The sequence below is a fragment of the Macaca fascicularis genome, chromosome 13, assembly GCF_037993035.2.
Source record: "Macaca fascicularis isolate 582-1 chromosome 13, T2T-MFA8v1.1".
Lineage (NCBI taxonomy): Eukaryota > Metazoa > Chordata > Mammalia > Primates > Cercopithecidae > Macaca > Macaca fascicularis.
The window spans coordinates 56,762,340-56,891,155 of record NC_088387.1 but is presented as its reverse complement, the minus strand read 5'-3'; the positions used below and the strand labels follow the sequence as shown (position 1 = coordinate 56,891,155).

The 128,816-nt window shown below is 44.6% G+C and overlaps 2 protein-coding genes and 1 long non-coding RNA gene across 12 annotated transcripts; 1 reads left to right on the top strand and 2 right to left on the bottom strand.

Annotated features, from left to right (window-relative positions):
- Positions 1-10,080: 10,080 nt before the first annotated feature.
- Positions 10,081-32,664, bottom strand: LOC135966818 (uncharacterized). Of its 3 annotated transcripts, XR_012422318.1 has the most exons (4): positions 32,429-32,664; positions 24,774-25,041; positions 16,948-17,159; positions 10,081-10,547 (listed from the first exon to the last, which is right to left on the bottom strand). It is a non-coding gene; the product is annotated as an uncharacterized lncRNA (long non-coding RNA). The 3 variants fall into 3 exon arrangements; XR_012422317.1 differs by lacking the exon at positions 16,948-17,159; XR_010580434.2 differs by lacking the exons at positions 10,081-10,547; positions 16,948-17,159; positions 24,774-25,041 and adding an exon at positions 28,917-32,133.
- A 231-nt stretch (positions 32,665-32,895) lies between these two features.
- Positions 32,896-63,719, top strand: CEP68 (centrosomal protein 68). Of its 5 annotated transcripts, none has more exons than XM_074011651.1 (7): positions 32,896-33,018; positions 45,726-45,879; positions 47,783-49,309; positions 50,607-50,729; positions 54,551-54,647; positions 59,582-59,755; positions 60,687-63,719. In XM_074011651.1, exons 2-6 carry the CDS (start codon positions 45,772-45,774, stop codon positions 59,749-59,751), a joined length of 2,025 nt encoding a protein of 674 aa, XP_073867752.1. In that variant the 5' UTR covers positions 32,896-33,018; positions 45,726-45,771; the 3' UTR covers positions 59,752-59,755; positions 60,687-63,719. The 5 variants fall into 5 exon arrangements, with proteins under 5 accessions (XP_073867752.1, XP_065383097.1, XP_015289074.3 ...); XM_065527025.1 differs by having other exon boundaries at positions 45,726-46,132; positions 47,787-49,309; XM_015433588.3 differs by having other exon boundaries at positions 32,896-33,022.
- Positions 63,562-111,608, bottom strand: RAB1A (RAB1A, member RAS oncogene family). Of its 4 annotated transcripts, XM_005575734.5 has the most exons (6): positions 111,395-111,608; positions 83,763-83,835; positions 77,005-77,100; positions 68,017-68,112; positions 65,656-65,787; positions 63,562-65,396 (listed from the first exon to the last, which is right to left on the bottom strand). In XM_005575734.5, the coding sequence occupies exons 1-6, from the start codon at positions 111,415-111,417 to the stop codon at positions 65,199-65,201; spliced, it is 618 nt and encodes a 205-aa protein (XP_005575791.1). In that variant the 5' UTR covers positions 111,418-111,608; the 3' UTR covers positions 63,562-65,198. The 4 variants fall into 4 exon arrangements, with proteins under 4 accessions (XP_005575791.1, XP_045225128.1, XP_065383098.1 ...); XM_045369193.3 differs by lacking the exon at positions 68,017-68,112; XM_065527026.2 differs by lacking the exon at positions 77,005-77,100.
- Between the last annotated feature and the right edge of the window lie 17,208 nt (positions 111,609-128,816).

Below are 128,816 nucleotides of genomic sequence, written 5' to 3'. Positions count from 1 at the left end.
TAAGTCTTTTCTGCTCCACTGCCTATAGAACGTTAAGGAAAATTGAAAAGGAAGACTTTCCAAGAGGGACAGCAGAACAGGAATAACAGTCCACCATGGCATTTTTCTTGCCTGTGGTTCCCAACCTGGATGCATATTAGACTACTCTGGGAACCCTAAAAAATCCCATGCCCAGGCCATACCCCAAAGCAAATAATCAAAATTTCTGGGGGTGAGACCCAAGCACCAGTGTTTTCAAAGCTGCCCAGGGGTTTCAGCCAAGGCTGAGAACTGCCAGGTCAGCAGCAGTGTGGGCAGCCTAGGAATTCTGCATTTAACAAGCTCCTGGCAAATACTTGGGCATGTGGTGTTTGAGAATCACAGACCTAGTACCCTCAGCATCTATGGGCACCCAGGTTCATGGTCTTTTCTGGAAAACTCCATTCTAGGTAATTCCCCAAAAGCCTCTAACTACAGTGGCCATGGATGACCTCATTTGAGGCGAAATCTGCTCTTGTTTATACCCTGTTGGCCAAGGAGGTGATATTTCCACAAACAAAACTGAAATGCAGGGCCAGGCATGGTGGCTGATGCCTGTAATCCCAGCACTTTGGGAGGCCGAGGCAGGTGGATCACCTGAGGTCAGAAGTTCAAGACCAGCCTGACCAACATAGTGAAACCCCGTCTCTACAAAAAACACAAAAATTAGCCAGGTATGGTGTTGTGCACACCTATAGTCCCAGCTACTCAGGAGGCTGAGACAGGAGAATTGCTTGAACCCAGGAGGCGGAGGTTGCAGTGAGCCAAGATCATACCACTGTACTCCAGCCTGGGCAATAGAACGAGACTCTGTCTCAGGAAATAAATAAATAAATACATAAATAAATAAATACATAAATACATAAATAAAAGTGCCTCTACTGGTGTCTTGCAATACAATGTCTCAAAAGCAAAAAACAAAAAAAAACTGCAGTGCAATTCACACTCTGATTGTTGTAACATGGACAATTACAGAATCATCATTTCCATGTTTCACCTTGCTGCTACCTGTGGTTCCATTAAGAATCAAGAATTCTTTTTTTTTTTTTTTTTTTTTTGAGATGGAGTCTCGCTCTGTTGCCCAGGCTGGAGTGCAGTGGTTCAATCTCGGTTCACTGTAACCTCCACTTCCCAGGTTCAAGCGATTCTCTTGCCTCAGCCTCCTGAGTAGCTGGGACAACAGGCGTGCACCACCATGCCCAGCTAATTTTTCTATTTTTAGTAGAGACAAGATTTCACCATATTGGCCAGGCTGGTCTCAAACCCCTGACCTCATGATACTCCTGCCTTGGCCTCCCAAAGTACAGGGATTACAGGCATGAGCCACCAAGCCTGGCCAAGAATCAAGAATTCTTTAAGGAGAGACAGTATTTGAATGGGAAGCTGGCCTCCAGCCACAAATGTTAGTTACTACAAAAACCTATGAGGTTATCTGAAAGCCTCAGACAATGCCTGTGGAGAGAGGAAGAAAAGCCACATTCACAAGGATAAATAGGGCAGAGTAGAAACCCTATCCACTGGTTCTCAATGTTGAAGGCTCATTAGATTCACTCGCGCTAAAAACAAACAAACAAACAAAAAAAAAAAACACCAGCACTCCACCCACAAAGATTCCGATTAGACTGGTTTGGGTTTGTGCCTGAATACTGGGATTTTCTTTTCTTTTCAAATTTTTATAAAGGGGAAAGTGGCCTGGTATGGTGGCTCACTCCTGTAATCCCAGCACTTTGGGAGGCCAAGGCAGTAGAATCACTTGAGCCCAGGCATTCAAAACTAGCCTGGGTAACATAGTGAGACTCTGTCGCTACAAAAAATTTTTAAAATTAGCCAGGTGTAGTAGCACATGCCTGTGGTCTCAGCTACTCGGAAGGCTGAGGTGGGATGATCATTTGAATCCAGGAGGTTAAGGCTGCAGTGACCGATATTCATGCTGCTGCACTTCAGCCTAGGAAACAGAGTGAGACCTTGCCTTAAAAAAAAAAAAAAAAAAAAAAGCCAATACACCACTAGAGTCAGTAAAGTGGGTGGAACCCTGGGGTCCTCCAAACTTCCCTGGCCTTCTCCCCACTTTCCTCTTTATTTTTGTTTTTCTGCCATATATTGGCATTTTAAAAGAAAAAGAGCCCAGGTCGGGTGCAGTGGCTCACGCCTGTAATCCCAGCACTTTGAGGCTGAGGCGGGCGGATCATCTGAGGTCAGGAGTTCAAGACCAGCCTGGCCAACATGGTGAAGCCTCATCTCTACCAAAGATACAAAAAAAAAAATTAGCCAGGCATGGTGGCACGTGCCTGTAATCCCAGCTACTCGGGAGGCTGAGGTAGGAGAATCGCTTGAACCCTGGAGGCGGAGGTTGCAGTGAGCCGAGATTGCGCCATTGCACTCCAGCCTGGGCAACAGAGAGACTCCATCTCCAAATAAATAAATAAATAAATATTTTTTAAGAGAGCCCAGGCAATTCTATAATAACACACAACCAAGGCTGCAAACCCTGGACTGGCCGCTTCACGTCCTTTTCTTAGCACAGGTGCTTTCTCTTCCTAGTTAGTGCTATTTACATGAAGTATCTCCAGGTGACTTTCAACTTCCCTAAATTCAAACTTCCTGCCATCTGCTCTTTTGCACAACAAAAGTACATATACCACATTGAGTATTGTTCTGTGTAAAGCTGATGGTGCTGTTCACATCAGAAATTGCATCACTGAAGAACAAAGTTCACGCAGATGTTTACAACATGCATCACCTACAGTGAGTATTCTTGCATGCTTTTGGCCAGTGCAAGCTCTCATGGCACTCCGTACTATAAGCTCCGGGTCGGTGTGCACTTCTGTTTTGTTCCTGCATTTGAAGCCATGCAAATTGACACATTTTCTTCCCCATGGCATTTGTTTGCTCTTGCTACCAGCTGTCAAAACCCAAGCAAGTGGCAATGCTAGAGGTGCCGCAAAAGTGCGAAGGAAGTGTCAGGCTGGATGTCAAAAGGAACACCTTGGAAAAGTGGATGATGGAACAGACAGTAAAAATCAGCTAAACATCAGAGTGAATGGAGGAAGAGGTCAAAACTGTGAACAGGAACTAGAAGAAAGTGTAGCAGAAGAAGACCTGTCACAAACCTCAAGAGATTTGGAGAAAATGATGTCAAAACACATCTTCCTCAAGCCCATGCTGAGTATCTCCGATCTGGTTACAGTACTTTCTTGGTTAGTGTTCCAAGTACAGACAACAAAGCAGAAAAGCATTGACTACAGGGAAGAATTAAGGAATGTTCAGAATTTCTGGGAGGGATAGGGAAACAGGTGGGTGGCTAGTAGCCGGGAACAATGCAGTTAAAGAGTTGTGAGTTTCTGCGGCAGCTGCTTGCCCACACCTGTGACATTAGGAACCAGGCAGTGAAGCCTCCCTCAGAGCTACCCCAATCAGATCTCCCAGCAAGCTCTACCCCACACGGCCCATGCCCACCTTCCCAGCTGCAACTTCTGAGTTTCACACAGGTGCTCTGCTCGGCAGACCTGCGAGGAAGTCTGAAAAAGCAGTTTGTGGTTTTCAGTCTGTGTAGCTCAGGAAGGTACACCTGATGGGAATTAGCTGGGCTTTGGGTAGCCAACCTGCAGGGTCTGGAACTGCTTCTGTTTGCAGGACGCATCCCCCTATTCCAGACAAGGTCTGGATTCCCCTAAGTGCCTATTACATGACAAAGGCAGGCTTTGTGAATGAATGAATACGTCAAACTCTCTCATGGTGCTGCTGCCTACCAGCCAGTGGGTCTGTTTCTGTGCTGCCACCAACTTTGTTGAGCAATATTTGTCTTACAGCTATTTTTAGTGTTTTATTGCACTGCCTTTGTTATTTTATTCCACCCCTCCTTCTCCTCTCTCTCTCTCTCAAATGAGTGGAAAACAGAGAAGTGAAATTAACGGTTAACGATATTTGTGATAAGAAGTGTAGGTCTAATACATTTTATGAAACTGAAATAATTAAAATTACCAGTAGTATCTGAAGCAGCCTATCTATATCCTCAATGAGACCTCAGTGGGGAAAAAGATCTACTGCCTCTTCACCTGTAAATAACATGAGAAACTGCTAAGACTGTGTTATCGACGAATGTGGCTAGTGGGCAAAGTGCCATTTGGAATTTTATAGTCGTCATTATTTTCTGGGAGTGGAACCTCCCTTATAATGTGGAAGGCTATTTTCAACTTGTGCATTTTTTTACTTGGATGCCTTTTCCAGACTCTGTTAACGCTTGGAATTGGGTTTCAGTCTACAGAGAAAGAGAAGCAGGTGGACAGGTGTAGAGGGGAGGAGAGGGAGGACTGTGGGTAGCAGATCAGGCCTATTCCCCTGCACTCACCACTTGGTCTGTCACTGCCAGCCCACTTCCCCCTTTACAGATACCAACACCAGGCCAGGGGTAACAGCCCAGGAAGGTGGCATCCACAGCCCTCAGCCCTCTGTCCTTGTCACTCACTCCTACCAGTCCTCAGCCCTCTTATCTGTCTGGGAGTGAGATGAAGGGCAGCTGGAAGCTGGAGGAAAGGTTCTCTCCTCTCCACCACAGTGACAAAAGGTTTGGAGGAGCTTCCGGGTGAGGTTTAGGGGGAGCCCTTCCTGTGCAGAGCACCATGGGCCGCAAAAGAGTGGATGTTTGTCCTGTGTGTGGGTCCTTCCTGGGGGCTAAAATGAAATCTTTCATTTTCTGATATCATGTCATCTCCGACTTACAAACCTACTTTCCTGTGCCATTTCTATCTCAGACAACAGTCACTTCTAACAGAGGCAGTCCTACATCACTGAGGAAACCACCACCATATCCCACGCATGAAAGGGCTGGCCTGTTGTGAATAACAAACTGGTGGCCTTAGAGCTACATTTAAAGACAGACAGAGAGAGAGAGAGAGAGAGAGCACGAGCGAGAGCGCCTGGGCACAGTGGCTCACGCCTGTAATCCCAGCACTTTGGGAGGCTGAGGGGGGCAGATCACTTGAGGTCAAGAGTTCAAAACCAGCCTGGCCAACATGGCAAACCCCGTCTCTACTAAAAATACCAAAAAAAAAAAAAAAATTAGCCAGTCATGGTGATGCACGCCTGTAATCCCAGCAATTTGGGAGGCCAAGACACGAGAATCGCTTAAACCCGGGAGGAGGAGGTTGCAGCGAGGCTGAGATTGCACCACTGCACTCCAGCCTGAGCAACAGCGTGAGACTCTGCCTCAAACAAAAAAAAAAAGAAAAAGAAAAAAAAAGAGAGAGAGAAATGGCTTGGAAATTCTCCAAATAACAAAAGGTGTTTTAATGGGGTGGGAGTGGGGGCTATGGAGTAATTATTGGAGCTAGGGGGCCACCCTGTGGCTAAGTATCAAAAAATGAAGTCCAGAATTTTTCCCCCCAAACGCATCTGCAATTAATCTTTTCACCCAGAGAGGCAGAAAGGAACACCAGGCCAAAATCTGCCAGATTTCTCCTCAGAATGGCCAGTTGGCCTTCCAGGCTAGAATCATTAAGCCAAAGTGTATGCCTGGACCAGCATCACCTAGAAACCTGTTAGAAATGTAAATTTTTCTGGAGGTAAGGCCCAGCCATCTGAGTTTCAACAAGCCCTGCAGATGATTCTGATACTAGGTAAAGTCTGAGAACCACGGGTTTACACTAGTTGGTAAAAAAGCATCTCTCTGGGTGGGGCTAGCATATAGCTGGTACTAACTGTAATTGATTATAATTATTATAAAATTCATGGCCGGGCGCGGTGGCTCACGCCTGTAATCCCAGCACTTTGGGAGGCCGAGGCGGGCGGATCACAAGGTCAGGAGATTGAGACCACGGTGAAACCCCGTCTCTACTAAAAATACAAAAAATTAGCCGGGCGCGGTTGTGGGCACCTGTAGTCCCAGCTACTCGGGAGGCTGAGGCAGGAGAATGGCGTGAACCCGGGAGGCGGAGCTTGCAGTGAGCCGGGATCGCGCCACTGCACTCCAGCCTGGGCGACAGAGCGAGACTCCGTCTCAAAAAAAATAAAAAATAAAAAAAATAAAAAAAATAAAATTCATTCATTTAGCAACCATTGTATTCCATTCATACAAGAAATATTTATTTATTTATTTAATTTTTTTTTTTGAGACAGAGTTTTGCTCTTGTCACCTAGGCTAGAGTGCAATGGTGCGATCTTGGCTCACTGCAACCTCTGCCTCCCGAGTTCAAGCGATTCTCCTGCCTCAGCCTCCCGAGTAGCTGGGATTACAGGCACCAGCCACCATGCCCAGCCAATTTTTGTATTTTTAATAGAGACGGGGTTTCACCACGTTGACCAGGCTGGTCTCGAACTCCTAACCTCAGGTGATCCACCTGCTTCAACCTCCCAAAATGCTGGGATTACAGGCATGAGCCACCACACCCAGCCAAGAAATATTTCTTGTGTGTTTAAAGAGCAGAAAGAAGGCTTATGTGACGGGCAGAGTGGCTGAGGGGAGCATGCAGGAATAAGTCCTGAGAGGTAGCAAGGGCCAGAGGGCATGATGAGGACTTGGGTATCACAAGAGCCACTGGAAGATACTGAGCAGGAAGAGACGTGATGAGACTGTCTTCCTATAAACAGTTGCTCCAGCTACTGGATACAGAACAGTGACGGAAGCAGGAGATCAGATAAGAGGCTAATAAAAAGAGAGTGATGACTTGGATTGGGGCGTAGCAGTGGAAGTACGGAGATGGCTGGATTCTGGATGGATTTTGAAGGTAGAGCTAACAGGATTTACAGATGGACAAGATGTGAGATGAGGCCCAGAGGAACCCAGGATGACTCCAAGGTTTTGTGCCTGAGCAAAACTCTATTTAGTGAGAAATAATTAACTGCCTACTAAGGATGCACTTAAGATATATCTAATAGTTCAACTTCAGTAGTTTTTGTAACATAGTTAAAATGTGTAAGAAAGACCAATAAAATTAAGATTATGGGTCAATTTTGCTTCCACCCAATTTATCTGTTTCTGTGTTTTAGTTTAAATATGTTGCCTTCTTTTATAAAAATGTGCTTGTATTTCAGCAAGTAGCTTTGAATTTCATAGACAATCCCCTTTTTTTTTTTTTTTTTTTTGGAATAGAGTCTTGCTGTCACCCAGGCTGGAGTACAGTGGCGCAGTCTCGGCTCACTGCAACCTCTGCCTCCCAGATTCAAGCAATTTCTCCTACCTCAGCCTCCCAAGTAGCTGAGATTACAGGTGTGCACCACCATGCCTGGCTAGATTTTGTACTTTTAGTAGAGACGGGGTTTGCCATTGTTGGCCAGGCTGCTCTAAAACTCCTGACCTCAGGTGATGCACTCACGCCCCTCACCTCGGCCTCCCAAAGTGCTAGGATTACAGGTGTGGGCCACTGTACCTGGCCTCGACAATACTTTTATGTCCTGGTATACTACAGTGAAGGTAGGGGTTATACTTAAGATAATCAAGGGCTACTGTCTTTTAAATTGATATATAATAGTTGTACATGTATGGGGGGTACATAGTCTTCATTATAGAAGTAGAAATAGGTCTTCCTTATCAATTTGCTACTTTTATTCTTCCTGTGGTACAAATAAGCAGCAATTATGTGTGCCTTCAAAGACACATTTTCATGTATAATAGAGCCATACACCCCGCTTAATTCAGCAGCCAAGATCCCTGACAACCTCAACCATTTGGAACTCAGGTATGAATTCTCAAACTACACTCAGGAGCTTAAGGAATGTGTCTAAAATTAAGGTTAATGAGTTAACAAGCTTAATTATTTTGTTTCCTCTGGCAAACTTCCAGTCTTCCTGGGTTTAACTCAATTGAAGAAATGGTTATTGAGTGCCTACTTGTACAGGCACCCTGTTAGGCTGTGAGACGGGTACAGGGAGAGCTGAGAACAGATTACAATTCCATGGGAAGGGAGGAAGCAGACATGCTGACCGCAGCAAAATGGGAGGAAACAGAATGATTGCCAGCTAGAAAAGAATAAAAGCCTCTAAGCTCTCGAATTAGCACTAATAACACCAGAAAATTAAATAGCCCCCAAGGCTGGAGTCCAGCCACGACAGTGCCTGGGGTTTCATAATAATGACTGAGTCGTAAAATTAAAAGAACAGAAAAAGTTAAGATGTAACTAACTCAATTTCCTACGGCACAGAATGATATAAGATATTTTAGAAAAAAAGTCTAATCAAAACAATTAGAATTTAGTTTCAAGGGGTCATTTTAAATTGTCTGAATAATTAATTAAATCCAGACTATCCTTTTTTTTTTTTCTTTTTGAGACAAAGCCTCACTCTTGTCCCCCAGTCTGGAGTATAATGGCGCAATCTTGGCTCACTGAAACCTCTGCCTCCTGGGTTCAAGCAATTCTCCTGCCTCAGCCTCCTGAGTAGCTGGGACTACAGGTGCACACCACTACGCCCAGCTAATTTTTTGTATTTTAAGTAGAGACAGGGTTTTACCATGTTGGCCAGGCTGGTCTCGAACTCCTGACCTCAGGTGATGCGCCTGCCTCAGCCTCCCAAAGTGCTGGGATTACAGGCATGAGCCACAGTGCCTGGCCCAGACGATCTCATTTTTGTAGGAATTAATAGGATAGGCCGGGCGTGGTGGCTCATGACTGTAATCCCAGCACTTTGGGAGATCGAGGCGGGCGGATCAGGAGGTCAGGAGATCAAGACCATCTCGGCCAACATGGTGAAACCCTGCCTTTTCTAAAAAAAATACAAAAAATTAGCCGGTGTGGTGGCGCATTCCTGTAATCCCAGCTACTTGGGAGGCTGAGGCAGGGGAATCGCTTGAACCCAGGAGGAGAAGGTTGCAGTGAGCTGAGATCGCACCACTACACTTTAGCCTGGCGACACAGCAAGACTCCATCTCAAAAAAAAGAAAAAAGAAAAAAGGAATTAATAGGATGTTACTATAAAGGAAGAATTTGAAAATGGAATCTTGACTGACCAAATAGTCTAGCCTTTGGATGTTTTTACATTAATGGGCTGCCTTGGAGATGAGGGTTTGGGAATAGAGGGAATAATTGCTAGCTTTAACTTTATTTTATTTGCTCCCTAGAATTTTTTCTTCCTTTTTAAAAATCTTTATTAGAGAAATTTAAAAATGTAAAAGTAAGCAAATAGCATAAAGAACATTTTGTACAGTATTCATCACCCACTACTGAATCCCACTTCATCTAAACCCATCCAAATCCTCCTCCTGCATTATTTTGAAGCAAATCCTAGATATCATATAATTTTATGCATAAATATTTCACTGTGTATCTCTTAACAGTCAAGGGGTCTTTCTTTTAAAATCCTCAAAATTCCATTATCCTAACCAAAAACATCAATGGTGATTATTTAATATAATCAAATATCTACTCCAAGTTCAAATTCCCAATTGCTTTATAAAGTTATACTTTTTTTTTTAAGAGACAAGGTCTCACTATGTTGCCCAGGTTGGTCTCCAACTCTTGGGTTCAAGTGATCCTCCTGTCTCAGCCTCCCAAGTAGCTGGGATTACAGATGCACGCCACCGCACTCAGCTAAAGTGATAACTTTTAAAGAGTTTATTTGAATTAGGATCTGCAACTGATTGATGTTATCTCTTAGTCTGTACGTTCTCCCAACCCCATTCAAAATTTTTTCATTGAAATTAATTTTTTGAGTCCAGCAGGACATTTGGCCTGGAGAGTTTCCCACGATCTGGTTTTGGCTGATTACAACTCTGTGGTGGCATCATTGAATGTGTTCCTCTGTCCTCCCCTTTGAGTTCCTATAAATTGGTTGTTGGAAAGAGAGGCTCATTTAGATTCGGGTTCCATGTTTTTGCAAGACTACTTCATGGGCAGTGATGTGCACTAGCAGAAGGCTCCTCATGTCTGTTTGTCTCTCTTTTTTTTTTTTTTTTTATGACGACAACAATTCATGCATGATAGCTAGAGCCTTTACTACATTAAGGGTTGTCAAATGATGAGAGACTAATTCCACAGGTCCTTATATAGCAAGCTCCTTATACTTAAAAGAGAAAACACCCTTCATCTTCTATTTTGTTCCCCAGTGGTACAGTTCACACAGAAGAATAAGATAAACGCTTGAATTTTTTATTTACCAGTATTCAGAATGAGTTACTTTCCTAGCATCCTCCAACAGAAAAAAACACATTTCTTTTTAGCAATATTATTAACTCATAGCTTTAAATATATTTGATGTGTTTTAATCCCTTGCAGTTTTTATCCATGTTGATGTTGAAATCACCCCATCTTTGGTCAGTCAAGTCAGCTCCCGAATCCTTTTAGCATGACTTCAGTTTTCATTGAAAGCTTCGGAGTGCTTTGGTATGACAAGTTCTTCCAGGTTCACCTCAGATGTTTCCTGCCCAAGACCTGGACCCAGTGATTTCTCCAAATAGTCCTGGTTCCTTTTAGTGGGAAATGGTCATGTGAGACCACAGTCTAGAGGCTAGGGGTGCTCATTATTACAGGGTTGGTCACTGTTTCTAGGTCTTTTCCATGGACAATGTCAAGAAATACATTCTGAATTCATACTGATGGTTCCTATTCAAAATCGGGACAATTTCAGCTTTGTTACAGGTGTAAAGAAAAAAGTTAATAATAATAATATTAAAATCAGGATAACAGCATTTTTACTTAACCCCTTCTGTCTTACATCTACATGCCCTTTCTCCCACACTGAGAATTCTGGTATTCATTGACTCTGAGAATGACAGAATTATAAGGTCACACATTGTACTGCTTTATCATACCACAAGAAATACTCAACAATCACTGAGTAACAATTCTGAGTAACAATTCTGCTGGCAAAAATATGATTGCTATAAACAGCTTGATACATCATTATTGTTTTAAAATATGTATGTGTGTTTTTATATCTTTTAAAAATATAGTTGCACATTCTATATACTTTTTTCTACCTTGTTTTTTGTGGGGTTTTTTTGAGACAAGGTCTCACTCTGTTGTCCAGGCTGGAGTACAATGGCGTGATCATGGCTCACTGCAGCCTCAACCTCCTAAGCTCAAGGGATCCTCCCACCTTAGCCTCCCTAGTAGCTGGGACCACAAGTGCTTGCCACCATGCCTGGCTAATTTTTTGATTTTTTAGAGATGCGGGGTCTCACTTTGTTTCCCAGGCTGGTCTCAAACTCCTGGGCTCAAGCAATCTTTGCCTCAGCCTCCAAGAGTGCTGGGATTACAGGGGTGAACAACTGCAACTTGCCCTACTTTGCTTTTTTCACTTCACACTGTATCTTGAAGATCACTCCTTGGTAGTATTCAGAGATCGTTTTCATGCTTGGTTTACCATGTGCCATGTACTGTGCTAAGTGGTTGTATTAGGCCATTCTTGCATTCCTATAAAAACCTGAAAGACTGGGTAATTTATAAAGAAAAGAGGTTTCGGATGGGCACGGTGGCTCACACCTGTAATCCCAGCACTTTGGGAGTTCGAGGCGGGTGGATCACGAGGTCAGGAGATCGAGACTATCCTGGCCAACATGGTGAAACCCTGTCTCTACAAAAATTAGCTGGACGTGGTGGTATGTGCCTGTAATCCCAGTTACTTGGGAGGCTGAGGCAGGAGAATCGCTTGAACCAGGGCAGTGAGCCAAGATCATGCCACAGCACTCCAGCCTGGCAACAGAGTAAGACTCAGTCTCAAAAAAAAAAAAAAAAAAAAAAGAGGTTGAATTGGCTTACAGTGCTGCAGCCTGTACGGGAAGCATGGCCCCAGTATCTGCTCTGGAGAGGCCTCAGGAAGGTTTTACTCATGGTGGACGGTGAAGCAGAGCAGGCACTTCACATGACGAAAGCAGGAGCAAGGTGGGTGGGGTGGGGAGAGGTGCCACGCACTTTTAAATGACCAGATCTTGCAAGGACTCACTATCATGAAGACAGCACCAAGCCATGAGGGATCCGCCCCCATGATCCACACACCTCCCACCAGGCCCCGCCTACACCATTGGGGATTACATTTCAACATGAGATTTCAGTGGAGACAAATATCTAAGCTATATCAGTGGTTTATACAGATTATCCCATTTAATCCTCAGAATGATCCAGTGAGGTTGGCACTGTTATAATTGCCATTTCATAAATGAAATTTGAGTTTCACTGGAAACTCAATATGTAACTCAATTTCATTTGAAACACGAGAAATTGAAAGTTAAGTAATTTGTCCAAGGTCATCAAGCTGAGAAGCAGTGAATAATCTTTAGCGAATAATCTTTTTCTTTTTGTTTTTTTTTTTTTTTGAGATGGAGTCTTACTCTGTCACCCAGGCTGCAGTGCAGTGTTGCAATCTTGGCTCACTGCATCCTCTGCCTCCCGGGTTCAAGTGATTCTCCTGCCTCAGCCTCCCGAGTAGCTGGGATTATAGGTACTCACCATCACACCTGGCTAATTTTTTTGTATTTTTAGTAGAGACGGGGTTTCACCATGTTGGCCAGGCTGGTCTCAAACTCCTGACCTCAAGTGATCCGCCCGCCTCAGCCTCCCAAAGTGCTGGGATTACAGGTATAAGCCACCATGCCCAGCCCAATGAATAATCTTTTAAGATAGACGGAGAAAACTGATAAATTTTATATATTCATTATTCATATATATATCTATATCTATAGTTAGCATAGAAGCAGATAAATAATTTACACCAGTAAACTAGTAGACATCAGTATCCCAGAATATTCACAGCCCTGTCTGGTTCATAAAAAAGGATTTGTGGAGAAATTTCCAAGGATGCAGAGGGCTTATCAAGTAGGCAAAAAACTTAAATACACATAAAGTAACTTTAATACCAAATTTTTTTTTTTTTTTTGAGATGGAGTCTCTGTCACCCAGGCTGGAGTGCAGTGGTACGATCTCTGCTCACTCTAACCTCCTGGGTTCAAGTGATTCTCCTGCTTCAGCCTCCCAAGTAGCTGGGATTACAGGCACGTGCCACCATGCCCAGCTAATTTTTGTATTTGTAGTAGAGGTGGGGTTTTACCATGTTGGCCAGGCTGGTTTCGATCTCCTAACCTCAAATGATCCACCCACCTCAGCCTCCCAAAATGCTGGGATTACAAGCAAGAGCCACAGTACCCAGCCTTGAAAACCATTTTTAAAAGCTATCTAATACGTGGGAGGAGAAAACTGTATAGATTAACAATATAAATGATGAGATAACTTGGAATAAATGAGAAATCAAAGCAGGCATATCACAAAACTCATTTGGGGGCTATAAATTCTTTGGGTACAGAACCATACTCCATCTTTGCCCATTTGTTGCTGTTCTTTCTTTTATGTGTATGGTGTTTTATAGCAGAATCTCTTTCTGCCTGCCATCTACTGCGGCTGGTCCCTAACCTGGGGTGGGTGGAACAGGTTCTAGAGAAAGGGAAATGACTGGGGGGCTGGGATGGCACCCCAGAAGGCATCTGCCCCAGGCCTTATAATTCTTTGGATTCTAGTTATTCACATGCTTATTTTCTCCTTTCTTGTAGGTTGCTAACAAGTTTAGGCAGGTCCTAGCACACTCATCCCTCTGTGCTCCCCCAACCTCAGCCTAGCTAATGAACCAGGTAAGCGTCTGACTCAAAGGAAGCCAATTAAACTCCTGTTGGAATTTGCCTTTTGGACTCAGAGATGCTGTGTGGCTTCTGGCCACTGACCTCCTGATTGCCATCCCTCCCCCATCACCACAACTCAATAATCAAACCAGCAACTGAGGAGTTACTCTACACTCTTCTCCTTTACCTCCCAACCACCCCGTTTCAGCCGCTAGTCATCACGCTGATTCCACCTGTAAAATACAGCTCGATTTGTTTGGTTTTCTCCGTCTCCACAGCTGGCACTCTTTCCACATCTCTGCTATCTGTCACCTAGACAACACAGCACCTTCCAAATGAGTGCCCCTATTTCCAGAGTGACCTTAAAACAGAAATCAGATGTTCATCCCTGCTGAATATCCTTCAGGGACTGCTCTCAGAACCCAGCTGGAATCCAAACACTGGTCCAGGAAGCCCCGCCTGCCTCTCCTGCCTCATCCAGGTGGCTCTACCCTTTGCCCCCCTCGCTTAGCCACCGTGGCCTCATCTAAGTGCCTCCACATTTAGTATCTATTCATTCTCTAGCCAGTGTACCTCAGAATGCCTGGAATTCGGCCGGGCACGGTGGCCCACTCCTGTAATTCCAGCACTTTGTGAGGCCAAGGCGGGTGGATCACTTGAGGTCAGGAGTTCGAGACCAGCCTGGCCAACATGGTGAACCCCCGACTCTACCAAAAATACAAAAATTAACTGGCCATAGTGGTGTGTGCCTGTAATCCCAGCCACTCTGGAGGCCAAGGTAGGAGAATTGCTTGAACCCGGAGGTGGAGGTTGCAGTGAACCAAGACTGTGCCACTGCACTCCAGCCTGGGCAACACAGCAAGACAAATAAAAAGAATGCCTGGAATTCCTGTCCTTTCCCATCACTTGTCTCTTTCTCATCTTTCCAGCCTCAGCTTAAATGTCACCTCCTCAGGGAGCCTTCCCTGGTCACATGATCTGAAATAGGTCATCCATGTTTTTCTTCCCTCAGCACCTCACATTTGTTTCCTTCCTAGTACTTAATGTAATAGATCATTATTCTTTATTTTTGTATTTAATTGTCACCCTACAGTGGGTGCAGTGGCTCATGCCTGTAATCCCAGTACTTTGGGAGGCTGAGGCGGAAGGATCACTTGTGTCCAGGAGTTCAAGACCAGCCTGGGCAACATAGTGAGACCCCGTCTCTATAAAAAAATTAAAAATTAGCCAAGTGTCGTCGTGCAGACCTGTAGTCCCAGCTACTCGGGAGGCTAAGGTGGGAGGATCACTTGGGCCTGGGAGGTCGAGGCTAAAGTGAGCTGAGATGGTGCCACTGAACTTCAGCTTGGGTGACAGAGTAAGACCCTGTCTAAAAAAAAAAAAAAAAAGTTAAATTAAATAACTGTTTCCCCAACTACACTATAATCTCCATCTTGGGAACTACACCATCTTGTTGGCCATCATGTTGTATCGTCTTGGGGGAACAAAGACAAGCTTCAAAGAAGGAGATGGCACTTAGAAAGAATGTGCTGAATTTTCTCCTCCTTCCATTTAGCACTGCTGCATCTTTGATTCTGTTCTGGGAGAACAACGCTTTGTCTATTTCAGTCATGGGGTTTGGCTTGAAATGACCCAACCTTCGCACCAGGAAAGTCTCTTATTAGTTTAGGCAGATTACAACTGAGGCCAAAAATAATCAAGATGTTTGCTGGCGCCAGGGACAGTGGCTCACGTCTGTAATCCCAGCACTTTGGGAGGCAGAGGCGGGCAGATTACTTGAGGTCAGGAGTTCAAAACCAGCATGGCCAACATGGTGAAACCCCGTCTCTACGAATAATAGAAAAAAATTAGCCAGGCATGGTGGCATGCACCCGTAATCCCAGCTACTGGGAGACTGAGGCAGGAGAATGGCTTGAACCTGGAGGGGGAGGTTGCAGAGAGCTGAGATCGCGCCACTACACTCCAGCCTGGATGACAGAGCAAGGCTCCGTCTCAAAAAATAAAAATAAAAAAGAATTAAAAATATGTTTGCCAGGCAAGAAGTTCACTCTCTCTCTTTCCTGTTAAAATGGCCAAAAGAGAACCTCTTTCTCCCACCTTTCTCCCACTGAGCAGTGTAGTGTGAAGATGTGTGATTGGGGATTGCTATATCAGTCAAGATCCCAGCAGGAAGCAGATGGCACACTCAAACTGGACAATTTGAGGAGCAATTAGTAAGTGGACTGTTGGTGGTGCACACCCGTAATCCCAGCTACTTAGGAGGCTGAGGCGGGAGAATCTCTTGAACCCAGGAGTTCAAGGCCACAGTGAGATATGATCTCCAGCCTGGGTGACAGAGTGAGACCCTATCTCTATTTTTTTAAAAAAACCAGGGACTGTTTGCAAAAGTGTGAGCATGCGTAGTGAAAACTTAAGGAATAATGAAGTATCTTAGGGCCATTACCACCCTACGCCTACAGAGGGTGGTTGCCGGAACACAGAGATATAGAGAGAGATGGAGACTGTCACCTCATAGATGAGGGATGAAGGCAGCCTGTGCTGTGCACCACGGAGGACAGAGACTTAATTAATACCCCAGCCATCCATGGAGCCCATGCTGGTGGTCCTCACTGGCCAAAACCAAGTGGAAGACAGAAGGCAAGGAAGCCCATGAATCTAAGCCAGATCATCCTCCAAGGGCACTGAGCAGGGGAGGAGAAGAATAAAGATGTGAAGAGGCAGAAGGAAGATACGGAGAACACATACCTGCTAGGGGAGGACTGAAAGAGTCACTGGGGGTTCTGAACGCAAGCCAACACGGCAAAAGGTAGAAGAGGAAAATGGAGTAAAACCAAGTCACCTGCGGTGCTGTCCAAGCTGCGGAACAGACGTCACCTGAAGCTAACTAAATACCTCGGTATTTCTCAGTATAGGAGCCAAGAGTTTCCCTCTATTGTCTGGATGTTACTTGAAACATAAAGAGCCCTCACAGATGTAACGAGTTCTTCGAGTATGACTGAGGTTTCAGTAAGCAGAAATGGAGAAATAACTTTCCAGAAACAGGGAAAAGAATAAGCAAAGGCCAAGGTGAAAATGAGGGGCATGTTTGGGGATCCGTGAGTAGGCAGTTGACTGGAGCCTATGGGCCAAGTAGAAAAGTATTAGGAGAAGATTCCAGAAAGGTAAGTGGGGTCTCATAGACTGGAAGTCCTAGAACTGCCAGGTCAAGGAGTTGGGAACTCATGCAACTGGTAATGGAGAACCACCAAAAGGTGAACTGTTGTGATTGTAATTATTTTGTTCACGGTTTCTTTGGGGTCCTGGGAGTGTGTGGTGGCTGGTATGTGTAATTGTGATTAACTTTATATCATGAAAAGTCAGTCACCAAAAGGCAGAAGAGGCTAGATGGGACTCACCTGTAGAACTGGACGGAGGGTTCTGCGACTGCCACCGAATCTGCTCCAGGATCCTGCCGCGTCCCCTTCCACCCAGAGTAAACCATTTCCACTTACTACGGACTCCACCTTGTGGTCATGCTTGAGAACTGCACCACTGCCTCCGCGGTTCTACCCACAAGGGCAACAGGATCACCACCCTCTTTCCTTGTCCCTCTCATACCTTTAGGTCTCTTAAAAAAATGAAAGCAACAGTGTACAGAAAGAAGTATAAAGCAAAAATTATTTCAAAATTAAAATTTAAAGCAAAATTAAAATAAAAAAAAGTATACGAAGATAAAGTCTATTTTGTGAGATTTCATGCATCTTAAACAAATGGGTCTCAAACCAAATATATTCTTTAACCCTCTGTACATCCTCTTCTATTAGTGTTATCTGTTTTCATTAATTTCTTCAAAGCCCCAATGGGCCAGGCGGTTAAAGACATTTTCACACTTATGGCCGGGCACTGTGGGAGGCCAAGGGGGGAGGATCGCTTGAGGCCAGGAGTTGGAGACCAGCATGGTCAATATGGTGAAACCCCGTCTCTACTAAAAATTCAGAAAACATCTGGGCGTGGCGGTGCGTTCCTGTAGTGCCAGCTACTTGAGAGGCTGAGCTAAGTTGAGATTCAAGTGAGTAGGGGAATCACTTGAATCCGGGAGGTGGAGGCTGCAGTGAGCCGAAATCATGCAACTGCACTCCAGCCTAGGCGACAGAGTGAGACTGTCTCAAAAAAAAAAAAAAAAAAGTCACATTTAATCCTTACAGTAGTTTGGTAGGCATAAATGCTACTATCCTCATTTCACAAATAAGGAAATCTAGGCATATGGGCTCAGAGAGTTTTAACAACCTGCCCAAGGCCACACAGCTGATTAGTTGGGACAGTTGGAATTTGAATTTGGTCAGTTACCTCCAAAACACAGGCATTTCCCACCAAACCACATTGCCTCTTAGTTGATAGGATTTTCATCTACTCGATTTTCAACTGGAAATTAGTAAGGAGATCTTGATTGTTGCCTCTCCCTCACTTCTTCACCCATATGCAGATATGGGTTATTGATAGCACCTCCTGAATGATACGGGATGTTGTCCCTTTCTCTCTCCCCATGCCATAATCTCAGATAATCTCAGTCTGGCCCTTCCTCGCATTTCATACGAAATATTGCAATTGCTTCCTACGAGGTTTCCAGTGTTTCCCCCATCCCACCCTACTGAAGAGAGGGTTCTAGTTTTAAAATCCAAATCTGAAAAGCCTCAATCCATTTAGGCCACACATGTGGCATTTAAGCCACATGTATCAAGATGCGTAAAAATGTCTATATCCTTTCAATCAGTAATTCTACTTCTGTGAATCTATCTTTTAAAAAAATTCCTGTGTATAAAAAAGTTATATGTACAAAGATGGTCAGGCAGTATTATTGATGTAGTATACCTCTTCCTTACAAAAATTTTAAATTTCCTTTATGAGGCTGGGAATGGTGGCTCCCATCTGTAATCCCAGGGCTGTGGGAGGCCAAGGAGGGAGGATTGCTTGAGGCCAGGAGTCTAAGATCAGCCTGGGCAACATAATAAGAACCCATATTTACAAAAAAAAATTTTAATTAAACTATAACAGCCAGGCATGGTGGCATGCACCTGTAGTCCTAAGCTAAGGCAGGAGGATCATTTGAGCCCAGGAATTTGAAGCTGCAGTGAGCTATCATCATGCCACTGTACTCCAGCCTGGGATAGAGCAAGACCCCCTCTCTAAACAAAACAAATAATAAGGCTGGGCATGGTGGTTCACGCCTGTAATCCCAGCACTTTGGGAGGCCGAGGCGGGTGGATCACGAGGTCAGGAGATTAAGACCATCCTGACTAACATGGTGAAACCCCGTCTCTACTAAAAACACAAAAAATTAACCAGGCATGGTGGCAGGTACCTGTAGTCCCAGCTACTCAGGAGGCTGAGGCAGGAGAAAGTCATGAACCCAGGAGGCGGAGCTTGCAGTGAGTGGAGATCACGCCACTGCACTCCAGCCTGGGCAACAGAGTGAGACTCCATCTCAAAAAAAAAAAGAATTAGCCGGGCATGGTAGCGCGCACCTGTAATCCCAGCTACTCAGGAGGCTGATGCAGGAGAATTGCTTGAACCCAGGAGTGGGAGGCTGAAGTGAGCAGAGATCGTGCCACTGCACTCCAGCCTAGGCAACAGAGTAAGACTCTGTCTCAAAAAAAAAAAAAAAAAAAAAAAGGAGGGGAAAGAAAAACAAATAATAATAATAATAATAATAATAATAAATTTAAACCAACTTAATTTCTACTCCAAACCCAATAGGATTTTCTACTTCAGGCCATCCTTCAAGGTCCTAGGAAGACCCTCTAGTTATAGATCATTACTGGTCACTGCCAAGGCCACCAGGGCCCAACTTATCTGGTTCCCTCAGTTCTAACAGCCCACTAGCTTTCACGCCACCCTTGGGACACATGGATATTTGGTGAGGCTGGGAGCCCTGTAACTGTTCCTCTCTGAGGTCTGGCCACTTCCCTGGGTGTTGTCAGAGGGCAGGGCACAAGTCCCAGCTGTTGTAGGACCCTGGACCCCTCCCCTGGCTTGGAGCAATCTTTTACCCTGGGGGAAATCCACCACTGTCTGCTCAGGTTTCCCTCAGAGCCACTTCCTGTCTCCTCTCCCTCCAGTACGCTGTACACTCAGACACTTCAGGGGGCTTAGGCTTTTGAAAACAAAGCCAGGAAAGGAAGTGTTTTGCAGGCAATTTCTGCCTTCATCCTGCCAGCCCCTGAGGAAAGTAAAACAAAGCCTGCCTGAGGAGGAAAAGTGGGGAAATACAAGGGGAAATTCCACATTTGTAGCTCAAAAAGTTATCCTACCTCAAGATGCTTAACGATGAGACAATGTCATAAGATGTAAATGTTGGACATGAAGTCTGTGGGTTGTACATAGATGTTGATGCAGCCTGAACCATACAGTTGGCAAAACTAATTCACTTCACCTACTCATTCCAGATGCAAATTTCCAAAGTTCTGGTGAAAATGGTTGAAGGAATAGTGTTACAGCAACTGCCCTTGGCTTTTCCAGCTTTACACTCTCTTCCATGCCTATGGAAATCTCTTCCCTGTCTGTAGCTTTAAGCATTACATCTATATGATCGACCATCCCATCTTCATCTCCATCCATGACTTCCTAACTTGAGCTCCGTGTCTCCAACAAAACAAAAGGCAGGGCGGGGTGTGGTGGCTCATGCCTGTAATCCCAGCACTTTGGGAGGCCACGGTGGGCAGATCACAAGGTCCGGAGATCGAGACCATCCTGGCTAACACAGTGAAATACAGTCTCTACTAAAAATACAAAAAATTAGCTGGGTGTGGTGGTGCTAGCCTGTAGTCTCAGCTACTCAGGAGGCTGAGGCAGGAGAATCGCTTGAAACCTGTAGGCAGAGGTTGCAGTGAGCCGAGATTGTGCCACTGCTCTCCAGCCTCGGCGACAGAGCAAGACTCCATCTCAAAACATTAAAAATTAAAAAAAAAAAAAAAAGACAAAAGGCGGCACCACCTGGGAATCTCACTTTCACTTTCATGCCCCAAATCAACTCATTGTCTTTACCCCAAGTCAGCTTCCTCTACACATGTCTCATTCCATTAATGAAACAGGAGGGTAAGGTCTCAGCAAAGTTCTTTCCTCTACAGTGCTGTTAGAAACGCTTGTTCCCTGGTGCCACGAAGAAATAGCACTAGAACATAAATTTAATTTTCTCAGCAAGGCAATTTTTACTTCTATAGAAGGGTGCAACTAGCAAATGGAGTAATGGCAAGAGCACACCTGGACAGGGAAGGGGAAGGAGTTCTTATTCCTGAGGCAGGTAGCCCCTACTGCTGTGTTGTTCCCCTATTGGCTAGGGTTGGACCACACAGTCTAAGCTAATTCCAACTGGCTATTTTAAAGAGAGCAGGGGTATGAGCCAGAGTAGCAGGGTGAGTAGTGTGGCAGGACAGACGGTTAGGAACAGGTAATTGAAGGTGACTTAGGTCACAGCAGGTGACCAGGGGTGACTCAGGTCAAAGCAGGTGACTGGGAGGAGTCAGGGTGGAGCAGGTGACCAGGGGAACAGATGTGAACTACTGATTAGGACTGGTGGGAAAGTTGTTTACTGAAACCAGAAGCAAAGGGGTGAAGAGCACCAGGAAGTTAAACTTTAAAATGGAGAATCAAAGAATAAGAGAGCTGAACATACTGACATACTGATTCTTTGAAGAGAAACTTGGGGTTCACTATATTTAACAATCCCCCATCTTGAAATTTTACAGTTCTTTCTCTTCAAACTTCCTTAACATGTCTTGGCTTAGTTGTTCTGCTTGATTCTCTAAAAGAAAAAGCTTCTCTGAATAAGGTAGAGGAGAATTAAGGGAGGTTTTAGTAAGTGCTGCCTCTGTGAGTCTGTACACCAGCCCATGGATGCATAGTATGACACAACACCCAACAAGAAAGCATACACTGGCCAAGCGTGGTGGCTCACGCCTGTAATCCCAGCACTTTGGGAGGCCGAGGTGGGCAGATCACGAGGTCAGGAGATCAAGAGCATCCTGGCTAACACGGTGAAACCCCGTCTCTACTAAAAATACAAAAAATTAGCTGGGCGTGGTGGTGGGCACCTGTAGTCCCAGCCACTCGGGAGGCTGAGGCAGGAGAATGGTGTGAACCTGGGAAGTGGAGTTTGCAGTAAGCCGAGATCGCGCCACTACACTCCAGCCTGGGAGACAGTAAAAACTCCAATTCAGAAAAAAAAAAAAGAAAAGAAAGAAAGAAAGAAAGAAAGAAAGCGTATAGCTACTATGGCTGCAAGAGAAGTAAGAATTGAGGCTATGATTCCTTTCCATTTACCAAACCATTTTTCTAGCCACCTTGTAAAGGGGTCATTTACCCCTGGGTTTTTGGCTAACTCACTGGACAGAGAAGTTAGACCTTGCAATGCCTTTGTTATACTTCCATCAGGGGTGATGTTGTTTGGGATGAAGGTACAACCTTGAGTTTTAATCACGATGCAAACTCCTCCTCTCTCTGCTAATATCATGTCTAAGCCTATTCTATTTTCCCAAGCCATCTGGCTAGTAGCCCCTAATTGCTCAGCTATTCCTTTAACAGCATCTCTAATGTAGTTAATAAACCACTGTTGATTGTAATAAATGTAATTTATCTAATCTATGTTCTAATTAATTGTCACCCATCAAAATATTGACTTAAATCCTGCAGCTATTTGATCTTGGGCTTTAAATTCATCTGGTACTCCTCATGGAGCTCTAATAGCGTTTATATAAACATGGGGGTCAAAGGACCCATGTGAGGCACTTCTTCTTTTTAACGCTTTTCTTTTTTTTTTTCTCTGTGTTGACAGAATGCTAGGGTAAAAGGGATGACCAATTGGACTAGGGCACAAGTGCTGCTCTAATTACTTGGCAGAGCAGAGTACCCAGCAATAGTCCCATGCAATACCACCACACATCTGCTTGGAGATGAACCAGGGCAGACTGATTGGTAAGCTCTTCAAAAGGCTTGGTTTCACTGCACCCTGTTAAGTCTTCAAGGAATGCTAACTCTCCCCCGCTCCCACCCCGCCACCCGCCCCTTGGCAGTGAAAGGCACAAGGTGAAGGTGAAGTTAACATCAGGGGCCGCATGGCCCTTGGGGGCTGACTCACAGGGCTCTTAACCTCAGGGAACAGCAGTGAAAGAGTCTTGCATGACTCATCGCCCCAGGCTGTGGGGTTCTGGAAGAAGAGAGCTACCGTACAGTTCATGCTCGGTCCACGAGAGGACCACCCAACTGGAAAGGGGACAATCTGGGTCTCTGGTCTGCCTGTCGCACAAGCCTAACATCGCTTTGTTTAATGTGTGAACAGAATATTTAATCCATTCCAGCCAAGCATTTGTGTCCTGATACCATTTCAATTGCTATAGTTTGTTTTAAATATTTAACCTCTACAACAACTACTTTGGTTTTATCATTGGGTAGATAACATGAAAAGGTTTGGTTAGCAGAGAAGTTAGGAGAGGGAGAAGGGGGTGCAGGAGGTGGCGAGGCAATGAACAGCATTTCAAAGCATCCTGAGACTTCTGCTCCTATGCCATGGAACTCTGGGGAGCAGAGATGGTAATCTGTCTCAATTACATTGGTCTACCTGACAATGGGCAGGGGTAACTCCTTTAGTCAAATGAATATATGGTTTTAAGAAACTGCAAGTACTAGTTGGGGCAGCCCATCCTTGTTCTTTAATATTTTATACAGTATTGGACCGACTTTGGCAGAGAAGATCTGCTCTAGGAGGACAAGATTTCCAGTTTACACTGGAATCTTCGTCAAACTCTTCTCAAATTAATTTATCCCAGTTAACAGATTTTTAGTCTGAAAAGAGCTAGGAAGGATAAAGCTACTTTTCTGAAGTGGAGAGTTGCCTCTGACTTGGCAAGTCTCCACAGGGTATAACAAGGCAAGCATCAAATGTAATAGTTTGAGGCAAAATCGACTTGGTTACATTAATAACTAGGTGGTCAGCAATATAGTGAGAAAAGAGGAAGGAGTAATCAAATAGATAAAAGAGAGTTAAATTTTTCTCAGCTTTAGTTTGGTAGGGTTTTCCCCCGGGACCATGGCCCATGACTCTGGAGGGAGTGGCACTTTCCTGACTCTGGTGTGATGGCTCCATTCTTTTTCTGCTGCCCAGACTGCAGTTTCAGTAGTTAGGAGCACTAGGTAAGGTCCTTCCCAGGCCGGTTCGAGTTTTTACTTCTCTCCAACTCTAGTGCTATTTCTTTGCAGCATTGGGGAACAAGCATTTCTAACACTGCCCCCTTATAAAAGCCTCAAAATGCCTGTACAAGTCCATGACTTAGGGGACTTAGGGGCTCCTTTGTGGAAGTTGCTCTGTTTGTTACCACCCTGCAGGCAAATAAATGGATTGGATGGAGACTGGTCCCAAGGGCATCTAAGCTATTGGTCAATCCAGACCTTCTGAAGTAGCCTGGAGTGAAAATCCAGATCAACAAGAACACCCTCTGTTAAACAGTGACCAGCCAAGCCATCAGATCATCTCTCTTGGGGCTTTAAAGAGACACAGACAGAGGGGGTTGTTACTGGCAGGAGAGTAAAAACGGAAACAGAAAGAGTCAGTAGCTGAGCTACCCTAATGAGCCTCCAAGCATGTAAACTAGATCATCAGGAACTCTGCTGATATGATTCTCTCCTACAGCAGGGGTGCACTCTGGGCAGTTGGGAGTAGAGGAGTAGAAGAAAGTATAGCAGATGTTTCTCTTCTTTTCACTTTCTCCTCCCTCTTTTCCTTCTTTTTCTTTTCTTATCCATCCCCGCCCCTTTTTGTTTTTGTTTTTTCCATCTACTCAGTGTCTGAATACTTCCCTATTTGAGAGACAGGGCCACAATTCTCACTATGGAAGCTGTGAGGGTCAGGTACTTTCTGACCTCACACCTTGGAAGCTGGAGCTTGGGTACATGATCCTGCTAGTGAACCAGAGACTCAGGGTCAGTTGAGAAATAACTTACTGCTGCAGCATCAAATGTTAGCCTGACAGCATGTAGTATGCAGTGGCTATGGTGCCAACAGCAGTGTGTTCACCTGTCAGCACATAAAACTGCAGATCTACAGAAAAGTTGAAAGATTACAATGGATATACCCTTTACCTAGTGAATTAGTTATCTGTTGCTGCAAAACAAATTACTCTAAAACATAGCTTCCTGGGAAGAAACATTTATCACACCACAGCTGCCATGGGTCAGGAGTGCAGGCACTGCTTACCTGGCTCCTCTGGCTTGGGGTCTGTCACAAGGCTACAAATCAAAGTGTCAAATGGGCTGCAGTCTCACATGAAGGCTTCACTGGGGAAGGACCTGCTTCCAAGCTCATTCATATGGTTGTCAGCAGGTTTCAGTTCCTCACAGGCTGTTGGACTGAGGGTCTCAGTTCTTCACTGGCTGTTTTCTGGAGGCCTCCCTCAGTTGCTCACATGTGAGTCTCTTCCCCATGAGGCAGCTCACAACATGGCAGCCCATTTCCATCTGAGCAACTGAAGGAGAGAGAATTCAATTATGGAAGGAACCTCCCACATGCTATTTGCTAGAAGCCAGTCTCTAAATCCAGCCCCTACTCAAGGGAAAGGGATTACACAAGGTGTGAATTCCAGGAGGGAAGGTCAGAATTCACCGAGTGCCACCTTAGAGTCTGTCAACCACAGATTCATCAATTACTAACATTTTATCACATTTGCATGTGCTCCCCTTTAGACAGATAGCTACAAATACAGATACACAGTTTTGTTTGTTAAACAACCAAAATTAAGTTAAAGATTGATATGGTTTGGCTGCGTCCCCACTCAAATCTCATCTTGAATTCCCACATGTTGTGGGAAGAACCTGGTGGGAGGTAATTGAATCATGGGGGCAGGTTTTTCCCATGCTGTTCTCGTGGTAGTGAATACATCTCACAAGATCTGATGTTTTTAAAGAGGGGAGTTTCCCTGCACAAGTTCTCTCCTCTTGTCTGCCGCCATGTGAGACATGCCTTTCACCTTTCACCATGATCGTGAGGCCTCCCCAGCCATGTGGAACTCTAAGTCCATTAAACTTCTTTCTTTTGTAAATTGCCCAATCTTAGGTATGTCTTTATCAGCAGTGTGAAAACAGACTAATATAAAGACATTATAACAGTTCCCCTCTAATTACTTCAGCATGTATCTCCTAAGAATAAAAACATTTTTCTACGTAACCACAATGCCATCACCTCCCCCCAAATTTAACAATTGTGCTATATCATCATCTAATATCAGCCCAAATTCAACTCTCTCCAATTATTCCGCAAATACCTTTTATAGCTCTTTTTTTCCTGCTCCAGTATCCACTCAAGTTTCCTGTATTGTTTTTGGTTATTGTCTATTTAGTCTCTTTTAATCTAGAACCATTCTTTCCAATACATTTATTTCTGGGTATTGTTTTTCATACTGTTGACATTTTTGAAGAGTTCAGGCCAACTGTTTTGTATAACTGTTGCCCACACAACAGGTGGGCTAGGTCACTTGGTAAGTGACAACCCAATGGCCACAACCAAGCAGGATTTAACAAGGGGATTTTATTACTTACAACTAGTAAAGAGAACAATGGGTATAGATAGCTCCCAAAGCAATGCCTTCCTGAGCTCCGGGCTGTGTCAGATTTTATAAGCATAGGGTAATGAGGCATGATCTGACTGGATCTTGCAATGAGGTAATGCCAAGAGGCATGATCTCACTGGATCCTGCTAAGGAGTGATGCCAGAGCTCAATCTGATTGCATCATAGATCCAGCCATGCAGTGTCAGCTTCCTAATTCAGTCCCTGCTCCTCTGAGCACTTAGGTTCCGCCCTGTGGCTACACACTTGGTTAATCTGGGCCTGCTCAGGTTACATGACCTGAGGCTCCATTAGCAACTGAAAAACAACTCATAACTTTGTTACATAAAAGTTGAACCAAATTGGTCTGGTGCAGCTACATAATATCCCATATTCTGGAGATGATTACTTCCTAATGGTGTTCATCTTATACCAGTATCTACTGTATTTCCTGTAAGCAGGAAGTTAGGTTAAATATTTTTGGAAAGAATTCTACTTATGAGGCACATATCTAGTAGTCCCATTATTGGTGATGTTTGATCACTTGGTTATGGTGGTAACTGCTCAGTCTTTCCATTATAAATGCATAATTTCTCTTTTGTAATTAGTAAATAATCAGTGGGGCAATACTTGGGAGTCTGTGTGAATACCTTGTTCCCAGAAACTTTTTTCCCAATAGTTTTAGCATCCATTAGTAATCCTTATCTTGGTTAATTATTACATGTGAGTTTCCAAAAGGGTAATTGTCTAATCTAACATTCCTCTTACATCTATCACTCTGTAAAGACGAGCTTTTCTTTTTCTCTCCCTGTTTTCTTATGTTTTGTTTGAGATTGACTATGGACCATGATTTTCAAAAAATTATTATATTATAATCAATTATAATTATAGATTACAAATATTTATTTTACATTAACATTTAATACATTATATATTTATATATGTTAAACATTACATAGTACTATATATTAATACTTATTAATAGATTATATAAACATTTTAAATATAATCATATATTAAGCATATATACTTAACTATATATCTACTAATTATATTGAAGTTAATTATACATTTCAGTATATCATTATCTTAAATATAAATACAATTATACTTAAAATATAATTAAATAATAATTAACATTAATTTTTATTTGCAGATTGTCCCAAATTCGGCCAATGAAAAAGTCCTTCAAGGCCGGATGTGGTAGCTCATGCCTGTAATCCCAGCATTTTGGGAGGCTGAGGCAGGTGGATCACTTGAGGTCAGGAGTTTGAGACCAGCCTGGTCAACATGGTAAAACCCTGTCTCTACTGAAAGAAAAAAAAAAAAAATTAGCCGGGTGTGGGGGCAAGCACCTATAATTCAGCAGGCTGAGGCAGGAGAACCACTTGAACCAGGGAGGCAGAGGTTGCAGTCAGGTGAGATCGTACCACTGCACTCCAGCCTGGGAGAAAGAGCAAGACTCTGTCTCAAAAAAAAGAAAAGAAAAAAAAAAGAAAAAGTCCTTCAAGTTGACTCCTATATCTTTTTTTAAAAAAACAGCTTTATTGAGATATAACTTCCCTACTATACAGTTCACCCATTTACAGTACACAGTTCCATGGTTTTAGTTTATTCACAGAGTTGTGCAAGCATCATCACAGTCAAGTTTAGAACCATCAAATTTAGTTCATTACCCCTAAAAGAAACTGTTACCCATTAGTGGTCACTTCCCATTCCCCTGAATTCCTGGAGCCCTAGGTAACTGCTAATCTACCATCTTCATAGATTTGCCTATTCTGGATGTGTCACACGAATGGAATCATCTATGTGGTCTTCTGTGACTGGCTTCTTTCACTTGGCATGTTTTCATGGTTCACCCACATTGTATAGCAAGTTTGTCTACATTCTGTAGCATTGATTTTACTGCTGGATAACATTCCATATTATGGATATCCTGTATTTTACTTACCCATTCATCAGTTAATGGGTATTTGGGTTGTTTCCACTTTTTGGCTCTTGTGAATAATGCTGCAATAACCAATCATGTACAAGTTTTTGTATGAACATATGTTTTAATTTATCTTGGATATGTACATAGGAGTGGAACTGCTGGGTCATATGGTAACTTTATGTTTAATTTTTGAGAAACTTCCAGACTGCTTTCCAAAGTGGCTGTATTATTTGACATACTTTTTTTTTTTCCTTTCTTTTGAGACAAGGTCTCGCCCTGTTGCTCAGGCTGGAGTGCAGTGGTACGATCACAGCTCACTACAACCTTGACCTACTGGGCCCTAGCGATCCTACCACGTTAGCCTGGCAGAGTTGGAATTACAGGTATGAGCCACTGTGCCCAGCCTCCATTTGACAGTCTTACCAGCCAAGTATGAGTTCCAATTTCTCCACATCCTCATCAACACGTTGTTACATTTTTTATAGCCATCCTAGTGGCTATAATTGTGGTTTTGATTTGCATTTCACTGAGGCTAATGATACTGAGTCAGTTTTTCTCCAGGTACCTTTGGTCCCAAAAATTCATGTTTTATTTTATATCCAGAAAACTATCTCCAGTTATAGCTTTGTTTCACTGTCATGTTTCTCTTCTTTGGAGACTTCAGTGATGCATATGTTAACTTCTATCTTCTCTTTTTTTCTGATATTTTTCCTTCTTTTTCAAATTTGTTTTGAGTTCTCTTGGCTGTTTTAAATTTATGAATGTTCTTTCTTGAATTTTTAGGCTAACCTATTTTCCCGTGGACACAATGTAATTTAGTTTCCATATCTCAAGATTATTTTGGCTTTTTCTTCTACTTCTTTCCTGAATTTAGTCAGTTCTCATTTTATAGCTTTCTGCTTTGTGTCCACTTCTATTTTGAGTTTTTTAATGTCTGATTTTTGGTATTCTTTATAGCTGCAGCTGCTTACTAAATGATATTTACTTCATATGAAAAGTATTATGTTAGTTTTCCTCTGCTTTTTGGCTGTTGGATGGAATTGTGGTTGGTGGGAAGAATTTTCATTAGTTGAAACTTTTTTAATTTTGTTCTTATAGTTACTTTATACGGATGTTGGTAGCTCTTCTGTTTAGCTCAAAATAACTTGCATCTGACCAGGTGTGGTGGCTCACACCTGTAATCCCAGCAATTTGGGAGACCAAGGCAGGTGGATCACCTGAGGTCAGGAGTTCAAGACCAGCCTTACCAACATGATGAAACCGTCTCTTCTAAAAACACAAAAATTAGCCAGGCATGGTGGTGGGTGCCTGTAATCCCCGCTACTCGGGAGGATGAGGCAGGAGAATCCCCTGAACCTGGGAGGTGGAGGTTGCAGTAGGCCAAGATCGTGCTACTGCACTCCAGCTCCAGCTGGGTGACAGAGTGAGACACCATCTCAAAAAAACAAAACAAAAACAAAACAACCTTTCAGTATCACTGGGGAAAGGGTTTGTCAAACTCCAAGGCAACTTTCAGTGAGAATGACGCTGAGTTTCAGATTTCATGGCAATAGGAATGATGTCAGACTTCACATTCCCCGTGAAGAACCAGACAGCTAGAGCGTCACTACATATTTTTAAAAGATGACTGAGGATGGAGACAAAACTCTGAACCAATGACCAATAGTTTCTTCCACAGCAGAATATCACTGCTGGAAACAACGGGTGTGGCACTTCTCAAATCATACCTGATGATTTATCTTTGCTTTTCCTCAAACCAGCTGGTTTAGATATTTTAGTACAATGCTTTCACCAGAACTACAATAATGGTTCCTATTAACTGGAAACTGAAATTGATGTGGTCTCCTCATGCCACAGGTCACATGCTGTTTGGTGACTGATCTCGACGCTTAGGAGGAAGTGGGGTTGCTGTCACGCCACGGAGGCAAGAGGAGCAATACTAGAACCCAGGAGGTCTCCTGAGGCACCTCATCACTCTCATGCCAGGGCACAAGTTGATGGCAACATACTGCACCACCTACAGACAAACTACAACCTACCTACAGACAACCTCCTCAAGAACAAAAAACTTGCTTAACCCAACCAGGCAAAGAATCCTGGCCAGCTGAGGGGTTGCGTGAAGGAAAGAGGGACCTGGAATAGGTAGCAGAGAAGGAAAATTGTAAATGACAATAAAGCTTCATTACCAGTTACAAAAATGAGGATTATAACCTCTAACAGTATTTCCCTTCTTGCTGTATTATATATAAATGAAGAGTTTTTAGCTATTGTCCTTTCCTTTCATTTCCTTTCTCTTCACAATTGTATCTAAAGTCTATCAGTGATGCTTAACTTTACAATTTAGTTTACACATTGCAACGATGGGATGGGATGATGATGAAACTGAAAGGAAGAATGGAACATCACTTAACAGAAGTTGGACTTGGGCCAAATACAATAAACGAGGAGATTTTGAGATGCCCTGCTTTGGGGAAGGGATAAGTAAATTCTGTTGTAGGAGAGATCCTCGCATTTTGTTGGATGGCAGCATTTTCATTTACCTTTGAAAGCACTTCTGTGAACGCTGGGCAGCCTAAGAGACGGCCTATAGTGGAGCAACTTTTGGCAACCCAGCGTCTCATTCTTCTCATTTGAGGGGAGGCCCCCACACACTGAGTCTTGCTATGAGGCTAGGCCTCCCTGACTAGAAGCCACAGGAGAAACCAGAACTCTATTTGCCTATTAGCAATTGGAACGCAGGCACATAACCTAGACTAGGCCTAGTAAATGGTCCTTCCCAAAACTTGAATCTTGAGCGAGAAGAGTTGAAAAATAATTCATGTCACCACCAAAGGAGCTGGCATGCACCCTAATCAGAGTACCAAAGCAGGATGGCTTAGCTGGTTCCTAACATTTCCAGACCTGGTTCTCCAGCATTGCTGGTGCAAGGAGTATAACTACAGACAGCTCCAGGCCTATTTTTCCCATGCTCAGAAACACCAGAGGAAAGAGCCTCTTTCTCCCACCCTCATTCTCTAAAATCCCTGACAAGGGCTCAGATCATCTTAGGTTTGGTCATGTGCACATCCCTGGGGAAATCTGAGAACAAGAGGAGGGAGACTATAGTTGGCCAAGCCTGGGCTCCACACCTCCCCTTCTCCACACCCATCCTGCCTCGAGAGGCCAGAGAAGTGTGGTGCTAAAGAACCATCTGATCCAGGGGACTGCAGACAATTCCCCAAAGGAAAGTTTTCCCATCAGGCAAAAACAAAAGCTGCTCACAACACAAAATTACAGAACGTCAGAACCAAAAGGAACCTTGGGAATCCTTCATCCTATCCCCTCTCTTATAGATTGGGAAACCATAAGGATATGTATGCCTGTTTGGACTTTGTACAGTTCTCTGTTCAGCAGGGGTGACTTGGCTGTGGGATTAGGTGACTCCACTGGAGGTCTTCTGTGTATAGAAAAGATCTAGGGTCACAAACACCAATCCCTTCGGGTAGACAGCAAATGTGTGAAGGCTGGCGGTTACTTAATGGACCAGTGGTGTTGGTGGGATTCAAATTCTTATTAAAAAAACAAAAGCAAACAAACAAAGAAAACCTATGTGATGCCCAAATAAAACCATCTGTGGGCTAGATGCTGCTGTTGTCAAAAGTTTGTGACCCGTGGGTTAGACAAAACCTCTGAGCTGTCCTGACAGGTCTGGGAAAACCAAACAAGTCCTTGTCTCCTAAACTACCTGGGACTCAAGAGCTCTGCAGGAAAAAATTTGTACCCTGCACCCAGCTGGGGTTGACATTTACAGACACCTGTTTTATGAATTGAGGAGATATTCAGCAGAAGCCAGATTGTTTAAAGTGCTGCTGAGAGAAAACCATCAGAAGGGAGGACCCCTTCCCCACGCCAGCTAGGTGGTAGTTCCTCTATGCCTCCGGATTCTGCTGAGCAGTAAAAGCTAAAGGGCAGTGTCATTAAGCTCCTAGGGGACGGGATGGAGTGGCTCACGCCTGTAATTCCAGCACTCTGGGAGGCCGAGGCGGGAGGACAGTCTGAGTCCAGTTCAAGCCCAGCCTTGGCAACACAGCAAGATCCCATCTCTGCAAAATAGACAGATAGATAGTTAGAGATATATGAAAGCTCCTAGGTCTCATGCTGGCGGGGGACAGAGTGTGCACCCTGGCCTCCCACAAGCTGCCTCCCACTTCCCTCTGACTCCATCACCAATTTCCCATCAGAGCAGGCAGCTCGGAGTCGCTAAGCAGCTCCCAGTTCATTTTCCACACCCTTCCCATTCTCTGCGAGCCAGAGCTCCACCTCCCCCCGAAGCTGGCCTCAATCACCCGGCCTGGGGAGCTCCCCTCGGCACTGGCTCCCCGCCTCGCCCCACAGCACCTGTTCGGGCCTCGGTCGCGCCGCCGGGTCTCGCAGATGCGAATGTAAACAGAAACACAGCGAAAGGAGGTGGGACCACCTCGTGGCGCGGCGCGTAGAAACATCAGTACGTCCAGAGCAAAATGAACGAATGACTCCTGGCGCGACTTTCATGCGGGAAAGCGCGTCCCCCGGCACCCACCCTTAAGCGCCCCAGAATGACCCGCCCTTGCACAACCCGGCTCTCAGGCGAAGCTGAGGTCGGAGCTCCAAAAACGAGGGACGACAGCAGCTGAAGAAGTCCCGGCTTCCCATAGGCCAAGACGAAGTAGGGGGCGGGCTCATCTTGCAGAAGCGTCCACGTATTGGTCGAGCCCCGGCTGAGGGTTGAGATTGGCTGCGCAACACTGCCGAACGCTCTCCCGCGGAGGGAGAAGGGGCGGGAAGAAGGGTGTGCTCACCGCGTCCGAAGGGCGTGGTTGGCGCTCGGTCCCGCCCTTCGCGTTTCGGGCTGCGGTTGGAGGGCCGCGGTTGCAGTCAGGGCCCCCAGCTTGGGGCCACCGCATGGGGCTGCTGAGGCCGTTCCGGATGTGCGAAGCGTTCGCGGTGCGGTAGGTAGGCAGCGTCCCGCGCTCTGGTGCTGGTGTCCGGGTTGCCCGCGGCACTGGGGGCGGTGGCCGGGGCTAGATCCGCGCGCGCAGCCCGGCCCCCTCCGCCCCTTCCCTTCGGTGCCTGCGGGGCCCTTGCGGTGCGGGCCGTCTGGCCTCGCGTCCCCGCCGGCAAGGGCACAAAGGCTCCCTGGGGGCGGGGGCGCCTCGTGCCTTCGCCTCCATTTTGCGGGCGGAACAGCGTGTGTTGTGGCGGCCGAGGGGTCGGGGCCGAGGCGGGCGGCTGGGCTTGGGAGTGCCCGGGCGCGGCGAGGGAGCGCGCGAGTCCGCGCATCTGGTGGCGGAGCAGCTGCGCTGCTGGTGGTCCTGGGCCCCTGGGGAGGTCACTTTCCCTCAGGCCTCTGCCGAGCGTGGGCTGTTTACCCAGCTACCCAGTCGGGACTAGTGCAGCGCGGGCCTTTCCCTCTCGAAAGATGGAGACCAGTGATGTCTTCTTATCACCGTGGATGCTGCAGCGCCCAGATGCGGAGCGAAAAAATCTAGATGTCTCTTTTTTTTTTTGCCTCGGAGAGCTACCCTTTCTAACTGTCATCACTAGAACAGTTCTCAGCAGCCTGGGGACGAATGTCCAAAACCTGTTCCAGCCCTTGATGATTAGTAGTTTGGGTTTAGTGTATTGTTTGTAACAAAAATGAGCGGAAACCTGCCAGGACAGATTGGACCTCCCTGGGAATTCATCAGGACCACGAAGGGAGGTAGCATTTGTAAATAATCTAACAGTCCTCAGATCTAGGGTATGGAGAATGTTGTGTTAAAGTGTGTGACAAAGGGTGTTGAGTCAGTTTGCTTTGGGTTTAGTTGAAAGATCTAGAAGTCACCACTTTTTACTTTGTTCACTCCATTCCCCTTTCCCACCCTCTGTTGAGTCAATTCTGGCCCACTTAGAAAACAAAACAACAACGACAAAAAAAACAAGGAATTCAGTTTAAGCTCTTTTGCAAAGCTTTCGAAGGCACTTACTCACCCTGCGACTGATAACTCCTCCCTGTTCAGGGCTACCTTCTCCGACCTCTATTTTTACACATCACACTGTATTGCGGTTTCCCCAGCCCCTAGCACAATGCTTGGAACATAAAAGGCACTCAATGATGGAAGGAAGCCAAAAGGAAACAAAGTCAGCATGGTAGCCCAAAGGTGACACAACAGAAATATTTATTTAACTTCTTGAGCTAGTTATTCTTACAGGTTAGGAAGGCAGCTAAGCTCAGGCTTTCTAAGTCAAACAGACTTTAGCTCTGCCATGTTACTAACTCTGATTAAGTTTGTTTGTTTGTTTGTTTGTTTTAATGGTGATGGGGTTCTTGCCATGTTGTCCAGGCTGGTCTTAAACTCCTAGGCTCAAGCAATCCTCCTGCCTCTGCCTCCCAGAGTGCTGGGATTACAGGCATGTCATTAAGTTATTTAACTTCTCTGTGTCTTGGTTTCCTCATCCTGAAAATGGGAATAGTAATAGTACCTATGTGATGGGTTATGAGGATTAAATAAGATATTAATGTAAAGTGCCTACCATAGTTCCTGGCACAAAGAAAATGATCTGTAGCTGTTAGCTGTTAGCAGTTGTTAGGAGAAAAATAAATGGATACTTGAATACACTCACTAATATGAAATATCTGTATAGTACTTGACCTTTCAGGATCTCTCTGCTTTTTGGTCCTTATCCGATCCCTTTTTTTGAGACAGGGTCTGACTCCATCACCCAGGCTGGAGTGCAGTGTCATGATCTCAACTCACTGTGACCTCAGCCTCCTGGAGTCAAGAGTCCCTCTCACCTCAGCCTCCCAAGTAGCTGGGATCACAGGTGCACATCACCACGCCCAGCTAATTTTCTATTTTGTTGTAGAGATGATGTCTCTCTATATTGCCCAGGCTGGTTTGAACTCCTGGGCTCAAGCGATTACAGGCATGAGCCACGGTGCCTGGCCCGTTATCTGATGGCGGATTTTTTTCTTTTTTTGAGAGGGAGTTTCACTCTTCTTGGCCAGGCTAGAGTGCGGTGGCACAATCTCAGCTCACTGCAACCTCCTCCTCCCGAGTTCGAGCAGTTCTCCTGCCTCAGCCTGCCAAGTAGCTGGGGTTACAGGCGCCCACCACCATGTCCCGCTAATTTTTGTATTTTTTGTAGAGACAGGGTTTCGCCATGTTGACCAGCCTGGTCTTGAACCCCTGACCTCAGGTGATCCGCCCACCTCAGCCGCCCAAAGTGCTGGAATTACAGGCATGAGCCACCGTGCCCAGCCTGATGGCTGATTTTTAAACATCTCTTTAGCCTTTGCTGATTCTCTTTCCACAGTGAAAGTATTCCATAGAATATTATCTGTTTATGTGTCTGGAGTCTCACCACCAGCTAAAGATTGATTCGGTGCCAAATAGCAGTTTGGCCAAGAGTTACAGTTGTACCTGATACACTCTTAATGGGGTCTGGTACCTGAAATGGTCATGTAAAATCAGAGGAGCCAAATAGATTGGGTCCTCGTATGGCTGACAGAAAATCTTTACATGGTTGATCCATCCAGATAGAAGCAGAGCTTATGGAGGTGGACTCTCCTTATAACTTAAATTTGTTCTCATGAAGAAACTACTGTCTTTAATGTTGTTCACAAACATTGTGAAAAGCCCAAGAAGTGTTCCTGTTGGCTTTAGACCTGTCTGCCAGCTAGAGGTGTCAGATACAACCCTTGGGGGACACTGCGTCACTTCCAGGTTTTCCTGTACCACTTTCTGGTTACAGGAAACAGGTTAAGTTGCACATTTCCTTGTAGCTGTAAGCTCCCTTGGCATACCAGTTTATCTTAAATTATTTCCAGTTTCCAGAACAAATACCTTTCCCCTTCTCACCTGTAACTGGCACAGGAGAATTTCAGGTCTGTGATTCTGTTTTTAACATAGCCACCGTGAATCTCAAATTCTTTCTAGGGAATATTATTATTTCTGAGGACTCCCTTCCAGCTGTGGTACTCTATAATTAGCCATTAAAAACCTGCCACAAGGTGTAAGCCTTTTCTAATGTCCTTTTGCAGAGGCCTTGAAGACAAGGACCGTAAATTTTCTTGTGTGTAACTGGCATATAGGCACCCAAGGAATGGTTTTAAAGCTATTTTAGTTGTTCCTTCTCAGGGTGCTGAAACAGCCTTACTTACCAACCCAGTGCTTCTGAAACATTGTGCTTACCAAGTTATCTGGAGATACTGCTAAACTGCAGGTTCTCATTCCAAGGTTCTGGGGTAGGACCTGAGAATCTGCATTCCCTACAAGCTCTGAGGTAATGCAGATGCTGTTGGTGCTGGATCACACTTTGATAGTGAAGTACTAACCCGAGTATCTACATTTGCTTTGTAGAAGTATTGGGTAAATGGGTTTTATTTTCTTATGGTATTGGAATAAAATCTTGGCTTTAGGAGCTTTTTTCTATTTTTTGTTTTAACAATTTATCTTGTTCAAAAAAAAACTATTCGAGGAATTGTTCCAAGATACTTTGATATAACAGGATTTTTAATAAAAGCAATTGAGGCACATGGAGTGAAAAAAAAAAAATAGGAGAAAGTCAAGGGAGAGATTAGCACAAAAAGGCAAGTACCTCTCTGTCCTATGCATTTTACTCAAGTGAGATTGTGTATTTGGCCCTGAGCTTTGTAGCAGCCAAAGCAGAGGGAAATTTTTTTTTTATCAGTTTTGCCAGTACTTACAAAGTGAAAATGTCTGCTGAGTGGAGACAGCTGTTTCTGTTATTGAGGCCAGAGAATTCTCCCATGGGTTCTCCAAAGAGAATGCTATGGTACAGTGAGTGGCATTCTAAATAGTATCTCTTGAGAGAATCGGTAAGATTCTTCTCAGTCTTCATACATGTAGCCTGATGACCTCACAAAAAAAGTGTCAGGACCGGGCACCGTGGCCCATGCCTGTTATCCCAGCACTTTGGGAGGCCAAGGAGGGAGAATGGCTTGAGTTCAGGAGTTTGAGACCAGCCTGGGCAGCATAGCGAGGCCTTGTCTCTTACAAAAATAATAAATGGAAAAATAAAAACTGTCAGTATAGTAAAAGCAGTGGTCTGTGGAAATGCACCCATGTGGTTCAGGTACAGCCTCTTCTGACAGTGATTTTTCTTATAAGGAAGGTGTTTTTCTGCTTTGCTCTTTGGTGGGAAAAAAGGTGCAGTTGATTGACATATTCAAACCTCGGCATCCTTGTACATTGAGCTTTGTTACACACAGACACTCTGCTGACTGCTGAGGAGGCCAGAGAACTTGGAGTTGAGGGGAGGAGTAACTGGGACTCAGTCAAGCTCCTTGTAGATGTGACTTACATTTCTTTAAAGGCTATCTAGGCTGGGCGCAGTGGCTCACGCCTGTAATCCCAACATTTTGGGAGGCCGAGGCAGGAGGATCACATGAGGTCAGGAGTTCGAGACCAGCCTGGCCAACATGGTGAAACCCTGTCTCTACTAAAAATACAAAAATTAGCCAGGCGTGGTGGTGGGTGCCTGTAATCCCAACTACTCAGGAGACTGAGGCAGGAGAATTGCTTGAACCTAGGAGGTAGAGGGTCCAGTGAGATAGCGCCACTGCACTCTAGCCTGGGCAACAAAGCAAGACTCCATCGCAAATTTAAAAAAAAAAAAAAAGCCATCTGAAGACTTTGCCCTGTAAGTGAGAAGACTGGCCTTGCTGGGAGGCTGTCTGGTGGCCCTGGTCAGTCAGCCAACAGATAAGTGAGTGAGAAGGTGAGAGAACAGACAGCCAAGCAGCCTGGCCCACAGCCCTCCCTACCACATTGATCTAGAGGGACCCACTGGCTCCTCCTAGGCCCTTGGGAGACTCCTTCTGTTCTTTTGACTCTAAGCAAAACTTCCAGAAGCAGCCCTGGGAAGAAAAGAACGGGCTCGTGGTGCCTGAGGATCCTGGGGATGGCCTCAGCCCATGGCCAAGCCACAGCACACACAGTTTACCCTCTGTAGCTTTGAGTCTTTTCTTCATTTTCACTTTACTTTGGTTTTATCTGCAGAGAAGGGGTACAAAGTGCTCAGAGTGACCTACCTCACAGTGGAAGACAAGGCTGGTATGGGGGACTGTGGGGCTCCAGGGGGACTTCTCGGCAGGGCAGGAGCAGGTGGAAATGGCAGTTGCTCTTTGCTGCTGGCCTCCCAGTCTCAGACCTCCAGCCACAGTTTTTCTGGCACCCACACCACCCTGAAGCAGGCCTCAGTCACCTCTTGTGACTGGCCCCTTTGTTGGCTTCTGCTACGTGTCTTTACCTCCTTTTCTGCTGCCTCCCACGCCACTTGGCCTCTGCCTTTAAGCTCCTTTATTCCATAAATCTAGTTCCCCTGGAGTTCTTCCAGCAACCTCTGCTGGGTCCTGCCTTCTGTTTCCTTGTGGACAGTTTCATGTTATTGGAGAAAGAGCAGCATGGATAGCCTCTTTGTCTAGTTCTGTGGGCAGGTTCTGCCACTGTGTGTTCATAGCAATTATCAATTATACCTGTGGCCTCCTGTGAAAACAAGTGTCGAGGTTTTGACCCTGAACTCATAGGGCTTGCTCAGTCTGACAACACCTGGCCTCTGTAGCTGGCACAGGTGACTGTGTGCTCAGGTACAGAGACAAGCCCTTGCCAGGACAGAGCTCCCAGGGCAAAGTTGGTATAATTAGATTGTTCTAAAAGGAGCTCACGACTTAAAAGAGTTCTGGCCATGCGTGGTAGCTCCCGCCTGTAATCCCAACACTGTGGGAGGCCAAGGCCGGCGGGTCATTTGAGGTGAGGAGTTCAAGACTAGCCTGGCCAACATGGTGAAACCCCGTATCTACTAAAAATAGAAAAATTAGCAGGGCATGGTGGCATGTGCCTGTAGTCCCAGCTGCTTGGGAGGCTAAGCCAGGAGAATTGCTTGAACCCACGAGGCAGAGGTTGCAGTGAGCCAAGGTCTCACTGCTGCACTCCAGCCTAGGCGACAGAGTGAGAGTCCATCTACAAAAAAAAAAAAAAAGAGGCCAGGCATGGTGGCTCATATCTGTAAACCCAGCACCTTGGGAGGCCTAGGCGGGTGGATTGCCTGAGCTCAGGAGTTCGAGACGAGCCCTGGCAACATGTCGAAACCCTGTCCGTACTAAAGATACAAAAAATGAGCCAGGCATGGTGGTGCATGCCTGTAATCCCAGCGATTCAGGAGGCTGAGGCACGAGAATCCCTTGAACCTGGGAGGCAGAGGTTGCAGTAAGCTGCAATTGTGCCACTGCACTACAGCCTGGGCGACAGAGCGAGACTCTATCTCAAAAAAAAAAAAAAAAAAAAAAAAAGGTCCTGCCGGAGGTCTTTTTTTGTTCAAAGGCTTGCTCTCTAGTTGATCATTCATCTGTTTGAGGGGTTTAGTCAAGAGCAAGAGCAGAGCCTCGCCCCTCCCACAGTTCCCAGTCCTCCTCTCTCCATCCTGGACAGAAGTGAGTGGGAGGAAGCCCGGCAGCTGTGACAGGAGTGTCCTAGGGTGATGCAGCATATACCAAGAAGGGTCAGATGTCCAGGCTTAGAGTTTGTGTTACCACATGCATGATTTGTGGGCGTATTTTTACTGTAGGGTGAGAGTAAGCCAAGCCTACATCACTCCTAATTATATCTGGTGGATCATACAGCCTCTTCAGGTTCTGGAAACTAGAGTTTTAATAGCGAAGTCCAGATGGTCCCTAGAATATCCTGAAGCTTATGTGCCTTGTCTCTTGGTTTGGACAAAGGACAAGGCAGTTCTGGTGTGTACAGACCTTTCTCAGAGGAGAGGGTTGAGTTCATTGTGCTCTGATGCCTCCTGTCATTCAGTCCAACCTCCTGGCACTTTCTTCATTTGGGAGGAGACTGGGGCCTGTGCCCCATCATGGAGCTACTAGCCTCCAGAACACTGTAAAATGTGTGATCCGAGAACAGGAGGCCCCACATTAGGAGATTGTTTAAAGCTGATGACCTGGGAGACACTGTGGGTCCAACACAACAAGTGCTGTTCACCAGTCTGAGAAGGATAAGCTGTCTCTTATTAAAAGTTCCAAACCGGGCCGGGCGCGGTGGCTCAAGCCTGTAATCCCAGCACTTTGGGAGGCCGAGACGGGCGGATCACGAGGTCAGGAGATCGAGACCATCCTGGCTAACATGGTGAAACCCCGTCTCTACTAAAAAATACAAAAAAAAAACTAGCCAGGCGAGGTGGCGGGCGCCTGTAGTCCCGGCTACTCGGGAGGCTGAGGCAGGAGAATGGCGTAAACCCGGGAGGCGGAGCTTGCAGTGAGCTGAGATCCGGCCACTGCACTCCAGCCTGGGCGACAGAGCGAGACTCCGTCTCAAAAAAAAAAAAAAAAAAAGAGTTCCAAACCGAATCTGTCCCCTCCATCCCTACCCCAGAGGGTTAGAAGTAATGATATGTAAAATCTTGAATCTATGGAAATGAAGACCAGACCTTGCAGTGTTAACGGATGGCCACCTGGCAGATGCAGACAGAGTTGAGTCCTAGGAATCCAAAACTTGTGCGTTTATCATAGCCTGGGCCAGTGTTTTCTTCAGCATGATTGCTGTTTTAAAAGTGGTTTGTCTTCAGTCATTAATTCAGGAAGTTTTCCCCGATTATATTTATCCCAACTGATTTCTCCCTTTCGTTGCATTTTGGTAACATTTCATAGACAGTTTTGAATGCATTATAGATTAGTTTTCATTTTTTTTCACACGTGTCTGTCTTGGTTCTCATAATAAACTTGTATAGTACAGGGGGAAAAGCATGATTTGTCAGGCAGATTAATAAAATTAGGAAGGGACTGTTTATCCAGTCTGAGAGAGTAACTACCTTCATTCCGTCGTTATAGACGCACCATTTCCATGAGCATCATTGAATTTCAGACCTTCTTACCTGGTTGCTGAAGGGGCTTTGGCCACACCACTAACCTAGTTTAGATTTGTGTGTATCCTTGTAAGTTACTTAGGGATGTCAAATGAATAGTTTGTAATAGCTCACCACTCCCCATCTCTCCAAGATAAATAGATACCTCCTTTTTTTTGAATAATGAGGTCCAGACAAGATAAATAAAAACTACATCATCAAAACAAAGGGATAATTTGTTTGCACCCCTCCTTTGCCCCACCATCATCTTCTTCCAGCACCCTGTCTCAAGACCGCACCCTTTAGTGAGGGGTGTGGGGATCTCTGGCCATTGAGAGTTTTTAGAAATGGAGCAAGAAGTAGCATTTGGGAATTATGGGCTATACCCGGCCTTCACCCTGTTTTTTCCAGCTCAAGGGCTCAGCGTGTTCCCCTAGTTGTGAAAACACACCTTGCCTGTAAACATCTTCATGTGCAGTTTCTTAAAGAGCCACCAGGTGAGGATGTGGCTCCATAAGATCTCTGTCGCAGCAAGACTTGTCACTCTTCTCATTGTCCCTCCACCAGTCTTCTCCCTCTTCTGCTTTGTGGCTTAACTGTTTGATCACTTATTCCCCACTTGGTTCATAAACAGCTTAGGCTCTGGAGTTGGGCAGTCCTGGACTTGTCTTGCTCAGATCCTTCATTTCCCCATCTGTGACATGAGGATTAAAGACCCTGGGTCCCGTGGGAACTGGCCCTCACATGTGCTGGTGGAGTGTAGAGTGATACCACTCAGCAGAGGGCCACTCGGCAGTGTGTGCCAAAAGCATGCCCCTGGGCACCCTTCGCCTCAGCAGCTCTACTTCTGCAATTTGTGCTGAGGATGTGCCAGCACATATGTGTGTGCATAGTGACTCATCATAGCATTGTTTGGACTAGCAAAAAGGACTAGAAATAACCCAGATGTCCACTAATAAGGGACTGGTGAAATAAACTAGTGCGTCCTTGCTCCAGAATACAGCGCTGGGCAGTAATGAAAAGGAAAGAGGAAGCTCTCTGTGTACAATAAGTCCTCACTTGATGTCATCAGTAGGTTTTTGGAAACCGTGACTCTGCCACTTGAAAGGACATATGAAGAAACCAATTTTACCATAGTCTAATTGATATAAATAAGAGTTAAGCTCCTATGGCATATTTCTGGTTATGAAAGCATCATCAAACTTCTAAATAAACTGTAAAGCACTTCTAAATTAAATATTGAAATAAATGTGAGCTGTACATACATTTATGAAAGATGAATAAAAACAAGTAAGATGAGCCAGGCGTGGTGGCTCGTGCCTGTAATCCCTGCACTTTGGGAGGCCAACTAGGGCGGATCATTTGAGGTCAGGAGTTCCAGATCAGCCTGGCCATCATGGTGAAACCCCATCTCTACTAAAAATACAAAAATTAGTCAGGCATGGTGGTGAGTGTCTGTAGTCCCAGCTACTCAGAAGGCTGAGGCAGGAGAATGGCTTGAAGCCAGGGGACAGAGGTTGCAGTGAGCCAAGATCGCGCCACTGCACTTCAGCCTGGGTGACAAACCGAGACTTCATCTTAAAAAAAAAAAAAAAACAAGGTTATGATTTACCTGCTTACTCAAATGGGTTCAAGGTCGCAGGTGGCTGGAGCCTGTCCCAGCAGCTGAGGGTGTAAGGAGGGAACCAGTCATGGGCAGGACGTCATCCCATGGCAGGGTGCACTCACTCATATACCACCAACTCAGACCAGGACCATGTAGTCAGCCCCATTCACCTAAGTATATATTTTTGGGATGTGGAAGGAAACCTGAGTATCCAGATAAACTGGATATCATCCAAGCAGACATGGGGAGAATGTGTACACTCCATACAGACAATGACCTCAGCCAGGAATCAGGGTTTCTTCTCATCAGTGATATAATGAGAAGACATTGGACCGACTGGGCAGTGTGGCTTATGCCTGTAATCCCAGCACTTTGGGAGGCTGAGGCGGGTGGATCACAAGGTCAGAAGTTCAAGACCAGCCTGGCCAAGATGGTGAAACCCCATCTCTATTAAAAATACAAATATTGGCCAGGTGCAGTGGCTCACCCCTGTAATCCCAGCACTTTGGGAGACTGAGGCAGGTGGATCACAAGGTCAGAAGTTCAAGACCAGCCTGGCCAAGATGGTGAAACCCCATCTCTACTAAAAATAGAAAAATTAGCCAGGTGTGGTGGCGGGCACCTGTAATCCCAGCTACTCGGGAGGCTGAGGCAAGAGAATTGCTTGAACCCAGGAGGCAGAGGTTGCAGTGAGCTGAGATTGCACCACTGCACACCAGCCTGGGAGACAGAGTGAGACTCGAGGTCTCAAAAAAAAGATATTGGACCAAGTGATGTTACTGAAGGACCTGCTGTATTGCTTAGGAATGATCCCCTAGACGTTTTTTGTAGAGAAAAGAAAAGCAACGTTCTGAATAGTATGACCCATACAGTTTGCTACTTTTATATTTTAAAAAAGTGAGGGAAGGATAAGTCTGGTGCAGTGGTTCATGCCTGTAATCCCAGCACTTTGGGAGGTGGGTGGATATCCCGAGGTCAGAAGTTCAAGACCAGCCTGGCTAACATGGTGAAACCCTGTCTCTGCTAAAAATACAAAAAAATTAGCCAGGCATGGTGGCACACGCCTGTAGTCCCAGCTACCGGGAGGCTGAGGTAGGAGAATCGCTTGAATCCGGGAGGTGGAGGTTGCAGTGAGCCAAGATCACGCCACTGAACTCTAGCCTGGGTGACAGAGCAAGACTCAGTCTCCAGGGAAAAAAAAAAAAAAGGGAGGGAAGGATGAAATAGTATTTGCATCAGGAAACAAGAGTCATACACAAAACTAGTGAGGCTGGTTCCCTGTTTTTGTGGGAGTATCTAGTAGTAAATATTTTGTTTGATTTATATTTAAAAATGTGCTGCTTTTTCTCCTGTTTGGCTCCTTTGTCCTTCCTTATAAGGTGGCCTGTTACACTGATTCTGTTGATGCCTCCCCATGACACTAATGACAATAGCCAACACTTAGTGTCCATACCATGCCAGGCACTGTCATAGATGCTCTGCCTGCCCCGGCTCATTTTAGCAAAGGAGTGGGGGACGAGGGCGGAGAGAGACTTATATCTATTGTGCATTTTACATTTGAGCTGTATATTACCACTCAAAAATAATTGTTTTTCTGATTAGTTCCTGCCCCACCTGGTGGTTGTGGGAATTAGACGAGAGTCCATGCGAAGGGCATGCTCTCCTCCATGGTCACCTCTGAATCAGGCTGGAGCCTGGCATTCTCCATCAGGCAGGGTAGGGAAGGGGCCTCTTGGATCCCAGTGCGATGAGGCCTCAGTGTGTGCAGTGACCATCTAGGTGGTATTTCCCAGTGTGCGAGCTAAGTAGGATGAGCCCGCAGCCACAGCCACTCCCGCCTTTGCAGGCTGTCCACCAGCATCTCCTCTTACCATCTTTTTGCTTCCTGTCTGAGGAAACAAGGCCATTTCTGCCCACACTTAAGCTTTGAGATTGACCCAGTGCACTCCAGGTAGCTGCCGACATCCTGGGCATTCACGGTTCCGTCACCTCCCCTTCCATGTCCTCCCAGCGTTAGTCTTCCTCCTGTTGGCCTTTTGGCCCCCTGCCCCATCCCGCCAGGGCTCCCAGCACCAGCTCTTGCTGGCATGCTTAGGCTGAGGGTGGTGTCCCTCTGTTGTTCCTGAACCTCTTTGTATTGGAATGGTCCTGTTTGCAGATTCAGCTCCCAAATCATCATCCTTCCCTGAGTGCTCTGCCTATGCTCCCTCGCCTACTTGCCTGCCGCCTGGCTCTCACTCTCATGTACATACATGCCGTGTTACACTTACCCTACCACTGTTAGCCACCAGCTTTCCACAGCTTCCCTCCGTCATCAGGTACAGCATAGCCCAGGCCAGCCTGAGGAGAGTTGCTGGTCTTTCTCTTTGGTCACTGGCCATCCTTGGAACAAGAAGCCCTTACCTGTTCCACAGCCTGGATGTGGTTTCTGTGCTTTGAGAGGGTTGTAGCCTGGGCAACATGGTGAAACCCCGTCTCTACAAAAAATGCAAAAATTAGCCAGGCGTGGTGACCTGTGCCTTTAGTCCCAGCTACTCAGGAGGCTGAGGTGGGAGGATCATCTGAGCCCGGGGAGGTTGAGGCTGCAGTGAGCTGAGATCACACCACTGCACTCTAGCCTGGGTAACAGAGTAAGACCCTGTCTCGAAAAAAAGAAAAAAGAGGGTCCTGCCTCCTCTGCCAGGCAGAGCCAAGCATCTTGGGGGGCATTCTTCCAGTGCCCAGCTGAGGCCTGGGCATGGCCTGACTTGCTGTTCTCTAGGATAGAACAGTCAGAGCCAGGCTTGAGTTGCTTGCTGAGGGGACCGTTAGGACAACAGAACCACTGTGGGCCTGTGCACAGGAAGGGTCCCACCAGGACTCTTTTCCAGTGGGGTTGGGCTAAAAGGGCAAAAAGGTGACTTAGGCAGGACCCCAGCCTTGATTGGACTTTGGACCTGTGTTGACCCTCCTGGGTGTCTGCTGGTGGGGATGGCACCATCCACTATGAAAGCAGAGGGGAAAATGGTGTGCTTCTGTGTCCCCTTTGGAAAGGTCTGGGGCCAGGGAAAAGCCGGAACTCAGTGCTCCTCTGAGGAAGTAGTCATCATTTGTATCCTTTTTCCTTTGGCCAAAAATATGTTTGCCTTAATTGTTAAAAAACAAGGCTTCCTGAACACAGATGCAGAAGATTTATATTTTTCTCTCCCCTCCCCTGTTTTGTAGGAAGCTGAAGTCTTCAGCAGAACCCTGACCTAGGTAGGGAGTCTCAATGGCCCTGGGTGAAGAAAAGGCAGAAGCGGAAGCATCTGAAGACACAAAGGCCCAGTCTTATGGGAGAGGGAACTGCGGGGAGCGGGAACTGGACCCCCCAGGGCCTGTGAGTGGGGAGCAGCCCCCACACCTGGACGCTGAGGGAGGGCTCATCTCCCCTGTATGGGGGGCAGAAGGGATACCTGCCCCTGCTTGCTGGATTGGGACTGACCCTGGCGGCCTCTCTAGAGCCCACCAGCCACAGGCCAGTGACGCCAGCAGAGAGCCCGTAGCTGAGAGGTCTGAGCCTGCACTCGGTGGCCTGCCTCCTACCACCATGGGGTCTGGAGACCTTCTGCTCTCTGGGGAAAGCCAGGTAGGTACTAAGGCAAGACTGTAGGTGGACCCGTTGCTGTCCTTTGGGAGTTTGTTCTAGGATTTCCTCACCATCTCGCATCCTTTCCTGGCCACTGTGCGGGGTGAGGAATTAGAGGGGCCTGAGTATGATGATTTCTGTTTTGTGGGTTCAGCTGGAGAGCTGGGCCTCAGGACCAGCCGGGGGGACTGTCCACGGTATCTCCTGTTCCTCAAGAGTGACTGGTGACTTTTTGAGGACCAGGGATTGTATGGCCAAGAGGCTGTGGCCCAGAGGTGTAGGCCAGGGGAATTCTGGCAAGGGGAGCCCTGTACTGTTTCTGACTTGGTGATCTAAAGGCTTTAGGGGTACCCTGAAGAGACTTGGGAAAGGTGTGTCCAGGGCTTTGGGTTCCTGGGGCCTCTGAACTAAATCCTCTTCAGACCCAAGGGACATGTCAGAACCTTGGAGCCCTGTAGTAGGCAGCACTGTCCCTGGTGAAGGAGAATTCTTTGGGCTTCTCTGACTGCCAGGCAGCTTCTCCTAGTGGGAGTCACATGGGGCAGGGAATCCTACAGGTTCTGTGACTGCAGGCAAATCACCAGATCTTTTAGGCCCTCAGCATCATTGGGAGGTGACCTGAATGATCTGTTCTGCCCAGCTCTTACATTCTTTTCTGTTCTGCTTGCCAAGGCCTTTCCTGGGAATGGCTTTGATCTTCTCGGTGTCATTGTAGCCTTGGCTGCTGCACGGTCCCCTTGTGGAGCTGCATCCTGTGAGGAGGTTCTGAGAGGGACTGGGAGAGAACAGAGGCTGGGCCCCACCTGCCTGGGAGCAAGGGGCGGTGGGAGGCTCTGGCACCTGTGAGTCAGAGATTCAGTGAGGCAGGAAGCGAATAATAAACAGACACAGAAATGGCCTTTCACGAGGATGAGTCTGGTGCATATTATTAGAATTCCTGTTGTTTGTTAAGCTCTTATCATGTGCTTTGCGCACATGGGTGTATTTAATCCTTACCTTCTGAGGAGCTGGTGCCATGAGGGGAGGAGAGTGAGGCTCGAAGTCACACATTTGGAAGGTGGCAAAGTCAGGGGCTGGCCTCAGGTTTGTCTAGCTCCAAAACCCATGTTTGGAGCAACGCTGTGCTGTCCTGCTTCCCTCGGGGTTGAGTTCTTCATCAAGCAGATAAAAATCCAGTGAAGAAGCGGAGATGAACCAGTCATTCTGCTAGTGTTCAGTTACCACTGGCTTGTGAACTGAGCAGGGTGGGGCCTGGGGCGACCTCCTGGGTTTGGACGTGTCCTGTTAGCGACAGAATGACTGAGGGTTTCGTCTGCCAGGAGATGCTTCTCAGAGGTACGGGACTGTATTCCAGCTTCAGCATGACAGAGCTGTCCGAGTTCTGCTCGCTCACACCCTGGATACCGGCGGAGGAAGAACCTTGGAGGGGACTGGAGATGGGAGTCAGGTCACCTTGCTTCCCAGGCAGGCAGGGTCTCAGTGCTCCTGCTGGCAGTGCACACTGCCTGGTTCTTGCCTCAGGCAGCAGACTTTTCATTTTAAGATCTTTCCTAAATACTGTCTAGACCCGCAAGGAAACTCCTGGGTTGTCATCTAAGAAAGAAATTGGGTTTGATTTTCACCCAAGTGCTTTTTGTCCCTTTGATCATTGCAGGTAGAGAAGACCAAGCTTTCTGCCTCCGAGGAGCTCCCTCAGACTTTGAGCCTTCCCAGAACAACTGTTTGCTCAGGACATGATGCTGATACCGAAGATGATCCATCCCTAGTGGATTTGCCCCAGGCACTGGACCTCAGCCAGCAGCCTCACAGCTCAGGTCTCTCTTGCCTGTCGCAGTGGAAGTCCGTGCTGAGTCCAGGTTCCGCAGCTCCTCAGCCTTCCGTCTGCAGCATCTCTGCTTCCTCCACAGGCAGCAGTCTCCAGGGTCACCAAGAGAAGGCGGAGCCTCGTGGTGGTCCTCTGGCCAAGGTCTCCTCCTCCCTGGAGCTGGTCGTCCCCCAGGAACCCTCCTCTGTGGTGGGGCTAGGACCTCGGCCCCAGTGGTCACCACAGCCTGTGTTCTCTGGGGGTGATGCTTCTGGGCTAGGCAGGAGACGCCTGTCCTTCCAGGCTGAATATTGGGCCTGTGTGCTGCCAGATTCCCTGCCTCCATCACCCGACCGCCACTCCCCTCTCTGGAACCCAAATAAAGAGTATGAAGATCTGCTTGACTATACTTACCCACTGAGGCCCAGGCCTCAGCTTCCAAAGCACCTTGATAGCCGTGTGCCGGCCGACCCTGTCCCGCAGGACTCGGGGGTAGACCTGGATAGCTTCTCTGTCTCTCCGGCAAGCACCCTCAAATCACCTACTAATGTCTCCCCCAACTGCCCAACAGCGGAGGCCACTGCCCTTCCATTTTCTGGGCCCAGAGAGCCAAGCCTTAAGCAGTGGCCCTCTGGAGTACCCCAGAAACAGGGTGGCATGGGCTTGGCATCTTGGAGCCAACTTGCATCTACCCCCAGAGCCCCAGGCAGTAGGGATACTCCTTGGGAGCGCAGAGAGCCAGCCCTGAGGGGCGCGAAGGACCGGCTGGCTGCAGGCAAGCACCTTGATATGGGCTCTCCTCAGCTAAGGACACAGGACAGAGGGTGGCCCTTGCCCAGTCCAGAGAGGGAGAAGAGGACCAGCCAGAGTGCCCGGCGCCCTACCTGCACAGAGTCTAGGTGGAAATCAGAAGAGGAAGTGGAAAGTGACGACGAGTATCTTGCCCTGCCCGCTCGGCTAACACAGGTTTCTAGCCTGGTTTCGTATCTAGGATCCATTTCTACCTTGGTTACCCTGCCCACTGGGGATATTAAAGGGCAGAGCCCCCTGGAAGTGTCAGACAGTGATGGGCCAGCTTCCCTCCCTTCAAGCTCCAGCCAAAGCCAGCTGCCTCCTGGAGCTGCCCTCCGAGGATCTGGGGATCCTGAGGGCCAGAACCCCTGTTTCCTGCGCTCCTTCGTCCGTGCCCAGGACTCTGCAGGGGAAGGCAGTCTGGGGAGCAGCCAGGCCCTCGGGGTCTCCTCTGGACTGCTGAAAACACGCCCCTCCTTGCCAGCTAGATTGGAGCGGTGGCCATTCTCAGACCTAGATGCTGAAGGGCAGCTTCCCAGGAAAGGAGGAGAACAGGGAAAAGAATCACTGGTGCAATGTGTGAAGGTAATGACACTCAACATTAGGAGGCTTTGTGTACAGGTGTCTTGTCTCTTCCCCCAATCCACTAACATCATAATAAAACATGTTCATGTTGACCAGGCACTTTTTATGTGCCAGGCATTGTGCTGTACCTTATCTTATTCAGTCCTCACAACTTTTACCAGGTAAGCACTGTTCTCATTTTACCTTTTGGAGAAAAGAGCAGAGAGAGGTTAGGTAACCTGCCCACTTAACAATTAGCAAGGGCTTGAGCCAGGAATCAGACCCAGGTAGACTGTTTGTAGAGTCTGAGCTCTTACTACCCTTGGCTACTTCGTAACTCAGAGGTATTCTGAACAAAAAGGGTTCCGTGCATAGGGGCCTTTAGGAAACACCGGGCTAAACAAAGGTAAGTGGCTTTCTTGACTGCAGGACTTCTCAGAGCTTCATTTGCCAAAGTGGTGTAAGTGCAAAGTTAGGGGCATTGGATGTACTGTTTTCTAGACTTTGTGGCCACTGGACCGTCTTTTGTGGACCAACTATCTTAATATCTGGAGGTATAAGGAACACTGCGTGGAACAGGGTTATCGGTGTCAGGCATCTGAATTTGAAACATGGCACGGCTGTCTTTGGAATGTCGGCTCAGTCTCTGTGAGTTTGCTTGTTTGTAAAATGTGGAGCCCTGCCTTCTTGGGATGTTGTGTGCATTAAATAATTCATGTTGAGGGCTTTGGTGCATTCCCAGACCCGTGTTGAAGGTTCGGGAATGTGCCTGTCCAGGAACATGTCCTAGCGCTTGAGAAGGACTCTCACCTTCCAGGGAGGTGACGTGATTATTTTGTGAGGTAGGTAGGACATGTTATCATGGACCGTTCTTTACCAATAAAAGATTGAGATGCCATGAGGTGAAGTTGTTCTTGGGTATAGCTTCAGGTTAGTCATGATTTTAGTCATTTATTTTGCATTCACTTTTCCAGAGAAACATGGACGTATCTGGCTCCAAGATGCTGATTCTAGTTAGTAATGGTGCTGATCCAATAATTGGTTTCCATGGCAGGCACACCTTTTCTGGGCTGCTCCATTCCCACCTGCAAGGCTGGGTTTTCTCATCCTGTCATTTTTGGTGTCACACCAGGCTGTGGTTTTCATTGCTCTGGCAGAGGGAGGTCTAGAGTCGTGGAGTGGGGACAGGTGAGCAAGGAGAAGAGAGGAGACTAAAGGTGCAGTCTGTCTCCAAGTCCTCCTGATATTTTTAGCCTTTTGATAACATGAATGGCTGTTCGATCAGTAACACCATATGTCCTTTTATTTGTCTCTGCAGACATTTTGCTGTCAACTGGAAGAGCTGATCCGCTGGCTGTATAATGTTGCAGATGTTACTGACCACGGGATTGCAGCCAGGTCCAATCTTACAAGTCTCAAGTCTTCTCTGCAACTTTACCGGGTAATATACGGTCCTGGCTCTGGCTTATTCCCTCACAAGAGTGGTGACTAAATTACTCGATTACAAAGTAAAATCTCAAATAACCAATGTCTGGTATGTTATAGCTCAGTTGACTATTATACCTGAAATCTAATTAGAGCTTCACATTCTTAAAGCGGAACGCTTTGTAAAATACATGAATTATTTCCCAGGCCAAATAGAGCTTGAAGATACAATATATTTATCTCAAATCAAAAATGCTTTAGGTATTGGGCTGGCAGGTGCAGTGGGACAAGTCTCTTATCCCAGCTACTCTGGAAGCTGAGGCAGGAAGATTGCTTGGGCCCAGGAGTTCAAGTAAAGCCTGAGCAACATAGCAAGACCCGCCCCCCCCAATCTCAAAAAAAGTTTTTTCTTAATTAAAAGTAAAAACAAGGCCGGGCGCGGTGGCTCAAGCCTGTAATCCCAGCACTTTGGGAGGCCGAGATGGGCGGATCACAAGGTCAGGAGATCGAGACCATCCTGGCTAACATGGTGAAACCCCGTCTCTACTAAAAATACAAAAAACTAGCCGGGCGAGGTGGCGGGCGCCTGTAGTCCCAGCTACTCGGGAGGCTGAGGCAGGAGAATGGCGTAAACCCGGGAAGCGGAGCTTGCAGTGAGCTGAGATCCAGCCACTGCACTCCAGCCTGGGCGACAGAGCGAGACTCCGTCTCAAAAAAAATAAATAAATAAATAAATAAATAAAATAAAAGTAAAAACAAAAATACTTTAGGGTGATTTGCAATATAATTTTCCAAATGTCTCAGGGATTATAAGGACAGACTTGCACTATTATGACGCCTCTAGTTATGTGTGGCTATTGAAGTTAAAGACTCCAATTTTTTTATTTGCACTAGCCGCATTCTGTGTGCTCAACCGTCACATTTGTCCAGTGGCTACCACGTTAAACAGTGCAGATATAGAATACTTCCATCATCACATAAAGTCCTATTGGACTGCACCGCTATTTAAAGATCTGAGCTGAAATTGTACTGACTCCAGAATCTACAATAGGGCATTTTGATGGTATTTAAACAGAAATCTAGGCCAGGCACCTTGGCTTACACTGTTAATCCCAGCACTTTGGGATGCTGAGGCTGGAGGATCGCTTGAGCCCAGGAGTTCCAGACCAGCCTGGGCAATATAGCGAGACCTCATCTCTACCAAAAAAAAAAAAAAAAAAAACATATAAAAATTAGCTGAGTGTGGTGGCATGCACTAGCAGGAGGATGACTGGAACCCGGCAGGCAGAGGCTGCAGTGAGCCAAGACCACACCACTGCACTGCAGCTTGGGCCACAGACTGAGACCGTCTCAAAAAACAAACAAAAACTCTGACTTCAGTTTGTGTGTGTGTGTATGTATTTGGGTTTGGTTTTAGTTTTGTTTCTTTATCATTAAGATTTTGTTATTTTGAAAATACTAATGTGGATTTCTGTTAACTTGGTCCTAGATTTAGGATGACTGCATCCCAGTTTGTGCCTGTTGTTCTGGCATAATAATAGGTGCCCTTTCAGTCTCAGAAGTGTCCTGAACTGGAGGATAAATTATATAGTTGTCATCCCTAAATCTAACGTTAACCTTGGCTGAACATCCTGCCTTCTAGCATATGTGGTTGGCTGCACCTTTCTAATCTCTTCATGAAGCAGCAGAGGGATATCCATGGTCTGAGCCTGAGGCTAGTCTGGAAGGAGTTTTCTAAAACAATTCTTTGAATTCCTACAACCTTATAACCTGACCATATCTTCAGCAGCAGAGGGCGTGATTTACATGTGCATGGGCCAGGGCTGAGCTGACTCTGGGCCTTCCTGGGACGTACTCCAGCTAGAGGGCGGGAGCGGCTTTGTTTTCCAGCTTCGGGCCAACTAAAGTTTAGGGAGGAGCCTGGCTTGACCTGGGCAGGGTGGGCCAGCTGCTCCACCCTGGTGGGAATACTGTTTCCTGCAGTGTGGAGAGGTTGCTTTGAGTTCCTCACTTTGAGGAACTCCACAATGAGTTCCTCTCCACACTGCAGGAAATAGCATTCCCACTAGGGTGGAGTGAGCTTGAGGAAGGAGAGAAAGGCTGGCTCCAGGGGAGTCAGACTCCACGTGCAGACTCCACATGCATGCACACAGCTGTGCAGGGCCCAGGACCAGTACCACTACAGGGAGAGGAAGCTGCCTTGGTAGACCTAGGTTAGTGGCCTTTCCTGGCTTGTCAGAGCAGGGGCAAACAGAATAATTCCATCCCTCCATCTTATCCCTCTTCCCAGCCTTCTGTCCCTCAGCTTCCAAGCTAGACAGAAACAACCAGCTTGCTTTGTAGGTAGAGCTGAGATTTGAGCTGGGAGTCACTCCTGCAGGTCAGTGAGGCATAGGCCTCTTGTGTCACCCATACAGCTGTCACAAAGGGGGACTGTATTGCCAGCCCCTTCCCCGCACAGAATTGTGCATGGCTCATGCGTATGTTTGTGCTACCTTGACTCCTGCTTGGATTAAGACCTAGTATAAGTGAGCGTGTGTGTGTGTGTGTGTGTGTGTGTGTGTGTGTGTGTTCACATATTTTAACTGTGACTCATTTTCTCATATACTTGTATTTCGTCTTAACACGGGGGTTGCAGCAGCACATAAACCACACTAGCAGAGAATAAAATAATAAGTATAGGTATCAGGGTAAAGGAAAACTAAAGACAGTAAAATAGTAAATCCAAGGGTAAAACTATCACTTCAAAATGGTAAAACGCCAAGTTCTGGCTGGGCCCAGTGGCTCATACCTGTAATCCCAGTACTTTGGGAGACTGAGGCAGGTGGATTGCTTGAGTTCAGGGGTTTGAGACCAGCCTGGGCAAAATAGTGAGACCCTGTCTCTATTTCTGTTAAAAATTTAAAAATTTATAAAAATCAGTCAGCAGGTTCTACACCCTGTACTAAAGGTGGTCATGGATTTGACTTTACTTTTTTTTTTCTCTTTTTTTTTTTTGAGACAGAGTCTCTCCCTTATTGCCCAGGCTGGAGTGCAATGGCATGATCTCGGCTCACCGCAACCTCCAGGTTCAAGCGATTCTCCTGCCTCAGCCTCCCGAGTAGCTGGGATTATAGGCATGCACCACCACACCCGGCTAATTTTTGTATTTTTAGTAGAGACGAGGTTTCTCTATGTTGGTCAGGGTGGTCTTGAACTCCCGACCTCAGGTGATCCACCCGCCTTGGCCTCCCAGAGTGCTGGGATTACAGGTGTGAGTCACTGCACCTGGCCAACTTTACACTTCTTAACTGCTAAAGGAACATCAAGAACACCAGCTTGGTAGCCAAGAGGGGAAATCAAATGAGTTGCTTGGGAAACTCACAGCTTCCCAGATGTTGAGGTAGTTACCCTTGTGGTGTGCATAGAGCGAGAACATGGAGGGAGGACCAGAGGTAGAGGCAGTGGCTCTCTGCGGTCAGTTTAATGGCAGATCTCTTGTGGTCCATTAGAATGAAATAAATTCTGAGACTCCCATAGCCCTGAATTAAAAGAGAACCCCATGAGGTGAGGGCGTTGGAAGAAGACCCTAACTCCAAGCTGTGAGCCAGCCTCTGTCAGGGAAGACGCTTCTGAAGTCAAACTAAACAGGAAAAACTACTGACTCTATTTACCTGGGTTCAAAGAAGCTGAAGTTAAACTGTTGCACTGTTACTTGGGGAATTCTGCAGACCTAGTGGGGTGACTCTTCCACATTAGAGGGGAATAAGGCTACCCTGCATGCTGTGCTTTTCAAATAACTTTTACAAAACAATAGTAACGATGCTTCTTCCTTTTCTTCTTCTGGTACGCCTTAAGCAATTTAAGAAAGATATCGATGAACATCAGTCTCTGACGGAGAGTGTCTTACAGAAGGGGGAGATTCTTCTTCAGTGCCTGCTGGAGAACACCCCAGGTGAGATGCTTAAGGTTTGGGATTTAGCCAGAGCTTAATCCTTGTCAGCAGGAGGCCGAGGGACCGCACTATCCCTGGTAAGGAGCCGGTACCGCAAGAGCCCCTGCCCACACCCAACTGCCTGAGATGCCCCATGCCCCACCGTCTGCCAGCTCCACGCGTCGCTGCCCATCACTGCCCCTGCACACCTGCTTAGAGGCAGTCATGGTCATAAAACCAAACTAATTAGAAATTAGGTATTGAGCCTGCAAGAATGACGCTGTCGCCGGGCGCGGTGGCTCAAGCCTGTAATCCCAGCACTTTGGGAGGCCGAGACGGGCGGATCACGAGGTCAGGAGATCTAGACCATCCTGGCTAACACAGTGAAACCCCGTCTCTACTAAAAAATATAAAAAACTAGCCGGGCGAGGTGGCGGGCGCCTGTAGTCCCAGCTACTCGGGAGGCTGAGGCAGGAGAATGGCGTAGACCCGGGAGGCGGAGCTTGCAGTGAGCTGAGATCCGGCCACTGCACTCCAGCCTGGGCGACAGAGCAAGACTCCGTCTCCAAAAAAAAAAAAAAAAAGAATGACGCTGTCTTTTGCTTCTCTTTTTGTATTTTTCTGGTGGTAGTCTGGGTAGGAATCCTAGTTTTAATCCACCAGCCCTTAGTTTGCGGCCAGGGTATTCAGTGGGTATCCCTCCGGTTCCCCACCTTACCTAGCCCAGGTTGAATTCCTCTCTGACTATCTGCTTTGTGTCCTACTTTGGGGAAATGTTTGTTTCAGAAAAGGATTGTATTGCTCAAAAGTATCTGAGGACAGTCAGTCTGTCCTCAGGGAACAGACTGAATAAAGAACTGATAAGAGGGGACAGGGTGGCAGTAGTGTGCAAACCAAGCTTTTTTTGTTTTGTTTTGTTTTGCTTTTGAGATGGAGTTTCGCTCTTGTTTCACAGGCTGGAGTGCACTGGTGCCATCTTGGCTCATGGCAACCTCCGCCTCCCGGATTCAAGTGATTCTCCTGCCTCAGCCTCCTGAGTAGCTGGAATTATAGGCATGCACCACCACGCCCGGCTAATTTTGTATTTTTAGTAGAGACGGGGTTTCTCCATGTTGGTCAGGCTGGGCTCGAACTCCCGATCTCAGGTGATTCGCCTCCCTCAGCTTCTTAAAGTGCTGGGATTACAGGTGTGAGCCACTGCACCCGGCCCATTTTGTAGGATGGGTTCCCCATTTAGGAAAGTGAAAATCACAGACCTCAGGCATATATCTAAGCATGCTGGTGCCAAGGATATACAGTTCTTATTGTCTTTACAGGACGAGGGCATGGGGGATGGGGATGTGATAGGGAGGATGAGCTAAGAGAATGGTAGGGTAAAGCCTTGAACTGATGGCAGCCCCTAATTTCCTGCAAGAGTGTAAATCAAATGCTGACAGAGCCTGCCTATATTATGCCTCATTTTATGTTTTTTGAGTGAGATGGGATTTATACTGGAATCCAACCGCAGAAGCAAAGCTGGGCAGGTCCCACGGACTTGAGAGGCAGTGAGGAGGCGCTTTCCTGACCAGCATGGTGGGCAGATACATACCATGGAGAAGCATATACAGCAGGATTTCTCAGTCTTGGTGCTTTTGCCATATTGGCCGTGTGATTTTGTGGGGGGTTGTCTTATGCATTGCAGGATGTTTAGCAGCACCCCGGCCCCACTAGATACCAGTAAATCCATTTCCCCCACAGTTGTGAAGACCCAAAATGTTTCTACACATTGCTAAGTGTACCCTGGGAAGAAAAATCTCTAGGGTTAACAGGCATCAGTGGACAGGGACCACTGAACGGTTTTCAGCAGGTAATTGATTCTCTAATGTGAATTATGTGAGCTCTTTGCAATCCCCTGCCCTTTTAAGGCCTTTATTTTGGGTCTTCTGGCATTTTCACTAGGGTTCTTAGATTTTTTGGGGGGCAGAAATTCCATGTGCAAGGCTCCTTTGCTGCATGTAAATTTACACCAGCATTTTACTGAAGCAGTTGGCACATCAGTGTTCTCCATTTAATTGCAGCCCTGTGAGGTGGACAGAGTTGTAGATTTGCCTCAGGCCACAGAAGAAGTGGCAGCCTGGCAGAGCCCCTGGGCACTGGCTTTCTGCAGCTTCCCAGCGTCTGGAGGTGCAGAGGCCTGAGCATCTCCTCTCTTCACGAAGGCCGCGTGTAAAAGTAGGCCTCTAGACTGGGCGTGGTGGCTCACACCTCTAATCCCAGCACTTTGGGAGGCTGAGGTGGGCGGATCACCTGAGATCGGGAGTTCAAGACCAGCCTGACCAACATGGAGAAACCCCGTCTCTACTAAAAATACAAAATTAGCTGGGCGTGGTGGCACATGTCTGTAATCCCAGTTACTTGGGAGGCCGAGGAAGGTGAATCGCTTGAACCCGGGAGGTGGAGGTTACAGTAAGCCGAGATTGCGCCGCTGCACTCCAGCCTGGGCAACAAGCTAAACTCCTTTTCAAAAAAAAAAAAAAAAAGTAGGCCTCTTAAAAGCTTCAGGTTTTTTGACCTTCACTTTAAAATCCATTTAATAATACTTTTCTGTGCTTAGTCCCACTTTGCTCTTCTCTCAAAGAGATCTAGAGGTTTTTTTACTGGCTTTGGGGTTTTCTTTGGTTTTCAGATATGTATCCAGACTCTTTCAGATTGACACATAGCCCTTCCCCATCCATCTGCTTGAAATAATCAGGAATGTGGCTCTTTCCCCCTTGAGACTTCAGTGTCTCTCTCCAGCGGGTGCAAAACTTTTCTTCCACCAGGAGCACGCTGTCAAAGTCCACAGAGCCAGCAGACAAACATGTTTATTCCAGTCCTTCCCAACTTCTTTTATTTGGCCCCAACCAAACATTCTAACAGTCTAAATAAAAGTTCAAAAGCATCCGTGCGCGGTGGCTCACCCCTGTAATCTCAACACTTTGGGAGGCCAAAGTGGGCAGATCACCTGAGGTCAGGAGTTTGAGACCAGCCTGGCCAACATGGCGAAACCCCATCTCTACTAAAAGTACAAAAATTAGCCAGGCATGGTGACGGGCACCTGTAATCCCAGCTACTCAGGAGGCTGAGGCAGGAGAATCGCTTAAACCCGGGAAGCAGAGGTTGCAGTGAGCTGAGATCATGTCACTGTATTCCAGCCTGGGTGACAAGAGTAAGACTCCATCTCAAAATAAATAAATAAATAAAAGTTAAAAAACAAAGGTCCCTGAACCAATAGAGGTTTCTGTGACATCGCACAAGAAGACTGGGCAAAGGTCTCATGAGACTGGAGGGGTTAGCCAGCTGCGGTGGCTCATGCCTGTAATCCCAGCACTTTGGGAGGCCAAGGTGGGTTGATCACCTGAGGTCAGGAGTTCGAGACCAGGCTGGCCAACATGACAAAACCCCGTCTCTACTAAAAATACAAAAATTAGCCAGACGTGGTGGTGGATGCCAGTAATTCCAACTACTCAGGAAATGAGGCAAGAGAATCGCTTGAACCTGGGAGGCGGAGGTTGTAGTGAGCCAAGATCGCGCCACTGCACTCCAGCCTGGGTGACAGAGTGAGACTCCGTCTCAAAAAAAAAAAAAAAAAAAAAAAAAAAGAGGGGTAGAACCCAGCCCAGCCACCCTTACAGCCAAGCTTTACCGTGCGCTCTGACTGCAGTCCTCTGCCACACTTCGCCAACTCTTTTTGTGGACAGCACTTTGCCCTGATGACACCGCATCGATGTGGCTTCACTAGGCAAAGATCTTGATACAGCCAGCCTGTGTTCCTTCTCCTTCCACCCGTCCAGTCAGCATTGTCTGCAGATAGGCAGCTTCCCCTTTCCTTTCCTCTACTGACAGATGTTACAGCTGTGGCAGGAAACTAGGGAGAGTATTAGCACAGCTGATAAAGGCGCAGGAAACTACGACAGCCTTTGTGCTTAACAAAAATAAATTTTTGAAAAGAGAAAAAAGCCTGCTGTGTGTGATACACTCTGACCCTAGCCCATCCCTTCCTCACATGAACACTGTGGGAATGAATCTTCCTTAGCCTGCTCTCAGGTCATTTTTTTGTTTTGTTTTGTTTTGTTTTGTTTTTGAGACAGAGTTTCACCCTTGTTGCCCAGGCTGGAGTACAATGGCACAATCTTGGCTCACTGCAACCTCTGCCTCCTGGGTTCAAGCGATTCTCCTGACTCAGCCTCCCGAGTAGCTGGGATTACAGGCATGCGCCACCACGCCTGGCTAATTTTGTATTTTTAGGAGAGACGGGGTTTTTTCTATGTTGGTCAGGCTGGTCTCAAACTCCCGACCTCAGGCGATCCACCCACCTTGGCCTCCCAAAGTGTTGGGATTACAGGCATGAGCCACCACGCCTGGCCAGGTCATTTTCTTTTTCAGTCTGTTCACTGGGGCCCTACAAAAAAGGGGTCTCAAGCACTCCCAAATCTATTACCAGACCACCCACGTGAAGTAACATTCCTCCCAGCCAGTAGAAACTGATAGACCTGGTAGCAGGGGTAAGCATCTGAACCTTGGCATGTCGCTTTATTTCATTTAAGCCTTATGCCCAACAGGATCTGGATGTGCCCTTATAGAGATACCTGTCTTACCTCTAAAGTCAGGTAATACCAGCCATCAGAGAACCATGTCTCTGTGCCCCTCTGTAAATTATGCAATTTCAAAGTGAAGTCAGTGAATTCTTTTCTCAGCTTTAATCAGAAGTTAACAACATAGGTTCTCCAGTGCAACAGAAGTCCCTGGAGAATCCTTGTTGTAGGAATTATGTTGTAGGAATCCTTGTTGTAGGCCTTTAAAAAGGCCATTCAGAAACTACTGCCAGGTCCTACTTTGTGCAAAATACTATACCCTGTATGTTCTTTTGAAAATGCTAAGGACAACACTTGCGTGGGTTTTGTATCTAGTTTAATTTCTTTGAACCTCATTGTTAGTTTTAGAGGATGTCCTTGGGAGGATCGCAAAGCAGTCTGGTGAGCTGGAGAGCCACGCAGATCGCCTGTATGACTCTATCTTGGCCTCTGTGGACACGCTTGCTGGCTGCACCCTTATCCCTGACAAAAAGCGCATGGCGGCAATGGAGCACCCATGTGAAGGCGTTTAACCTGGTGAGTAGAGGAACTCAAGAAAATTTGCCCACCAACCCTGCTATAACAGTTGGCCACTACTTAGAAGCTTGTTAAGCCAAGAACTATTATTGAAACAAATGAGATACTGGAAGAAGAAAGCCAATGTTACTAAAAAAGGAGTTGCTGGTTTTCCTATGTAATGGTAGGCTCACTGTGGTACGTTCCATTACTGTTCACCCCTGCTGCCTGCTGAGGATGAGGGTGCCTCTGTGCTGCCATTTCTGTGGCACTTTCTTCACCGTCAACCCTGCCATCCCAAGACAAGAGCAGCAAAACTTAGCTATATACCTACTTTATTTCTGCACAGGTATACTTTTCCAGTATGGGGCCATGACCTGGCCGCCCCTGTTCTGCAGGATCTTCTCCCCAGCTCATTTGGTACTCCAAGCATCTCTGACAGCACCAAGTGCCCAGAGAAACCCAGGGTTACTCATAACTTTGCATCACCACTCCCCTGCCCTGCACAAAGGGTCTCCATATATCTCCCATACCACTCCCTTCCAAGAAGGCTAGGGGGATGAAGGGGTTAAGACACCTTGGAGACTTAACAGGTAGTACAACTTTCTTTTGCTCCCTTGAGAAAGTCAAACAGAATGACAGAAAAGGAGCTAGGAGAGCACGGGTGGGTGTGTCCACCAGAGTTGCTACTGCCAATGCTTTTCATAATTCCGCAATTGGACTGTACTTTCTCTGAAACATCCTCTCCTACAACAAAATGTGTGTGGTGTTTAATTCGTAGATTTTCTAGGTGAGCACTATAGGTATGTTAAGAGCAGGGAGTCCCTGTATTTTTTAGCAGAGCAACTGTGAGAAGTCATCTTGATTCTAAAATGAATGCAGGGGACTGCTGTTGTTGTTTCTTCCTCTACAACATTATGCCTGTTAACAAATGCTGCCTTTTCTCTTTCAGGCATTTTCTCAGGCAGAGATGCAACCTGCCGGCCAAACACTGGTTGGTGAGGAAAAAAACCTTCAAGAAGTCCTTGCCAGAGCCATTCAACACCGAAGTCAAGGGGGAAACCTTCAATACGCTAGCTTTAAAATGCCTTTCTCCTCCCTGAATGGAGGGCTGAGTTACTATTTTCATTTACAATGAATCCTTCCAAACTAAGGTTTTCCTTTTGGTGCTTCTCCACAAAGAGTGTGTAGCTTTGCAATTTTTGATAAAATAAGACGTGTTGCCTTCCCCTCTATCCCATTAAAAAAGAGCAGATAAAGCTCAAACTATTCCACCTGGTAAGGTCATTTACCAAGGGCTGGTAGGAGTTTCCGAATACTCGATACTCTCAGGCATGCAAGAGGACCTAAGAGACTGAAAACAGTGAATGGTTGGCCAGAAACCTTGGGTCTTCTCATAAAAGGAAATTTGAGCTTGTCAATCCCTCTTTGAAGATTTAGGTAGAAGAGATTTTTAACCCTTTGTCTGCAAAAGAAAAAGGGTTAAATGAAGCACCTCTACAGATTACTTTGGGAGATTACGACACCTTTTGCCATCTTCAGGGCTTACGTCTTTACTTTCTTGGCTAACCAGTTTCTTAGAAGAAAATGTGTCAGGGACTTGGGGATCTGCAGTCGTGCTTTAGCATGGCTGTGGAGCTAATTATCAAGCTTAAAGGGTACCTTTGGGGGGACTCCTCCCTTCACTCCTAGTCTCCCTTGGAAGAGCAGTCCAGGCTCAGGGAAGGGAGTGGATGGGATGACACAGTAAGTACAGAAACTGAAGCTGTCAATAGTGAAGGAAAAAGGGGAATTCCTTGTTGCTTTGGCATTGACACATAAGTACTTTGATAGAAGAAAAAAAAACACTATGGATCAACCATTCGAAGCATCAATTCTATAGTTTTTTGAAGCAAGATGATCGGTTATTGCTGGTAACTGCAGATTCTACAGAAAAGCACTTTTAAAGTTCTGTTGGGCAATGAATGAACCTGGAAGGAGGAAAGCACAGTAACAATGGAAACTAAAGTCCTATGTGACTTTATGTGACTTTTCTGCTTCAGAATCTCTGAGACTTTATAGTCACTGGAAAATAGCCATTAAATTCTTTAAAGATTAGCTCTTCAACAGTAGCTACATATAAAATGCAGTATTTCAAGTGCCTGATGCTGCTGTGGTATGCTTTATCATAATGCTTAAGGGCATGATCAAAATTAAAATGTCTTCTGAGTTTGCCATATTAATCTTAGTTCCATACACAGTGAGACTTTAAAAGAGAAAAATCACTCTAGCAAATAATTGTCAATTATAAACCTGTATGTAAAAATTCTTGAAAACCTAGAATTGGCTAAAAAGGTAGAGATGTCTGACGGCCTCTTAAATTGATATATTTTACCTTCTCTTAGATGTATATTTATAAGTAGGAACATGCCCTTCCATTGAGTATGTTACTGAATAGCCCTTAGGAAATTAAACCCATTTATTTACTAGTATTTGACAGGCACGGAAGTGTATTAGCATAAAAATTGGAGATGAAAACCCTACAGAAACAAACTGGCCAATATTATACTAATTGAATGCAGAATGTGGCATTCTGTCCCCATTCAACCAATAATCAGCTTCAACTGACCAGACGTTTCACAGAATGTTACACAATACCCTGTTTCCCAAGAAAGTGCTACCTTACCTAGAGATGATCTAAGATATTTTTGTTCATCCTCTGAATAAGGTGTGACTAAGCGGTGCTAACTCCCTGGACCTGGCTGTGAATGCTGCTGAAGAGTATCAACACAACTGTTAATTATACCGCCCTGCTTTAAGTTTAAGACTTCCCTTAAAACTCAAGCTGAAATTGTTTCAGCCTAGTAAGATGCTGCCAGCAGCATTTCTATGAGCAAACATGGCCAAGTTAGAGTCAAGTAGCTGAGCTTGCTAATTGCACTGTGGTGCCACACTGGAATGTAGTCCCTTAAAATTAATGGAAGTTGAATCCACAGGGAAGTGATGATACTCAAAGCTGGATCAGCAGTTTCAAGATCTGGGTTCTTGGAGATCGATGGGTAAGCTCAGCAAATGGAAGACGATGTCAATACAGGGCTATTGTGAAGCTCAGGTGGGAATGGAACACAAAGGTTTGATGTAAGATACGCTGGAAAGGCAAGATATAGGCTAAGGGAAATTCAATCCAGGGTGAAAGAATAGGAAATTACTGCTCGGACCACAATGACTGTCATTCTGAAAGGATTTCACAGTGTGCAGCTGCTTAGATTTAAGAACACTCTTCACTATGTAATTTACAGCAGCACCTTATATTTAGAACAAGTGATAATTCCCTTTACTAAGTGAACAGATTATTAAAGCCCATAGCAGCCTTGAACCGTTTGTACTTGAAAATGTGGGTATAAAGGGGAATATATTTTTTCCAGAACGGCATTTATTGGCATACACATAGAAGCATATCTTGCGGCATGCTGAAATTTGTTGTAAATCCCAATCTTTACTGCCATGGGAAAAGCTGGAATTTTCTAAACTTAAGTCTGTAAATATGCTCATCTTAAGTTCATGTAATGTTTCCGCTAACTCACCAAGAATAAGCTGACGATTTAAACAACTTTTACTGTATAAAACTGAAGTGCACGGCATGGCATCACAATATCTTGACATTCGTTTTGTGTCATTTTGCTACTTTAGAAAATAGTTTCTGAACTCTTTCCCCCTTTATACTGTATTAAGGCAGAAACAAAACTTTTGAAGCATTAAAGATCTTCACCAAAATAACTATTGGTAACTTCAGGAATTTGTCGGTTGCCTTACGTGAGGATGAATAGATCCACCAAGCACGCCTATAATACAAAGTAAACTATGATTTTTATTGTGAAATTTTCATAGATGGAAAATTGAATATTTATTCTGTCCATTTCATTTTACAGTTATCTTACCACTTATTTTTGTACCATGTATTTCAATTGCCTGTTTAGTGAAAAATAAAAATTAAAAAACCTATTAATTTTTGGCTTGTGTTTAGCTTAAATTTTATCATTAAATTAAGAAGCCCACAACAAAATATGTTGCCAGCAGCCATATCCCAAGCCCCTGTGTGAAGAATGTTTTGGCTGCTATTTCAACCTAAGGAAACAACCTTTGACTTCAGTCACCTTAAAATGCCAGTGTGGGCAGATTTTTTATTCCTCACAATTAAAAAACAAACAAAAAAAGACCCCTAGGATCTTGAAGGTCCTATTTCAGAAAATCTTCACACATGCAAAATGTCACCAAATAAATACATTTCCCTCAATTATCATTACCACCCAGTATTCATGTTTTAATTTTTAGGGATATAATTTCTAAAATTAGATAAATCAAATTTCCTGCTTCCTATTTTAATGCTTAAACCCTCCTCCAACACCAAGTTAAGCAACTGTGGAGGATAAAATAGTTGAATCTGACTGAAAGCATGGAAGAAAAACATTAGCACACATTAGTCTGATCATTTGCCAATTAGGAAAGGTGCTGCTTTCTACCTCTACCACAGATGCATTTGTGAAATGTTGATCAATGAAGCCATTTCAAATGGTTTTAGAGAAGGATCAGAGATAATGGGCTAGATAGCATATATTCTAAACTTGTTTTCCATATAGTTTGAGCTCCCTGAACCACTGAAGTTGGTTAAATCCCTACACAGCACAGAAGCCTCTCTAGGTCATGTTATTGGGCATATTATCTAGAAAGCAAATACTGGATGCTGCTCTAAGATAGGTCTAGAATACCTTAGTTTGCATTGTGCACACACAAATGGCTGTGTTGAATATAATGCAAGGCTCTATTTCCCTTTAACCATAAGAATTAAAACAATACTTATCACCATACAGTTTGATATTACTTCCAATAAGTACAATATTTATTAAACATATCTTCAGTTGTTTTGTTACATAGTGTGCAACAAATTACAATATTCTGCAGCCACAAATTATATGCAGAGTATGAAGAAACTATTAATCAGATAGTGTAATCTTTCCATTTATAACTCTACAAGGAAGAACTAGCAAATCAGATCTTACATATAACATCTCACTAAACTTTATGCATGGAAAGTGACAGACACTGCTTGTGCTGTTTGATACAAAATGGCTGAACTTCATCTTCAGAAGACTAAACCTGACATCTAAACATGCCAATATAAACATCAAAACAAAATATATTCTAACCAACCACGGGAAACAGTCTGGTATCAGGAAAGCAACAAGGATTACACACATTATTTTATAAACCAGCACACAAAGGTTTAAAACAGTTCTGAAAATGAAGTTAGCTGTCTTGAGTCAAGGGAATAAAAAAAAAGTCAGTATTGACCATTTACAATCTCTGACCTTTGTGGAGACGGTAAGAATCTGTTGTAGTGCAGCTACATACAGTACAATTCAGGCAATTTTTTCACTTGGGTTCAGATTGCAAATTCATTGCTGTGAGAAAAGGACGGAGGCAAATTTTAGCAGCAACCTCCACCTGACTGCTTGACCGGAGTGCTCTGAATTTTAACATTGGACTTCTCAGCACCACCAGCTGTTGCTCCGGGACCCATTCGCTTTTTAATCTCAGCTGCCATCGTCATGAAAGACTGTTCTACATTCGTTGCATTCTTAGCACTGGTTTCCAAAAACGGAATTCCAAGGGAATCAGCAAATTCCTAAGAGAATAATGAGGCACAATTAACACTGAAAAATCTTTTTCACTACTACTTAGTGCATTTCTACCATCCATAATGGAGCGTGAGGAACTAATAAGTTCATTGGATCCAAACAGATGTTACACGAATTGTCACTGTCACAGTATTCTAGTGCACATATTTTTAAAAGTTAAGGTGGCTGTGGCCTTAGTATTACTGCAGAGCCCATACATAATTCAACACCTTCAAATTCAGTATGAAAATTAAACTTTAAACATACCTTTGCTGTTGTGTAGTCTACTACTTTCTTTGTGGTCAGATCACATTTGTTCCCTACCAACAATTTGTTGACATTTTCACTGGCATAACGATCTATTTCCTGCAGCCACTGTTTAACATTATTGAAGGACTCCTAAAAAGACATTTGAAAGTTTGATAATATGGTTCTGGAATAAATGGAAACAACCTTCCTGACCTAACAGACAAATAACAAAGAGCTAGTGAGACAACTCTAGGTACAAAATAACCACTGCTAAGGAGTGAAGGGGATTTTTTTTTTTTTTTTTTTTTTTTTGAGACAGGGTCTTGCTGTGTTACCTAGGCCAGGGCGCAGTGGCACAATCACAGCTCACTGCACCCTCGACCTCCCAAGCTCAAGCCATCCTCCCGCTTCAGCCTCCGGGATAGCTGGGACTACAGGCACATGCCACCACACCTGGCTATTTTTTTTTTTGGACTTTTTGTATAGATGGGGTTTCACTATGTTGCCCAGGCTGGTCTCAAACTCCTGAGCTCAAACAATCGGCCCACTTTGGCCTCAAAAATGCTGAGTTTACAGGTGTTAGCCACTGTGGCTGGCCGTAAACAGATATATTAAAATGACTATAAATATCTAAATGATGACAAACTAGAATTTACAGGCTTAATGATGAAAATACCTTATTTGAAAGGGAAATACAGCTTAATATTAAACTGCAACTCAGGCAAACCCAACTGCTTTGGAATATGCAATTGAAATGTACTACAAAACCTGGTTTTGAAATTTGATAATTTTTTTTTTTTTGGGGGGGGGGAGACAAAGTCTTGTTCTGTCATCCAGGCTGGAGTGCAATGGCACAATGTCGGCTCACTGCAACCTCTGCCTCCTGGGCTCAAGTGATTCTCCTGTCTCAGCCTCCCAAGTGACTGCTTTACAGGCACGCGCCCCCACACCTGGCTAATTTTTGTCACGCCTGGCTAATTTTTGGTTTGTTTTTTTGTTTTTTTTTTGGAGACAGAGTCTGGCTCTGTCACCCAGGCTGGAGTGCAGTGGCCGGATCTCAGCTCACTGCAAGCTCCGCCTCCCGGGTTTACGCCATTCTCCTGCCTCAGCCTCCTCCTGGGTTTACGCCATTCTCCTGCCACCTTGCCCGGCTAGTTCTTTGTATTTTTTAGTAGAGACGGGGTTTCACCGTGTTAGCCAGGATGGTCTCGATCTCCTGACCTCGTGATCCGCCCGTCTCGGCCTCCCAAAGTGCTGGGATTACAGGCTTGAGCCACCGCGCCCGGCCTAATTTTTGTACTTTTAGTAGAGATGGGGTTTTGTCATGTTAGCCAGCCTGGTCTCTAACTCCTGGCCTCAGGTGATCCACCCGGCTCGGCCTCCCAAAGTGTGGGGATTACAGGCGTGAGCCACTGCACCCGGCTTGAAATTTGATAAAATTTTGGTTTATGAATAAGATGACCTACTGTTACTACTAGACATGTCAAAATGTTATTAAATATACTTATTTTCTTATCCACAGTCATATTTACAGGAGGAAAGTTTTCATTTAAAAGTATTTCACGGCAATATGACTAGAGATTTTTTTAAACTAGCATCATTTTTTTCTCTTGCAGATATCACCCACCCAGCACTTCTAATGGCACTGAATCAAAATGTTTACATGTAAGTTATCTCCTAATTAGCTATGATTTCATATTAGAGGTGAGATTTAACATTTGCCAAAAGAAAAATAAATTCCAATTTTGAATGTTTCTCTTCTGTCCTTTGATAGAAAGGACATCGAAATCTAAGTTTCTGATTAAAAATAATAATAACAAAAAAACAGTTATGGCCCCTGGAGTACATGCTTCACTGTCCCAGATTGTTCCCTCCATCACCCTGCCCTCTCTCACAGCTAATCTTCAGATACTCATTCTCATACTAAGATCCTCCTACAGCTTATCCTATTCAAATCCTTTTTTTCTGAACCACATCCTCCACAGGCAGAGACCCGCAAATCCCTCTTTTAGCAATTCTGATTACCAGGCCATATTCCTGTTAACAACACCAAGAATACAATATAAGTCAAGCAACTCACGATTCCCTACAAACTCTTGCCTATCTGTTAGAGTCTTGGCTATTTGATCAGTTATTTAGTTCATAATAAATACAACCAGAATCCCTTGAAAGCAAATGTAAAACTTATTACTAATGTTCTATTTATTACAGGAAAAAAAATGTCTTTTAAGTGATTCACATTTATATTTGAGTGGACAAAGTTTTCTGCCATAAAGTTAATACTGATGGCTTATATGCGAAGTAGTAAATGAATCTTACATTAATCGAATAATGACTTCCTACTTGGTCACTGTAACACAATCTCCTCTTGGAACTTACCTGATCTGTCACATCATACACAACTATGATGCCATGGGCTCCTCTGTAATAACTGGAGGTGATTGTTCGAAATCTTTCCTGGCCTGCTGTGTCCCACTATTACAAAACAATCAAGAAATCCAAACAATTCCATTAAAATAAAGTTGGGGAAAAGTGTAGGAGGGAGGGGAAATAGTTTAGTTTTCATAACTGTGGAGATTATCAGGATGTGATATAGAAACATTAGTCCTCAACTCATACCACTATATTGCACAGTAATAAGTACCTGGAAGTCCAGAAAAGAAGGTAGTACCTACAACTGAGCTTACGATAATACTAAAATTACAAGCTGTTGAGAGCAGGAAGTATGTCATACTTTTCACATTCCCTACCGCCTTTAGCACCGTGTTGAGGAATGTCACTGGCCTAAAGCCCTTGAACACAGAACTCTTCCACGTAAGACAAACTCACTTGCTTGCACATTCTACCATGATTAAATTAGCATTGGAGGGACCTGATTCAAATAACTACCAGTCAAGACAGAACTTTAATTATCCCAAGCAGGTGTCTTTTTCTTCCCCCCTTCAAGCAGGGTCTCAGATCTGTCATCCAGGCTGAGTGCAGTGGCATGATCATGGCTCACTGCAGCTTCAACCTCCCCAGCTCAAGCAATCCTCCCACCTGAGCCTCCTGAGGAGCTGGGACTATAGGTACATGCCACCACACTCAGCTAATTTTTTCTTTTTTGTAGAGACGGAGTTTTGCTATATTGCCCAGGCTGGTCTCAAATTCCTGGACTCAAGCAATTCTCCCAAAGTGCTGGCATTACTGGCATGAGCCACCATGCCTGGCCAGGTGTTGTCTTCATCCTAGAGAAAACAATGTAAGGAAGATGATTCCAAACACTTTTATAAAATGTATTTTAAGAGCAACTTAACTGCCTTTCAACTAGTTAGGCTCAAATTCCAAAAACAAATGCTAACATTATTGCATTATAGTTCTGGGTTTAAAAAAACTGTTGGGGCCGAGCGCGGTGGCTCAAGCCTGTAATCCCAGCACTTCAGGAGGCCGAGACAGGTGAATCACGAGGTCAGGAGATTGAGACCATCCCGGCTAACACGGAGAAACCCCGTCTCTACTAAAAAACACAAAAAACTAGCCAGGCGAGGTGGCGGGTCCCAGCTACTCAAGGGGCTGAGGCAGGAGAATGGTGCAAACCTGGGAGGTGGAGCTTGCAGTGAACTGAGATCCGGCCACTGCATTCCAGCCTGGGCAACAGAGCGAGACTCTGTCTCAAAAAAAAAAAAAAAAAAAAACTGTTGGGACTGGGCACGGTGGCTCACGCCTGTAATCCCAACACTTTGGGAGGCTAAGGCAGTCGGATCACGAGGTCAGGAGTTCGAGACCAGCCTGACCAACATGATAAAACCCCATCTCTACTAAAATTACAAAAATTAGCCATGCATGGTGCGCGCCTGTACTCTCCCAGCTACTCGGGTGGCTGAGGCAGAAGAAAAGCTTGAACCCGGGAGGCGGAGGTTGCAGTGAGCCGAGATCGCACCATTACACTTCAGTTTGGGGGACAGAACGAGACTCCATCTCAAAAAAAAAGAGAAAACTGTTAGCCAGGTGCAGTGGCTCATGCCTGTAATCCCAGCACTTTGGGAGGCCAAAGCAGGAGGATCGCTTGAGGGCAGAAGTTGGAAACCAACCTACGCAACACAGCAAGACCCTGTCTCAACTAAATTAAAAAAATTAGTTGCGCAAGGTGGTGCACACCTGTAGTTGCAGCTATTTAGGAGGACTGCTTACGCCCAGGAGTTTGTAGTTACAGTGAGCTATTATTTTGCCACTGTGCTCCAGCCTAGGGGACAGAGGGAGACCCTATCTCTTAAAAAACAAAACAAAAAAAGTTAAAAATATCTAGACGCAAACTCAATTTTTAGACGTAAAAAGCTTTGGTTTGGTTTTTTTGTTGTTTTTGTTTTCGTTTTTTTTGAGACAGAGTCTTGCTCTGTCTCCCAGGTTAGAGTGCAATGGCGTGATCTTGGCTCACTACAACATCCGCCTCCCAGGTTTAAGTGATTCTCCTGCCTCAGCCTCCCGAACAGCTGGGATTACAGACACCCACCACTACACCAGGCTAATTTTTGTATTTTTAGTAGAGACGAGGTTTCCCCATGTTGGCCAGGCTGGTCTCGAACTCCAGACCTCATGTGATCCACCTGCCTTGACCTCCCAAAGTGTTGGGATTACAGGCGTGAGCCACCCTGCCCAGACAAAGCCTTGGTTTTAACAAGGGGAATGATCGTGGACTGAGCTTCACTAAGATTTTAAATGACAAAACTTAAAAAAAAAAAGAAGTTCAGTAGTATTCAGTGAAATCGCTTTCTTTTCCTGACCCAGCCAACATAGAGCTAAAAACAAGTTGCAATTTTGGGTAAACTGGAAGATGAGCTGGGTATTAAGGAATTAATGTCAGTTCTATTTGATGTGGTAACAAAATAGAGATGCATACTGAAGCATTTTGGAGTAAAATATCAAATGTCTATAATTTAATATACTCTACTACTAGAATAAGACAAATAATGTAAAATGTCAATAATTGTTAAACTAAAAAAGCAAATAAACAAAAATACAAATCACCACAGCTTTATTTCCTTTTCTGTCCAAATTACTAAGCCTGGGAGCTCAGAAGACTAGTTAGACAGTAATCAATAAAGAGGCTCAAGGCCAGGCGCGGTGGCTCACACCTGTAATCTCAGCACTTCGGGAGGCCAAGGCAGGCAGATCACTTGAGCTCAGGAGTTTGAGACCAGTCTGGGCATTGCTGGTCTCATGACATGGCGAAACCTCGTCTTTTACTAGAAAACCCAAAAATTAGCTAGGTATGCCAGGTATGGTGGTGTGTGCCTGTGGTCACAGCTACTTGGGAGGCTGAGGCAGGAGAATCACTTGAGCCCAGGAGGCAGAGGTTGCAGTGAGCTGAGATCATGCCACTGCACCCTGGGCAACAGAGCCAGATGCTGTCTCAATAAAAGAAGAAAAAAAGAGGCTCAAAGTCTTTCAGTGTATCTTTGGAGGGAGCATGAACTCTAGAATCAAGCCACCCTGACTTCAAAACATCAAATCTAGGTTCCTGGTTATTTAATATTAGGGAGAATCACCTAACAGTTTCTTCATCTGTAAATGCTAGATAGTATTCACCTTGTACAACAGCTAAAGGGGTTTAAAATGAACTAATGTTTGTAAAATGCGCCTGACTATAGAAACTGCTCAATAAAATAATTTCCTTTTCTTCCTTGCTCACCAACCCCTTTCACAAAGATAGAAGGAAAAATTGTTTTTTGACTAAAAAGTCAACAAGAAGTTATAGCTGACTAAAGTAAGCAATAGCATCCAAAAAGTAAAATTTCCTTTTTTTTTTTTTTTTTTAATGGAGGTATTGCTATGTTGCCCAGGCGGATCTTGAACTCCCGGGCTCGAGTGTTCCTCCTGCCTCAGCCTCCCAAGTAACTGGGACTACAGGCACTGATACGGTTTGGCTCCGTGTCCCCACCCAAATCTCATCTCAAGTTATAATCCCCACTTGTTGACTGAAGGAAGTGATTGGATTATGGCGACGGTTTCCCCCATTCGAGTGATAGTGAATGAATTCTCACAAGATCTGAGCGCCCTTCGCTTCCTTCACACACTCTCTCGCCCGCTGCCATGTAAGACGTGCCTGCTTCCCTTTCTGCCATGGTAAGTTTCCTGAGGCCTCCCCAGCCATGCAGAGCTGAGTCAATTAAACCTTTTTTTAATAAATCACCGAGTTTTGGTCAGTTCCTTGTGGCAGTGTGAGAACAGAATAATACATGCACCATGCCTGGTAGAAAGAGTAAAATTTCTGACGTTTCCTTGCTACTCTGAAAACTTTCCTGACTCTAAATCCTAACAGTACTAACAGTACTTTCCTTCGTATGTAATTCTCATTACCCCTCATAATCAGAGTAACTTTTTCTCATGTTCGTCTCTCCCACTGTCTGCCTCTTAATGGGCTATGTTTTATTCATCTCTGTAACCTCCAAGTGCCTGGTGTAATATAGACATTTTCATAAAGCCTCTTGAATGAACAATCACAGAAAGAGGCTTTCCATGGTATACAACTGGACTCAGTACCTGCCCTACCTTGCTGAATGTTTTGTAATCTAACAAAACTCAGATAAAGACCCAGATGTCACACCTGAACAGGAAAAGCAGAAAGGAAAAGATAATTAAAATATAAATCAACAGAATCAAGATTTTGAAAAGATCTAGAAAACTTGAAGGATTACTATAGCCAAGCAAGAGGAAAAGATAGGATTAAAAGTAAAATCTTGTGCTTAGATTTTTGGTTTTTTTTTTTTTTTTTGAGATGGAGTCTCACTCTGTCACCAGGCTGGAGTGCAATGGTGCAATCTTGGCTCACTGCAATCTCTGCCTCTCGGGTTCAAGCGATTCCCCTGCCATAGCCTCCTGAGTAGCTGAGATTACAGGCACGAACCACCATGCCCAGCTAATTTTTTTGTACTTTTAGTAGAGATGGGGCTTCACTATGCTGGCCAGGCGGGTAATGAACTCCTGACCTCGTGATCTGCGCGCCTCCTCCTCCCAAAGTGCTGGGATTATAGGCATGAGCCACCGCGCCTGGCCTGTTTAGATTTTTAGAACACCAGTCATAGAAGTGTAAAGTAAGACCTTTTTTTTTTGAAACAGGGTCTCGCTCTGTTGCCCAGGCTAGAGTGCAAATGGCATGATCTTGGCTCACTGCAACCTCCATTTCCAGGCTCAAGCAATCCTCCCACCTTAGCCTCTTGAGTACCTTGGACTACAGGGACAAACCACCATGCCTGGCTGAATTTTGTGGTTTTGGTAGAGACAGGGTTTCGCCATGTTGCCCATACTGGTCTTGAACTCATGAACTCAAGTGATCTGTCTGCCTGAGCCTCTCAAAGTACTGGGATTACAGGGGTGAGCAACTGCATGCGGCCAAGACCCCTCTTTTAATTAAAAACAAACAAATCAAAAACCTTAAGACCCAAACCAGAAATGATATGGCTACTGAAACAACAAATAGTTATGTCTTTGATTAATAATAATAAAGGGCCATGAGCCTTTGAACTTCAAGAGAGAAATTCATTCAGGCTCCAAATCAAGACAGGATTTACCTCATACTTGATTTAAGAAATCAAATTTAATAAAAGGCATTTATAAAATGTAAGAATAACCCAAACTGCACAAGGTTCTGAAAATATCATTACAGGAAAGAATGAGGAACTTCAGAGGTAGAAGAAAGGTGGTGATAAGATCAATCTGAAGGGCAGGCTTGCCAATAAAAGAGGAATTAATCTGATTCAGGCAGCTCCACAAGGCAGAGGAATAAGAAGAGACAGAAGTAAAAGGAAACAGGCTTAAGCTCAATATAAAGAATTAACATGTCTCTAAAAGAATCATGCAGGGCCGGGCGCGGTGGCTCAAGCCTGTAATCCCAGCACTTTGGGAGGCCGAGACGGGCGGATCACGAGGTCAGAAGATCGAGACAATCCTGACTAACACGGTGAAACCCCATCTCTACTAAAAATACAAAAAAAAGGCCGGGCGCGGTGGCTCAAGCCTGTAATCCCAGCACTTTGGGAGGCCGAGACGGGCGGATCACGAGGTCAGGAGATCGAGACCATCCTGGCTAACACGGTGAAACCCCATCTCTACTAAAAAGTACAAAAAACTAGCCGGGCGAGGTAGCGGGCGCCTGTAGTCCCAGCTACTCGGGAGGCTGAGGCAGGAGAATGGCGTAAACCCAGGAGGCGGAGCTTGCAGTGAGCCGAGATCGCGCCACTGCACTCCAGCCTGGGCGACAGAGCGGGACTCCATCTCAAAAAAAAAAAAAAAAAAAAAATACAAAAAAAAAAAACTAGCCGGGCGAGGTGGCGGGCGCCTGTAGTCGCAGTTACTCGGGAGGCTGAGGCAGGAGAATGGCGTAAACCCGGGAGGCGGAGCTTGCAGCGAGCCGAGATCGCGCCACTGCACTCCAGCCTGGGCGACAGAGTGAGACCCTGCCTTTAAAAAAAAAAGAATCATGCAGTGAGCTGAGATAGTGCCACTGCACTCCAGCCTGGGAGACAAAGTGAGATTTTGTCTCAAAAAAAAAAAAAGAAAAAGAAAAAAAAAAAGGAATCACTAGGAATAAATAAATAAAAATAACTGGCAACTAGAGGTTTTGTGTTTTTTGTGTTTTTTTCTGTATATTTTGCAGAGATTAGGTTTCACCATGTTGCTCAGGCTGGTCTTAGACCTCCTGAGCTCAGGCAATCTGCCGACCTTGGCCTCCCAAAGTGCTAGGACTATAAGCATGAACCAGGACGCCTGGACAGCCACTCCACCCAGCCTTATTTTGTTTTTGAGACAGGGTCTCACTCTGTCCCCAAAGCTGGGGTGCAATGGTGCAATCTTGCCTCACTGCAGTCTTCTGGGCTCAAACGTTCCTCCCACCTCAGTCTCCTGGGGAGTTAGGACTACAGGCATGACAGGCATGGACCACCACACCTGGCTTTTTTTTTTTTTTTTTGGTAGAGATGGAGTCTCTATGTTGATCAGGTTGGTCACAGGAGCTATGTTTACTCCTGGCCTCAAGTGACTCTCTGACCTAGCCCTCCCAAAGTGCTGGGATTACAGGTGTGAGCCAACATGCCTGGCGGAAGTTATATATAAAATGGAACTAGCTACTTTGAAAAAATGGTAAGCCTCTTACAAATGTTCAAAAAGCCAGGCGTGGTGGTTCACGCCTGTAATCCCAGCACTTTGGGCGGCCAAGATGGGTGGATCACTTGAGGTAAGGAGTTTGAGACCAGCCTGTCCAACATGGCGAAACCCCATCTCTATGAAAAATACAAAACTTATCCGAAGGCCGGGCACGGTGGCTCATGCCTGTAATTCCAGCACTTTGAGAAGCTGAGGCAGGCAGATCATGAGGTCAGGAGTTCGAAACCAGCCTAACCAACATGGTGAAACCCTGTCTCTACTAAAAATACAAAAAATTAGCAGGGCGTGGTGGCACATGCCTATAATCCCAGCTACTCAGGAGGCTGAGGCAAGAGAAGCACTTGAACCTGGGAGAAGGAGGTTGCAGTGAGCTGAGATCACACCACTACACTCCAGCCTGGGCGACACAGCAAGGCTCTGTCTCAAAAAAAAAAAAAAAATTGTCCGGGCATGGTGGTACACACATGTAATCCCAGCTATTAGGGAGGCTGAGGCAGGAGAATCACTTGAACCCAGGAGGCAGAGGTTGCAGTGAGCTGAAATCGCGCCACTGCACTCCAGCCTGGGAGACAGAGCAATACTGTATCTCAAAAAATAAAAAACACAAACAAAATGTTCAAAATGAGGCCTTCAGGCATGGAAAAGAAATTCCTATTAAAGATGAAAGACAAAGAGTGTCCATAAGATCCCCTCCAGCCACAGGAAAGTAACAAAATATGAATGTTTCACATACAAATACACACCCAAATCTTATGAAAGCCAATGATCACACACACATAATACAATTATTCCATACCAGTACTTTAAAGTACAGTTTTGGGTAGATCTTTATGTACTCTTTATGCTGCCAAATAAAAAGTTGATAATGTACTTATATAGCGGGAAAAAATATGGATGGTAATTTGTTCACTGATTGAAAGTATTTCAAGCTATTTCTGAAAACTAAATCCTTGCAAGTCCTAATTTGACACATCAAGTGTATTTACTTATATCAATACCCACATCCACCTATCTTTTGTAACATACCTTCTTTTCCTCATCAGAATCATATAAGGGAGCAACTTAACCTATCAAACACCCATTTATCTGGGCATGTCATATCATAAGTAGTATCTATATACTGCCCAAAAGTTTACAAAGGGCTTTCACGTGTATTGTCACATACATAAAGCTATTAGATTTGGTTCTCACAACTACCTTATAAATTAGTAAATCAGGTGTCATCACACTCACTTTAGAAACGAAACTGGGTCTCAGGGTTACTTCGGCCTTTTCCCCCAAGACACAAACCCATGATTCTCTAACAAGTAAACACGAGATCCAAGACAACAAATCTAAGTCTTCTGACTCCTAATACAGGACTCCTTCCAGTTCCACGTGTCATCAGTTCCATGAAAAGGGGCAGTCACTGGTTTCCTGTGTTTATAGCCTACTTCTTGCTAATAGCCTACTCTGAAAACTACTGAGAGATTTATTTTTTAAAAGACCACAGACATGTCCACACTGACAGGACTCAGACCCATACTGAAGAGGCACAACTGAACTATTATACCTGCCTATATTTAATTGGGGGCTGGGGGTATAAAGATGGGTAAGGGGGATAGGATGGCACAGACACACAAAATATTGAAGACAGAGCTTCGGTCACTTGGTTCTACCAGTAACTGTAGGCAAGTCATTAAATCTTTCAGCATTCATTTTTTTTGAGCAGTAAAATGAACATGTTACAAAAACTAAGTTCCTTTCCAACAAAATTCCGTGTTTCTACAGAGTTGGTGCACACTATCTAATAAAAATACTTAAAACAGAACTACATAAGTACTTTTCTTCAACTGAGCCACATATGAACAATCTCTTCCTAGGGTTCCTTTAATGTTCCATGCACTTAGCACAGTAAAAGACAAACAAAAATGGTCTGTAACATTTGCACTGTAGGACAAGGTAAACTTGAACTTAGATTTCCCCCGATAAACGAAAAAGATGAGGACCAAGTTTGACTTAAAACATGAGTTTCTCTGCTTCATAAACAGAAAATTCAGTGAGGCTTAAGTAATCTTGAAAACATATTTTTAATCTAAATAATTCTTATTCTACTATTCTATCTTAAGTACATGATTCTTAAGACATTTTACATTCAATTGTTCGCATATTAAATATATACAAAATAATAATACATTACAAATTTGCCAAAATAAATTCCGAAAAAATTACTAGCCAAAAGTCACTTACTATTTGAAGCTTGATTGTTTTCCCGTCTAACTCTATAGTTCTTATTTTGAAATCCACACCAATTGTGCTGATGTAGCTTTCTGTATATGTATCATCCTGAAGGGGGAAATAATTAACAATTAAATGTGTTGTTCAGTGGAGCAGATGCAAATCTAAGTGAAAAAAAAAACTGCTGTTCAAGAGTAAATTAAAAAAATCATGTTTACTTTTATCTACAGTCCAAGTTTATGAATGAAATGTATAAAGTATAACATGCTGACAACAGTCACTCCATCCACTTTCAGTACTTTCTTTATATTCTGATTCGAAAGCACTACTTAACTGTAGTTTCTTCTTTCCTTAAGATCTCTACAATAGCCATTCTTTATTTTTTCCAAACATCATCTCTTGCCACATTCTTTACATACATCATATAGAAAAATATTTTATATTTTCAATGATTATGAATAATTTTTCTAATCACTAATCAGCAAAACTCTTGTGACCCACCTACCCAATTTATTCACCACAAAACAACAATCATTTCACTCCACTATTATGAACTTTTTCTTAGAAGTCAATCTTGCTTCCTAATGATTTTTTTTTTTTTTAGATATAATGCACATAACATAAAAGTCACCCTTTTGAAGTGGACAATTCAGTGGTTCTTATACATTCACAAGGTTGCGAACTACAACCACGAATTCCAGGATATTTTCATCACTCCAGAAAGAACCCTGTACCCGTTCCAGAAAGAACCCGTCTTCACACCCTGGCAACCACTGATCTACTTTCTGTCTCTCTAGATTTGCCAATTTTGGACATTTCGTATAAATGGAATCACAAAATATCTGGCCCTCTGTGTCTGCCTTCATTTAGCAGAACATTTTCAAGGTTCATCCATGTTATACCATGCAACAGAACTTCATTACTTCATTCTTTTTTTTTTTTTTTTTTTTTGAGGCAGGGTGTTGCTCTGTTGCCCAGGCTGGAGTGCACTGTCATGATCTCAGTTCACTGCAACTTCTGTCTCCTAGGTTCAAGCGATCCTCATGACTCAGCCACCTGAGTAGTTGGGACTACAGGCATGCATCACCACACCTGCCTAATTTATGTATGTTTAGTAGAGATGGGGTTTGTGATGATGGTCAGGCTAGTCTCAAACTCCTGGCCTCAAGTGATCCCCTTGCCTCAGCCTCTCAAAGTGTTGGGATTACAGGTGTGAGCCACCATGCCTGGCCCATTTTATTGGCTGAATAATATTACATGTACAAATATGCCACATTTTATCTATTCATAAATTGATTTGGGTTGTTTCCACTTTTTGGCTATTACGAATAATGCAGCTATGAACATTTGTGCACAAGCTTTCCTGTGAATGTATGTTTCCTGTTAATTTTTTAACCCAATGTTAAACTTTTAAAATTATAACTGCTCGGTGGCTCAAGCCTGTAATCCCAGCACTTTGGGAGGCCGAGACGGGCGGATCACGAGGTCAGGAGATCGAGACCATCCTGGCGAACACGGTGAAACCCTGTCTCTACTAAAAAATACAAAAAACTAGCCGGGCGAGGTGGCGGGCGCCTGTAGTCCCAGCTACTCGGGAGGCTGAGGCAGGAGAATGGCGTGAACCCGGGAGGCGGAGCTTGCAGTGAGCTGAGATCCGGCCACTGCACTCCAGCCTGGGCGGCAGAGCGAGACTCCGTCTCAAAAAAAAAAAAAAAAAAAATTATAACTGCTTCTCGCAAGTACCTGCCACGAAATTTTATTAAGAATGGAATAAAAATATTTCTTGTGAAAAGATATATGAATGAACAGACCAGGCTATCATTATGTGAACCACAAAGCACCACCTAAGAAGTATTCTGTCAACAAAGATGGACCTTAATCGAATCAAGTCTAGTGAGAACAGCACTGCCAAACAGAACTTTCTGTGACAGTGGAAAGGTTCTATAAGCTGTGCTAGCCAATATGGCAGCCATTAGCCCTATGCGGCTTGTGAAACAAGAAACTAAATTTTTTATTGTTTTTCTATTATTTTTCCCCCTTAATGGGACAGGGTCTCGATGTCTCCCAAGCTAGAGTACAATCACAGCTCACTGAAGCCTTGAACTCCTGCACTCAAGCAATCCTCCCACCTTGGCCTCCCAAAGTGCTGGGATTACAGGTGTGAGCCACCAAACCTTTTTCAGTTTTAATTAATCTAAATTTAAATAGCTACAAAGAGCTAGTAGCCACTCTAAGGATAGTGTAGTTCTAGATCTTCTAATTACAGAAAGAGGGATAAACAAATAAGCATAAGGGCATCACAAGGAAGCAAAATAACAAATAAAAAATACTAGACAATCTACAGGACAAATGCTCCAGTTTCTGCAAAAAGTCAATGGCATAAAAAAATATATAAATAAAGGCCGGGCGCGGTGCCTCACACCTGTAATCCCAGCACTTTGGGAGACCAAGGCGGGCGGATCACAAGGTCAGGAGATCGAGACCATCCCGGCTAACACAGTGAAACTCCGTCTCTACTAAAAATACAAAAAATTAGCCGGGTGTGGTGACAGGCGCCTACAGGCCCAGCTACTCGGGAGGCTGAGGCAGAAGAATGGCATGAACCCGGGAGGCGGAGCTTGCAGTGAGCCAAAATCACGCCACTGCACTCCAGCCTGGGTGACAGAGCGAGACTTCGTCTCCAAAAAATACATATATATATATATGTGTGTGTGTGTGTGTGTGTATATATGGTAAGTTATAAAACTCTAGATTAAAAGACTAAGCAACAAAACAACCAATGGAAAACGTATTTTGTAGGTTGATAATGGCAATGTCATTTTATAGAAAACATTTTTAGAAACATGGGCGGGGCATGGTGGCTCACGCCTGTAATACCAGCACTTTCGGAGGCTGAGGTGAGTGGATCACAAGGACAGGAGTTCGAGATCAGCCTGGCCAGGATGGTGAAACCCCATCTCTACTAAAAATACAAAAAAATTAGCTGGGTGTGGTGGCGGGTGCCTGTAATCCCAGCTACTCAGGAGGCTGAGGCAGGAGAATCACTTGAACCCAGGAGGTGGAGGTTGCAGTGAGCCGAGATCGTGCCACTGTACTCCAGCCTGGACGACAGAACTAGACTCCATCTCAAAAATAAAAAAGAAAGAAATACTGAATTCTTATAAATCCCTAAATGACCTTAACTCCCACGCCTCTGAGCTGTTACTATTCCTTCTGCCCAAAAGCCTCAGTTATCTCTTTCTGCATAACCCTATTTACTCCCCAGCCCCAAGGTCATATGGCATTTATTCATCTGATTTTAAGCTCAGGCAATACTGAGTGCCCAATTTCTTCAACTCCTCAGCCAACAGATTCTTCCCTCTGTGCCCCCAAAACTTATTACACATTTCTTTATTATAGTCCTCATCACAACTGTCTCTATTAATATTTTGAGGATATAGGGATCAGCATTTTAAAAATACTTTCCAGGTATCCTACTATGTAGGCAGTACTGGAAAACCTCTGACTTCAAGCAATGGGCATCCCAGAGAGGGTTTTCCTTGAAGCACAAACACCTCAGGCTACAGCTAGATTCTTCCCACCTACTGAGTGTTGCTTAAGAATTATTCTTAATTTTAATATTTGCCAATTTAATAAAAATTAAATGATACCTAATTTTAACTTAAAGGCGTTTAATTACAAACAAAGTTGAGCTTTTTTTTCATGTTTATTGGCAATTTGTATTACTTCTTTTTTTTTTTTTGAGACACAGTTTTGCTCTTGTTGCCCAGGTTGGAGTGCAAAGGTGCAATCTCAGCTCACCACAACCTCCGCCTCCCAGGTTCAAGCGATTCTCCTGCCTCAGCCTCCAGAGTAGCTGGGATTACAGGCATACGCCACCACACCCAACTAATTTTGTATTTTTAGTAGACACGGGGTTTCTCCATGTTGGTCAGGCTGGTCTCAAACTCCTGATCTCAGGTGATCCGCCAGCCTCAGCCTCCCAAAATGCTGGGATTACAGGCATGAGCCACCGCACTCAACTGGCAATTTGTATTACTTCTTTTTTCAACTGACTGCTGATGTATTTGCCACTACTTCCATTAGGACAAACATTCTTTTCTTATTGATGTGCAAATGTACTTTACATATTAAGAATACCAATCCTCATATATCTTTATTTGCTAGTGCCATTAGTTTTCTAACATTTTTGTGCCCGTGACAAATTAATTTTAATACAATCAAATGTAGCAGTGATTTCTTTCTTTGATTTTTTCTTATTTTAGAAAATATCTTCATACACCAAGATTAAAGAGCCACCTATGTTTTATTCTAGTACTTCATGGTTTTATTTTTAACTGTTATATAAAAAGAATTACACAATATTTCACATTTTTTAAATAACCTTCATTAATATTGGCACTCATCAGAAAAGTCGTATGTATTTAGGATACTGTCAAGCAGTAAACTGTAAGTTTTTTCAAATTCTAATTTTCCATTGTAAACTTAAATTTTATTTCAGCCAACAAATGCTTGCAGCTACTTCCCTTGAAATGACTATCACAGTTCATCTGAGAAAATATGTCAAATAGCCAATTCTGTACAATTCTAATCTCATTTGTCTGTTAGCTGTTGCTTTCAAGTTAAAAAAAAAAAAAAGGGCCGGGCGTGGTGGCTCACGCCTGTAATCCCAGCACTTTGGGAGGCTGAGGCAGGCGGATCACCTGAGGCCAGGAGTTCGAGATCAGCCTGGCCAACATGGTAAAACCCCATCTCTACTAAAAATACAAAAACTAGCTGGCCTTGCTGCCTATAATCCCAGCTGCTTGGGAGGCTGAGGCAGAAGAATTGCTTGAACCCAGAAGGTGGAGGTTGCCGTTAGCCAAGATCACACCATTGCACTCCAGCCTGGGAAATAGAGCAATATTCCATCTCAAAAAATAAAATAAAATAAAATGGTATTCCATGGAAAAAAAATAAAGCAGTTAGCTCAGCTTACAACTCAAAAAACTATAAATGCTTTTCTTTTTTCCAAAATAACCAACACACTAGCCAGTATGCAGTCAGAAGTGCTTTCTCCAGCACTTTGGGAGACTGAGACATGTGGATCGCTTGAGCTCAGAAGTTCGAGACCAGCCTCAGCAACAAAGTGAGACTCTTGTCGCTACAAAAAATACAAAAATTAGCCAGGCATGATGACGCATGCCTGTGGTCCCAGCCACTTGGGAGGCTGAGGTGGGAGAATGGTTTGAGCCTGGGAGCCAGAGACCATGCCGCTGTACTCTCGCCTTGGCGACAGAGTCAGACTCTGTCTCAAAAAAAAAAAAAAAAAGTTTTATGTGAACTTCCCATTTCTTCACAAATATTTTTAAAGGAATACTCATGGATCAACATTTTTCAAAAATTAATAATTTTAACTGTTTTGTCAAGGACATTCTTCAATAAAAATGGCAGGGTTTGTTGTTGTTCCTGTGAGTACACAGAGGTAAAGAATGCCATCACTATGAGTACAATCTGGAGCTTAGCACTGCCTTGATGTGTACCAAGCCACCAGCAATTTTACCCACATTGCTTTTGTACTACCAGAGCCAATGTCATCACTGAAAAAGGCAAACATCTTTTATTTTAGTATTATTACCAAGTAAATATTTCCTTACAAATACTAATGTCTTAGTATTATTAGGATATTCTGACCTCATGGGCTACCGGAGAGGGTCTTGGTAACCCCCAGGAGTCTTTGGTCCCTGCTCTGAGAAACAATGATCTAGACAGTAAGAAGGGAAACACGCTAATTTTTATACACACACACACACACACACACACACACACACATACATATATATTTTTTTTTTTTGAGAGACAGTCTTGCTCTGTTGCCAGGCTGGAGTGCAGCGGCGCAATCTCAGCTCACTGCAACCTCCGCCTCCTGGGTTCAAGTGATTCTCCTGCCTCAGCCTCCCAAATAGTTGGGACTACAGGCATGTGCTACCACGCCCAGCTAATTTTTTGTATTTTTAGTAGAGACAGGGTTTCACACCATGTTGGCCAGGATGGTCTCGATCTTTTGACCTTGTGATCCACCCATCTCGGCCTCCCAAAGTGCTGGGATTATAGGCATGAGCCACCACGCCTGGCCAGGAAACATGCTAAATGTAAAGGTAGTTGATAAAGACTATGAAGGACACTGTGGATTCTGCTAAGTCAGAAGTCTATCTGTCAGCTTCAGCATTTAGAACTATGCCACTGGTCAACAAAGTTTGTCCAGGACTCTACTTTTTCTTTAATTAATTAATTTTTTTTTTTTTCCCCCAGCGACAGAGTCATGCTATGTTGCCTAGGTTGGTCTCAAACTCCTGGCCTCAAGTGATCCTTCCACCCCCAGCATCCTGAGTAGCTGAGATTGCAGGCATGAGCCACTGCACCACCTGGCTCTGCTTTTTCTTTTTATTCTACCAAAGTTTAACTTTAAGATTTATTTTCATCAAGTCACTTTCAACACAGGCCAACAACTACCCCTTTAACTTGGTGCCTATATTGGAACTGCTGTTTGACTCTGACCAAAAATATTAGACATTCTGACTTTAAAACCATACTTCACTGAATTTAAGAGCAGCAATATTTTTTAACAGTCCAAGATACCACTGGGGATGCATATTTGGAGTCCTTAAATATATAAATTCTGGAATAATTAACTTATTCTGAATAAAACTTTAATTTTTTTTCTCTACCTAGAAAACATACATAGCATTAAGTATACCATTAATTGTAAAGGCATTTCAATTTCAACTTACTGCAAACCTAAGAAGAAGGCAAGACTTTCCAACCCCAGAGTCGCCAATCAGAAGTAACTTGAATAAATAATCACTGCAAAAAGAAAAAGAAAATGATGTTAATAAAAAGCATACTGCATTATTGTAAGCTATAAACAACAAAAACACAGCTACAAATAACAACTCACTGTGAAGACTACATCTCCTATAAAGCCCATGCATGGCTTAAGCCAAAACTGGGAACAGCTGCAGCCCTTCTGACAGATCACTAAACATGACAGAATATGTAAAAAGTAGGCAATGCCACCTATGATCTCTAACATAGTGAACTTCCACTTAAAAGGAAAGAAGGAAAAGAAAAATAAGTGATATGCACTCTTGGACTGCCCAAGATACTTTAAACATTCTAAATAAATCCCACTCCTCTACAGTATTAGATTACAGAAAGCTAACTTTTCATTGTTTTTACCCATGAAATATTAGTCTCTCCTTCAAATTCTAAGATCAGGCCAGGCGCAGTGGCTCACACCTGTAATCCCAACACTTTGGGAAGCCAAGGCAGGCAGTTCACTTGAGGTCAGGAATTCAAGACCAGCCTGACCAACACAGTGAAACCCCGTCTCTATTAAAAATACAAAAATTAGTCAGGCATGGTGGTGGGTGCCTGTAATCCCAGCTACTCAGGAGGCTGAGGCAGAAGAACTGCTTGAACCCAGGAGGCAAAGGTTGCAGTAAGCCGAGACGCTGCACTCCAGCTCCAGCCTGGGCAATAAGAATGAAACTGTCTCAAAATGAGGAAAAAAAAAAATTCCAAGATCAAATAATTTCACAGCACTCCTCCAATGAAGGGGTTTTCATGATCCTTCTCTAGCATCCAGCTTGAATTCTGCCCTCAAAACAATGTTCATTTAACTTCTGAAAGCCCTTATTATATTTTAAACTAGAAATGTGGTAAATTCACAGGCTGTTTAAGTGCAAAACTTGACCAACATTCTACACTTGTATTAAAGCATTTTTCAGAACCATTGAAAACCAGACTCTTTTTTTTTTTTTTTTTTTTTTGAGATGGAGTCTTGCTCTTGTCACCAGGCTGGAGTACAGTGGCGCGATCTCGGCTCACCACAACCTCTGCCTCCCTGGTTCAAGTGATTCTTCTACCTCAGCCTCCCAAGTAGCTGGGAATACAGGCATGCGCCACCATGCACAGCTAATTTTTGTATTTTTAGTAGAGACGGGATTTCACCATGTTGGCCACGACGGTCTCAATCTCCTGACCTCATGATCTGCCCACCTCAGTCTCCCAAGGTGCTGGGGTTACAGGTGTAAGCCACCGCGCCCAGCAATAAAACGAGGCTCGCTTTATGTTTCTCTAACATTGCCAGGCCTAACTCAAAAACTATCCCCAGAGATTACTTCATGGAACTAAGACAACATATTATTCATCCATGGTCTCCAAGGAAATCCCTCATAGATCCTTTCCAACTCAGACCAGTTCTATGCATTCTTTTAAGCAATTTCAAAAGGACAAAAACCTTAGAATTTACATATCGGTTTTGTAGAAGATACACGTGATTTTGTATTTGTCTTTTTTGATTTACTTTCCAAAAAATGCTAAAGTGAAAACCACATCACAATTTAGATTAAAATTATGTACATATAAACAAAATATAAAACTTTTTATTTTTTTCATTTTAATTGCACTGCCAAAAAAGAGAGGATATAAAACTTCCATTAAGTGATTATCTTTGTGAATATTTAACTATTATGTAGGTTTACATAATGATATGCATTACTTAAAACATTGTTTTGGTTTTAGCAAACTACCATATTACACTTATTGTTATACTTATTGTCCTTAATTATCAGCAGCAAAACAGAAGTCAGAGAAGAAAACAAAAAGTTTTTTTTTTTTTTTTTTTTTGAGACGGAGTCTTGCTCTGTCACCCAGGCTGGAGTGCAGTGGCTGGATCTCAGCTCACTGCAAGCTCCGCCTCCCGGGTTTACGCCATTCTCCTGCCTCAGCCTCCCGAGTAGCTGGGACTACAGGCGCCCACCACCGCGCCTGGCTAGTTTTTTGCATTTTTTTGTAGAGATGGGGTTTTACCATGTTAGCCAGGATGGTCTCGATCTCCTGACCTCGTGATCCGCCCGTCTCGGCCTCCCAAAGTGCTGGGATTACAGGCTTGAGCCACCACGCCCGGCCAACAAAAAGCTTTTAAACAAGTAAATCAGAAGAGGGGACTGAAGCACAGAATGAACTAGACATCCTTTCCAGTTTGAGATTTTAAAATTTTTAAAAAGATTGCTATTGTAGAATATTATCCTTAATAAATGATACCTAATATCAACAATTTGTATGTGGCAATTCAGCTGGCTGACTGACTTTACTACTATTGATAAGGTTCCTTCTTAATTAAACCAAATATTCTTTTTTTTTTTTTTTGAGACAGAGTCTTGCTCTGTTGCTCAGGCTAATTTTTGCGTTTTTAGTAAACACAGGGTTTCACCATGTTGGTCAGGCTGGTCTCCAACTCCTGACCTCAAGCAATCTACCCGCCTTGGCCTCCCAAAGTGCTGGGATTACAGATGTGAGCCATCGTGCCCGGCCCCAAATATTCTTTTGTTGTTTGTTTGTTTTGAGACAAGAGTCTCGCTCTATCGCCCAGGCTGGAGTGCACTGAAGCAATCTCAGGTCACTGCAGGCTCCACCTCCCAGGTTCAAGCAATTCTCCTGCATCATCCTCCAAAGTAGCTGGGATTACAGGCATGTGCCACCACGCCCAGCTAATTTTTGTGTTTCTAGTAAAGACAGGAATTTCACCATGTTGGCCAGGCTGGTCTCAAACTCCTGACCTCAGGTAATCCGCCTGCCTCAGCCTCCCAAAGTGCTGGGATTACAAGCGTGAGCCACAGCGCCCAGCGCCAAACATTCTTAAGAATACTAAACACCGAACATTAACAATGAGTATATGTTAAGAATTTACATGTATTAAGATAGCAAGACTATCACAGCATTGATACTACCATAGTAGGCTGGTTTTTTGGGGGGATGTTGTTGTTGTTATTACAGAGTCTCACTCTGTCGCCCAGACTGGAGTGCAGTGGATCAATCTCGACTCACTGCAACCTCTGCCTCCAGGGTTCAAGTGATTCTCAGGCCTCAGCCTCCTGAGTAGCTGGGATTTAATAGGGAGGTTTTTAAACAAGTTTCAACACAACAACTGGACTTAACGTACCAATCTCCCTGAGCACCATGCCAGGCATCCAGTAAACACTCAAAAACATTCTCTGAATTCGCCTTACTGGACCCAGTTACAGTAAAGGACTGTACAGGGCCTCAGATGTTGTCTGAAGTATCACCTTAAAGATCAACAACTCAGGCCAGGCGTAGTGGCTCACGCCTGAGGTCAGAAGTTCCAGACCAGCCTGGCCAACATGGTGAAACCCTGTCTCTACTAAAAATACTAAAATTAGCCAGGTGTGGTGATGGGCAGCTTTAATCCCAGCTACTCGGGAGGCTGACCCATGAGAATTGCTTGAACTCAGGAGGTGGAGGTTGCAGTGAGCTCAGCCTGGGCAAAAGAGGAGTTTCAAAAAAAAAAAAACAAAATCAACAACTCTATTTCAGAGCAACCATCAAGCTTTAAAAAACATGAATGGGCCCCCTGAGGTCAGGTGATTAGCTGGGTGTGGTGGCGGGCACCTGTAATCCCAGCTACTCGGGAGGCTGAGGCAGGAGAATCACTTGAACCTGGGAGGCGGAGGTTGCAGTGAGTTGAAATCATGCACTCCAGCCTGGGCAACAAGAGCAAAACTCCATCTCAAAAAAAAAAAAAAAAAGAAAGAAAGAAACATGAAGCCTTTCTAATTGCATTACAAGTTACATTATGGATTCAAGAAATTAATAGTCAATTTTTTTTAATTACCTTTTTCAACCATTACATTCTTTTTAAGTTTTACAAATACCACACTGTTATTTTTAAACATTATGGCTGGGCGCAGTGGCTCAGTGAGCCTGTAATCCCAGCACTTTGGGAGGCTGAAGCAGGTGGATCACCTGAGGTTGGGAGTTCCAGACCAGCCTGGCCAACGTGGTGCAACCCCATCTCTACTAAAAATACAAAATTAGCCAGGCATGGTGGCACATGCCTGTAATCCCAGCTACTCAGGAGGCAGAGGCAGGAGAATCATTTGAACCCAGAAGGCGGAGGTTGCAGTGAGCCAAGATCACACCATTGTACTCCAGCCTGGACAGTAAGAGCGAAACTCAAAAAAACAAACCAAAAAAAACATTATTTATGAGTTTCTAATAATTTAAGGTTTAAATTAAAGCCACTATAAATAATATGAAGAGTTGAGTGCTCTGTATAAGACAATCTTTGCAAAAGACTACTGGTTCTCTCGCAAACCATTTGTTTACTAGCATAACAGTCACATGAGAAAGGCAAATAAAATCAAACCCACAAACTTCCCCACCTCCCCTTATCAAAGACATACACCGAAATAGTGTTATCAGTGACATGTTAACTTGCATTGGGACATTTTAAATCACCTACTACAGAAGCAGTTTCTCAACTGTAAATATACTGAATATTCGTGAGAATTCATTGCTCTGAGTTTGCTTTAAAATGTTTCTATAATTTACAAAACACCACACAGTAAAAATGTTGATAGAAAACATGCAAATATAAAATTAGAGAGCACAAGGACAGAAGTTTGGCACAAAGAGCCAAGACTAATTTAGCAAATGGTTAGACTTTAAATGTATTTATTCTTCATTCCTCATGAATTTGGATCAAGTTTTCATCCTACAATAATATAATTTTGACTTAAGTGAAAAAAACTAAATTATGCTAGTTTAGAAACCTATAAAGATTTGGCTGGGTGCGGTGGCTCACACCTGTAATCCCAGCACTTTGGGAGGCCGAGGTGGGTGGATCACCTGAGGTCAGGAGTCCAAGACCAGCCTGACCAACATGGTGAAACCCCGTCTCTACTAAAAAAAAAAAAAAAAAATACAAAAATTAGCTCAGTATGGTGCCAGATGTCTGTAATCCTAGCTACTTGGGTGGCTGAGGCAGGAGAATCACTTGGACTCAGGAGGCGGAGGTTGCAGTGAGCCGAGAATGCATCATTGCACTCCAGCCTGGGCAACAGAGCGAGACTCCATCTCAAAAAAAAAAAAAGAAGAAAAAGAAACCTTTGAAGATTTACAATTGTCACCCTCCTAAATTATTCTAGTAAATCCCATCCACTGTTTCCAATTCAGAACTTCCTCTAGCTTTTTGTACTTCTAATCTACTATAACTTCATTATTTTCTAGCCTCGAGAAGTTTGAAGTCTGTGTTTCTCCACCCTTATGTTTGACATAGCTATCTGTGGGTGTGGAAGGTAAGCTGGCTTATGCATCTATGTATACAAGGACCTAGCACTGTGCCTTTTACAAAGCATGTGCTAAGAGATCAGGGAACATTTTAGTTTTACATTTTTAATCAGGCCTCTTTCATCGTGAGATACAGCTACAGAAAATTTGTGCCATCCTTGATTAACATTTTTGGCCAAAATACTAGGTGGAAAAAACGATGAGGGCATGGCATGTTAAAAGGATACAGGAACCGTCTGGGCGTGGTGGCTCACGCCTGTAATCCCAGCACTTTGGGAGGCTGAGGCGGGCGGATCATGAGGTCAGGAGATGAGACCATTCTGGCTAACAGGGTGAAACCCCATCTCTACTAAAAATACAAAAAATTAGTCAGGCATGGTGGCAGGCGCCTGTAGACTCAGCTACTCAGGAGGCTGAGGCAGGAGAATTGCTTGAACCCAGGAGGTGGAGGTTGCAGTGAGCAGAGATGGCACCACTGCACTCCAGCCTGGGCAGCAGAGGAAGACTCCATCTCAAAAAAACAACAAAAACAACAACAAAAAAAGCCAAGCCAGAACAATTTGAGGCACAAAGTAAATAACTATGTATCAGATTATAACTCACAAAATAAATACCCATGAATTCATTACCAGTATAAATGATTAAATAAATAAATGGGAGAGAAGAGACAAGTCTTCCTTATAGGACTTCAATAATACATGCTGAAGAAATGAGAAAAACAGAAAATGACCAGTAGCACTACATTAATAATTGCTGCAATGCTGGGTGTGGTGGCTCACACCTGTAACTCCCACCTACTTGTAAGGCTGAGGTAAAAGGATCACATGAGGCCAGAAGTTCAAGACCAGCCTGAGCAACACAGCAAGACCCCCATCTCTAAAAATACTTTTTTTCATCAGTTGGGTGTGGTGGTCTATGCCTGTAGTCCCAGCTACTTGAGAGGCTGAGGCAGAAGAATCACTTGAGCCCAGGAGTTTGAGTGAGCCATGAACTCACTACAGCATTCCAACTTGGGCAACACAGTGAGATCCATCCCTTAAAAAAAAAAAAAAAATTAAGGAAAAAAGAAAGAAAAAATAATTGCTGCAAGGAAGATTTACTAGATAAATGCTAAGTTAATGGGTAAAACTAAGGGGAAACAGGATATTTGCATGACCTCATCAAAGTATATCCCTCAAAATATTGGCTGGGCATGGTGGCTCACACTGTAATCCTAGTGCTTTGGGAGGCCAACACGGGTGGATTGCCTGAGCTCAGGAGTTCAAGACCGGCCTGGGCAACACGGTGAAACCCCTTCTCTACTACAATACAAAAAATTAGCCAGGCATGGTGGCACATGCCTATAGTTTCAGCTACTTGGGACACTGAGGCAGGAGAATCACTTGAACCTGGGAAGTGGTGGCTGCAGTGAGCCAAGATCACACCACTTCACTCCAGCCTAGGCAACAGAGCGTGAGGCCGTCTCACAAAAAAAAAAAAGAAAAGAAAAAACATCAGACAAATGCAAACTGACAGACAACTGACTGACATTCTACAAAATACCTATCAGCACTCTTCAAATGTGTCAAGATCACGAAAAAGAAGGAAAGACTGAAAAACTGTCACAGACTGAAGGTGGCTAACATGGCCTAGAACTAAATACAATATGGTATACTGAATTAGATCCTAGAATAGAAAAAGAACATTAGTGAAAAAATTAGAGAAACCAGATTAAGTCTATAGTTTAGTTAACACTGTACCAATATTTATTTCTTAATTTGGATAAAAGTACCATGTATGTAAGATGTTACTATTAGGAGAAGTGGAGTGAAGGGTATACAAGAACTCTACAATTATTTCACAATTTCAGTAAATCTAAATTTAGTTCAAAATAAAAAGGGTTTTAGAAAAGGTTTTAAAAGGTTTTTATAAAGGTTAAAAAATTATGAGGAGGCCGGGCGAGGCTCAGGCCTGTAATCCCAGCACTTTGGGAGGCTCAGGCAGACGGATCACCTGAGGTAAGGAGTTCGAGACCAGCCTGGCCAACATAGTGAAACCCTGCCTCTACTAAAAATACAAAATTCGCCAGGTGTGGTGGCAAGCACCTATAGTCTCAGCTACCTCACGAGGCTGAGGCAGGAGAATCACTTGAACCTGGGAGGCAGAGGTTGCAGTGAGCTGAGATCGCACCACTGCACTTTAGCCTGGGCAACAGAACGAGACTCCATCTCAAAAAACAAAACAACGGTGGCCGGGCGCGGTGGCTCAAGCCTGTAATCCCAGCACTTTGGGAGGCCGAGACGGGCGGATCACGAGGTCAGGAGATCGAGACCATCCTGGCTAACACAATGAAACCCCGTCTCTACTAAAAATACAAAAAAAAATTAGCCGGGCGAGGTGGCGGGCGCCTGTAGTCCCAGCTACTCGGGAGGCTGAGGCAGGAGAATGGCGTAAACCCGGGAGGCGGAGCTTGCAGTGAGCCGAGATAGCGCCACTGCACTCCAGCCTGGGCGACAGAGCAAGACTCTGTCTCAAAAAAAAAAAAAAAAAAAAAACAAAAAAAAAAAAACGACAATCACTTCAAAAAGCTAGCTCATGATATAGATACAATTTTTTTTTTTTTTGACGGAGTTTTGCTCTTGTTGCCCAGGCTGGAGTACAATAGCAGGATCTCAACTCACTGCAACCCCCGCCCCCCAGGTTCAAGCGATTCTCCTGCCTCAGCCTCCTAGGTAACTGGCATTACAGGCATGTGCCACTACACCCAGCTAATTTTGTATTTTTAGTAGAGATGGGGTTTCTTCATGTTGGTCAGGCTGGTCTCAAACTCTGACCTCAGGTGATCCACTTGCCTCGGCCTCCCAAAGTGCTGGGATTACAGGCATGAGCCACCATGCCCGGTCTTTTTTTTTTTTTTTTTTTTTTGAGACGGAGTCTCGCTCTGTCACCCAGGCTGGAGTGCAGTGGCCGGATCTCAGCTCACTGCAAGCTCCGCCTCCCGGGTTCACGCCATTCTCCTGCCTCAGCCTCCCGAGTAGCTGGGACTACAGGCGCCCGCCACCTCGCCCGGCTAGTTTTTTGTATTTTTTAGTAGAGACGGGGTTTCACCGTGTTAACCAGGATGGTCTCGATCTCCTGACCTCGTGATCCGCCCGTCTCGGCCTCCCAAAGTGCTGGGATTACAGGCTTGAGCCACCGCGCCCGGCCCTTTTTTTTGAGACAGAGTCTTGCTCTGTCGCCTAGGCTGGAGTGCAGTGGCATGATCTCGGCTCACTGCAACCTCCACCTCCCGGGTTCAAGCGCTTCTCCTGCCTCAGTCTCCCGAGTAGCTGGGATTACAGGTGTGTGCCACCACGCCTGGCTAATTTTTGTATTTCAGTAGAGATGGGGTTTCACCATGTTGGCCTGGCTGGTCTCAAACTCCTGACCTCAAGTGATCCACCTGCCTCAGCCTCCCAAAGTGCTGGGATTATACGCATGAGCCACCATGCCCAGCAACTTACAATATTTTTAAACAATATGAGAGACATTTCACGTTTTCTCAAGTTAAATCTAATCACAAATTGGGCTGGGTTTGTAAAATAAAGCTGCTTTTGAGGTACAAGTATTTCTATTATCAGTGAAATTCTGCTGAACTGCTTGAATTTTATAATACTATGAGCAGATATTATATTTTAATTTTAAAAGTTCACTCTATGAGAAAGCTAAAAACAGTTAAGGCAAGAATGGCATAGAATAAGCGTGGACAGAAAGAAGTAGGCAGAGAGAAATTAACAGTAGGCTTTAACAACTAGATGGTGGGCATCAAATACAGCAACAAGAGAAAAATTATTTTTGCTATCAGTTTTTCCTATAAATCAACTTTTGGTCTACTGAGATTCCAACGATAAAACAAAAGCAATAAGATACAGTAAGGATGAGTTTTATTCTATTCAGTTTGCATGAAGTTAAATGACTGATGACAGGTGCAGGCACGGTAGCTTGGGCCTGTTAATTCCAGCACTTAGGGAGGCTGAGGTTGGAGGATCACTTGAGCCCAAGAGTTCGAGACCAGCCGGGGCAACATAGTGAGAAGCTCCAGCTCTTAAAAAAATTAAAGGAAAAAATGATCAATGACAGGATAAGTGAGTTTTTGCTAACATTAGAATCGTCTTTTGCTTAACAGATGGGAAAAAAATTGAACTATATATTCAATTACAAATCAGTAAGAGGGCTCACCCCAGAACCCTTGTTTCAAATTTCAGTTTAGGGTTCTATTTCCATTATTTGTTGGCGTGCAAAAATGGCACTGGTACATATATGTACATTTATGATCTGAATATAGTCTTGATGTCTGCTGATGTATGTACCTATGCCATTTTTGTATGCAAGCACTACCATTTCCTATACCTTTTTAAAAAAAGCCTGGTGCAGTGGTGCACACCTGTAGCCCCAGCTACTTAGGAGGCTGAGAGAGGAGGGTAACTTGAGCCCAGGAATTCCGGGTTGCAGTGAGCTAGGATAGAACCACTGCACTTGCTCTAGCTTAGGCAACAGAGTGAGACCCCATCTCTAAATTAAAAATATAAAAATTAAAAGTCACTATTGTGAAAGCATGGAACAATATTTTTTAAATAAAAAGTTAGAAAAACAGATTTTCGGTTCAAAATTCTATTTAGGTAAAATTCTTTTCTTGTCTACAGTACAAAGTAGAAGATGAATCAGCTTGTTTCCGAATCTAACATGCTACTGGAAATTCTAAAACCTCCAAAATAACACTGTTATGTGAAAGGATTACGGAATTTTTTTTTTTTAAGTATAACCTCATTTTTGTTTTTTAAAAAGTCTTTAGAGGAGCTAGGCATGGCTAGCTCATCTCAGCACTCAGAGGCTGGAGCAGGAAGTCTAAACTGCAAGATTATAATGGATTGATGGTTTCTTCTTTATACCTTTTTAACAACCTGCAATAAGCTTGTATGACTTTTATAACCAGGAGAAAAAAAAATGTTATTTGAAAGGAGAAGAAAAGCATTTTATTCAATGACTTAACACCCTTACAAATGTGTTCAGCATATGTCAGCATAGCACACCGATCATAACACAAATTACTTCTAAGTAGGTAGAGTAGGTCAAGGTTGTAAACAGATAGCAATGGCATACTCCCAATACAGCCACAAGTACATGAAGTTAAATTTTGGGTTAAATGAGAATATACTGTTTTCTTCTTTCATGAAATAAAATCTAGATTCTCAGACAAGGTTCACATGTCAATGAACACTTTACAAAAGAAAGCTGTTTGACATTAACCCAACTTTCAATATTCCACCCTTTGGAAACATGCTAAGGAAGAAAAAAAGTCTAACAGCAGAGAACTATAGTGTATAGCTGTATTTGTACAAACAGAAATACAAATTTAAATTTATACAAACAGAAATATAAACTTTATAATATCAGCTGTAAGTACCTTAGAAAAGGCCTATTCTAAAAAGCGCAATGGAAACTAGATTTATTCTCTTTCATCTAGAATGGATTCATTTGCATGACAGGAATTCTTATGGTTTGAATGTATCCTCCGAAGTTCCTGTGTTAGACACTTAATCCCCAATACAACAGTGTAAGGATGCAGAGCCTAATGAGAGGTGATTAGGTCACGAGGGCTCCGCCCTCATGAATGGATTAATGCATTCTCTCAAAAGTGGGTTAGCTTTCTCCTGAGTCACTCTGTTATAAAAGTGAGTTCAAGCCCCTTCGTGCTCTCTGTCTTGACATACTCACTTGCCTTTCTACCTTCCGCCATATGATAACAGCACAAAGGTCAGAACCATGCTCTTGAAGTTCCCAGCCTCCAGAACCACAGACCAAATAAACTTCTACTGTTTATACCCAGTCTGTGCTATTCTGTTACAGCAGCAGAAAACAGACTAAGACAGGAATGTTATTTTATCTTCTTCTAAATGTCTTCTTTGAAAATAGCATAAGACTAAGCTCACATATCAAATTTAAAACAAAATCCTGATACACTGGCCAAATAAAGTTTAAGGGAAAACTATCAAGACAACTAAACTACATACTATTTTAATAACCTTGGGGTATAAAATAATAAAAACTTCAGCTGTAATGATCATGTTTGACATATATGTTTCTTCTTCACTCACTTTAAGTACACTCCACAGAACACAATTCAAAACCGACCTTCAGGTTGAAACACTCCTTGCTGGAGACAAGAGGTAAGAACTTTTAGTTAGTTCATATGCTTCTGTACTGTGAATTTTACAGTGAGCACATATTACTTTTATAATTAAAAAAAAATTAAACAAACATTTGGCTATGGACAAGCAGCCTGTCAGTCAATATAAATGGTCAATATGATCAATTACCAGGAATCTGAGAGGGCAATGGTCTTTCTCCAAATTTAAGGAAATAGTCAAGCAATTAAAAAAAAAGTTTCCATTCAGATGAACCATCTTAAAAAAAATTGTTCCCATAATCAACCACTAAAATTACATGTTTTTATTTGATATTTAGAGACAATAGATTAATTTTCCAGGTTCCAATACAGTTATGTTTAGAACAGTATTCTAAAAATTCAAAGCTGGCCAGGTGCAGTGAGTCACGCCTGTAATCCCAGCATTTTGGGAGGCCGAAGTGGGTGGATCACTTGAGGCCAAGAGTTCAAAACCAGTCTGGCCAACATGGTAAAACCCCATCTCTGCTAAAAATACAAAAATTAGTCGGACGTGGTAGTGGGCGCCTCTAGTCCCAGCTACTAAGGAGGCTGAGGCAGGGAGAACTGCTTGAACCTGTGAGGCAAGGTTGCAGTGAGCCGATATCATGCCACTGCACTCCAACCTGGGCAACAGAGCGAGACTCCATCTCAAAAAAATAAATAAATAAAATAAAAATAAAAATTCAAAGGTGAAATTCTGAAAGAAATTTTGGTAGTGCCAAAGGAAGCAGCAAGTGACACAAGATGACAAAAGGGTAGACAGTCTTTAATCTGCATACAACAAGTATTTGCTGAAAAACACACCAAGAAGGGTGTGTTCAATGTTCTCTACCTCCTTACCTCTCAAAGTCTGCATGCGTTTGGACCTGAAAGACCTGTACTTAAATTCAGGCTCTACTGCATACTAGCTATAGGATCTTGGTGCAAGTTACTCACTTACCACCATGAGCCTCAATTTCCTCATCTATAAGGTTCAATTAGCACCCACTACCACCCAATTAGGCTTCTTGTCAGGATTATAAATCACGTTTCTGAAACATCTAGCACATACTGTCTGGCACATACAGAAGCACAATAAGTGGCCATGGTTATTTCTCCTTCCTCCTACCAAAACCATGAGGTAACAATACAAATTTCAGAGGTTCAGACAAAAACTTTGAAGCTATTTATCCAAAGCTTCTGTTCAGATTATCGGTGACAAAGGAACACAGGAGTTTACATATATAATCTAAAGTTAAAGTTTAAAAATTGCCTAACAGTTATAAGTACTATGATCATACAAGTCACAACTCCCAAAGCCTAGTAATGCATAAAACAGTAACATGCTCTGAAAGTGTGCCCTCTACTGCAAGAGAAGGCAGCTCTCTGCTTCATTTGCTTTTCATAGAAAGACATCCATGACAGGCCGGGCGCGGTGGCTCACGCCTGTAATCCCAGCACTTTGGGAGGCCAAGGCGGGCGGATCACAAGGTCAGGAGATCGAGACCACAGTGAAACCCCGTCTCTATTAAAAATACAAAAAATTAGCCGGGCGCGGTGGCGGGTGCCTGTAGTCCCAGCTACTCGGGAGGCTGAGGCAGGAGAATGGCATGAACCCAGGAGGCGGAGCTTGCAGTGAGCCGAGATTGCGCCACTGCACTCCAGCCTGGGGCACAGAGCAAGACTCTGTCTCAAAAAAAAAAAAAAAAAGAAAGAAAGACATCCATGACTTCTAAGGCTCCAAGTTTAAATATATAACAAGACATAAAAACTGAGAATGGATACAATTAATTTCAACCCAAGATGTGAAGGGTAAAGTTAAAAGCCCATTTATGGCCGGGCGCGGTGGCTCAAGCCTGTAATCCCAGCACTTTGGGAGGCCGAGACGGGCGGATCACGAGTTCAGGAGATCGAGACCATCCTGGCTAACATGGTGAAACCCCATCTCTACTAAAATACAAAAAAAATTAGCCAGGCGAGGTGGCGGGCGCCTGTACTCCCAGCTACTCGGGAGGCTGAGGCAAGAGAATGGTGTGAACCCGGGAGGCGGGGCTTGCAGTGAGCTGAGATCCGGCCACTGCACTCCAGCCTGGGCAACAGAGCCAGACTCCGTCTCAAAAAAAAAAAAAAAAAAAAAAAGCCCATTTATAAATAATACATACCTCACAAACCCTTCTTAAATCCTTCCCCCACCCCCACCCACCACCACCACAAAGACACAGTTTTGCTATGTCACCAAGGCTGAAGTGCAGTGGCGCAATCACAGCCCACGGCAGCCTCCAACTTCTGGGCTCAAGCAACCCTCTTGCCTCGGCCTCTCGAGTAGCTGGGACCACAAGTACACTGACCACACCTGGCTATTTTTTTAGTTTTTTAGTTTTTTTTTGAGACAGGGTCTTCATATGTTGCCCAGGTCTCAAAATCCTGGCCTCAGGCAATCTTCCCACCTCAGACTCCCGAGTGGCTGGGACTACAGGTGCACACCACCACACCTAGCTAATTTTTTAATTTTTTGTAGAGAGGGGATCTTACTAGGTTGCCCAGGCTGATTTGAACTCCTGGCCTCAAGCAATCCTCCTGCCTCAGCCTCCCAAAGTGCTAGGATTACAGGCATGACCCACCACACCAGGCCTCCAATCATGAATTCTTAAAGTAACTGACCACAAAATGTTAGTGCCTAATTACTTGACTAAAATTTTTTTTTTCTTTTTTTTTTTTTTGAGATAGGCTGTCACTATGTCACCTAGGCTAGAGCGCAATGGTGCAATCTCGGCTCACTGCAACCTCCACCTCCCAGGCTCAAGCAATCCTCCTATTTCAGCCTCCCAAGTAGCTGGGACCATAGCCGCATGCCACCATGCCCAGCTAGTTTTTTTTTCTTTTTGGTAGAGACGAGGTTTTACCATGTTGCCCAGGTTGGTCTCAAACTCCTGAGCTCAAGCGATTTATCCACCTCAACCTCTGAAAGTGCTAAGATTACAGGAGTGAGCCACCACAACCAGTCTAAAATGTTAAATTCTTAGAAGTAACCACACGTAGTAAAGCAGAAAGAGCCTACTTGTACTGTGACATCCAAGCCTTTGAGTTAAAATTCCAATTCAGCTGCTTACTTTGAATGCCATTGGGCAAGTCATTTAACTCTTCTCTGCCTCTGTTTCCTTGTTTGTAAAACTAGGACATTTTCTTCACAGGATTATTGTGACGGTTAAGGGAAATAATGTACACATAAACTTTCCAGCTGGTTTTGTAAAACTAGGACATTTTCTTCACAGGATTATTGTGATGGTTAAGGGAAATAATGTACACACATAAACTTTCTGGCTGATGGGAACTCAGTTCTGCTGACCCCACTCAGACAAACATCTAGTGTTCTGGAGTCCTTTGGGAGCTCTGTTCCTCTCCAGTTGAATCAACATAACTAAAACTTTCTGTTAACAGAAATTATAGGCCCCTTCCCCAAATCTTTCACACTATTTTGCCACGCTGTTTCGTAAACATATCACAATATTTAACTTGTATTAATCGTTGTATTGATTATGTTTGTTTGAACATGAGTCATTTTCTTAACTAATTTGTAAGCCCCTGGAGCACAGTCCACGTTTTATTTTTTTTTTTGGAGACGGAGTCTTGCTCTGTCACCCAGGCTGGAGTGCAGTGGCACGATCTTGGCTCACTACAAGCTCCGCCTCCCAGGTTCTCGCCATTCTCCTGCCTCAGCCTCCCGAGTAGCTGGGACTACAGGTGCCTGCCACCATGCCTGGCTAATTTTTTGTATTTTTTAGTAGAGACGGGGTTTCACTGTGTTAGCCAGGATGGTCTGGATCTCCTAACCTCGTGATCCACCCACCTTGGCCTCCCAAAGTGCTGGGATTACAGGCCCGGCCACAGTCCATGTTTTGTAATTTAAAACAAGCAACAACAAAAGTTTTTAAAAAACAGGAAAAAAAAAAACTCAACTCTTAGTATACTCTAATGATAGAAAAGGGCTATTTTCCTTTTTTGTTTGTTTTTTTTTTTGAGACGGTTTTTTGCTCTGTCGCCTAGGCTGGAGTGCAGTGGCACAATCTCGGTTCACTGCAACCCTTGCCTTCAGGGTTCAAGCAATTCTCCTGCCTCAGCCTCCTGAGTAGGTGGGACTACAGGCACGTGCCGCCACACCCAGCTGATGTTTTGTATTCTAGTACAGACAGGGTTTCACCGTGTTTCCCAGGATGGTCTCGAACTCCTGAGCTCAGGTGATCCATCCGCCTCGGCCTCCCAAAGTGCTGGGACTAGAGGCGTGAGCCCCCCGCCCAGCCAAAAGGGCTATATTCTTTACCAAGTCTTCCTCCAAGATAAAATTCTCCATGTGTGTACCTTTGTATGTATGTATAGACAACCACAACTTTTGAGACGGAGTCTCGCCCAGGCTGGAGTGCAGTGGCGCGATCTCGGCTCACTGCAAGCTCTGCCTCCCGGGTTCATGCTACTCTCCTGCCTCAGCCTCCCAAGCAGCTGGGACTATAGGCGCCCGCCACCACGCCCAGCTAATTTTTTGTATTTTTAGTAGAGATGGGGTTTCACCATGTTGGCCAGGATGGTCTCGATCTCCTGACCTCATGATCCGCCCGCCTCGGCCTCCCAGAGTGCTGGGATTACAGGCGTGAGCCACCGCGCCCGGCCTGGGTTTGTTTTTTAATAACAAATTTTTAATGTAGAAAAGGCCAGGTACAGTGGCTCATGCCTGTAATCCCAGCATGTTGGAAGGTCAAAGAGGGAAGATCGCTTGAGCTCAGGAATTCAAAACCAGCCTGATCAACATGTGAAACTCAGTCTCTACAAAAAGAAAAAGAAAAAAAACAAAAAACAAAAACTGCCAGGTATGGGCATGTGCCTGTAGTCCTAATTACTCCAGAGGCTGAGATGGGAGGATCACCAGAGCCTGGGAAGTTGAGGCTGCAGTAAGCCGTGATCTCACCACTGTACTCCAGCCTAGGTGACAGGGTTAGACCCTGTCTCAAAAATAAAAAGTTCTTGACGCCTTGTGTGGTGGCTCACACCTATAATCCCAGCACTTTGGGAGGCCGAGGCAGGCAGATCACCTGAGGTCAGGAGTTAGAGACCAGCGTGGTCAACATGGCGAAACCCCATCTCTACTAAAAATACACAAAATTAGCCGGACATGGTGGTAGGCGCCTGTAATCCCAGCTACTCAGGAGGCTGAGGCAGGAGAAACACTTGAACCTGGGAGGCAGAGGTTACAATGATCCGAAATCGAGCCCCACTACACTCCAGCCTGGGTGACAGAGCTAGATTCTGTCTCAAAAAAACAAAAACAAAAACAAAAAGCCTATCAGAATGAATCAAATCATATACAAACTAGCACCCAGAACCTGACCAAATACAAAGAAAAGTGTGATTCACTGCTTAAATTAAATTAGAACACTTGTGTTAGTAGAGAATAAGGTCAACCTGGCACAGTGGTTCACAACTGTAATCCCAGCACTTTGGGAGGCTAAGGTAGGAGGATTGCTTGAGCCGAGACAAGCCTGGGTAACATGGAGAGAGCCTGTCTCTCTAAAAAAAAAAAAAATTAGTTAATTAAAAAATAAAAATAAAAGAGAGAGTAAGTTAGCTCAGCTCAAAAGAGCCTGGTGAAAATGCCTAATTTGGAGTTCAGATTTCACTAGCTTTAGCAAGTAATGAATCCAACTGCTCTTCATCAGGATAGATGCTAACCACCAATCTACACATAAAGCACTACATAATTATCCACATTATATATTTCACAAAATTGTTTCAAATGGCCTTTTATAAATGTAGCTATTTGACTATTTTTATAAATTTCATCTAACCCACTTTAAGACTAACATCTTTTTTTTTTTTGAGACGGAGTCTCGCTCTGTCGCCCAGGTTGGAGTGCAGTGGCCGGATCTCAGCTCACGGCAAGCTCCGCCTCCGGGGTTTACGCCATTTTCCTGCTTCAGCCTCCCGAGTAGCTGGGACTACAGGCGCCCGCCACCACGCCTGGCCAGTTTTTTTGTATTTTTTTAGTAGAGACAGGGTTTCACCATGTTAGCCAGGATGGTCTCGATCTCCTGACCTCATGATCCACCCGTCTCGGCCTCCCAAAGTGCTGGGATTACAGGCTTGAGCCACCACGCCCGGCCAAGACTAACATCTTAAACTCCACATTTTAAAACTCAAATTAGGCCGGGAACAGTGGCTCATGCCTGTAATCCCAGAACTTTGGGAGGCCGACGTGGAAGGATCACGAGGTCAGGAGTTTGAGACCAGCCTGACCAACAAGGTGAAACTCCATCTTTACTGTAAATACAAAAATTAGCTGGGCGTGGTGGCGTAGCCTGTAATCCCAGCTACTTTGGAGGCTGAGGCAGGAGAATCGCTTGAACCTGGGAGGTGGAGGTTGCAGTGAGCCAAGATCGCACCACTGCACTCCAGCCTGGGCAACAAAGCGAGACCTTGTCTCAAAAAAAAAAAAAAAACTCAAATTAGTTTGGGATACCAGATTTAAAGCTAAGCTTTGTCACTCTCACATTTTCACATTTTAATACTGATAATGACAGTTAACATTCTCTTTTCTGTTTTCAATCTCCTAAATCAAGTATTCTTAATCTGAGGTTCATGAACAGACTTGGTGTGAACCGCCTATAACTTTATGCAAAATGTTATGAGTATACAGACACAAAGGGAGCAGATGCATTAAATGTAATGTGGGTATGGCTACACGGCCATAAATGGTTTAAATGTAACTGTCCCAAATCAAGATACTAGAAAATATCTATACACAGAGTAGAAAGGACAAAGAGTAATTCCACTTAAGTACTATTGTTATACAAAGGAAATACATTCAGAGAAATTAAATTCATCATTGTTCTTGGAAAACATGAATTAAATAATTCATTGAGTTTCACTGTTGAAGATCACTAGTTCGAGGTGCAGACTGTACAAAATGCCCTATGTAAAGACCACAGATGGCCGAGTGAGGCAGGTCACACCTGTAATCCCAACACTTTGAGAGGCGCAGGTGGGAGGATCACTTGAGTCCAGGTGTTCGAGACCAGGATAGGCAACATACTGACATATCATCGCTTAAAAAAAAATTAGACAGGCATGGTGCCAGCTACTCAGGAGGCTGACAGAGAAGGATCACTAGAGTCCAGGAGGTTGAGACTGCAGTGAGCCATGACTGTACTACCACACTCCAGTCTGGGAGACAGAGATAGACCCTGTCTCGGGGGGGAAAAAAAAATAGCCAAGTGGCTGGCACTGAGAGTAAGTGCTAAATAGTACCCAGTATTATTAAAAAGTGATGTTTCCAAAAGAATGGTCCCTCTTGTGAATAAAGGCATGCATATGTAACACTACTTGTCCTAATTAGATAATCTACAAGCATAGAACACAGTAAACTTAACTGCAACCTATCACAACCTTGGATTTAATAAAGCAGTGTAGAGTGTTCCAGTCAGCTGAGCCAACCTGTCACAAAAGGACCAAGGAAAACTTTATTTCCTACTTCTTCCGTACCCTATTTCTCACATGTTTCAGTCAGTCAACAAACTAACAACAGTTCTCTGGCTCCTCAGGACCATTTTTTCCCCCTAATATCATTCCACCATTACCCTATTTATAATCTGCAACACTCCCAGGGTGGTTCCAAAGAAAGGCCAAGACCTAAATTTTCTTCCCTAAATTACATTCCAGATATCAAAGCAGTAATCTCAGCTCCACCTTCTATAGGGAAACAAAGGAATAATCTAATTGCTCCCCTCTCCCTCTAAAGGGAGGGGGGAGTCTGGGCATTTTGCCTAATTCTCAAAGGAAAATTCCAAAATGTAGTGCCGACAAAGTGGTAAAAAGCTGATAAGCAGCTGAACATAGTGGCTCACGCCTGTAATCCTAGAACTTTGGGGGACCAAGGCAGGCAGATCACCTGAGGTCAGGAGTTGGAGACCAGCCTGGCCAACATGGTGAAACCTCATCTCTACTAATACAAAAATTAGGTGGCCGCGGTAGTGGGTGCCTGTAGTCCCGGCTACTCAGGAGGCTGAAGCAGGAGAAATGCTTGAACCTGGGAGGTAGAGGTTGCAAATGAGCCAAGATCATGCCACCTGCACTCCAGCCTGGGTGACACAGCGAGACTGTCTCAAAAAAAAAAAAGCTGGTAAGCTACGCATTTAAAATACCTCATGCACTGGCACACTACACCCATTTTCAGTTTTTCTTCATCTTAAGACACTCAGCCAAGCATGGGGCTCATGTCTATAATCCCAGCATTTTGGGCAGCTGTGGCAGGTGGATCTCTTGAGACCAGGAATTTGAGACCAGCCTGGGACAACATATTGAAATCCCGTCTCTACAAAAAAAAAAAAAAATAGCCAGGTGTGGTGGCATGCGCTTGTAGTCTCAGCTACTCAGGAGGCTGAGGTGGGAGGATCACTGAAACCTGGCTAGGAGTTGGAGGCTGTAGTAAGCTATATGCATCACTGCACTGTAGCCCGGGTGACAAAGTCAGACCCTGTATCTCAAAAAATAGACACTCAGGCCAGGCGCGGTGGCTCACGCCTGGAATCTCAGCACTTTGGGAGGCCGAGGTGGGCAGATCACGAGGTTAGGAGATTGAGACCATCCTGGCTAACACGGTGAAACCCTGTCTCTAGCAAAAAATGCAAAACTTTAGTCAGGCGTGGCGGCAGGCACCTGTAGTCCCAGCTAATCGGGAGGCTGAGGCAGGAGAATGTTGTAAACCCAGGAGGCAGAGTTGCAATGAGCCAAGGCCGTGCCACTGCACTCCAGCCTGGGCAACAGAACAAGACTCCGTCTCAAAAAAAAAAAAAAAAGAAAGCTATTCTTTACTATCCAAAATAAAACTTAACTATTGCAACTACAAACAGTGAAACCATCACATAGGTATAGTCAAAACTATCCAGGAGAGAAAACACACACACATACACAACACACAGTCAACAGATTGCTATGGAATGTGAATACAGCAGGAGGTTAGCACATACGTAAATTATTAAGATTGCTTCCAGAATTAAAAAGACCAAGATATCTGAGAAATAAAATTACTCAGAAAGCAAAATTCCCTTTAAAAGCCAAGTAGCAGCCGGGCGCGTGGCTCACACCAGTAATCCCAGTACTTTGGCTGAGGTGGGCGGGTCACGAGGTCAGAAGTTTGAGACCAGCCTGGCCAACATAGTGAAATCCCGTCTCTACTAAAACTACAAAAATTAGCCAGGTGTGGTGGCACGCACCTGTACTCCCAGCTATTCGGGAGGCTGAGGCGGGAGAATCACTTAAACCTGGAGGGTGGAGGTTGCAGTGAGCCGAGATCGTGCCAACAGACTCCAGCGACAAAGTGAGACTCTGTCTCAAAAAGAAAAAAAAAGAAGCCAAGTAGAGAACTGGCAAGGGAAGATTTGATTTTGAAGCACTTCCATCTTTAAGACAACGTAAAAAATAAAATAAAATAAAATATTTGATGGTTAAAAACTGTCCAACATCCCTTAATTTGATGAAAACGGGAAATGTTTATCTTTTATTTTTTATGTTTTTGAGACAGAATCTCACTCTGTCACCCAGGCTGGAGTGCAGTGGCCAATCTCGGCTCATGGCAACCTCCTCCTACCGGATTCAAGCGATTCTCTTGTCTCAGCCTCCCGAGTAGCTTGGGACTACAAGCGCACACCACCGCGCCTAGCTAATTTGGTGTTTTTAGTAGAGGCAGGGTTTCACCACGTTGGCCAGGCTGGTCTAGAACTGACCTCAAGTGATCCGCCTGCCTTGGCCTCCCAAAGTGCTATTACAGGTGTGAGCCACCGAAAGGGGGAAATTTTTAAATGCAAAATTTCAGGCTGGGCATGGTGACCCACCCAGTGCTTCGGAAGGATCGCTTGAGGCCAGGAGTTTGAGACCAGCCTGCACAACATAGGAGGCCCAGTCGCTACAAAAAAATTTTTAACATGAAATTTCAGTTCTTATCTTCATTTATTTTATTTTATTTTGAGACAGAGTCTTGCTCTGTTGCCCAGGCTAGAGTGCAGTGGCGTGATCTCAGCTCACTGCAACCTCCGCCTCCAGGGTTCAAGAGATTCTCCTGCCTCAGCTTCCCAAGCAGCTGGGACTACACGAAGGCACAACCACACCCAGCTAATTTTTCTATGTTTAGTAGAGACGGGGTTTTGCCATGTTGGCCAGGCTGGTCTCAAACTCTTGACTTCAGATTTTGCCATGTTGGCCAGGTAGGTCTCAAACTCCTGACCTCAGGTGATCCACTGCCTGGGCCTCCCAAAGTACTGTGATTATAGGCATGAGCCACTGTGCCGGGCCTCAGTTCTTATCTTTAAATGATCCTACAAGATCATCTCATCATCTTATTCACACAAAATTCTCAATATATATATTTTTAAAGGTTCTATACAACTACTGAAAAATTACCGAAGAATTACAGATGTTGATATTCTACAGACATTAAAAAATCATATTCTGGACAATAAGAATACTAGTTATCTTTCTTCTATAAACTTTTCTGAGTTTTTCAAACCACCACCAAAAGTCACAAAGGCAACCTGATTTCACTTTCAAACACTTAAGTTTTTAAAAACATTATTTGAAACACAATGCAAGAAAAAAAAAAGGTCAAATGTTTCTTGAGTCTAACATGAAAGGAGAGCAGAGTCTGAAAGACTGATAACATTTTGAGATTCTGGAGCCATGATATACTTAAGCGGATGGGGACTAAAAATAAAGTAATCGAACTTTTTCTGCATTAAAGAATTATAGTTGATCCAAGGAGACTACTATATTTCTTCCTACTATAGTTAGCTGGTATACTGAAGACAGGTACACACGCTTTATTCTTAACACATTCCTTAAAGACGAAGCAATCAAAATTATTTTCTTGACACCAAAAAAATCCACTAAAAGCCAGTGGATTATGGAAAATGTTATAAGAATAATCATGGGAATAATGTTAAGTATTTCTTTCTTTTTTTTTTTTTTTTTTTTTTGAGAAGGAATCTCACTCTGTCTCCCAGGCTGGAGTGCAGTGGCATGATCTCAACTCACTGCAGCCTCCACCTCCCAGGTTCAAGCGATTCTCCTGCCTCAGGTTCCCGAGTAGCTGGGATTACAGGCGTGCACCACCACACCCGGTTAACTTTTTTATTTTTAATAGAGGCAGTGTCTCACCATGACCAGGCTGGTCATGAACTCCTGACCTCAAATGATCCACCCACCTCGGCCTCCCAAAGTGCTGAGATTACAGGTGTGAGCCACTGCTCCTGGCCATGTTAAGCATTTCTTAATGTGCTGAAATAATCACTGCCTGCTTCAAAACGTAGCTCAAAAAAAATCCCTATTTTTCTTCAGATCCTCAAAAAAAAAAGCTTTGACGGCCCTTTCTATCTACTTTTTTAACTGTTCAGATTATACTTTCAATTGCTTCTTTTTTTTTTTTTTTTTTTGAGACAAGTCTTGCTCTGTTGCTCAGGCTGGAGTGCAATGGTGTAATCTCGGCTCACAGGAACCTCCACCTCCCAGGTTCAAGAGATTCTCCTGCCTCAGCCTCCCAAGTAGCTGGGATTACAGGCACCCGCCGCCACGCCCAAATAATTTTTTGTATTTTTAGTAGAGATGGGGTTTTGCCATATTGGCCAGGCTGGTCTTGAACTCCTGACCTCAGGTGATCCACCTGCCTCAGCCTAACCAACATCTCTTTAGTAGAGATGGCTAGGTACTCTATACAAAAATTAACTGGTTATGGTGGCACATGCCTGTAATCCCAGCTAATCGGGAGACCAAGGCAGGAGAATCGCTTGAACCCGGGAGGCAGAGATTGCAGTGAGCCGAGATTGCACCATTGCACTCCAGCCTGGGCAACAGAGTGAGACTCCATCTCAAAACAAACAAAAAGAAAAGAAAACAGAAAAAACAAAAAAAAAGGCCAGGCGCAGTGGCTCAGGCCTGTAATCCCAAAACTTTGGGAGGCCAAGGCCTGGACAACAGAGCAAGACTCCATCTCAAAAAAAAAAAAAAAAAAAGTAATACAGCTACCAACCCTTATGTAAACCAATATAAATCTAAAAATTCTGTTGCTTCAGAATCTTTGTCAAGATTCCATTTTCACTACCAAATTTAGCAGCACCCATAACACAGATTATAAATTTCTAAAAGAAACAATATAAATTAGTAATGATAAACCAAAGTAAGTTAAGGAACATCTAGAGTAGATTTGTAAACATTAGCTAATATACTATTGTTAAGTTACTAAGATAACATACTGGAAGCAGGAAAAGCATCCACCCATTAAAGTTTTAATTGAAGAGAAAGCCTAAGACTTTGGAGTTTGGAACAAGATGTTAAAAACGAATGAACTTGGCCGGGCGCGGTGGCTCAAGCCTGTAATCCCAGCATTTTGGGAGGCCGAGATGGGCGGATCACGAGGTCAGGAGATAGAGACCATCCTGGCTAACACGAGACCATCCTGGCTAACACGGTGAAACCCCGTCTCTACTAAGAAATACAAAAAATAGCCGGGCGAGGTGGCAGCGCCTGTAGTCCCAGCTACTCGGGAGGCTGAGGCCGGAGAATGGCGTGAACCCGGGAGGCGGAGCTTGCAGTGAGCTGAGATCCGGCCACTGCACTCCAGCCTGGGCTACAGAGCGAGACTCCGTCTCAAAAAAAAAAAAAACGAATGAACTTGTACTTTAGTGATAAACAAAGAAAGAACTTTTCTTTCTTTCCTTTATTTTCCAGATTTTCTCTAATTACTTTTACAAAGATAACAAGCTCCATTAAAACAAAAAGCAAAGTCAGATAGCTGAAAATCTGATTGCTCACTGCCCTTGTGACCTCCCCTAATAAAATATCCCTCACTTCCTCTCACCCTCCTAAGTAATTTTCACTAACACTTTTGCAAAGGTTTTCCCAAATTCCTGTATTATTTTACTAGACAGTCTAGAATACAAAGATAGTAGGCCAGATACTCATGTATTTGATTCCAGAAAAAAATATAAAAACTGTTTCTGGGTTTGATCCCGTTGAGGTCAGTCTTCAAAAGAAAGGATGATTTGACACCGTATTTACTTATTAATTACTGTCATTGCCATTTATGAGCCATTCCTCCTCCTCCTCCTCCTTGAAAATTCCTCCTCACTCCCTCTGTTCCTCCAAATCTAATTGCTGACAATTCCCTTTCAGGTCTCTTTTCTATAAAGTCTTTCAAAACCCAGATAGCCAATCACAACCCACCATCCCCCTGAAATCCTGCTGCTCTCATCCATGCCATACATCTGGAATTTGCTATATCTACTGGTATTCGACATGTATAAAACCTATTTCTGCCGGGTGCGGTGGCTCACGCCTGTAATCCCAACACTTTGGGAAGCTGAGGCGGGCGGATCACCTCGGGAGTTTGAGACCAGCCTGACCAACATGGAGAAACCCCGTCTCTACTAAAAATACAAAATTTGCCGGGCGTGGTGGCACATGCCTGTAATCCCAGCTACTCAGGAAGCTGAGGCAGGAGAATCACTTGAACCCAGGAGGCGGAGGTGCCGATGAGACAAGATTTGCGCCATTGCACTCCAGCCTGGGCAACAAGATTGAAACTCCCTCTCAAAAAAAATTATTTTTTTTTTCTTTTTTTTTTCTTTGAGACGGAGTCTTGCTCTGTCGCCCAGGCTGGAGTGCAGTGGCCCGATCTTGGCCCACTGCAAGCTCCGCCTTCTGGGTTCACGCCATTCTCCTGCCTCAGCCTGAGTAGCTGGGGCTACAAGCGCCCACCACCATGCCCGGCTAATTTTTTTGTATTTTTTTTTTTTTTTTTTTTGAGACAGAGTCTCGCTCTGTCGCCCAGGCTGGAGTGCAGTGGCGCAATCTCGGCTCACTGCAAGCTCCGCCTCCCGGGTTCACGCCATTCTCCTGCCTCAGCCTCCCGAGTAGCTGGGACTACAGGCGCCCGCCCCTGCGCCCGGCTAATTTTTTCTATTTTTAGTAGAGACGGGGTTTCACCATGGTCTCGATCTCCTGACCTTGTGATCCGCCCACCTCGGCCTCCCAAAGTGCTGGGATTACAGGCGTGAGCCACCACGCCCGGCCAATTTTTTTGTATTTTTAGTAGAGGCAGGGTTTCACCGTGTTAGCCAGGATGGTCTCGATCTCCTGACCTCGGGATCCGCCCGCCTTGGCCTCCCAAAGTGCTGGGATTACTGACTTAAGCCACGGCGCCCGGCCTATATCTAAACTTCTTAAATGCAAGGATTATATTTCTAAATCCTAGTACTAATAGAATGCCTTTCATGAAAATGATGCATACAACCTGAAGAATGCTCATACAGTTTTCCAAATTCTTTTATATACATTTGAATTTCACCACTACCCTGACAGGAATAATGACTCCAATTATCCTATTTTACAAAAGGGGAAAAAAATTCAGAGGCTGAGTAACTTGTCAAAGTTCTCGACTAATCTTGAAGATTTATTTATAGTAATAAACATACATATATATAGCAAATTCAGAAAATTTCCTGAACAGTAGAGGTCTATAAACCTCGATAAAGCAGTAAATCCATGTTCTTTATTGTTACCAAGAAAACTACTAAATTAAGAACCTCAAGTTCAACTCCATTCAACTGTGCAAAACCAACTTTGTCCTTGGAGCCCTTGAAAAAAAAAATTTGTTTTAAACTGTCAACACAGCAAATGTCACTACAACAACACTATCCTTAACTTCTAAAGCATGAAATTCTAATAAAATACTATGGTTTCTGTATAGTGCAAGAGATTTCAGCATCAAGCCACAGTATTACAAAACTTGAAGAAAGCATTTTGCAAGAGCCATGTGACACACATATGACAGTCAGCTAAACTGGTGAGTGGACCTTTTAGGGGGAAATGTTTAGCAGTAATTGACCAAAGCAGCAAATAAACTCAACTTTTACAACAAATACTGATTTTCCCCCATCCCTCAAAGGCCTTTGACACTGAAAAGGAATACCAATTCGGTCTCTTACAATTATTCATTACTTTACATACATGAAAACTGTAGAGGAAATTTTTAAATGGCCACTGAGGAGAGTCCAACAAACTCTACCCAAAGGAAGCGAACACCAGTTCCCAGGAAAGGTGCCAGGTGTGTCACATCTGCTGTGGTGACTTCTTGAGTAAGCAAGAAAAAGAAATGCATTAACTTTTCATGACACGTCATGGAACCTCATTCCCTATCTGCAAGCATCCAAGCAGGTAATCTAAAACTACATACAGATCTATCATAGGTCCCATTCGTTTCTCTTTCAACTTGACAGCAAGCTTCCTTTAATCTGCGAATATCAGAAACACACTCCTTGGCTTTAGTTGTTTTTTTGGTTTTTTTTTCCCTTGACCTACAGAAGGCAAAATGACTTAGGTGTCCTCTTTAAAAAAAAAAAAAAAACTCACAAATGCCCAGGTTTTTAGGAGGGCAATGGACCCGGCGAGCTCTTAAAGAACTCGTTCAAGGCACAACTCAAAAAGAGAACTAAAAAATGTTCAGTTGCTTCTCCCTATCTACTCATTCCCCTCAATCCCACGCAGTCCCGAAAAGCATCCATATTACCTGAAACCTGGCGGGGAAGATGGAAGAAGAGAGAGCCAACAAGCTCAGGATTTACAAGTAAAGCTGGTTTCCACCCCGAGGATCCTGACAGCTCCGCAGAGTGCGGGCGCAGGGTCTGCCAGTGCCCTCTAGAAGGGTTCTCCCACCCCATCCCCTCCTCTTAGAAACAAGTCCTCCTTCAAAAGTCACTGCCTCCGAGACAAGCTACCTCTTCACACCGCCTCAGGCCCCTGGGCAGACTTCCTAAGCACCCGCCCCGCAGTCAGGCCCTCCAACCGGACCCGGTCCAGGCCCGGGCGGCTCACCCCTCCGACCCGACCCCTCCCCCGCCCGGCGGCCCCTCCGCGTCAGACAATGGGGCCCGACTCCCGGCCGCCAGCCTCTCCTGACCCATCACCCTCGCCTCACCCCAGCCGATGCCCCGACTTCCGCCCCAACCCTCCTCGCCCCCTTTAAAATCCCCCAAGCTGGCCCACGGACCCAGCCGACCGGTGCTCTCCTGAACTCACTATTCGGGATTCATGCTGGACATGTCACTGCAGCTGCCGCCGCCGCCACCGCCGCCCTTGCTGCCGCAGCCGCCGCCTTGACTCTCCGCGCCACGGGTAATCGAAAGAAAGGAATGAGATAGGCTGTTCCGGGAGAGCAAACGTCTTCCCCTACTCTGTCCCCTAGAACACAATCAGCAGCCGCCGCCACTCAGCTATCGCTTCCACCCAAAATGGCCGCCGGCGAACCAGGAAATAGGGAAGCCTTAGACCGAGGGGCCTTTACACAGCCCAGAGGGCGGCCGCACCGCCTGGCATGCCGGGAAAGGGAGTCGCGAGTGCGGCTACGCGAGCTGAGGATAGACAGTGAGGCGCTGAGGCCAGGACTCAGCTTCCCGCCAAGCGCCGCGCCTCTGGGGCATGCGTACTTGAAGGGTTGTCGTCCGCCCCATTCCCCACTCCCTCACCTCCCCACCCTCCGCCCCTCCCTGTTCCCCTCCCCTCTGACTCGCTGGCTAGGACTTCGCTCGGACTCCCCCTGGCGGATTGGCTAAGACCGAGCGGCCCTGGTGATGTCATCAGTGAGACGTGGCAGCCGGGCGAGTCAGCGCCCCACGGAGGAGGGGGCGGAGAGGGGCGGAGGGTGGTGCAGGAGGCCGACGGAGGCTGGGGGTCGCGGGAGGCAAAGGACCGGAGGGAGTGGTCAAACTGAGGGACTGCCGGCGTGCGGGAGCGGAGAGGGGGTCGGGGGACACGCGTGTCGGCTCCTGCCTCCCATGCGACTTTTGCTGACCTGACCAGCTTGAGGCTTGCGCCACCCTGGTGGCGCTGGTTGGAGGCTGGTCGGAGGACGTCCGCTCTAAGGACAGAAGGGAAGTCAAGGGGCTCCCTGGACAGCACGGAGCAGTTCTTTACTTCTCGTCACTCACCCAGACCCACCTCTATTCGGTCATCGTCCATTGTTGGCCCCGCGCACTACCATTTTCTTATTGGATTTCTTCCCATTCTTACTGTGCCCCGCTCTCGTCAGCCTGGCTATTGCAGTAGTCTCCAGATGGACTCTACCTCTCTCTCTCTCCTCCGCCCCAGCCCATTTGCACACACAGTCGAATGTATCTTTCTGAGACAGCAACTCCATCGTGACCCCACAACCTTCAATGGCTCCACATCCCATGGATGGGAGAGGCACAGCCCAGAGCCAGCCTAAAATTCAAGTCCTCCTCCCTTCGTCCAAGCCTTCAGGTTGAATTGTAATGTATTATTTGTAGTTGCTGCTAATCCTGAGCCTTTCTGCAAGACTGGAAAATAATAAGCAATAAAAACATGCAATTCATCACTATATAGTGCCTACAATTTCTGGGAGTAATATTAACTCATTTTTTAAAAACATGTGGTCTTAACAGCTCTCTTTAATCAGCTCAGTAATTTAAATCTCCACTAAACTTTAACACATTATCTTGAGTTATTTAATTACAAAGGGCATAGTGTAATACGTTGTCCAAAGTTTATCTTCCAACTTCTAAGAACTAAGAAAATTGTCTACTGAGACTTATCGCAGAATTACTTTAGATTCCTACAACGCCAAAATATAGAAAGAAAGCACTTATTTCTACCCATACACTAATTACACCTCTTAACCCTCAAATTCTGCCATGGGCCTTAGTTGATGAACTTATCAAAAGTTACCCGAGTTTCTTCACATGTTGGCTTCTGAAATGAACAGCGTCACCACCCCAGGAATACCCTGAATGGTTCAGTAATAGGCACCAAAAAGTGTTCGTTAACCTGGACTCTAAAGCCCATGACCCTTCTTGCTTATTGTGATTTCAAATAAAAGCTCAGAAAACTGGCCAGGCGCGGTGGCTCACGCCTGTAATCTCAGGACTTTGGGAGGCCAAGGAAGACGGATCACGAGGTCAGGAATTCAAGACCAGCCGGGCCAACATGGTGAAACACCGTCTCTACTAAAAACACAAAAATTAGCCGGGCATGGTGGCACGTGCCTGTAATCCCAGCTACTCGGGAGGCTGAGGCAGGAGAATTGCTTGAACCTGGGAGGCGGAAGTTACAGTGAACTGAGAGGCCACTGCACTCCAGCCTGGGCGACAAAGCAAGACTCCATCTTGGGGGGTAAAAAATCTCAGAAAACTGTGACCTGCGTCACTAGTAAAGGCACACACACACACACACACACACACACACACACACCCCTCAGAAAACTGTCCAGAACTCGTCCTCAGCCAAAAATACAGTCTGTCCTTCCCTGGGAAGTATACTCCTAAACTTCCTTTAATGAACTATTTTCTTTCCCAACGAAGAATTACCTCCGACCGGGCGCGGTGGCTCACGCCTGTAATCCCAGCACTTTGGGAGGCCCAGGCGGGCGAATCACAAAGTCAGGAAATCGATACCATCCTGGCTAACACGGTGAAACCCTGGCTCTACTAAAAATACCAAAAATTAGCCGGGCGTGGTGGTGGGCGCCTGTACTCCCAGCTACTCTGGAGGCTGAGGCAGGAGAATGGTGTAAACCCGGGAGGCGGAGATTGCAGTGAGCCAAGATCACGCCACTGCACTTCAGCCTGGGCCACAGAGCAAGACTCCGTCTCCAAAAAATACAAAAATTAGCTGGGCGTGATGGCGCGTGAGATTACAGAATCTCAGCTACTCCAGAGGCTGAGGCAGGAGAATCGCTTGAACAGGGAGTCGGAGGTTGCAGTGAACCGAGATAGCGCCACTGCACTCCAGCCTGGCGACAGAGCTAGACTCTGTGAAATCCCATGTCTACCAAAAATATAATACAAAAATTAGCCTGGCGTGGTGACACACATCTGTGTTCCCAGCTACCTGGGAGACTGAGGCAGGAGTGTCACTTGAGCCCAGGAGGCAGAGGTTGCAGTAAGCTGAGATTGCATCACTGCACTCCAGCCTGGGCGACAGTGAGAATCCATCTTTAAAAAAATGAAAGTGGAAGTACAGAGGAAAGAAACAATTCCAACTCAAACAATTGGAAACGGTTTCATGAAGGAGGTAGTATTTGAGTGAGGCCTTAAAAAGAGGATACAATTTTGATCATTGGCAGAAATGGGAGTGAGGAGGCCATTTATCTCAGAATGACAAGAGGATGTAAGCAGAATCACAAATGTGTGAAAATGCACATGTGTTTGAGGAATAGTGATCACAGGTTCCATGGGAGATGAGGTGGGAGAAATTTAGGCTAAGGTCAGATCATGGGGAGCCCTGATGCCTGCTAAAGGATTTAGACTTTATTCAGTAGGCAGTGGAGAGCAAGAAGAGTAATAAGAAGGAAGGGATGTGAGGTCATCAGTTCAGTGTTTATTTTATTTTATTTTATTTTATTTTTTGAGACAGAGTCTGGCTCTGTCGCCCAGGCTAGAGTCCAATGGCACGATTTTGGCTCACTGCAACCTCTGCCTCCTGGGTTCAAGCAATTCTCCTGCCTCAGCCTCCTTAGTAGCTGGGATTACAGATGCATGCCTCCACGCCTGGCTAATTTTTGCATTTTAATAGAGGCAGAGTTTCAGTATGTTGGCCAGACTGGTCTCGAACTCCTGACCTCGTGATCTGCCTCCCTTGGCCTCCCAAAGTGCTGGGATTACAGGCGTGAGCCACCATGCCTGGCCCAGTTCAGTGTTCTAGAAGGAACTCTTGGGAGCTCTGTGGAAACTGGAGGTAGGAAAATTAGTTAAAGGTAATTAAAGCTGGGCGTGGTGTCTCAGCCTTGTAATCCCAGCACTTTGGGAGGCTAAGGTAGGAAGATTGCTTGAGCCCAGGAGTTTGGGGGATGTCGTGTGCCACTGCATTCCAGCATGTGTAACACAGCAATACCCCATCTCTAAAAAAAAAAAAAAAATTATATATCTGAAAGCACTTTACACAGTGCCGAGGATGTTTTAAGCCCTGAGGAAATGTTTAGTATGTGAAGTTTCTAGATAAACCCAATAAAAAAGCAAGTCACAGTCCTCTGGTCACTTGTATTCTAATATGTATGTAACAATGAGAGGCTTGTATCAACCAAACCATTGTTTGATAAATCTCAATAATGGCTCTCTTATGACAGATTGCTGCTGCTGTGGCACCACCTGTGGGTGTGGCACCATAGCCTTCCTCACTGGTTACTCAATGTCGGCTGACACTCTTCTGTCAGTCAAGCCATAACAACATGCTATGTGCTACAAAGAACCCATCTTCATTCCCTTGTCATTGACAATCCTGTGGACAACTTTTATTTCATCTAATGGTGATACCACATAACTAGGCTGGGCAAATCAGAACCCTGAACCAGCAGATAAGCAGCTACATGACAATATGAGTTCACACCAGAGCTCCATGTAAAATGTTATATATTGAGCGATATTCTCTGGAATTGGGTTAGAGTGGAAGGGTAAGAAAGTGCAGTTATCTTTTCCTACTCACTTTGCCACAAGAGGGTCAGCCAGGAAGTCTTATCAGTAAGAGTTGCCTTTGCATACTCCATGAAATCCATTCTGTATTGATCTTTCATCTACTCATTGATCCACTCATTCACTCAATTATGTATTAATTACCTATTCTGTTCTGATATGGAGATATACCAGTGATCAAAACTCACCAAGTCTAGACACTCATGGAGAATGTAAATTCTCATTTACATGAGAGGCTGGGCGTGGTGGCTCACGCCGGTAATCCTAGCACTTTGGGAGGCTGAGGCGGGTGGATCACTTGAGGTCAGGAGTTCAAGACCAGCCTGGCCAATATGATGAAATCTTACTTCTACTAAGATACAAAAATTACCTGGGCATAGTGGCATGCACCTATAATCCCAGCTACTTGGGAGGCTGAGGCAGAAGAATCACTTGAACCCAGGAAGCAGAGAGTGCAGTGAGCCGAAATCGCACCATTGCACTCCAACCTGAGCAACACACTGAGACTCTGTCTCAAAAACAAAAACAAAATCTCATGAGAGACATCTATTGATCGATTACTGTATTTCCTCAAATCTGAGGCACCATTGATTGCCACAATGGGTTTCATAACAGCTTTTCAGGAAAGAAAAAAAAAGTGTTACCACATTAAATATACACATTGATTAGATATTAGTATCACAAATGCCTTCCCCAAAATATCACCAAAGCAACGTCACTGAGACAAAATTTAGTTTATTGCTTATTGTGGTAAGGCAGAGCACTTTCTAGACAGTCTTTGTAGCATCTCAGAGGAGAGTAAGGGCAAGATTGGGCTATTTATTGAGCTGTACAAGTTTGGTTTAAGGAGAATCTTTTAATGAGGGAAAAGGGAAGTTTTTGGTTGGCCCAAGATAAGAGTCATGATACAATAATTTAGGATTGGTAAGCACAGCAATTTGAGGCAAGGGGTTCAGAGAATCTTGGGATACAGTTTGTCATTTGATGCCTTATTTTAAAGAATTGACAGGTCTTTCTGGAAGTCCCTGAAATCAATAATAAAATTATTTTCAACTTTTATCTTCATTAGTCAGCGTTTCCTGGAATAGTAAAGTTACGTTGAAGATGGCAGTACAATAGTAAGCCATGTTAATGTTTAGGGTAAGCTATGTCATAAACGTCAAAAATGTGCACCTTTGGAGAAATAAAGTAATTACACAATTAAGGATATGTAGTTACAGTTACAAAACATGCTGTGGAGAAATACAGGGTGCAATAGGAACATGTAACTGGGGCACCCTACCAGTTCTGCAGAGGTCAAAAAAGCATCTTTGAGAAACTCATCTTTGAACTAATGCAAAATGCTGAGTTTGGCTTGATGAAGTGGAAAGGTGGATGTGGCAGGATGAGATAGCATGTGCAAAGGTCCTGCAGCAGGAAGGAACATGATGTATTTAAGGACTTGCAAAATCAGCAAGGCTGGAGCACAGGAAGTGACAGGGTAGAGACACAGTATGAAGGCTGATGGAGGGGATGGAGAGCATTCTGTTGTAGAGGCCAAGGGAAACTTCCCCTTTGCCCTCTGAAGAGTTGCTAAAAAAAAATCAACTCACTGGCCATGCACAGTGGCTCACACCTGCAATCCCCGCACTTTGGGAGGCTGAGGCGGGCAGATCATGAGGTAAGGAGATTGAGACCATCCTGGCTAACACGGTGAAACCCTGTCTCTACTAAAAACACAAAAACTTAGCTGGGCGTGGTGGCACGCACCTGTAGTCCCAGCTACTCGGGAGGCTGAGGCAGGAGAATCGCTTGAACCAGGGAGGCGGAGGTTGTAGTGAGCCAAGATTGCGCCATTGCACTCCAACCTGGGCAACAAAGCAAGACTCCATCTCAAAAAAAAAAAAAAAAATTCAACTCACCAAAGGCAGATGAATAGGGGAAAAGGCATACAAAGGGTTCAAGTGATTCTCCTGCCTCAGTCTCCTGAGTAGCTGGGATTACAAGCATATGCCACCACGCCTGGCTAATTTTTGTATTTTTAGTAGAAGCAGGGCTTCACCATGTTGGTCAGGCTGGTCTCGAACTCCTGACCTCGTGATTCGCCTGCCTTGGCTTCCCAAAGTGTTGGGATTACAGGCGTGAGCCACCGCGCCCAGCCCGGGTATAGTTACATTCTTAGGAGAAAAACAATTATTCCTTTTGGTGGTTCCAGATCTTAGGCAGATAAAGGACTTTACTGTGCTTTGGGAGAGATGGTGGGTGGGGGTCAGGGAGAAGATTAGAGAGGCCTGGAAGCTGCTGGTTCAGGTAAGCATGTCAAAGCACCATATTTGAGGGTATTGGCTTCTGAACCCCAACACTGTCCACTGCTATGTTTCCCAATGACTATTTTTTGAGACAAAAACACTTTATGCTCTGATATCTGAAGATTGTATTTCCAGAATTATGATCAACACTCTCAAGCCCTTCAAAACATTGGTGAATGAGCCTCCATGCTGAGCTACCACAATAACATCAGATTCAAATTGTTGCCCAACCAGAGCAGAACCAGTTCCAGAATATCCTCCTACATGAGCCCAAACTTGTGGTCAAACAGGTTGTCTGGATTCTGGGCTGGAGATCTGGCCATGCCCAAGAGGAAGCAAAAAGAAACCAGATAAATTTAAATTAAGGAAGAAGAGCTATTTCTAAGTGCTTGGTTTGAAAGCAAACAATTTTTATTTTTATTTTTTGTCTTTGAGATGGAGTTTTGCTTTGTCTCCCAGACTGGAGTGCAATGGCATAATCTCCGCTCACTGCAACCTCCACCTCCCGGGTTCAGGCAATTCTCCTGCCTCAGCCTCCTGAGTACCTGGAATTTTTTATAGGCATGTGCCACCATGCCCAACTAATTTTGTATTTTTAGTAGAGACAGGGTTTCACCATGTTGGCCAGGTACGTCTTGAACTCCTGACCTCGGGTGATCCACCCTCCTTGGCCTCCCGAAGTGCTGGGATTACAGGCATGAGCCACCATGCTCTGCCAACTGCAGTAAGCTATGATTGTGCCATTATACTCTAGCCTGGGTGACAGAGGAAGACTCTGTCTCTTAAAAAAAAAAAAAAAAAAAAAAAAAAAAGGGCCGGGAGCAGTGGCTTATGCCTGTAATCCCAGCACTTTGGAAGGCCAAGGCGGATGAATCATGAGGTCAGGAGTTCGAGATGAGCCTGACCAACATGGAGAAACCCCATCTCTACTAAAAATACAAAAATTAGTGGGCATGGTGGTGTGTGCCTGTAGCTACTCAGGAGACTGATGCAGGAGAATCGCTTGAACCCGGAGGCAGAGGTTGCAGTGAGCCGAGATCGCGCCACTGTACTCCAGTGTGGGCAACAGAAGGAGACTCTGTCTCAAACAAAACAAAACAAAAACAAACAAAATGGTTTTGGGTTGAAGATACATCATTTATAGTGATTTTAGTTTTGTAGACGTTTATTAATTCATAAAAATGCTTAAATAATGTCTACTAAGTACAAGCTGACATGCTGGGTCATGAGTAAAACTTGCTTCCTGCCTTTAAGGATGTAAGGATGGGTTTAAAACTACATGCTCAAGTGAAATTCTTTATTCAGGGGCCTCTTTGTTCCCGTTATCTATGGTGTGCAACAGGCTACTCCAAAACAATGTCACTTAAAATAACACTTTGTTATGTTTTTTGGAGTTGGTTGGGTTTAGTTTAGCAGTTCTTGCTCGGTGTCTTTCTTGCAGTTACAGTCATATGCCAACTGGAACTGCAGTCATCTGAAGACTCAACTAGATTAGACATCTAAGATGGCTCTTTCACCTATCTGGTAGTTGATGCTGACTGTTGGTTAAGAGCACAGCTGAGGCTGCCACCCAGAGCACCCACCTACTTGTGGCTTCCCTGTGTGGCCTGGGCTTCTCACAACATGAAGGTTGAATTCTCAGAGGAAGCAGCCCAGAAACTAAAGGTTCCAAGAGGCAGGAGCAAAAAGCTGCCAGGCCAGTAAAGGACTATGCCTGAACTTCTCCAGTGTTACTTTTGTCATATTCTATTTGTCAGAGCAGTCACAGGGCCTTTGCAGATTCAAGGGGATAAAAAAAATAGACTCCACCTCTTGGAAAGGGAATGACATGGTTGCATTGCACAAAAGCGTGTGGAGTGGGAAATATCACTGCTGCCGTCTTGGGAAAGCACAATCCACCTTATTGACATAGTGATTATACTTGGGCAGAAGCATATAGGAAGTATGAGGGGAATGCAAAGGAATAAAATATGCGACTCTTGCTTTTGGGGTGGTTGTGGCATTGCTAAGCTTATGCCTGAGAAGATGAGTTAAGTTACTTCCGGAACAACATACCAGTAAGTATGAACAAATACACAGGTTTCTACCACTCAATAGCAGAGAAACTCTTTTGAAAAGCAGAAACTTTTCTGTGTGGTGTGAAAACTCAAATGGGGAGGCTATTTTGTATTATTATTATTTCCTTTTCTTTCTTTTTTTTTTTTTTTTTGAGACGGAGTCTCGCTGTGTTGCCCAGACTGGAGTGCAGTGGCATGACCTTGGCTCACTGCAACCTCTGCCTCCTGGGTTCCAGCAATTCTCCCACCTCAGCCTCCCAAGTAGCTGGGATTACAGGCATGCGCCACCATGCCTGACTTTTTTTGGTATTTTTATTAGAGACGGGGTTTCACCATGTTGGCCAGGCTGGTCTCAAATTCCTGACCTCGGGAGATCTGCCCACTTCAGTATTTTGTATTATTTAAAGAGGAAAATGTGTAATCGGTTACACATTAACCCAAAACTTTCTATGTCGTAAATAAAACACCATAGAGTACCTATATATAAGTGACAACTAATTATATCAAGGTATAAAATGCTTAAAATATTTCCTTCCAGATCACCAAATAATTAATGTGATTTTTTTTTTTTTTTTTTTTTTTTTTTTTGAGACAGAGTCTTGCTCTGTCACCCAGGCTGGAGTGCAGTGGCTCCATCACAGCTCACTGCAGCCTCAAGTTCTCAGGCTCAAGCAATCTTCCCACCTTAGCCTCCTGAGTAGCTGGGACCATGAGTGCACACCACCATGCTTGGCTAATAATTCTTGTATTTTTTTTTTATAGACATGGGGTCTCCCTATGTTGCCGAGGCTGGTCTCAAACTCCTGGGCTCAAGGGATCCTCTGCCTAGGCCTCCCATAGTGTTGAAATTATAGGCATGAGCCACCGTGCCCAGTCTCCAAGAATGTTAATAAATAGCTGCTTTGTGTCAATAACTGTGAAGGGCTTGAGATTTTATTCTACTTGCAAATAGCTAGTAGCTGCAAATAGCTGCAAATGGTCTGCAAATTTTGTGGATAGTGACCAACGACAAATCTGTGTCAAAGGATAGTTTATTACTCACAGCAATAGTTGTAGCCAAAGAATCGTCATTTTCTTGCATTCGTTCCTCAACACCCAATTCCTCCTATAGGTGATACAATGAGGTCCAGGTGATGCCTGCACACCCGGTGGGTTGCATTATAGGAAAGAAACCCCTAGTTTAGAAAACCATAGTTTTGTATAGGGGGCTGCAAGCAAACACATTGCCCAACCTTCACCTAAGAGGGAAACACTCTTAATTATACTGGACAGCAAGCAAACCTACATTCTGCTCTGGTGGAAGGTGCTGTCTCCATCTTCCGAGGCATTCTTATTGTTGAAAAGCTAGCACGAGGCCAGGTACAGTGGCTCACACCTGTAATCCCAGCACTTTGGGTGGCCAAGGTGGGCGGATCACCTGAGGTCAGGAGTTCAAGACCAGCCTGGCCAACGTGGTGAAGCCTTGTCTCTACAAGAATACAAAAATTAGCTAGGTGTGGTGGCACACACCTGTAGTCCCAGCTACTCAGGAGGCTGAGGCAGGAGAATCACTTGAACCTGGGAGGTTGCAGTAAGCCAAGACTGTGCCATTGCACTCCAGCCTGGGAGACAGAGCAAGACTCCACCTCAAAAAAAAAAGAGAGAGAGAAGGATGGAAGGAGGGAAGGAGGGAGGGAGGGAAGGAAGGAAGGAAGGAAGGAAGGAAGGAAGGAAGGAAGGAAGGAAGGAAGGAAGGAAGGAAGGAAGGAAGGGACTGTCAGTGCCTCTGGTTAGGATACATGCAAAAATGTGAGAGACCCCTGGAGAATTGTTTCCCATGCTACATGAAGTAGCATGTGTGAACGAAAAGAGTCAAACTCCATAAAATATTTGAAGATATTTATTCCGAGCCAAATATGAGGGGCCATGGTCTATGACACAGCCCCAGGAGATCCTGAGAACATGTGCCCAAGGTAATAGTGTTCCAGGAAAGGGGTTCCAGTACAGACCCCAAGAGAGGGTTCTTGGATCTTACGCAAGAAAGAATTCAGCGTGAGTCCACAGTGCAAAGTAAAAGCAAATTTATTAAGAAAGTAAAGGGGTGAAAAAACAGCTACTCCACAGAGAGAGTAGGATGTTCCCGAAAGTAAGAGGAGCAATGCATCCACCCTGGGTACAATGCTTGTATATATGGGGAGATGTGCTCTGCTACAATGGTTTGTGATAAAGGATTAATTTTCTTAATTACTGTATTTTGCAAGAATTGATATTATCTTTAAAGCAAAATTAGGAATGCCTTTGTCCTCCAGATATCGGGATATCTGGACACTCCCAACTCTGGGTCTGTTTTAGTAAACATTATTAATTTGTTCCCTTAACCGTAAACATCTAGAGGCTAGGAATACCTGACTTTCTGGGACTGCAGCCTAGCAAGTCTCAGCCTCATTTTCCTAGCCCTCACTCAAAATAGAGTCACTCTTGTTTGAACACCTCTGACAGTAGGGCTACAGCTTGGTTTTATACATTTTAGGGAGACATAAGACATTATTCAATACATGTAAGATGTACATTGCTTCAGTCCAGAGAGGTGGGACAACTCAAAGGGGTGGGCGGAGTGGCTTCTAGGTCATAGGTAGATTCAAAGATTTTTTTGATTGGTAATTGGTAGAAAGAGTTCATCTTAAAAGACCTAGAATCCATAAAAGTGGAGTAAGTATCCATAAAGTGGATAAGGTGTTGTGGAGGCCAAGGTTCTTATTATGCAGATGAAGCTTCCTGGTAGCAGGCTCAGAGAGAATAGAATTGTAAATCTTTCTTAGACTTAGAAAGATGTCAGACTCTTAGATAATTCTTTCCTGGATCAGGAAACAACTAGAAAGGGAAGAGGATTCTCTAGAGAATGGAGATTTTCCCCACAAGGGACAGTTTTGCAGGGTCATTTCAAAGTATGTCAAATAAATGTATTTTGGGGTAAAACACTTTCGTTTCTTTTTGGGTCTGCTTTCTGTCATGTTGGTATCTTCGTCAGGCCTCTGAGCCCAAGCTAAGCCATCATATCCCCAGCGACCTGCACATATACATCCAGATGGCCTGAAGCAACTGAAGATCCACAGAAGTGAAAATAGCTTAACTGATGACATTCCACCATTGTGATTTGTTTCTCCCCACCCTAACAGATGGATGTACTTTGTAATCTCCCCCACCCTTAAGAAGGTTCTTTATAATCTCCCCCACCCTTAAGAAGTTTCTTTGTAATTCTCCCCACCCTTAAGAATGTACTTGGTGAGCTTCACCCCCTGCCCCCAAAACATTGCTCTTAACTTCACCACCTATCCCAAAACCTGTAAGAACCAATGATAATCCCACCACCCTTTGCTGACTCCTTTTTCGGACTCAACCCACCTGCACCCAGGTGAAATAAACAGCCATGTTGCTCACACAAAGCCTGTTTGGGGGTCTCTTCACACGGACACGTGAAACAATCTTATTGCTACAAAGAGTGTTTTGTCAGTCTTAAGGTCTCCTTTTTTTTTTTTTCCTGAGATGGAGTCTCGCTCTGTCACCCAGGCTGGAGTGCAGTGGCGCGATCTCAGTTCACTGCAACCTCCGCCTCCCCGGTTCAAGCAATTCTCCTGCCTTAGCCTCACAAGGAGCTGAGATTACACCCAGCTAATTTTTGTATTTTTAGTAGAGATGGGGATTTACCACGTTGGCAGGCTGGTCTCGAACTCCTGACCTCGTGATCTGCCGACCTCAACCTCCCAAAGTGCTAGGATTACAGGCGTGAGCCACTGCGCCCGGCCAGAATAGGTTAATCTATAGAAACAGAAGTTTAATAGTTGCTCCAGGCTTGGAGTGGTGGGAAGATGTGGAGGGAAAAAGGCATGATAGCTATTGTAAAAGTTACTGGATTTCTTTGTGAAGTGGTGAAAATGATCTAAAATTAACTGTGGTGTGGGTGCATATATCTGTAAACACACTAAGTGCACCATTGCATTGTATACCCTAAATTGATGAATTACATGGTTTGTGAATTATATCTCAATAAAACTGGTATTTTTTGTTTGTTTATTTGTTTTTGTTTTTGTTTTGAGATGGAGTCTCGCTCTGTCACCCAGGCTGGATTGCAGTGGCACAATCTCAGCTCACTGTAGCCTCCGCCTCCTGGGTTCAAGTGATCCTCCTTCGTCAGCCTCCTGAGTAGCTGGGATTACAGGTGCCTGCCACTGCGCCTGACTAGTTTTTGTATTTTTGGTAGAGATGGGGTTTCACCATGTTGGCCAAGCTGGTCTTGAACTCCTGACCTCAAGTGATCCACCTGCCTGGGCCTCCCAGTGTGCTGGGATTACAGGCATGAGCCAGTCACCATGCTCTGCCAAAGTTGCTTTTTAAAAAAGAATGGCAAGGTGATATGGTTTGGCTGTGTCCCCACGCAAATCTCAGCTTGAATTGTAGCTCCCATAATTCCCACGTGTTGTGGGTGGGACCCGGTGGGAGATAATTGAATCATGGGAGCAGTTTCCCCCGTACTGTTCTCGTGGTAGTGAGTAAGTCTCACGACATCCGATGGTTTTATAAGGGTTTCTCCTTTTGCTTGGCTCTCATTCTTTCTTGCCTTCCCCCATGTAAGATGGGCCTTCCGCCTTCCGCCATGATTGTGAGGCCTCCCCAGCCATGTGGAACTGTGAGTCCATTAAATTTCTTTTCCTTTATAAATTACCCAGTCTCGGGTATTTTTTTATTAGCAGTGTGGAAGAGACTAATACACACAGTTAATAGTGTCAAATGGTCAGAGAAATCAAATAGGAAAAGAACAGGGAAGTGAGAGGTGAAGGAGAGACAAGTTAGATGACGTTTTCAGGAAGTTTGGCTGTGAAAGAAGGGCCAGGGAGGTATTTAAGGTAGATGTAGTATCAATAATTATTTTTAAAATAGAAGATCACAGAATATGTCTAAAGGCCTCAGTAGAGAGGGAGAACTTGGAGAGAACAGAAGAGTGAGAATTATTGCTAGATGGGTCCCTGAGATGGTGGCAGTAGGGAAAATTCAGGACACAGGTGAAGAGTGTAACCTGTGACAGCATGGGGAGCGCCTCTTCTGGTGAAGTGCTAATGGCTGGAGAAAGGCAGGCAGGTGAGGAAACAAATAGGTTTGCAGTTTGGGTCATAAAAAGTTGGGGAATTCCCCTGATGGTGAATGTTCTTGCTGGGAATTAGATCTGGCCCCTTGAGGAAGTGAGGAGAAATGTGGTAGACTCTGCGGATTGAGACAGGGGGAAAGTTTGAAATGATTGTTTTTGAGATTGGGGGAGTAGGCTTCAGTGTTGCAGGAAAGACTGTAGTTAGACCAACCTTATCGGATTCTCACTCAGAAGATCCAAAAAAGTTTAATTTATTAATATATCTCCAATATAAACAGGAGAATGGCCAGGCATAGTGGCTCACACCTGTAATCCCAGTACTTTTGGAGGCCAAGGCAGGCAGATCACCTGAGGTCAGGAGCTCGAGATCAGCCTGGCCAACATGGCGAAATCCCATTAGCTGGGCATGGTGGCATGTGCCTATAATCCCAGCTACGAGGGAGGCTGAGGCAGGAGGTGGAGTTTGCAGTGAGCTGATATTGCGCCACTGCACTCCAGCCTGGGCAAAAGAGCAAGACTCTGTCTCAAAATAAATAAGTGAATTAAATTAAATAAACAAACAGGAGAAAAATGGATACCAGGAATGGGGCAGACTGCTGGAGACACGTAGGAAAAAGTATCATTGGTTTGGAGACCTGGATTCTAGTTCCAGATTAATGAATACGATAAACCATTGTATTCATTGTGTGATCCTGAGCAATCAACTCACCTCTTTGTATTCAGTATTTTTTTCATTGCAATCGTATTTTTCAAACTTTTATTTTGGCATAATTTTAAATGTATAGAAAAATTGCAAAGATAGATGCAGAGGAAGTTTCATACATCTATACAATGGAATACTACAGAGCAATGAAAGTGAAAAACTAGTATTATATGTGTCAATATGAATAAATCTCACAAACATAATGTTGAGCAAAGTTGCAGAAGGATACATATAGTATGATTTAATTTATATGACTATATAAATACATGGAAAGGATAAATATTTTTATTTTGTTCCTATAAGTACATGAGAATAATAAATACAAAATTTGGCATATGGCCGAGTATGGTGGCTCATGCCTGTAATCCCAGCACTTTGGGGGGCCAAGTTGGGCGGATAATGACATTAGGAGTTCAAGACCAGCCTGACCAACGTGGTGAAACCCTGTATCTATTAAAAATACAAAAATTAGCCAGGCATGGGGGCAGGCGCCTGTAATCCAGCTACTTGGGAACCTGAGGCAGGAGAATCGCTTGAACCCGTAAGGCAGAGGTTGTGGTGAGCCAAGATCGCACCACTGCACTCCAGCCTGGGTGACAGAGTGAGACTGTGCCTCAAAAAAAAAAAAAAAAAAAAATTGGCATAGTGGGGCTTTCTGGAGGAAGGAAGGGGGATGGAATGGTGTATTCCTCTGTTCTTGCATTGCTATAAAGAACTACCTGAGGCTGAGTAATTTATAAAGAAAAGAGGTTTCATTGACTCACAATTTTGCAGGCTATATAGGACAAATGGCTGAAGAAGCCTCAGGAAACTGACAATCGTGGCAGAAGGTGAAGGGGAAGCAGACATGTCTTACATGGCTGGAGAAGGAGGAAGGGCGGGGGCAGGTGCCAAACACTTTTAAACAACCAGATCTCATGAGAACTCACTCACTATCCTGAGAACAGCAAGGGGAGACCTGCCCCCATGATCCAATCATATCCCACCAGGCCCCTCCTCCAACATTGGGGATTACAATTCAACACGAGATTTGGACGGGGACACAGAGCCAAATCATATCAAATGGGAAGGGCACACAGAAGCTTACAGCTGATGGGCATGGTTTTATTTCAGTCAGGTGGAGCATACCCAGGTGTTTCTGACATTAATTACAATCTACAAATAAATAAAATGTGGATCCATTATTTATGGATTTTTGTTTTGTTTTGTTTTGTTTTTGAGATGGTGTCTCGCTCTGTCACCCAGGCTGGAGTGCAGTGGCGCGATCTCAGCTCACTGCAAGCTCCACCTCCTGGGTTTACGCCATTCTCCTAAACTCAGCCTCCCGAGTACCTGGGACTACAGCCACCCACCGTCACGCCCGGCTAACTTTTTTGTATTTTGAGTAGAGATGGGGTTTCACCATGTTAGCTGGATGGTCTCAATCTCGTGACCTCGTGATCTGCCCACCTCGGCCTCCCAAAGTGCTGGGATTACAGGCGTGAGCCACCGCTCCCGGCCCCCATTATTTACGTATTGAAAGCCTCAAAATTGATTATGTCTTTTCATCTGATAATTCCTCTTGAGTTTTTCCTAAGGAAACAATAAAAATATACACACATTTCTATCAATCTACCCTTGAATCAAAGAAAAAATTATATATATATGTATATACACACAAATATTTGTATGTAGTGATAGTTGTGGTGGCTTTATTTATAATAGTGAAAAAAAGTATAGACAACCTAAAAGTTCAAGTTTTAGGGTTTAGTTAAATGTTTATGTTCTATTCACATGAAAAATAGATGAATACAACATAGCCACTAAAAATTTTGTGTTGGGAGAATATTTGGTGGCATGGGAAAGTGCTGACACTGTAGGTTTTTTCAAGGATAAATGTACTGTATGATTTGTTTTTTTTTTTTTTTTTTTTAGATGGGATCTCACTCTGTTGCCCAAGCTCTGCTCATTGCAACCTCCACCTCCACAGCAAAAGCAATCCTCCCATGTCACCCTCTTGAGTAGCTGGGACTATAGGGGCATACCACCACACCTGGTTACTCTTTTTTGTAGAGATGGGGTTTCACCATTTTGCCCTGGTGGTCTCAAACTCCTGGCCTCAAGGGATTCACCCGACTCTGCCTCCCAAAGTGCTAGGATTACAGGCATGAGCCCCCGCACCCGTTTATGATTTCATTTACAAATGAAGATGGGGCTGGGTGAGATGGCTCACACCTGTAATCCCAGCAGTTTGGGAGGCCGAGGTGGGTGGATCACAAAGTCAGGAGTTTGAGACCACCAGGGCAAAATGGTGAAACCCCCATCTCTACTAAAGATACGAAAAATTAGCCAGGCATGGTAGCGCATGCCTGTAGTCCTAGCTACTTGGGAGGCTGAGGCAAGAGAATTGCTTGAATCCAGGAGGCAGAGGTTGCAGTGAGCCTAAATCCTGCCACTGCACTCCATCCTGGGTGACAGAGTGAGACTGCATCTCAAAAAAAAAAAAAAAAAGAAGATGATATATGGACATGGGGAATAAACACACGGTATACTGTGGTATATTCCTACAAACGAATGCAAAAATCATACAATACAACTGTGAATACAATACAAAGCAGAAATTAGAATCAATGAATTTGGTCTGCAATCCCAGCACTTTGGAAGGCCAACTTGGGTCTATTGCTTGAGGCCAGGAGTTGAGACCAGCCTGGCCAACATGGCAAAACCCCATCTCTACTGAAATACAAAGTTAGCCGAGTGTGGTGTTGCATGACCGTAATCCCAGCTACTCAGGAGGCACAAGAATCACTTGAACCTGGGAAGTTGCAGTGAGCAAGATTGTGCCACTGCACTCCACCCTGGGAAATGGAGCT

What these genes read in the sequence shown, in the direction of transcription:
- CEP68 (XM_065527025.1), top strand. Translation starts at nt 45,772, where the DNA reads ATGGCCCTGGGTGAAGAAAAGGCAGAAGCGGAAGCATCTGAAGACACA. An exon ending in CACTGGTGCAATGTGTGAAG is followed by an intron (nt 49,310 to 50,606) that starts GTAATGACACTC and finishes TTGTCTCTGCAG; the next exon opens with ACATTTTGCTGTCAACTGGA. An exon ending in CTTCTCTGCAACTTTACCGG is followed by an intron (nt 50,730 to 54,550) that starts GTAATATACGGT and finishes GTACGCCTTAAG; the next exon opens with CAATTTAAGAAAGATATCGA.
- RAB1A (XM_005575734.5), bottom strand. Translation starts at nt 111,417, where the DNA reads ATGTCCAGCATGAATCCCGAATA. An exon ending in TCCAGCATGAATCCCGAATA is followed by an intron (nt 83,836 to 111,394) that starts GTGAGTTCAGGA and finishes TTCTTTTTGCAG; the next exon opens with TGATTATTTATTCAAGTTAC. An exon ending in TAGACTACACAACAGCAAAG is followed by an intron (nt 65,397 to 65,655) that starts GTATGTTTAAAG and finishes TTATTCTCTTAG; the next exon opens with GAATTTGCTGATTCCCTTGG.